The 144,179-nt window shown below is 38.8% G+C and overlaps 2 protein-coding genes and 1 long non-coding RNA gene across 8 annotated transcripts; 2 read left to right on the forward strand and 1 right to left on the reverse strand.

The window, feature by feature from the left end:
* Nucleotides 1–21,098: 21,098 nt before the first annotated feature.
* On the forward strand, nucleotides 21,099–23,969 carry LOC110623960 (probable polyamine transporter At3g19553). Of its 5 annotated transcripts, none has more exons than XM_021768999.2 (4): nucleotides 21,121–21,230; nucleotides 21,313–21,351; nucleotides 21,446–22,450; nucleotides 23,262–23,969. In XM_021768999.2, the coding sequence occupies exons 3-4, from the start codon at nucleotides 21,480–21,482 to the stop codon at nucleotides 23,797–23,799; spliced, it is 1,509 nt and encodes a 502-aa protein (XP_021624691.1). In that variant the 5' UTR covers nucleotides 21,121–21,230; nucleotides 21,313–21,351; nucleotides 21,446–21,479; the 3' UTR covers nucleotides 23,800–23,969. The 5 variants fall into 5 exon arrangements, with proteins under 5 accessions (XP_021624690.1, XP_021624688.1, XP_021624689.1 ...); XM_021769001.2 differs by having other exon boundaries at nucleotides 21,126–21,230; nucleotides 21,477–22,450; XM_021768998.2 differs by having other exon boundaries at nucleotides 21,099–21,351; nucleotides 21,415–22,450.
* A 9,179-nt stretch (nucleotides 23,970–33,148) lies between these two features.
* On the forward strand, nucleotides 33,149–35,159 carry LOC110625030. The gene is made up of 2 exons (XM_021770518.2): nucleotides 33,149–33,351; nucleotides 33,687–35,159. Exon 2 carries the CDS (start codon nucleotides 33,837–33,839, stop codon nucleotides 34,908–34,910), a length of 1,074 nt encoding a protein of 357 aa, XP_021626210.1. The 5' UTR covers nucleotides 33,149–33,351; nucleotides 33,687–33,836; the 3' UTR covers nucleotides 34,911–35,159.
* Nucleotides 35,160–35,317: 158 nt separating this feature from the next.
* Nucleotides 35,318–77,638, reverse strand: LOC110625031. 2 transcript variants are annotated; one of them, XR_002489501.2, is made up of 3 exons: nucleotides 77,205–77,638; nucleotides 37,014–37,138; nucleotides 35,318–36,886 (listed from the first exon to the last, which is right to left on the reverse strand). It is a non-coding gene; the product is annotated as an uncharacterized LOC110625031 (long non-coding RNA). The 2 variants fall into 2 exon arrangements; XR_002489500.2 differs by lacking the exon at nucleotides 77,205–77,638 and adding an exon at nucleotides 49,752–50,287.
* Nucleotides 77,639–144,179: the final 66,541 nt, after the last annotated feature.

The raw sequence follows: 144,179 nt of genomic DNA on the forward strand, positions 1-144,179 counted from the left end.
CCTATTTTTCGTTCATACTTGAGCTTGTTTCTTTCTTTGTTGTGGATGAAGTACTTGTATTGTCTTCTTTGTAGTTCTAACTAGCTGAACTTTGTTTCTTCCGAACTAAAATAATAATACTCGGGAACTTCCGCTTTTAGTCGACAAACCGAGTTCCGGACTGACCCAACTCATTGGGAGGTCGGCTTGCTCCCCCGAGATATGCTGTCCGACCTACGAGCTCGATCTTAAGATATAACTAACTGGGAGGTCGGTTAGCTTCTTCCGAGCTGTATTATCCGGCCTATGAGCTCGGCTTTAAGACTTACTCAACTGACTGGGAGGTCAGTTAACTCCACTGAGCTGTACTATCCGACCTACGAGCTCGGACTTATCTTGAGCTTTGTGCTTCTTTGGTTGATCGAGGTCTCAAGTTACGCTTTCCGAACTGGACTGACCGATCTGCGAGCCCTATTTTTCCGAGCCAAAATACTTAGTCGTGAGCTTCTGCTTTCGATTTTCTTCTCCCGAGCTAGGATACCGAGCTGTGAGTTCTGCTTTTAAGTTGAACTCTGAGCCTTTAGCTCTGTATGACTCCGAGGTGTCCTCAGCGCCCCGGTCTCTCAGTATTTATTTTAATAACAATCGCGTCAGAACTTATAATTTTCTAAATAATAAGCAAGTCTGACCTGGACTGTGCTCCTGTTCGCTCGTACTGTTGAGTCTCTTCACAACTTGCCCCTTTATCCCCTTTATTGATAAAGAGGTAAATCTTTGTGGGCTAAGTTACTTTGACTGACGAGTTGGGCTTCTTATGCGGCGCGTGGGCCCTTGAACCCTGGGCCATTATGATGGACTTGGCCCCTGTTGTGTGCAGAGAAGCCCAGCGGTCATCCTTTTGCCCCTCTTTTTGCCCCCTTTACCTTCCCACCGGTTAGCCAACCGTCGGGAGGGTAAACTTCGAGGGTAATTAATGATCGCGCCGCTCCAAGACAAAACTGTACAGATTAAAGTGCTGTTTCATTATTTGGCTGTCATTTCGAATTCCTTCTGCCTTTTGAGGAAAACAACTCCTTTCTGCTTTCTGTCTTCCTGCCATTCCTTCTGCGTTTTTACCTTATTTCATTCTCAGGTACGCTTCCTTGTTCTTCTATGGCGATTTCAGAACTCCCTGATGTTGTTAACATTGAGTCCCACATTACCCCTGCTAACATAACTAAATACATTTCTCGGAGGCTTTTGGATACTCCTCTGTATCTGATTCGGGCACCTCTCCCAAATGAGAGGATAGTCCTTCCTTATCCTCCTCCTCCGGGTTTGGTGGATCCTCAAGAGTATCGTAGTATAGTGTTTTTCTTGAAGCAGAGAGATTTTGGTTTACCACTTCCTTTTACTCCTTTCTTTATTGAGGTTTTTGATTACTTCATGGTAACTCCTCGAATGTTATCCCCAAATTCCATTTTGTTCATGTCTTGTTTCGAGTCTATCTGCCTGGGGTGGGGTTTTGCACCCACGGCCTGTCTGTTTGTTACCTTTTTCCGCCTGGTAAAGGCGGCTCAAAACTTCTATTACTTTTCCCCCCGTAGGGGGCTGTCTCTCCTCGCTGGCTACAAGGATTCTATAAAGGGATGGGTTGAGAATTTCCTTGTGGCCGAGCTGAAATCAGGTTCCGGCCGAGAGTGGGAGGTAGATTTAAGGTGGGGAGAGATCTATCCGGGTTGCAACGACCTACCCGAGTTGAGTATTATTGAGCAAGTAGGGTTGCTCCGGCTGACTTCCGTTGATCGGAAGTATGACGTCGAGAAGTGTTTGTACGTGTCTAATCGTAGGGACGTCCGGTCCATGGGTATAGCACTCTGCCCAGTTATTTGGTTTCTCCTTTGCTTGTAATATCAGGATGTATGCTAACTTTCATGATTTCGCATTTTCGCAGCTTCGGAAGTAAAAATGGACGAGGTCAAGTTTCCCAAGAACTTTGTCCTATCTCGGGACAATATTCATGCAATCGTCGACGCCTTTTCAGCTGGTCGTTCAGTATCTGAAGCTGCTGCGGAAGTGGTTCAAGCTACTTCCTCCAAGAAGGTTAGCCGATCTCCAGCCAAAGTTCCCTCTCAAGTTGCAAAGTCGAGCTCTCGCAGCTCCAAGTCATCCAGGCCATCTGGCCGTGGCGGACCGAGCTCGCCTTTGGAGTCTGCCGAAGGGTCTAGGTCTGCTCCAGCCTCCTCAGAGGCCGTGATAGAGGCTTCCTTGGTTATCACGGAGCAGACTTCTGTTGTTGAGCAGGTGGAGCGGGGTACTGCCCACTCTCCTGAGAAGGTATCTGGGGGTAAAGACAAGGAGGATTCCGGGACAGGACTGGAGATCGTCCTTATTGAGGACCGAACTCCAGAGGATCTCACCCAAGATGCCCCTGCCCCTGTGAGGACTGAACCTGAGGGTTCTGGGGTCGTTCCAGCAAAGACCGGGGACAAGCGCCCAGCCCCTCCGAGAACGTCTGTCCCATCTCCAGCTAGGAAGAAATCCAGGGCTACTACAGGGTCTTCCATGGCTCTTCCTCCCATTGGGAAAGGAAAAAGTGCTGCTGCCGAGCTTCCGTTACCTTCCTCTGGCAACGCTTTGAAAGCGTCGGACATTACCTCTGAGTCTCCAGCCAGTGCTGTTGCTGACCTGCTCAGAATGCAGATGTTCGGCGGGGTTACACAAGCTTCGGATCCCCGTCTTCTTGCCCTGACTGGTCTCTTAGCCAGTTCTACTGAGGAACAGGTATCTTTCCGATCTCGTTCTCGTGAAGAGCTCGGGAACACAATCAGGGAGATGCTACTGATGGTAAGTCATTTTTCCCTGTCTTTTCAGTTTGTTCTGTTTTGTTTTCTTGACTGTTGTTCTCCTGTGCCAGGTGACGGGTCTTGTCACGGAGGTGGATATCCGTGATCATTCCTTCCGGGAGTCTGTAGACCGCCGGATTGAGGAAGCGCGTAGAGAGGAGAATATATCTGCAACTAATGATGCGAGGGGGAATCTGGCTGCTGCTCGAGAACAAATCCAGACCCTCCAGGCGGAATTGAACTCTGCATTGGAGGCCCTTAAAAGGGGCTGAGGAGGAAACAGCTGAGACAGCGAAGCACACCTCGTCTTTAGAAGATGAGCTGTCTCGGACTCGCAAAGTTCTCCAAGAGTCTGATGAGAGGGCAACGGCCTTGGAGGCTCGCTGCAAGGGAGTTTCGGAGCAACTATCCTCTATGGCGAATGCTCTTCAAGAGAGGAATGAGGCTTTGGGCCAAAAAGCGGAGGTCCAGCGCCAGTATGATGCCTTAAAGGCAGATTTTGATGGACTCCAAGCTCATATGAAGGAGGAGAGAACTCAGAAAGAGGCGGCCCTAGCTCGGGTGCAGGTCCTCGAGCAGGAGTTGAGTGCAAGTTCTGACCGTATCAGAGATCTGACTTCTTTGGCTGAAGAATTCAAACTTCGTCATGATCAACTTAACCAGGAAGTCAGGGCGTTGGAATGTAAAGCTCAGCTGGTACGCGAGCAATGCATAGCGGAGTATCAGGAGTCTGACGAGCTGAAGGAGAAAATCGTTCAGGCCGGTGAGTCGGCTGTTCAGGACTACAAGGACTCTTCTGAGTTTGAGGAGTTTGTAGCTGAGGCCTGTGAAGCGCATCTTGGTAAATATTTAGCTTCTGGTGAAATGAAGAGGGCTATTGTTAATGAAGCCCTTCGTTTTTACTCAACCGGCTATAATCGTGGTTTAAGAGAAGCTAGGTGGGCTCCTGATACCCCGTTGTCAGAGCTTCGCAAGCGTGAAGTAGATTCAGATGGCGAGCCAGTAATGTATGGAGAGGATGATTTACCTATGCCCCGGGGAGATTGCCGTGTTGGTGGCCGGTCAACTGTGTCTTCCTCGGATGACGCCGAGCTGGAAGAAGAGGACGTGGAAGTCCTTGGGTCGAAGGATGACGACCCTGTTGCTGAGGAGGAGAACCCCAACCTTGGGTCGGAAATTGCTCCTGCTGCTGATGTTGAGAGCTCTGATCCAAGGGATACTGAGCTTCCTGCAGATGTTACTGCAAATAGGGATAGTGTGGGCGAGGGAGTTTTAACTGATGTAAGTCCTTTAAGGACTATCTATCCTCCTACTTTGCCTGAGAGGTGAATTGTAATGATTTAATAAAATATCAATTTTTTGAACTGTCCTGGTTTTTCATATGTCTTGTAATGTATTCTTATAAGTGCTGTATTGACCTTTAGCTTTTAGCTAATAGTGTGATCAAATCTCGTACTTTGGTAAACTGACTTGGGCTTCGGATGTAGCCTTCTTCTTCTTTATTTATGCCTTAGACGGTTAAGTTTCTAGAGAATTTTGGTTTTTTCCTTGGCCTTCATGCCTTTGGGTTTTTGAGGATATATGTTTATCCGAGCTGGGAGCCCGGCCTTTTATCTTGGCTAAATTTTTAATCGTTAGTATGCATTTTGGGTTTGGCACTCTTTAGCCGTCGTACCCTCTGCCTCTTTATGAGGTCGGAACATGTTTACTGGCTGGGGTGCCCCGAGCTTTTCCTCGAGGTCGGAACCTAATTCGTTTTTTTTTTTTTTTTTTTTTTTTTTTTTTTTTTTTTATGGTTCTCCTTTTTTGTGAGGTCGGAACCGTATCTTCTGCGAGGTCGACAATATTATGCCCCGAGCTCTTTCAGGTCGGAACCCGCTTTTTACGAATTTGTCCCTGCGTATGATAGGGGAAATTTTCATTTTTCGGGAGGCTCTTAAATCCTTCACCGACCATTATTTTCAGGAGATCTTACGAGATCCTGTTTGTTTTTTGCTCCGGGGTGATCCTGAGGATCCTGGTCTTTTTTATTTTATCCGGGAGATCTTGGGGATCCCGGTCTTGTTTGGTTACCCGGGAGATCTTGGGGATCCCGGTCTTGTTTGGTTACCCGGAAGATCTTGGGGATCCCGGTCTTGTTTGGTTACCCGGGAGATCTTGGGGATCCCGGTCTTGTTTGGTTACCCGGGAGATCTTGGGGATCCCGGTCTTTTTTATTTTATCCGGGAGATCTTGGGGATCCCGGTCTTGTTTGGTTACCCGGGAGATCTTGGGGATCCCGGTCTTGTTTGGTTACCCGGGAGATCTTGGGGATCCCGGTCTTGTTTGGTTACCCGGGAGATCTTGGGGATCCCGGTCTTGTTTGGTTACCCGGGAGATCTTGGGGATCCCGGTCTTTTTGTGGGAAAATATTATTCATAAAGATAATCACATTGTATAAACAATTTTGCTCATTTTTATCGAAATACAATGCTTTTCTTACAAATATTTCAAGGGAAGTACCTTTTTAGATGCTGGATGTTCCAAGCGTGGGGTTCAGGATTTCCTTGCGTATCTTCTATTCGGTATACTCCTGGCTTGACCACTTTCGTCACTCTGAAAGGTCCCTCCCAGGTTGGCGCTAATTTTCCTGCAGCTGCTCTTTTCCCTGTAGCTTCTAGGTTTCTTAAGGTCAGGTCGCCTACCTTCAAGCTTCTTTCTCTGACCTTTTGATTATAATACCTCGCTGCTCGTTGTTGATAGGCAGCAGTTCGGATTTGAGCTTCTTCCCTCACTTCTTCCAGAGCATCCAGGTTGCTTCTCAATTTGTCCCCATTAGTGTCCTCACTAACGAATTGGACTCGATGAGTGGGAATCCGCAACTCGACTGGGACTACGGCCTCTGTGCCATAAGCAAGTGCAAATGGAGTTTCCTTTGTGGGCGCTCTGGGAGTGGTCCGGAGTGCCCATAGGATGCTATTGAGTTCTTCTGCCCAATTCTCCTTTGCACCATCTAACCGCTTCTTCAACCCTTGGAGGATAGCTCTGTTGGTAACTTCTGTTTGACCATTGGTCTGGGGATGAGCTACGGAGGAAAACTTATGCCATATTCCCATGTTCGTCGTGAAGGCTTTGAAAGTGTTGCAGTCAAATTGTCTACCATTGTCTGAGATAAGCACTCTGGGTATGCCAAATCTACAAACGATATGCCCCCATACGAAATCTATCATTTTACGAGCTGAGATGGTGGCTATAGCTTCTGCCTCTGGCCATTTAGAGAAGTATTCCACGGCCACCACTACAAATTTTCTTTGCCCCGTAGTCTTGGGGAAGGGTCCCAGGATATCGATTCCCCATTGTGAGAAAGGCCACGGACTGGATATGCTTGCCTGAGGAGTGGCAGGGGTCCTGATGGCATTAGCGAATCTTTGACATACGTCACATCTCCGAACAAACTCTTCTGCTTCTTTTTTGACCGTGGGCCAATAATATCCCTGTCTGAATATTTTGCTGGCTAACGTCCCTGCTCCCTCGTGGGCTCCGCATAGACCTCTATGAATCTCTTCCATTACCTTTGTGGCTTCTTCCGGACTCACACATCGGAGCCATGGGCTGGACTTTCCTTTTCTATACAAGGTTCCCCTTATTACTTGGTAGTTGGCCGCTCGAGCAGCTATCTTTCTGGCTTCGTCTTTATCCTCGGGGAGCTCGCCCTTCTCCAGGTACTTTAGATACGGGGTCATCCAGTTTGAGCTTTGTTCCACCTGCAGTACCGTGTTTGTCTTTTCAAATGCAGGGGTATGGACATGCTGTATGTACACTTCATCGGGGATGTAACAGCCCGGAAACCGGTACCCTTCCGTAACGGTTCCAAACTGTTCGGCACTAGGATCCAGATCGGCTTAAGGCCGCCTAGACCCGTAGTAAGCCTGACATTCCGTCTAGACATCTGGTCTAATCCTTTACATGATCACTCTTTTCATAAAACTTTATACCTTTAAATGCCCCAGGCTTACCCCGAGGGACTGTGATTAAAAACTTTTCTTTCATTTTGTTTTTCCAAGCTCAACGCATGCATGCTCTTATTTATTAAGCTTGGCCATAAAATCCTCTGTAAGACATTTCATTCTTCCTTAAAACATCTTTTCTCTTTAAACTTACTCGTTCTTGAAAACATTTCATACATCATGAAAACATATCCTTTCTTAACACTCATTGATCATGTACCCCTTATAGGATTAGCCAACCATAGACAAAACATAACTCTATACATTAGGCAAAACACATTCTAACCATATCTCTTTAACTTTTCTTAACTTTACTTTATCTCTTTACAACATTCTTTTTCTATACATTCATATAGCTCAAGTCCATACATCATCATGTCCACAACTATACTATACATGCATACATAACATAGCATATCATCACTTGAACTTTACATCATCTTGCTAAACATATACAACTTGACATAACTTCTCATTATTCTGCTCTTTAGCCTTCTTCTCTTAGCTTACTCTGATCATACTCTGGCCCTGCAATACTGGGATAAGGGAGAGGGATGAGCTTCTAAAGCCCAGTGAGCGGAAACCATGGAAACAGTTCATAAAAACATATGCTCTCATGCTATGCATCACATCACAACAATACACATAAAGGAAGAAGTTGTCACCTATAGCCCTCTTCCTAACTGACTCACTTGTAAAATTTCTTTTGTACTTAACTTTCTGAAAACAGAGTTGTCAGGGCGATTAGGCCTCCTGACTGATTTCTGAAAACGTTTCGTCAGGGCGATTAGGCCTCCTGACTAGCTCATGAACACATTTTGTCAGGGCGATTAGGCCTCCTGACTAACTTCCTGAAAACATTTTGTCAGGGCGATTAGGCCTCCTGACTAACTTCCTGAAAACATTTTGTCAGGGCGATTAGGCCTCCTGACTAACTTCCTGAAAACATTTGTCAGGGCGATTAGGCCTCCTGACTAACTTCCTGAAAACATTTGTCAGGGCGATTAGGCCTCCTGACTATACTGACTCAATAATAGGGGCGGTTAGGCCTCCCTGCTCATACTCTTTATGCTTGACTCTTCCATTACTCTTTTCTCGACTTTTCATGTCATAATGAGGGCTAAAGGGTTATTCAACATTCATCCGCATACTTATCCAGTTATGCAATGCAGCATCTTCATGGTTCTAGTGCAACAACCTATTATCTCATGGCATTCATGATGCATGTCTCATGTTCGTCACATTATTATCTTTTAGTATTAACCATCCTAGCATTAACATGGCAATTATGATGCATGGATCATGCTGAAACATTCTTTCATTTAAAACATGCATAGTTAGTCCCACTCACCTGGAACCTCTGCTTTACTAACTTGGGCCAACTCTGTACTGTAGCTAAACACCTCTCCTCTGCTCAAATCCTACACACAAGGACTCTTATGAGGTGTTAAACATCTCTAGCATAACTCTAAAACACCTTCCCAAAAACCCTCTAATGCCTCATAAACATGCATGAAAATTCATGCAAAGGAAGGCAAAACAGAGCACCTTCGGCGGCACTTTCGGCGGCCGAAAGTCTCTTCCAGAGACGAAACTCGCTTACTTTCGGCGGCCGAACCTCTACTTTCGGCGGCCGAAAGTCCTATTATCTCTCCTTCGGGTGCACCTTCGGCATCCGAAAGTCTCGTCCAGAGACGAAACTCAACCTTCGGCGGCACCTTCGGCGGCCGAATGTGCATGACAGATCCGAAAGTCCACCTTCCGGAAGCAGCCTTCGGCAGCCAAAGCCACCTCCACAAGGCATTCGGCGGCCGAAACTCACTTCAGCGGCCGAACCTGAGTTCTTCCAGAACCCAGTTCATGCACCAACATATCTCCTCAAACCCATCCTAACTCACTTCACTTGCATATAACCTCTAAACATACCTAAAGGGTCCTAAAACACCCTTAAACTCTAACAACATCAACACATAAACATATAGTGCACAAAGGGTCCATGAAACCCTCCCATGCACACCCATGCATATCTAACACTTCCAACCCATAAAACCCTTAAAACTTTCCATAAAACATGCTTAAAATACCATAAAACATAGAGATCAACCCTTACCTCTTGAGTTGGTGTGACCTCAACTTCAAAACGTGGAGAAAACACTTCCAAAAGCTTCAAACTCCAAAACTTACTCCTTTTGCTCAAAACCTTCAAAACCAAGTCAAAAGCTTACTAAAACTTTGAAAAAACTTGGAAAGACTAAGAAATCATGCCAAGGAGGACATGAGCTCACCTTGGGTGGGAAGAGGAAGAAAACTTGCCTCTTCCACCGCCCTAAGTGGCTTTTATAGAGGAGCTGGTCAACCACGTTCGGCGGCCAAACATGCAGGCGAAACCATGCAACGTTCGGCGGCCAAACTTTTCTTTCGGAAGCCGAACCTCTAGCATTTTCGGCGGCCGAATGTCACCTTCGGCGGCCGAACCTGTGCTTTTGCCTCTTTAGCCTTTTCTTCAAAACTCAAAATCCTTTTTACTTAAAACCTTTACTTAAACCCTTACTGGCAACTCCGACATCCCGAATTTCCACCGGACGGTGAGAATTCCGATGCCTGAACGAGCCGGGTATTACATTCTACCCCCCTTAAAAAAAAACATTCGTCCTCGAATGTTAAAACAACACGTAACATATAATCAAAGCAACAGGCAAAGCTAACATGCAAAACGTAAAACTTCAACCTTGTTCTTGACTTTCATAACCTTCCGCTGCGCTACTCTGATCTTTCTATTCTTCTTCCTTCTTAGTTCTCTATTACTTTTCTCTTCTACCTTCCTTCTTCTACTTTTACTCTTATTCTTCTTTGCTCTCCTCTTCCTCTGTACTAATCTCTTTAACCTTTTACTACCTGAACCTGAATCTCTGATTTATCCTGCTTTTCCCGCACATCACTGGAACGCTCCAGGGTGAGGTACTAGGTCAGATAAACCGTCAGCTACTAGCTGCTTCACTGTACTGTACTACTCATACATCTCTCTTATAACTCTTACAACAACTACCAACACATCAGTGTATCCAAAAATGAACATACCTGACCCTGCTATGTCTGATGTGTCAGTCTTCTGCTGAGCCCAGGTGAAGATCCGGATCGGTGCTGATGGATCCTCTCCAGGAAATCCTACCAAAGAAGGGGGTACACCTCTCTCTTCACCTTGACTACTAGCTTGATCCATCGCTGGAACTGTTGGCTGTGCTACTCTTCCTGAAACTATTCGTGGTGACCATGTCCTGTTGAACCGAGTAGGACACTCACGTGCAAAGTGCCCTTCCTGTCCACATCGGTAGCATGCAGTTGTCCCTGCTAGACACACCCCTCCATGTGATCTTCCACATCTTTTACATCTTATAGGGCCTGAGCCTGAACCTGAGGCATCCAGACTAGCCTTCAGCCTCTGCCAGAACCTACTCCTCTTTGACCTTCTCAAACCTCTAGTCTTCTTTTTACCTCTTGTGGCTGCTGTGCTCAGAGTGGAGGGATCAACTTCTCCTGTGCTTGAGTTTTTGGACTCCTTGGTCCGAACATCATCTTCTGACTTTCTCATACTTTCTTCATCTATACTTACTTGCAGACCTACATCCCTCCTCTGTACCATTTCTTCCCTGTTAACCTCATAAGACCTTTCTAGGTCTCTTGCTATCTCCTCTCTACTTGCTCTTGCCTCTGGCAATTCTGGGGAAAAGGTATCCATACCGTCCCATTCAGATGGATCTGACTCCACCGATTGACCATCACCTTGCATCTCAGCTCTTTCTGAAACACGTAGGCCCACATGCAATCAAACATAGCATCACGTAATCTCTTCTATAAACATATGTATTATGAATGCATCTGTCACCAATAATCCTCAACCTAGCATACATGCCATGACCAACTGTGCCAAAAGCCATTTCTGGTCTCTCAACTCATCTCATATCATAACATAGCATATTGAGGAATCAGGGATCAGTTAACATTCATAATACATCTAAACTGCACATGCATCAAACATGGCATTACACATCAACAAGCAGGACAGGACTCCTTATCCTATCCTAGTGGACATGATCTTTCTCTTCATCTTTCTTATTGTGCTTGCCTTACTAAAACAACCTCTTTCCGATGTGAGAGACCTTGCTCAACACACCGTACTTATGAGGCCCTCTGCTCTGATACCAACTGTAACAGCCCGGAAACCGGTACCCTTCCGTAACGGTTCCAAACTGTTCGGCACTAGGATCCAGATCGGCTTAAGGCCGCCTAGACCCGTAGTAAGCCTGACATTCCGTCTAGACATCTGGTCTAATCCTTTACATGATCACTCTTTTCATAAAACTTTATACCTTTAAATGCCCCAGGCTTACCCCGAGGGACTGTGATTAAAAACTTTTCTTTCATTTTGTTTTTCCAAGCTCAACGCATGCATGCTCTTATTTATTAAGCTTGGCCATAAAATCCTCTGTAAGACATTTCATTCTTCCTTAAAACATCTTTTCTCTTTAAACTTACTCGTTCTTGAAAACATTTCATACATCATGAAAACATATCCTTTCTTAACACTCATTGATCATGTACCCCTTATAGGATTAGCCAACCATAGACAAAACATAACTCTATACATTAGGCAAAACACATTCTAACCATATCTCTTTAACTTTTCTTAACTTTACTTTATCTCTTTACAACATTCTTTTTCTATACATTCATATAGCTCAAGTCCATACATCATCATGTCCACAACTATACTATACATGCATACATAACATAGCATATCATCACTTGAACTTTACATCATCTTGCTAAACATATACAACTTGACATAACTTCTCATTATTCTGCTCTTTAGCCTTCTTCTCTTAGCTTACTCTGATCATACTCTGGCCCTGCAATACTGGGATAAGGGAGAGGGATGAGCTTCTAAAGCCCAGTGAGCGGAAACCATGGAAACAGTTCATAAAAACATATGCTCTCATGCTATGCATCACATCACAACAATACACATAAAGGAAGAAGTTGTCACCTATAGCCCTCTTCCTAACTGACTCACTTGTAAAATTTCTTTTGTACTTAACTTTCTGAAAACAGAGTTGTCAGGGCGATTAGGCCTCCTGACTGATTTCTGAAAACGTTTCGTCAGGGCGATTAGGCCTCCTGACTAGCTCATGAACACATTTTGTCAGGGCGATTAGGCCTCCTGACTAACTTCCTGAAAACATTTTGTCAGGGCGATTAGGCCTCCTGACTAACTTCCTGAAAACATTTTGTCAGGGCGATTAGGCCTCCTGACTAACTTCCTGAAAACATTTGTCAGGGCGATTAGGCCTCCTGACTAACTTCCTGAAAACATTTGTCAGGGCGATTAGGCCTCCTGACTATACTGACTCAATAATAGGGGCGGTTAGGCCTCCCTGCTCATACTCTTTATGCTTGACTCTTCCATTACTCTTTTCTCGACTTTTCATGTCATAATGAGGGCTAAAGGGTTATTCAACATTCATCCGCATACTTATCCAGTTATGCAATGCAGCATCTTCATGGTTCTAGTGCAACAACCTATTATCTCATGGCATTCATGATGCATGTCTCATGTTCGTCACATTATTATCTTTTAGTATTAACCATCCTAGCATTAACATGGCAATTATGATGCATGGATCATGCTGAAACATTCTTTCATTTAAAACATGCATAGTTAGTCCCACTCACCTGGAACCTCTGCTTTACTAACTTGGGCCAACTCTGTACTGTAGCTAAACACCTCTCCTCTGCTCAAATCCTACACACAAGGACTCTTATGAGGTGTTAAACATCTCTAGCATAACTCTAAAACACCTTCCCAAAAACCCTCTAATGCCTCATAAACATGCATGAAAATTCATGCAAAGGAAGGCAAAACAGAGCACCTTCGGCGGCACTTTCGGCGGCCGAAAGTCTCTTCCAGAGACGAAACTCGCTTACTTTCGGCGGCCGAACCTCTACTTTCGGCGGCCGAAAGTCCTATTATCTCTCCTTCGGGTGCACCTTCGGCATCCGAAAGTCTCGTCCAGAGACGAAACTCAACCTTCGGCGGCACCTTCGGCGGCCGAATGTGCATGACAGATCCGAAAGTCCACCTTCCGGAAGCAGCCTTCGGCAGCCAAAGCCACCTCCACAAGGCATTCGGCGGCCGAAACTCACTTCGGCGGCCGAACCTGAGTTCTTCCAGAACCCAGTTCATGCACCAACATATCTCCTCAAACCCATCCTAACTCACTTCACTTGCATATAACCTCTAAACATACCTAAAGGGTCCTAAAACACCCTTAAACTCTAACAACATCAACACATAAACATATAGTGCACAAAGGGTCCATGAAACCCTCCCATGCACACCCATGCATATCTAACACTTCCAACCCATAAAACCCTTAAAACTTTCCATAAAACATGCTTAAAATACCATAAAACATAGAGATCAACCCTTACCTCTTGAGTTGGTGTGACCTCAACTTCAAAACGTGGAGAAAACACTTCCAAAAGCTTCAAACTCCAAAACTTACTCCTTTTGCTCAAAACCTTCAAAACCAAGTCAAAAGCTTACTAAAACTTTGAAAAAACTTGGAAAGACTAAGAAATCATGCCAAGGAGGACATGAGCTCACCTTGGGTGGGAAGAGGAAGAAAACTTGCCTCTTCCACCGCCCTAAGTGGCTTTTATAGAGGAGCTGGTCAACCACGTTCGGCGGCCAAACATGCAGGCGAAACCATGCAACGTTCGGCGGCCAAACTTTTCTTTCGGAAGCCGAACCTCTAGCATTTTCGGCGGCCGAATGTCACCTTCGGCGGCCGAACCTGTGCTTTTGCCTCTTTAGCCTTTTCTTCAAAACTCAAAATCCTTTTTACTTAAAACCTTTACTTAAACCCTTACTGGCAACTCCGACATCCCGAATTTCCACCGGACGGTGAGAATTCCGATGCCTGAACGAGCCGGGTATTACAGGGGAGCTGCTCTAGCTCCTCTTTAGACAACCGACTCAGCAGGTCTGCCTCCTCGTTTTCTTCTCGAGGTATTCTTTGAAACCTGATGTTGATTCCTCGACTTGTGAACTCGGCTTCTAAAGTTTTTACCTTATCAAGGTAGCTTTGCATGATGGGGTCCCTGGCCTGATACACTCCCATCACTTGATTGATTACCAGCTGTGAATCACTATTTACTTCGAGGTCGGTTACCCCTATTTCCGAAGCTACCAACATCCCATTCACCAGGGCTTCATACTCGGCCACGTTATTAGAAGCTTTGAATTCTAGCCGCAAGGCATAACACACTTTAAAGCCCTCCGGCCCCTTAAGCATTATTCCAGCACCGCTGCCCTCAGCGCCTGATGCTCCATCAACATACAACTTCCAGCTGAATTCTTGAGAAGGCTCTCCCTCTCCCCCTTTTTTCGACATGCTTGAGGCTGATTCTCCTTTCTCCTTGTTGAATGTACACTCCGCTATAAAGTCAGCCAGTGCTTGAGATTTTATCGCTGTCCGAGGTCGATACTCCAGACAATAAGGGCTGATTTCCACGGACCATGCCAACATCCGTCCTGAAGTTTCCGGTCTGTGTAGTATCTTCTTTAAGGGTTGATCCGTCATTACAACTCCTTGATGACCTTCCAGGTAAACTTTGAATTTCCGGACCGCTAACAACAGGGCGTAGGCTATCTTTTCGATATTCGAGTATCTGACCTCAGCATCTCTGAGCACCTTGCTAACATAGAAAACAGGTTTCTGCTCCCCTTCTTCCACCCTTACTAAAACCGCGCTGACGGCCTGTTCTGAGGCTGCCAGGTATATCAGGAGTTCTTCTCCTTTTAAGGGGCTACTGAGCACGTGGGGCGAGCTAAGATATTTCTTCAACTCTGCAAAGGCTTTTTGGCAGTCTTCTGTCCATTCAAAGTTTGGCATCTTTCTTAATTTCTTGAAGAATGGCAAGCATTTCTCTGCCGACCTCGACATGAATCGGTTGAGCGCCACTACTCTCTTCCTTTGCTTCACCGGTTTAGCTTCAGGGAGGACATTCAGCCGGTGCGTCATTACCTTGGGATCAATTCCCGGCATATCAGAGGGCTTCCATGCGAAGGTCGGCGCGTGACTCCGGATTAAAACCATTACTTCATCTTTCAGTTCTTGGGTGAGGTTGGCATTGAGGCTGAAAACTTTGCTTGCTTCTACTTCTGACAGGGAGAAAGTCTCCAGTTCTCCAACTGGCTCTGTCCGGGCCTCCTTGGTCTCATCCCTGACCTCCAGAACTTCCGAGTCAAGTGCTTCTCCAATTGAGCTCGGCTCTGCCACTGTAGCCAGGTATACAGCCCTTGCTTCTTCTTGACAGCCCCTAACTACTCCCACTCCTCCTTCTGTTGGGAATTTGAGTGCCAGATATCGGATGCTAGTGACAGCCTCGAAATCGAACAACGCCGGCCTTCCCAGAATCACGTTGTAGCACAATGGGAGTTTGGCTACCACAAATACCTCGTGATGAGTGCGAGCTCTTGGCGCCTCTCCCAAGGTGACAGCCAGTTTCACCTTTCCCTCAACGAACACCGGCGCACCCCCGATTCCTTTGATAGGTGACTGGTCTCGAACTAGCTGTTCCTCCGGAATTCCCATCTGCTGGAAAACCCGGTACGGCAGTAGGTTAACCTTACTCCCGTCATCTATCAGGACCTTCTTTACTCGGAAATTATTGATGACAGCCTCAATGACTAGTGCGTCATCGTGAGGCATCTGAATGCCTTGTGCATCTTCCGGAGAGAAAGTAATGGTCATAGGAGAATGCTCCATGATCTGCATGACTTCACCCTGGCTGATTTCCCCTTCTCGATTTCTCTTCTTTCCTCGACGGCTCATCCGTCCTCCTGTTCCTCCAACAATCATATTAATGGTCCCGCTGGATCCATCGTTCACTGGCCCGGCTCCTGTTTTCCTCGGCATCTGGGTTGCCGGTCCGGGCTGAGGTCTCTGCCCCTCCGGTTTCTTAACGAAATTTTTGAGATGCCCCCTCTTTATTAACCTTTCAATCTCCGTAATCAGCTGGAAACAATTATTCGTATCATGACCGTGCGTCCGGTGATACTGACAGTACTTGTCAGGGTTTCTTTGGTCTGCCTCCGACCTCAGGGGTCTTGGCCACTGGAGAAAATCCTTATCTTGAACTGCCATGAGCACTTCGGCTCTGGAGGCGTTAAGGGGAGTTGGCTTTTCAGGAACCCACGGAGGAAGCGTTCTTGGTTCAAGCGCTCGTGGAGGGGGAGGAGGCCTTTGTTCCCTTCTCTCCCAGGCCTGCTTATACGGCTCAGGCCTCTTCCCATGCTTCCTCTCATGTCTCTCCGGCCTTTTCTCCTCCGGGGCTTTTTCTTTTGTTGCCATCCCTTTGGCAAATCTGCTTGTCACTAAGGCATCATCCTGCCTTATGTATTTCTCCGCTCTCTTCATTAACTCGGCCAGTGAGGTCGGAGGTTTCCTGCTCAAAGAGCCGAAAAACTCGGCAGAGGTTGTTCCCTTCTGCATAGCCTCCACTGCCCTTCCTTCGTCTAGCTCGGGAATCTGCAGGGCCTCCGTGTTAAAACGAGCAACGTATTCTCTAAGCGATTCTCCTGCCTTCTGCCTCACTGTTTCTAGATAACTCGTCTTTCTATCTGCTGGCACCCCGGCTATGAACCGGCTGATGAAACGAGTGGCCAGATCTCCGAAGCTTTTGATGCTTCCGGCCTCCAGACTATTGAACCATGCTCGTGCTGGTCCCGAAAGCGTTGTTGGGAATACCTTACACATCAATGCATCCGATAGAGTTTGCAACTCCATGAACGTTTTATAGTTCATGACATGCTCCCTCGGGTTGCCAGCTCAGTCATAGGCAGCCATTGACGGCATCATGAATTTCTTGGGGACAGTCTCTTGCTGTACCACCTTCGAGAAAGGAGAAGAAGTAGGCAAGGAAGTTAGGCTTTGATCCTTCTTACCTAGCTCGGCTAAGAGCTGTTCTTTCAACTTTTGCAATTTTTGGTTCATCTTCTCGTCTCCCGAGCTACCTTCCTCTTCCTCTTCCACTTCCGTTCCCGTCTCCAGGGTTGTTTCAGCGGCATAGTTATCTGCCTCCTCATTTTCTATCATTTCTTTCGCCCTCCTCGCATGGATTCGGGCCTGTGGTTCTTCTCCTTCTCCGGCATCATGGCTGTTTGTTCGGAGGTGGTCAGAGGTGGGTCGGGGCTCATTGGTTCTGGGTTCCTCTACTACTGGGAGTGCATTCACTGGGGTGCTAAGACCCCTCTGTTGCATTATCTGCCCCAACCAGTGAGCAGTGGTTTGTAACTGGAGAGCCATGGTTTGAATGTCCTGGTTGGACAGGGTCATAGTGGGAGCATTCCCTGCCAAGCTTGGTGGTGGATTAGGGGGAACAAGTGTTTGGTTATTCATCGCTGTGGGGCTAGAAAAAGAAAACTGCTGCCCTTCTTGGGCAGAGCTCAGGTCATTTGGAATGTTAAGGTTACTTTCTTGGTGGTTTGCCATCGTGGATCTCAGTGGGTTTTGAAAGTGGAAACTCCGGTGATGAAAAGATCTCCTTCGTTTCCCACAGACGGCGCCAATTGATAATCTGAGATCCAATAGAGTAGGGTTTTACAAGGGTTTTGTATTACAGAATGATGGTTAATACAGCTTTCTTAGACTTCCCTCAAAAACTTAGTTTGTCTGGGGAGGGTGCTCCCCTTTTATCCTTTTTGCTTTGCTCATGGTGAAGTGTAAAGGCCTCTCCGTGATTGGGACACGCGGCTCTGGCATGCAGATTTGGGTGTACGAGGGTATCAGCCGCCTGCTCCATGCGTAACGGCCTCTGATTCTCTCCATGCGTACATCCGTGCGGATCTGCCAGGCTGTCTGAGTTGGGTCTGGACACTGGGCTGGGCTGAGAGTCGGGCCAGATGCTGAGCCCAAGAGGAGAGGGCTTGCTTGGCGCGGGTCGGGCCGGCCTGAATGGAGGAGATGGGTGAGCCCGGCCTTTGAAGGCATACGGGTCAGGCTTGTCTCGCGTGTGTGGGCCTCTGCTTGATGGGCTTTTAGCTATAGTCGAGGCCCTGGTCCGGAGTTAAGAAATCCAGCGGTTATCAAAAAGTTATAACTATTTTCAACTATTCAGTTTTTAATTTGTATATTTTCATAAAAAAAAAAACTAAACCTATTTATACTTTATTATGTATACAAAAAGTTGTGTTTTGGTATAAATATGGCTGCCCTAAATTGGGTACATATAAAATTTCTCGTTCCTCGCTCACATTTCCTCATCTCCATTTCATTCGCATTTTCTAAAACTGTATTTATAAGGAAGTTTTTAGAGGTAAAGAAAGCTTTTTTAAAATAATTATCTTATTTTGAAAGAATATTATTTAACGACGATATGATTTTCGGAGGTTTTAAAACTTTAACACCGTCGCTTGTACAACCTATCAAATTGATGGATTGAGAAGTTTTAAAATCTTACTTTCTTTTACCTTACCTTATATTACTTAAAAAAAAAAAAAAAAAAAAAAACCTCTTTTCATCTCATTCAAACAAATAGTCATAATCACCTCTTTCTTCTTCATCTTCCTTTGTTTATTTCATCACTCACATATCTGTCATATTTTTTAGAACCTCGCAAGGTTGCCGTTGCTGTCTTATCCCTCTGCCATTGATGGTAATTATCGCTCCTGCTTCTTTTACCAACATCTATTAAGGTTGTCTTAATCTTCTTAAATTTATATAAACGGTTTTTATTATATGAATTATATACTTTTTTTTTTTAAATATGCAACTCAAAATCGATAATTTCATGACTAAGCGAAATCATTGATGTGTTTAATGAATTTGGATTTTAAGACATAAATACACAAATTCTGCAATCTAGATTTATTTGTCAAAATGTTAGTTTTATTTCATTGAATTTATTGGGAGAAATCCAAATGAATTGTTTTAATTATTTATATGTTAAGTTTGTTTAGATTTATTTTGAAGTACATGAAATTGAAAGTTTCGTTAGTCTTTCTCCTCAGTTGATTTTTTAATTATATTTTGATTTAATTGAATTGATCTCTCAAAAATTTGATTAAGTATATAATAAATTTTAAAAATATTTAATTTCATTATTGAATATAACGAATAACTAATATAATTATTGATATTATCTAATAATTATTATGGATATTCGATAATTACTAATTTATAAAAACTGTTAGATAAGATTTTATATAATTATTTGTGGTATGTAAATGTTATTATTTATTTTATTTTACTATTAAAATAAATATATATTATAAAAAAAATAAATAACACTGATAAATATATATATATGGATTGAAAGAATGGTAAAATGATTTATTTCTTTTTAATCTTCAAAGAGTAGTAGTTAATGAATTTTATAAGCTTATAGGCCAGGGGCTATTGGCTCTCTCAAATTTTCTAAGTTATTTAGGAAAAATTAAGTAATTTTCCTTTAATTTAAAGAAAAATTACTATTAAATTTTATAAGTTTTATAAAATTTATTAATTTATTTTTGTTTGAAAATTACTTAATTAAAATTTTTTATATTTTATAAAATTAAAATTTTTTTTCTTTATTTTAAAAAATTTATTAATTTATTTTTAATATTTATATTATTTAATTAATATAGTTTTAATTATATATATTATTTAATTTCTATAATTTTAAATATTTATAATATTTAATTTATTTAGTCAATACTAAAATTAGTTGACTAATTATTTTTTTCAAAGAGAGGCTAAATAATTTGATTTTATAAAGTAATTTTAATATTGAGACAAACTAATAAATATTTTTATAAATTTAAAATTTTTTATAAATTTAAAATTTTTTATAAATTTAAAATTTTTTATAAATTTAAAAATTTAATAATAATTCTTCATAAATAAGACTCTTTTTAACTCTTAATATCACTTTTATAATAACTACCCTCACACCTATATTCCTCTTTATCTTTATTATTTTTTTTGTTTTGAAATAGGGGTTGAGGGAGTCAAACCTTAAACCTTTCAAGGCTACAGGATGCACTTTCCACCAGGCTATCTAATAAATTTATTTTTAATATTTATATTTCAACTTTAAATATTTTATTTAAATTTTTTAAAAAAAATTAAATAAAATAAATTATTTGCTTATTATTTAATATATTTTTATACACTATTTTTATTATTAAAAAAATATTTTTTTTTCAAATTGATCTAGTTAAATTTAAATAATATTTTAAAAATTTCATCTTTGATATTTATCTGAATAAAAATTTTTTAAAAATAAACGAAATTAAAAATATTATTAAAATATGAATAGATTATTTGACTTAAATTTCTGCATTCTCAGGTGTTAGCTTAATAAGTATTTAACAATTTTATTAGTGAAGTTAAACCTCTAAATCCAACCACCTTTACTTTACAGATTGTTTGGATAGTTGGAAAGCAGAGGGAAGGAAAATATTAAGATGAAAATAAAGTGGAAAATTTTATTTATTTTTTATTTTTATATGAATATGCAAGGTAAAATAAGTGAATGAGAGTTATTTTCTTTCTATTTTACTCATATATCAAACAAGGTAATTTATAGAATAATAGCATATTAGTAATTTTCACTTCTCTTCTTTTTCATTTCTTTTTTAAATAAAAATAAAAATTTTATTTTTTTCATAATAAAAAAATAAAATATATTTTTTATATTTATATTCATATATCAATTAAAATTAATCTAGTAAATATCTAAATTAAAATTATAATATACTCAACACTTTAATTTATTAACATTATAATAATTAAATATAAATTAATTATATTATCGATAATTTATAAAAAATAAAAAAAATAGTTATATTATTGTTAATTATATTTTAAATTTTATTAATTTATTTTTAAATTTATATAAATTAATAAAATTACATGAATATAATTTTATATTTTTATAAAAATTTACTGTTTAATTAATAAAATTATATTTATAATTAAAAATTAATTTTTTATTATCAGTTATATTATTAATTTATATTTAATTATTACAATTTTAATAAATTTAAGTGATTAATAAATTATTATTTTAATTCAGATATTTAATAGAACTGTGAATTTAAAATTTTTTCTTTTTTCTTTGCAATTTTATCCAAACAGATCGTTATTTAGATTCTTTGGGCGGCGAGAAAATCAATGATTAAGACCTTTCAGTTGACACGGCAATAGGCAAGTAACCAAATTTTTGGACCAACTCGCACATGTCATTGGTGCAAGTTGCTAAGAAGAATCACTTATCATCCACGCCCCCACTCCAAGAGCAGAAATTCAGGGGCTCATGATCCAACGCCTCCCAATAAATTCAACTCCGCTAACTGCCATAGTTGCCTAAGAAACCAGCAGAGAAAACCAAGGTTAGTTTTACAGACCAACCAAACCGAGTAATCTCCTTCTTCTTCGTCTAAAGATCTGAAAATATTTCTCTCAAGAACACAGACAGACGACTGTTTCTTCTCTCAGCTCCAAAACAAACAGGTAGCTGCTTTAAACTACTTCTTCTTCTTATGCTTTTTATTGATTTTTTTTTTCATAACCCAGTTCTGTAATCAACTGCTTGGATTGAATATAGAGTCAATGGTTGAAATTTTCTCTCTTTCCAGTGGATGGGTGAAGAGGGAATGCCAAGTAATGTGAAAAACACAGCTAAAACAAGCCCAAAGCTCACACTATTGCCTCTTGTTGCTCTGATATTCTATGAGGTATCTGGGGGTCCATTTGGTATAGAAGATTCAGTGAAGGCAGGAGGTGGCCCTTTGTTGTCTTTGCTTGGTTTCTTGATATTCCCTTTAATTTGGAGTGTTCCTGAAGCTCTAATCACAGCAGAATTGGCCACTAGCTTCCCTGAAAATGGCGGATATGTTATTTGGATATCTTCAGCTTTTGGTCCCTTCTGGGGTTTCCAAGAAGGATTTTGGAAATGGTTTAGTGGAGTTATGGATAATGCCCTTTACCCTGTGTTGTTTCTTGATTACTTGAAGCATTCACTTCCCATTTTTAATCAATTGATTTTTCGAATTCCCGCTCTTTTAGCCATCACAGTTGGTTTAACATATTTGAATTATAGAGGCCTACACATTGTTGGATTCTCAGCTGTTTCTCTTGCTATTTTCTCATTGTGTCCATTTGCCGTAATGGGTATTCTTTCAATTCCTCAAGTTAGCCCCAAACAATGGCTAGCTGTGGATTTTAGGAAGGTGGATTGGAGGGGATACTTCAATAGCATGTTTTGGAATCTGAATTATTGGGACAAAGCTAGCACTCTTGCTGGGGAGATTGAAAATCCCAGTAAGACATTCCCAAAGGCACTGTTTGGGGCTGTGGCTTTGGTTGTTTCTTCATATTTGATTCCACTTCTTGCAGGCACTGGGGCTTTGAAGGCCTCATCAAGTGAGTGGACTGATGGATTTTTTGCAGAAGTTGGAATGTTGATAGGTGGTGTTTGGCTTAAATGGTGGATCCAAGCAGCTTCTGCCATGTCTAACTTGGGATTGTTTGAAGCTGAAATGAGTGGAGATGCCTTCCAGCTTCTTGGCATGAGTGAAATGGGGCTGCTTCCAGCTATTTTTGCTTCAAGGTCAATCATTTTTCCCCTTGGTTTGGGTGCTTCTCTACTTTGCACTTCTATTGGTTCATGAATGGAAATTAATGAATTATGCAGCAATTAGCTCTCCATAATTAGTGGTGTTAAGATCCTGCAGATAATTACTTTTTCAATATTTGAATTGCATTTAAAAAAAATTTTTTTGTTTGCCATTTCAAGCACACTATTAATGTTCTTAGGGATGATTTAGTCATCAAATTGACTGAAATTGCTCTGCTTTTTCCCCTTTTTCTGAAAATGGAAATTGTCTGAATTGTTTATTACCTGAAATTGAGAATGTTTTAATTTAGAAAATAGAAAATCAAACTTATACTGCTGAAGTCTAACTGTTGAGTTAAATTTGTTGAGAAAAGAAAAACAATTACATTCTGTGTCTTTTTTTTTTTTGTTTTTCAGTTTTGAGAGAATTATTATTAGGTGCCTGGATTTTTAAGAAATTCATTAGTTTATAGCATATTTCAAAACCACTCAATTAAAATGTCCTTGAATTACATCAAATTTTTTAGTCATAGAAATGGTTAGTTAACTTGTTTTAATCTTATTAGAGGGACTAAAGCGTATGAATATTAAAAATTATAGGGACTAAATAATACATATAATTAAAATTATTGATACTAAATAATATAAATATTCAAAACGATTTTAACATAACCACTAAAAGATTTGACTTTATAAAATATAAGGATATTTTAATTGAGTGAATTTGAGATAAGAACGAACTACTGAATTTCTTAAAAATTGAGAGACTTTAACTGTAATTCACCCTTTTGTTTTTAATTTGCAGGTCAAAATATGGGACACCCACCATTAGCATACTGTGCTCAGCTACTGGAGTAATCTTCCTATCATGGATGAGTTTCCAAGAAATCCTGGAATTTCTCAACTTCTTATATGCCATAGGAATGCTTCTTGAATTTGCAGCTTTCATAAAACTAAGAATTAAAAAACCAGAACTCCACAGGCCATACAAAGTCCCACTGGAAACATTTGGTGCAACATTGCTATGCTTGCCTCCTGCAGCTTTGCTTCTTCTTGTTATGTGCTTAGCTTCTCTGAGAACATTCTTGGTTAGTGGTGCAGTTATTGTTTTGGGGTTCATCTTGTATCTTACTTTAGGCCATGCCAAGGATAGGAAGTGGGTCCAGTTTGATACAGAACACTCTGCTGTTTTTTCCGCCGCCGGCGTGCGAAGCAACTCCGATGTCCGTCTACTGCATCAAGAAGTTGTTGATGAGGCTTCAATCATGCTTCTTTCAGATGCATCCACTGCAAAAACTGGGCAAGAGAGCTATGAAATTCTGGTGGAAGGAAAATTGGAATAGATGTATAGTGATCTTTGTAAATTCAATTCTCATAAAATTTATGGGTAAACTATACCAGTAGTTTAGTGAAACATACATATTAGTCCTTTTATTTCTTAAATCTAGCTATTTAGTTCTTGTAATTTAAAAAACAGAAAAAAATTATTATTTAATTTCTATATTATGAAAAAGTTTCTTAATTTTGAAAAATATATTAAAATATTCTCACATTTTAAAAAATCTATTAAATATATTAAAATATTCTCACATTTTAAAAAGTCTATTAAATTAGTTTTTCTATAAATTTTAGCTATTAAATATTATAAATATTTTTAATACGGATGGACTAATTAATAGAAATTTTATAAAATTGAGACATTAATTAATAAATTTTTTTAAATTATAAAGATTAAATAGTAAACTCGAAAGGACTAATTAGGTGATTTTTTAAAATATTATATTTCAAAATCGAGTGATCAATCAGTGAATTTTTTCGTAATATAAAAATTCACTAGTAAATTTTCATTTAAAAAACTTACAAATTTTTTTTTATAATTATAAATTAATTAATTAGTTAGTCAACCTTGTATTATTTTTAAAAAGACTAATATATTGTATGTATTTAAACTATGGAATTAAATTGTGAATGAAATAAAATTTTTTATTATATTGGGACTAGTTTGTTGAATTTTTTAAATTACTAAGAACTAAAAAATTAATTCCTCAAAATATGGAGATTAATCTGTAGGATTTCGTTATATTACAGAGTAAATTGACAAGATGGAAATGTTTTTAAGATAGATTTTTTAAGAACTTGTAGTATATGGTGGTAGTCATGCTCCGAAATCAAAATCGAATGATCTTAATCATAAATGATTATTCAAACTTTCACTCTATATCTAATCTTATGTATACAAATATCTTGCTCTAAATAGATATTTTTAGGGGAGATTTATAATTTAGTGTCTGAATATTATCATTATTAACAAATCAATCCTTACATTTTTAAAAACTTATTAAAACGTCCTTATTTTTTCTCTCCGTCAACAAAATAGTCATTATATCTATTTCTACTGTTAAAAATATATCAAAAGACTAAATTACCCCCCTCCTCCTCCTCCTCCTCCTCCTCCTCCTCCTCCTCCTCCTCCTCCTTCTTCATCGATTCTTCCTCCTCTTCTTCTTCTTTGATTTTTCTTTTTCTTGTTCTTCGATTTTTTATTCTTCTATTTTTAAAGAGGAGGAGGAGGAAGCAATTCTTTTTCTTCTTCTTTTTTCTTCTTCTTCTTTTTCTTCTTCTTCTCCTTCATCATCATTTTTTTCTTCTTCTTTTTTGAGGAGGAGGAGGAGGAGGGACTATTTTGTTGATGGAAAGAAATGATAAGGACGTTTTAATAGATATAAGAAAATATAAGGACGTTTTAATAGATTTCTGAAAATATAGGGATTGACTTGTTAATAAGCAATATCTAATGACTAAATAAAGGGTTTTATTTGAGGGCAAAATTGGATTTTAAGAAGGGAGATTTATAATTTAGTCCCTGGATATTGCCATTATTAACAAGTCAGTTCCTGTATTTTTAGAAACTTATTAAAACATCCTTATATTTTCTTTCCGTCAACGAAATAATCTTTCCGTCAACGAAATAATCATTCCGTCCTCTTTTCCGTTAAAATTACATAAAAGAGGAGAGAGAAATTTTTTTAAAATCCAATTTTACCCTCAAATAAAACCTTTTATTTAGTCCTTGGATATTGTTATTATTAACAAGTTAGTCCTTACATTTTCAAAAATCTATTAAAACATTTGTATCTTTTTTCATATCTATTAAAACGTCCTTATCATTTCTTTTCGTCAATGAAATAGTCCCTATCTTTTCTTATATCTATTAAAACGTCCTTATTGTTTCTTTCTGTCAACGAAATAGTCCCTACTCGTCGTTTCTTTCCGTCAACAAAATCATCCCTCCCTATATTTTTAGAAATCTATTAAAACGTCCTTATCGTTTCTTTTTGTCAACGAAATAGTCTCTATCTTTTCTCACATCTATTAAAATGTCCTTATCATTTCTTTTTGTCAACAAAATAGTCCATATCTTTTCTTTCCTCCTCCCCCTCCTCCTCCTTTGACTCCTCCGAAAAAGAAAAAAAGAAGAAGAAGAAGAAGAAGAAGAAGAAGAAGAAGAAGAAGGAGAAGAAGGAGAAGAAGAAGAAGAAGAGAAAGAAGAAAAAGAAGAAAAAAAAAGAAGAAAAAGAAGAAAAAGAAGAAGAAGAAGAAGAAGGAGAAGAAGAAGAAGAAGAAAAAGAAGAAGAAGAAGGAGAAGAAGGAGAAGAGAAAGAAGAAAAAGAAGAAAAAAGAAGAAGAAGAAGAAGAAGAAGAAGAAGAAGAAGAAGAAGAAGAAGAAGAAGAAGAAGGAGAAGAAGAAGAAGAAGAGAAAGAAGAAGAGAAAGAAGAAAAAGAAGCAAAAGAAAAAGAAGAAGAAGGAGAAGAAGAAGAAGAAGAGAAAGAAGAAGAGAAAGAAGAAAAAGAAGCAAAAGAAAAAGAAGAAGAAGGAGAAGAAGAAGAAGAAGAGAAAGAAGAAAAAGAAGCAAAAGAAAAAGAAGAAGAAGAAGAAGAAGTAGAAGGAGGAGGAAGAATTGATGAAGAAGAAAAGAAAGGAGGAGGAGGAGGAGGAAAATAATAGGAGGTAATTTAGTCTTTTACTATATTTTTAACGGCAAAAATAGACAGAAGGACTATTTCGTTGACGGAGAGAAAAGATAAGGACGTTTTAATAGGTTTTTAAGAATACATGGACTGACTTGTTAATAATGGCAATACTCAGGGACTAAATTATAAATCTCCCTTTTAAAAATGTTCTCACTCATCTTTTATCTATTTTTAACGGAAAAGAGAACGGAAAGATTATTTCATTGACGGGGAGAAAAGATAAGGATGTTTTAATAAGTTTCTAAAAATGCAGGAATTGACTTGTTAATAATGGCAATATTTAGGTACTAAATAATAAATCTCCCTATTTTTTTTTAAAAAAAATATGACATTGGTTAGTGAAAATGAATTGTCCACATTCAAATAGAAAGTAACAACTTGCATGTGTGGATACCTGCTTTGGTAAAATATCTCATGTTGTTCCAATGAATTTAGAAACGAAAGCTCATGCTCATCCACCAACAACACAGAAAATGATTTAGCATAATGAAATTTACGGGCATTCGGTCGGTTCGATTTAATATAGGTGAGCATTTAATCGGTTCAATTTAAAATTGAATCGAACTGAATAAATTGAAAATTAAAATTTAAGTATTTCTGAAATTCGAATCAAACCAATTTAAATCAAGCTGGTCTTATTCGGTTCAGTTTAGTCGGTTGGACATTTTATTTTTTACTTTCTAAAATTTAGTTGAAGTGTTTCAACCTTATTTATAGTCTACTCTCCCAATATTATTAAAAATAATATATTGATATGGAATTCTATGATATAAGCCTCAAACCCACACGCACAAATAGATATGAAATTTAAAAATTTGATAAACCCACCTCCTATGGCACCCCACACTTAGAGAAGCTGAAACACCAATTATATGAGAATTTAGATGAGAATCCAATAAATGCCGCAACGAATAGTTGATAATTTAGCTAAGATTTTTGGTGCAATTGATAAAAGTAATTCCTCACTCTCACTCAAAATTATACACGCCAAAGGTATGAAAAAGAATTCTGAAAATTTAGATTCTAAAATTTTATTCTTATAAGCATTCCTTATCCTTATATAGTATGGAGAAAAAAATAAAATTCTAAAACACTCTTCTTAGATTTGGCCGAGTCACAAATAAGATTCAAGTCCAATCACACACTAAAATAACACATCAACTCATAAGTGACAAAATATTAGTCCAAAACATGACTTAACACTCTAAAACTTAGAAGATAAATTATGGCCAGAATATAAGACCAAATAAATCCAAAATAAAGCAAGTGTTTAAATAATAAAACATAGTAAGTCTATCATGATAAAAATGAATCTTCACAAAAATCTTTCTTAATCTTCACTTTAAACTTCCCTTTGCATAGCTTTGGTCCATAGGTTTACACTTCACTTTAAACTTCCCTTTGTATAGCTTTGTGTAGTTTTGCCCCGTAGAAAGTCTAAAGTGAAGTCTAAAATGAAGATCAATAAAGGTTCTTGTGAAGATTCAGTTTTGTCATGATGGACTTGTTATGTTTTATTATTTAAACACTTGCTTTAATTTTGGCTTTGTTTGGACTTGTATTCTGATCATATTTTATCTTTTAAGTTTTAGAATGTTGGGCCATGTCTTGGACTTATATTTTAATACTTATGAGTTTTATGTGTTATTTTATTGCGTAATTGGCCTTGAGTCTTATGTGTGATTCGGCCAGGTCTAAGAAGAGTGTTTTAGGGTTTTATTTATTTTCTCCTTACTATATAAGGACAAGAAATACTTGTAAGACGCAACTTTGAATCTAAATTTTCAGAATTTTTTTCATGCCTTTGGCGTGTATTGCTTTGAGTGAGAGTGAGGATTTGCTTTTATCAATTGCACTAAGAATATTAGCTAAATTATCAACTATTTGTTGTGACGTTTGTTAGATTCTCATCTAAATCCTTCGATCATTGGTGTTTCAACTTCTCTAAGTATGGGGTGCCATAGGATGTTGATTTATCAAATTTTTGAATTTCATATCTACTTGTGCGTGTGGATTTGAGACTTATGCCATAGGGTTCCACGTCAAGTTCTAAAATAGCCCCATTCGCCTCTTCCACCTCATCAATCACGTCCTCTCTATATCTATTATCATTCACAACCTCTCTATAAGCTCATTGAGATATAAAATAATTGTTTCTTTCAAATTTTATTAACATAATGTATTGGAATAATCTCAGAAAATGGGTAAAATAATTAAGCTATCTAGGATATCAAAACTTATAGATATTTTAATAAGTTTTTTAAAATATAAAAATTAATTTATTAATAATCACAATTTTTAAAATTTTTTAAATAGTAAATTAAAACTAAACGATACTTTACTTTATTTTTTAAATTAGAAAATAATTTTATTCTTGAAAATTTATCTATTGCTTTATAATAGTAAAAGGTTTTAAGTAATTAATTTAATAATTTTAATGTGAATGATTGATTAGAAATAAATATTAGAATTTTCTAAACTATTCCTATTATGTTTTGGTAATTACAAATTTATTGTTATTTAAAATTTTTTAATTTAATTATTTAATTATATTATTATTTTATTTAAATTTAAATTAATTAAAGAAATTTCTTAACATTTAAATTATAGTTGCTTAAATTTTATTAAAGAAGAATTCTTTTAATATTTAAATTATTTGTGTTCAAATTTTATTATAAGTTAAAATTATAATTTTTTTAAAGGGAAAATTACTTTGTAGTCCCTGAGGTTTAACGTAATTAACACTTCTGTCCCTCTATTTTGGCGATCCAACACTTAAGTCCCTCACTTTCTTTTCTGTCCAACTTCGTAGTCCTTCCGTCCAAAATAGCCGTTTGGAACACGTGAATTGACAAAATTAACCCTCTTCTTCTTCTTCTTCTTCTTCTTCTTCTTCTTCTTCTTCTTCTTCTTCTTCTTCTTCTTCCCCTTTCTGCAACTTCTTCTTCTTCTTCTTCTTCTTCTTCTTCTTCTTCTTCCCCTTTCTGCAACTTCTTCTTCTTCTTCTTCTTCTTTCTTCTTCTTCTTCTTCTTTCTTCTTCTTTCTTCTTCTTTCTTCTTCTTCTTCTTCCTACTCTTTCTGCAGCAGCTTCTTCTTCTTCTTCTTTCTTCTTCTTCTTCTTCTTCTTCTTCTTTCTTCTTCTTCTTCTTCTTCTTCTTCTTCTTCTTCTTCTTCTTCCTACTCTTTCTGCAGCAGCTTCTTCTTCTTCTTCTTCTTCTTCTTCTTCTTCTTCTGCAACTGGAGAGAGAAAGCATGAAAGAGAAAAAAAAAAAGGAATTTCACATTAAGAGAAGGGTATTTCTGGAAAAAATTATCACCTCTCACTTTTGACTCTTTGACCAAACTGTTTAAATAGACGGAAGGACTGCGAATTTGGACGGAAGAGAAAGTGAGGGACTTAAGTGTTGGGTCGCCAAAATAGAGGGACAGAAGTGTTAATTACGTTAAACCTCAGGGACTAAGAAGTAATTTTCCCTTTTTTAAAAAATAATTATGTTTTGTTATTATTTTAAAATTTTTATTTAATTATTTAATTATATTATTTGTCTATTTAAATTGATTCAAGTTATTCTTTTTATTATTGGAAGATTTTTTTTTATTGAAACTTTATCATATATTAAATTATTTTTTAAAAAATAATAAATTAAAAAAAATCATATTTAAAAATTAGTATCTTATTAAAATTTTATGATATATTACAAATTAATGTTAATTTCAAAAAAAAAAAAAAAAACAAACAAATGCAGTTTGCTACATTTTAAAAAGTTCATATATTTTTATTTTGTTATTTAAAAAATTATTAAAAATTAAATTTAACATCTCAATCATAAAAATTATAAAATATAACCGTTGTGCAGTGTAAAATACTTACATGATATAATAATCTAATAAAATAAAAATATAAAAAAATAATTAATCACCATATTTTAAAGATTTACTTATATGTTTTTTAGAATATATATTAAATTTTTTATTAATTTATTATACTATATAAGATTGTCTACGTATTTTTTTTAAAAAAAATACTTACATAGTACTAGGGGTGAGCATTCGGTCGGTTCGGTTCAAAACCGAACCGAACCGAATAAACCGAAAACCGAAATTTGAGTGTTTATAAAAACCGAACCGAACCAATTTTGGTCAGAAACCGAATCGAACCGAACCGGTCTGATTCGGTTCGGTTCGGTTCGGTTTGATCGGTTTAGATTTTTAATAATTTTTTTATTTTTTACACTTTATTTTTAATATTTTAAAATTTAATTAAAATATTTTAATTTTAATATGATTTAATTTCTATATATTATTGAAAAAACATATTATTATTACTAATCGGTTCGGTTTGGTTTTTTCAGTTTTTTTCTGATCAAAACAGAATCGAACCAAAATAATCGAAATTTTTGAAATTGAAAACCGAACCGAACCGAAATATATAAAAAACCGAACCAAATTTTCAAATCAGTTCGATTCGATCGGTTTTTTCAGTTTGAACCGAATACTGCTCACCTCTACATAGTACGATCACTATACAATATAATATATATATATATATATATATATATATATATATATAAAGACTATTATTATTTATTATTATTTTGATGTTAATTATTTAAAATTTTAGAATAAACAATAAGAATATTATTATTTTATATGCAATTATTAATATTTGAATTAAATATTATTTAGAAACAAGTTAAAATTATAATGAAATTTAATTTTAAATATAATTTAAAAAATCTCAAATTTAATTTAATTTAATTCTTATTCTAATTAAAACTATACCCGAATCAAAATCGGACGAGCACTAATTTTGATGGTTAAATATGAAAATCTTTTTAGCCGATAAAGCATAAAAAAATTTATTGTTAAATTAATATACCGCAAAAATAAGTAACTATTAATTTATGAATATTATTTGATTTTTAATATTCAACAATAATTGTGAACATAAAATATATTTATTTTTAAACATAAAATTTAATTTAAAGACAAAACTTTAGGAATTGAAAATATAGGAAAATATATTTTCGTTAAAATTTATAATAGTTTGAATGGGTAATTAGATGTGATAATTAATTTATATATGTAAATATTTAGGGATTAAGTTATAAGTGCAGTCAGCTATATTATCAGTAATTTTAAACTCTTTAACTACTTGGGAAAATTTTTTTTATTTTTTTTGGTTCTATAAGATTTAAAAATTTAGCTAAAATTATTTTATATTTTGACATTTTAATCCAAAAGTAAACTTTCTATTTCAGTTTCATCCACTTTAATTTTACTAAACGGATAACAATTTTGATGCATATTATTAGTATAAAAATAAAATATAAGAATATGTTTAAAAAAAATTGTATTTCACATTTTTTAAAAATCTGAACAAAATTTTTATAAATTTGAAAATTTTAATAAATTATATCAAGTCTAAACATTTAGATTAAATTACTAAAATATAAAAAGATTTGATTAATTAGGCTTTATAAATCTAAAAAAAAAATAGAAACAATTCAAATAAGTTGCTTAATAAAACAAATTTCTAAGGATTTTTATATTTTTAAAAAAATTACTAATTTATCATTAATTAGTTTTTATAATTTTAAAATTTTTTATTAATTTATCATTTAAATTTGTAAAGAATCTATTAATTAATTCCATTATATCAAAAATATTTTATATTTTTATAATACTTAACTGATAAAATTAACATAAAATTTAATTATTAAATTTTTTAAAATATTATAATATATTTTTTAAAATAAAATAATAAAGTAATGAATTTGTTCTAATATATAAATTTTAAAAAAATTATTATAAAATCAACATCTCCCATAACTCCTCACTATGAACACTAGAAGAGATCCACACCAACAAGTAAGAGCGACCAAAACTGAAAAATGCAGAGGATTGTAGCAAATCACTAACTCTTTTGATTGGATAATTTTGTAGAGGGACAGGAAAACAAGGCGAGAATATTTTTCTCTTGTTTGAATTAGTTAAAAATAAAATGGAGAAAAAGAAAAAGAAAATTATTTTCCTGAGAAGAAATAAAAGAGAAGAAAAATAATGATATGTTTTTAAATTTTCCACTATACTTTTTCTTTTTTATTTTTTTTATTGTTCATATAAACGTATATATGTAAACTTAAAATAAAAGTACATTTTTTTGTTTATTTTCTCTCTAAATTAAAGAGAAAATAATCAAAGGAAAATAAAAATTATTTCCTTTTCCTCTATTTTCTCCTCTCTTTCCAAACAAAGGAAAAGGAAAATACTCATTATTATTCATAGTTATTTTCCTTCCCCTCTTATTTTCCACATATCCAAACACAGGCTAAAAGAAAAGAGGGATTGAGAGAGAAATAGGGATGGGCAGATGTGAGGAAGAAGAGGTGGGAAAATGAAAATTAGAGGCAGGATATGTTTTTTTGGCACATAAGTGTTTTAAGATTATTTTCATAATTTTAAATCTTATCTTTCATTTGACTGATAATTCTACAACTTAGACTAATAAAATCACTAACAGAAAGAAAAATATTATAGTTCTACTTTGAAAATTTACTAATTAATTTTATTGTACAATAATTTTTTCTAAATTAAATAGTAAATTTTTTTTTTTTTCAGTGCTCCGAGTAGAAAAACAGAAACAGAGAGGAAACAGACAGGCCCTCAAGTGCTGCCTAGCTCTGTCCTGAAGGCCAATCCATGAAGCCCAAAAGACTCTTTCATTTGGCTTTGCTCCTCTGCACGCGCGGAGAAGACCAACAAAAACAAAGCAAAGCAACGGGACAAGGCATCGATCACCAGAAAAAACCATACATGGTGGCAGAAGAACGCGCAAAAAAGAAACCCTTTTCCCTATTTGGTAAGTGTCCATCCTTCCCCCAATTCGTAATTAATTTCTTGGGTTTTCTATTTGCAACAAAGTTTCAATTGGGTTTGAATTATTCTCCAAATTGCTAGTTTTAATCTGCCTAATTGTGTCTGCTTCTGTTCCTTCTGCTTCCGTTCATGCAGTTTTTATTGCACTGCTTTTGTTTATTGAACTAATTTTCTTGTTCTATTTAGTATTTACTTCGTGATTAATTCAGTATTTATTTCAATATGTTTTGAGCTTTTTTTTTTTTAATCTGGGATTCGTTCATTTTTCATTAAACTTGAAGAGATTATTGTTTTGATATACTTCTGATTATTGTGCAGATGGAAACAGTGTTTTGGGTCTGGGGTTTTAGGTTTTGGAATTAGAATTTGGGTGGAGGTGGTTATATGATCTGGGTTTCGCTTGAAACTTGCCGATTTATGTGAACATTAGCATTTGGATACATAAGTAACTTTTGGGAATTGAAAACAATGCTGTCTAATCAAAGCTATACTCGAACCAATACTTTACAGCTCAAAGCTTTGATTGTTAAAAAGGTTGGGCACGAGAGAGCAGATAAGTACTTTGATCAGCTGACAAGATTGTTTAGTTTTAAGATAACTAAGAGTGAATTTGATATGTTTTGCATTAAGATTATTGGTAGAGAAAATATCCCTCTTCACAACTGCCTTATTCGATCGATTGTCAAGAATGCTTGCCTTGCTAAAGTTCCCCCACCAACGGGTATCAAAAGAGTGGGAAGTAGTGTTAATACTAAAACTGCAAACGGGTACCAGAGAAATTGTTTACAATCGCTTTACGGGGATACCTTTCCTCCTTCCCCAAGGAAGGGAAGGTCTCCTGTCAACCGAGATCGCAAGCTCAGGGACCGCCCTAGCCCACTGGGGCCACTTGGGAAGCCCCAATGTGTGGTTTGTGAGGAACTGGATTCAAGAACACAAGAACAGCAAAGTGCTACCGAACTCCTTTCGCTTGGTAGCAGACCTCCAGTTGAAGTTGCTTCTGTTGAAGAAGGGGAAGAGGTTGAGCAGATGGCAGGGAGCCCAGGCGTTCAAAGTAGAAGCCCAGTTACTGCTCCTCTAGGTGTTTCCATGAATTTAGGTGTAGCTCGTAAAACTCTTTCAAATGCTTCTATATTTGGTAGTCACCTTCAAGAGACTTGTCTGCACGCTGGTGAGCTGCCAGATACGAGATCATTAAGAAGTCGTTTGGAGCGGAAACTGGAGATGGAGGGTCTTACTGTTTCTGTGGACTGTGTTAACTTGTTGAATAATGGGTTGGACACCTACTTGAAGAGTTTGATCGAGCCATGTGTGGGCTTAGCCAGGTCAAGTTGTGGAACAGATCACTTGAAAAAGGTTAGTGGCCGGTTCACACCTGGTTTGAATGGGATGTTACCTGGGAGACACATGCAAAGATTGACAGAATCTGTTTACGTATCAATGCTGGATTTTCATGTTGCAGTGGAGGCAAATCCCCGAATACTTGGGGGAGATTGGGCCACATTACTTGAGAAAATTTCGTTGCGCACTTCTGAAGAGTGATAAATATCTTAATAGCAATTGCTAGGAATTTACCAGTCGATTAAGTGGGATATCAGTTCGTCTTCACATTAAATTGATGATTGTTGAAGGGATACATGTTTATAGGGTAAAATGTAAAATTAGATACAGGTTGGAGGTCAGTAATTTAGGAAATTTACACAGTTTTGCATTAATCTGATTTTCTTTTTCTTCACAAGCCTCTAGTGTACCAAGTTATCAATGAAATAAAGTAACTTCTGATTTTAGAATGATGGTCACTGTTCTTGCTCCTGTCAATTTTTATATACATATTTGAACTTATTCTAGATCTCTTCTTTTCTTTAAAAAGAAAAATTGACACAATTCTAATTTGATGCTTATTCCTTCATGATGTTTACATCTTCCATACTAGTTTGAACAATTGTAACTGAAGCTTTGAAGAATCTATATATGTTATGGCAGAATACAAATCTTGGAATAATTCCAGGAAGATCTTACCTTTCCATGTGCATTGGAAAATGTGATGCTACATCAAAGAAAATTTGATACAATCTCAACAAATTGCTTTGGCATCATCAATACTGGATAAGTAGTTGCAGGTTGAAAATTTAAATGATGCATTGATCTTTCTATCCTACAATTATCAGTTGAATAGATATCATGGTTTTTCATGACCATCAAACTAATATTCTTTGTCACTTAGCTGAATTACGCCTTCTGGAGCGTAAGTTTTGTAAGCATTGATAATAATCATGTTTTTGGCTTGGAATCTCACTAAGCAGAATTTTTTTAAAAGAAAATAAAAAACAAGAAAAATGGTTGCTATCTTCTTGGAAGTTCTTCACAGGCATTTCCTTTGTCAGAGGACTGGCTTCAATTATCCTTGTTAGTAAAATAGACTGGTGGTGATGCCAATTGGTTACATATGTTCTCTCAGGTAAGGCTACCTATTGACTTCTACATCATTAAGCATGTAGGCATTTTCAGGAAGCTATATAGGGCTTCACAAAGAAGACTTTTATCTATTATTCTCATTGGTAGTTAGTTTTCTATCATCCAGGAAGATGCTGAGAAGACAATTCAATGCACAGTATCACCTGAAACTTGTATCTGTCAGCTTGTTTGGACAAAATTAGAATATGCTTTGTTTCGTAAATATTTATTTTCCATTTTGGTTGTAGTATTAAAAAACAAGGGTGTTGAGGCCTTATACTTCATTTGGGTTTTAAATCTGGTTGAATTCCTTGCTGCATTCCGGATTGAGCTTTTAATTACTGTACATGGTAGCAATTCTTTGCTGCATACTGATCTGGGTTTCATTTGTTTAGGCAGATATCATGATGTATTTAGGATTCGGAAATTTAAGATATTTTGTAATTGAAAATTTTCATTCAAGAGCAAACTAAGAAACATTAACGATCTCTAACCAACACTAACAAGCTGATAAGGGGATCAATCACTCAGAAACACAGCACAAAAAACCAGCTAATTAACTAATTGTGCTAGCCAATCTGCAAACTGAAATCCTGGTGGCTGCAAAAGGAGAGACCAAATAGCTTGGACCAATGCAGATAGGTAACTTCAATTTGCAAGCTATTAATAAATTGCAACTCAACAATTTAGTGCACTTCATATCATCAACTTTTTCATATGGAATATCCACTCGTTTATGAAGATAAATGTCTCCTATGGTATTACACTTTGCTGTATACAATATCCATTCAATTACACTAGCTAACATGATTGTTGCTGTTTGAGAAAATAAAAATATGATTGTTGCTGCTCAGCTATATTAGGAAAGACTGCAACAACTATCAAATTCAACCTAGCTCCCACCATTGACAACACAATAGCATGTCGGGAGAAGGCATGATTCAATGTTTATCCACCAACCCTTAACATTGAGCTAATCATTTGTTCGCGTTCACTTTCTCTAGACTTGCCATATATGTCATATAAACTGTCCATAGATACGAAAATGAATTGCTAACCAGTGGCTGTCACAAATAAAGTATAAAAGGATAAATCAAATATAAGAGGGTAAATCAAGTACAAATATCACATAAAAGAAATTCTAAAAAAAAAATAGAAGAAAAAGAATGCAGGGGGTTTAGCTAAGAATACCTGTAAATGGACAGGGATGAATTTGAAAGTGATAAAATCACACATGGGCCAGTACAAAATGCCATTCATCATTGTCGGCAACAAATCCCGTTCTTATCGCGCAATAATCTCAGCACTGTTCTCACCTAAGCTAGGTCATGGCAACATATAAAACATTAAACATACTGTAAGATTTTTATAATAGCATATTCAGATGATGCAAAATTCTGGGGAGCATAACTCGGCCCTAGTTTGTAAGAATACAAGGGAAATTTTTGCTTTCTTGATAGTATGCAGATTTGGTTTAAGAGAAGTAATGTAAAACACAGATGCATATGCAGACTTGGAAACAAACGGGATATTCCTATGAGTTCTGAACAAATGAGAATTATTATTTAGTCTTTCAGATTTAGTGAAGCTTATTAATTAGTTTTTTAATTTTAAAAAATATATTAAAATGTCTTTTAAATATTAAAAAATTTACTAATTAGTTTTCGTTAATTTTAACCATTAAATATTAAAAAAAAATCTAAAATGAAAAATTAATTAGTTTAATTTTTATAAAATTAAAGAACTAACTAATAAATTTTGTTCATACTGTAAGATTAAATAGGTAGAATACTTAATATCTGAAGTTAAGACACGGCTGATTATTAGATTTTTCACTATTTCAAGAATATTTTAATGAGTTTTTTAAGTCAATGGACAAACTAATGAGTTTTATTAAAAATTAAATAGTTATTTTTTCTATTTAAAAAGTCTAAATGTGAAAATTCTATTAATGTATTAGGGATGAAAATTTTTTATATGATTAATTTAAATCACATGACATGACACTACACCAACGCGTGCAAGGTAGGTTTGAACATAAATATATTCAGGTTGGGTTAACCAGAAAGGCCAAAAACACATCTATTTACATTGGTTGCATGCGTGATCACAAACAGATAGATGAGTGCAACTACTGTAAGCTCAACCTCATATGAAAATGTATTTAACAACAATTGGATTAAATATTAACAATCATATTCGTGCATTAATTTGCATAAATTTTGATATAAATATTTAATTTAACAATTGTTAAACTCTATCTCAAATAAGGTGTATAAATAAATGCATCGTAGACACAATTAATAATATTAAATCTATTCACAACCTTTTAAATAGTATTATAAAACTTTTACAATACATATTATCTATAAAACATAATAAAATGAAAGTTAAAGGCTTTATTTTTATCATTTATTATTATTATTATTATTATTTTTAATTTGATTATAAAAATAGCTTTTATTTCATATAACCTATTTAGAACTTTATCACGAATACTTGTTGACACATAGTTAAGTTCTTAAAATTCATAGTTACATTGACAAACACAATAAATATTTTGATTTTACACTACATTTGCAAGGTAAATCTGTGCAATGGCAGATAATGGGTATGATATTTCACAATAATAGTTCAAAGAAGATTATGTGCAGGCACTCGAAGACAAGATCACGTGGCACAAGTCTGATCAGATGATATTCGGCCCCATCGAGGGAAAAGAAGACCTGAACGCTTCAGGTTGCCTCAGTTTGGCTCTTCATCAAGACTCGCCTCCTGAAGAGATCGAGTATTTACAGAAAGTTACCATTAGCGGCTGCAATCCAGCAAACCCTGTAATCACGGGGTTTCCGATCAATTGGCCGGCGAGATCCTTTCACATCATTGTCGGACTCTCAAAAAATACTATAATTAACTCTGTCCTTTTACAGTATAAGCCAACGATTACAAAGACAAAAGTACACAATTTTTACAAAAGTACACAATTTTTACACAACTACTCATTCAGAGCATTATATTACATTTGCCCTTCTCTCTGGTTTACTAACTTGAGCGTCGGAGTGGCTGCGGTAAGTGCCAACCACCTCACGTTCTCTCTCTTGCAAAATTGACCAATCATAGCACAACTCTATTTTCCGTTTACATCATTTGATTCTATTGTCGAAAAATCCATTGAGTTCTCTCTGTTCATTTGGATTGAAACCGATCTCTTATCTCATTTTCTATCTCGAAATGGTTGGCAATTGATACGGATCCAATAGAGCAAATTTCTAACAATGGTGTGGAGCAAGCTTATGTCATTCAAATGGATCTAAAATGAGTTCAAAATCATATTCATATGATCCATATATATTTGGGGCGTGCTTCAATTCATATGGGGCAAATTTGGTGCAACACTTGCAATCATAGGCTTAGGGAGCCTAATCAAACCTATGGGCTAAAACTACAGAAAGGGAAGCCTAAAGTGAAGATTAAGAAAGGCTTTTGTGAAAATTCAGCTTTGTTATGATGGACTTGCTATGTTTTATTATTTAAACACTTGTTTTATTTTAACTTTGTTTGGACTTATATTCTGGCCATATTTTATCTTTTAAGTTTTAGAGTGTTGGGCCATGTTTTGGGCTTATGTTTTAATACTTATGTGTTTGAAGTGTTATCTTAGTGTGTAATTGGACTTGGGTCTTGTGTGTGGCTCAGCCAGCTAGAAAAATAGTGTCTTAGGGTTTTATTTTCTCTCCTTACTATATAAGGATAAGAAACACTTGTAAGAGGCAACTTTTAATAAAAAATTTTCTGAATTCTTTTCATGCCTTTGGCGTGTATTGCTTTGAGTGAGAGTGAGGATTTGCTTTCATCAATTGAACAAAAAATCTTGACTAACTTATCAACTATTCGTTGTGGCGTTTGTCAAATTCTCATCTAAATCCTTCGATTATTGGTGTTTCAGCTTCTCTAAGTATGGGGTGCCATAGGAGGTGAGTTTATCAAATCTTTGGATTCCATATCTACTCGTGCGTATGGGTTTGAGGCTTGTGCCATAGGGTTCCGCGTCAGTTGGTATCGGAGCCAAAGTGAGGTAAATTTTGATTTATCTTAGGATCTAGGGTTTTTTTGAGTTTTCCTTTTCTTCGTTGTTGATTTCGGTGAAAGCTTGTGTGTCCATGGCTGCACCTTCTTGATTATTAATCATCACAAAAAAAAATCGAAATCCAAAAAAAAAATCAAAAATAAAAAAAATCGCCTTTGCCTTACTTATATTGATCTGGCTGACATTGTGATATGCTTCCTTTTGCATCTATCTTGCCTTACCTATCTAAATTGATTGTTGTAGTTTATGAGAATCAATTTTGAATTTTGAATTTTGAATTAGGTTGAATCCAGATTAGGAGATAAAAATCTGTCTATTTCCTAAAGTGCACATTTAAGGCAATTGCATCTAAATTGATTTGATGTCAAATCCTTCTTTTAATGCCATAATTTTCGTCCATGATGCTGAACTGAGTGAAATTTAAATTTTTTTTTTCTGATTCTATTTGTGGGGTCTTGATACTTGCCTTTTTGGGTAGATTTAAATAGATCCATATTTAATTTACTTTGAAGTGAATTAAATTCAAACTTTTGTCCAGGTTTGTTTTTATTTGAATTCTAAGTTTCCTTTTTTGGTTTAAGCTTGCTTTTACTTCATTGACATTGCTGGAGTATTATTTGCTTGTGTCTATACTCTAGGCGATATCTTTCAAGTAGCACAAAACGTAGTCCTTGTGTTACTTTCCAAATTGTCAGTGTCTTCTTTCTAGTTTTTGCCGTTTCTTTCTTTCTTTAGGTTTTCTTTTTTGTTTCATTAAACGCACCTTATGATTGGTTGGTTGGCCTTAGTTTCTAAAGTGCAATTGAAGAATCAGCAAAAGAGTGGTAAGAATGCAAACACTTGAGTGCTTTTATTTCTGACACCATATTGGCTAGTTCTCTACAAAAAGTCAATTAGTGGTGAGTTTAGAAGGATTTATAAGACTCTTGAGAGGTTGACTGAAACTATGGAGAGTTTGAATGTCTCACAAGCTTCCACTTCTACAAGAATACCTCAAAGAACTCTTAATTGCAATAATAACTGTGATGATTCGGATGTGTTTGTTGATAATGTGTTGCTTGTTGAACATGGTGAGATGCTTGTTGCTAGGCGTGCTTTGAATATGCAGGTTAAGGAAGAAAGCCTAGAACAACAGGAAAACATATTTCACACTAGGTGTTTGGTTAATGGAAAAGTGTGTACTCTCATTATTGATGGAGGTAGTTGCACAAATGTAGCTAGTGTGTATATGGTGGAGAAATTGGGCTTGGCTTCTATTAAATACCCTAAGCCATACAGATTGCAATGGTTGAACGATTTTGGTGAGGTTAGGGTTACACGCCAGGTGGTTATACCATTTTCTATTGGTAGGTAAAAGGATGAGATCTTGTGTGATGTGGTACCTATGCAGGCAAGCCATATGTTGTTGGGTAGGCCGTGGCAATATGATAGAAAGGTGCAACATGATGAGTTCAATAACAAGTGCTCCTTCACTCATGAAGGACAGAAGGTTATACTCGCTCCTTCCTCAAGAGGTATATACTGATCAAATAAAGATGCTAGAGAGGGCAAGGGAGGCTTCGGCCTTGGCTACAAAGAGGAGTGAGAGCTCGAGTTCTGCAAAAAAAATGAGAGAAAAGAGTGAGTCTGAAGGTAAAGAGGCTGGAAAAAAATCAAGACTAGTTCAAGGAGGGAAGATGGAGAAAGAAAAGGAGAAAGAAGAGGCTAAAGTTCCAATTTCAACTTCCATAGAGATTGAAATTGAAGAGGAAGTTGTAGTGCATGAATCTAATGTAGTTGTTGTTGCAAATTCCATCAATGAGCTTATAGAAGAGGTTGTGAATGATGCTGGATATGGGGAGCACGTGATTGATGAGGTGGAGGAGGCGAATGAGACTGCTTTGAAAGTTGTAAAGGAGAATGGGTCACTTCCAGGACCTTTTTATGACTAATATTTTTATGCCTAGTTCATTTGCTCTTGATGTACAGGTTGTTGATGAAAACATCCATGACGAAAGTTTTATGCTATTTCCACCTATTCAAGAGGAGGTCTTTGAAGATACATGGGTTCCTAAAGCTTCCCTTCTTGATATAAATATCAGCAAGATTCGAGGACGAATCTTTTCTAAAGAAGGAGGGAATGATACGGATCCAATAGGGCAAACTTCTAACAATGGTGTGGAGCAAGCTTATGTCATTCAAATGGATCTAAAAAGAGTTCAAAATTATATTCATATGATCCATATATATTTGGGGCGTGCTTCAACTCATATGGGGCAAATTTGGCGCAACACTTGCAATCATAAGCTTAGGGAGCCTAATCAAATCTATGGGCTAAAACTACACAAAGGGAAGCCTAAAGTGAAGATTAAGAAAGATTTTTGTGAAGATTCAGCTTTGTTATGATGGGCTTGCTATGTTTTATTGTTTAAACACTTGTTTTATTTTAACTTTGTTTGGGCATGTATTCTGGCCATATTTTATCTTTTAAGTTTTAGAGTGTTGGGCCATGTTTTGGGCTTATGTTTTAATACTTATGTGTTTGAAGTATTATCTTAGTGTGTAATTGGACTTGGGTCTTGTGGGTGGATCGGCCAGCTATGAAAAGAGTGTCTTAGGGTTTTATTTTCTCTCCTTACTATATAAGGATAAAAAACACTTGTAAGAGGCAGCTTTTAATAAAAAACTTTCAGAATTCTTTTCATGCCTTTGGCGTGTATTGCTTTGAGTGAGAGTGAGGATTTGCTTTCATTAATTGCACCAAGAATCTTGGCTAACTTATCAACTATTCGTTGTAGCGTTTGTCAGATTCTCATCTAGATCCTTCTATTATTGGTGTTTTAGCTTCTCTAAGTGTGGGGTGCCATAGGATTACAAGTGCTTGGTAGTTAGCTGCCCGGGCCGCAATCTTCTTTGCCTCAACTTTATCCTCGGGGAGTTTTCCTCTTTCCAAATATTCAAGGTACGGGGTCATCTAGTTCTGCCCATCTTCGACTTTCAAGACGATATTTGCCTTATTGAAGGCGGGAATGTTAACATGTTGTATGTACACCTCATCTGGGAGCTGTTCCAGCTCTTCACTAGACAACCGGCTGAGCAAGTCCGCTTCTTCATTCTCTTCCCGAGGTATTCTCTGGTATCTGACCATGATCCTCTGACTCTTGAGCTCGGCTTCTATGGCCTTTACCTTCGCCAGGTAATTCTGCATAGTAGGGTCTCTGGCCTGATACGCCCCTGTTATCTGGTTGACCACTAATTGGGAATCACTATTCACCTCGAGGTCGGTTGCCCCTACCTCCATTGCTACCAGCATCCTGTTTATCAGGGTCTCATATTCCACTACATTATTGGAGGCACTGAACTCTAGGTGTAAGGCGTAACAAACTTTGAACGCTTCAAGTCCCTTCAACATTATTCCTGCACCGCTGCCCCCAGCCCCGGATGCCCCATCCACATACAACCTTCAGCTGAACTCTGGTGAGGGCTGCCTCCCTCTCTTGTTCTCCCATGCCTCCGAAGATGACTCACCCGGTTCTGCCTATTCTTCATTGAAAGAGCACTCTACTATGAAGTCGGCAAGGGCTTGAGATTTTATGGTGGTTCGAGGTCGGTATTCTAAACAGTAGGGGCTAATTTCAATGGACCAAGCAAGCATCCGACCTGAAGTTTCTGGTATGTGGAGAATCTTCTTCAACGGTTGGTCTGTCATCACTACTCCTTGATGGCTTTCTAGGTAAACTCTGAATTTTCTAACCTCCAACAATAAAGCGTACACTATTTTTTCGATGTTCAGGTATCTCACCTCGGCATCTTTGAGCACTTTGCTGACATAGAAAACTGGCTTTTGTTCTCCTCCTTCCACTCTCACTAGTACGGCACTAACAGCTTGCTCTGAGGCTGATAAGTAAATCAAGAGCTCTTCCCCTTCCAGCGGACTACTGAGCACATGTGGCGAGCTGAGATAGCGTTTGAGTTCTTCGAAGGTGTTTAGACAGTCCTCGGTCCATTCAAAGTTCGGAACTTTTCTCAACTTCTTAAAGAACGGCAGGCATCTTTTAACTGACCTCGACATGAAGCGATTGAGCGCTACTACCCTTCCAGTAAGTCTTTGGACATCCCTCACGCAGGTCGGCTCAGGCATTTTCAAGATAGCTTCCACCTTCTTTAGATTGGGCTCAATGCCTTTTTCACTCACCATGTATCCCAAGAACTTCCCTCCCCTGATGAAGAAAGCACATTTAGCCGAGTTCAGCTTCATTTTATATTGCTCCAATACTTCAAACACCTCCCTCAAGTCTGTTAAGTGTTGTTGAAAAGTCGGACTCTTCACCACCATATCGTCCACATATACTTTGACATTCCTGCCGATCTGATCTTTGAAAATTTTATTCATCAGTCTTTGATATGTCGCCCCGGCATTCTTCAGCCCGAAAGGCATGGCCTTATAGCAGTAAGTCCTATTTTCTGTTATGAACGAGGTCTTTTCTTCATCCGACCTGTCCATTAGAATTTGGTGGTAACCAAACATTGCATTCAGAGACATATAATCAAAACCGGCCGTGGAGTCGACCATTTTATTAATATTAGGGAGGGGATAACAATCTTTGGGATATGCCTAATTCAGGTCAGTAAAATCTATACACATCCTATATTTGCCATTGGCTTTTTTGACTAATACAGGATTTGCTAACCATTGGGGGTACATCACTTCCCTAATAAACCCTGCCTCCTCAAGCTTTTGTACCTCCTCTCTAGTGGCTTGCTGCTTCTCTCTTCCTACTACCCTCTTCTTCTGTTTCACCGGCTTGGCTTCTGGGAGGACGTTCAACTTGGGAGTCATCACCTTTAGGTCTATCCCAGGCATGTCAGAAGGCTTCCAGGCGAAGCTTGATGCGTGACCTCGGATTAGGGCCATTATTTCAGTTTTCTGCTCTCCAGTCAGGCCAGCGTTAAGACTGAAGACTTTATCTGTCTCTACTTCTGATAAGGGAAAAGTTTCCAGTTCTCCTACTGGCTCCGTTCTGGCCTCTTTCTTCTCATCCCAGACTTCTAGGACTTCTGAGTCAAACTTTTCCCCTGCCGAGCTCGGCTCTGATACCATGGCCAGGTACACTGCTCTCGCCTCCTCCTGACTTCCTCTAACTACTCCCACTCCTGCTTCTGTCGGGAACTTCATAGCCAAGTACCTTATGCTGGTTACAACCTCAAAGTCATACAACACCGGCCTTCCCAATATTGTATTGTAGTTCAGGGGAAGCTTCACCACTAGGAACACCGTGTAGTGCGTCCGAGCCAAAGGTGCTTCTCCGAGAGTGAGAGCCAGCTTCACCTTTCCTTCTACAGGTACTGGGACTCCTCCGATCCCCTTCACCGAGGCCTAATCTCGAACCAGCTGTTCTTCGGGGATTCTCATTTGTTGGAAGACCCTGTATGGCAACAAGTTCACCCTGCTTCCATTGTCGATGAGAACCTTCTTAACTCGGTAGTTGTGGATGATGACCTCGATAACAAGGGCGTCATCGTGAGGCATCTGAATGCCCTGGGCATCCTCCGGAGAGAAGGAGATGGTCACTGGAGAATGTTCAACTACCTGCATGACCTCGGCAATGCTACCCTCCCCGTCTCGGCCTCTCTTTTTTCCTCTTCAGCTCATTCGACCTCCAGTTCCCCCCACGATCATGTTGATGGTTCCACTGGAGCCATCATTCACCGGTCCTGCTCCCATCCTCCGGGGTCTCTCTACTGTAGGGTTCAGCTGAGGCCTTTCTCCCTCTGGTTTTTTCACGAAATTCCTGAGATGCCCCCTTTTTATTAACCTCTCAATTTCGCTGATCAGCTGATAGCAATTGTTGGTGTCATGGCCATATGTGCAATGGTACTGATAGTATTTGTCAGGGTCTCTCTGGCTTGCTTCAGCTCTCATGGGCTTCGGCCACTGGAGGAATTCCTTGTTCTGGACTGCCATGAGCACTTCGGCTCTGGAGGCGTTGAGTGGGGTCAGGTTCTCCGGAACCCGCGGGGGGAATGGTTTTTGTTTTGGAACCCGAGGGGGGAAAGGTCTCTGGTCCCTTCGGTCCCAGGGCTGTCGGTACGACTCAGGTTTTTTGCTTTGTCTTTTATCATGCCTCTCCAGCCTCCTTTCTTCCGGGGCTTTTCCCCTGTCTGCTGACTCTTTAGCAAATCTACTCGTTACTAAGGCATCATCCTGCCTTATATATTTCTCCGCCCTCTTCATTAGTTCTGCCAGCGAGGTGGGAGGCTTCCTACTCAATGAGCCAAAGAACTCTGGGGAGGTCGTCCCCTTCTGCATGGCCTCTACCGCTCTATCCTCATCTAGCTCGGGGATCTGCAAAGCCTCCGTATTGAAACGGGTGACATACTCCCTTAAAGACTCATTCCTCCTCTGCCTGACTGTCTCCAGGTAGCTCGTCTTTCTGTCCGCTGGTACTCCGACAATGAACTGGCTGATGAAGATATTGGCCCAATCTCCAAAACTTCTGATACTTCCAGTCTCTAGACTGTTAAAGCACGACCATGCCGGCCCCGTAAGCGTCGTGGGGAATACCTTACACATCAAGGCGTCCGATAGAGTCTGCAGCTCCATGAAGGTCTTGTAGTTAAGAACGTGCTCCCTTGGGTTTCCAGTTCCGTCATAGGCTGCCATGGGTGGCATCATAAACTTCTTGAGGATGGTCTCCTGCTGCACCCATTTTGAGAAAGGTGAAGAGGTGGGCAAGAGAGCTTGGTTGTGATCCTTCGCTCCAAACTCAGCCAGGAGCTGCTCCTTCATTTTCTGCAGCTTTTGATCCACACCTTCTTCTTCCTGTCTGGGCCGCTTCTCCAAGCGATATTCTTCTTCTCGCTCTTCCTCTTCTTTCCTCCTAGTTGTCCTGGCAGAGTAACTTTCTGCCTCATCATTTTCTATCAGCTCTCTTACTCTTCTTCCCCGGGTTATAGCCTCCGGCTCTTCCTCTTCGCCTGGCCTCCTCCCTCTTTCTCCAGTTTCTCTGCTGTTTGTTTGAGGGTGGTTAAAGGTAGGTTGGGGCTCATTAGTTCGGGGTTCTTCTATCATAGGCAACACGTTCACTGGGGTGTTGAGGCCCCTTTACTGCATCATCAGCCTTGACCAATGGGCGGTGTTTTGTAACTGGAGGCCCATGGCTTGGAGGTCTTGATTGGACAAGGTAGCTCCGGGTACATTCCCTGTCAAGCTCGGCGAGGGATTAAAAGGGGTTGGTGGTTGATTGTTGGGAGTTGTGGGGCTGGAGAAAGAGAACTGTTGCCCCTTCTAGGCAGAGCTCAGGTCGTTGGGGGGTATTAGGAATGTTGTTTTCATTATGATTAGCCATTGTGGATCTCAGTGGGTGTTTTTTGAGATTAGAACTCCAGCGATGAAAAGATCTCCTTCGTTCCCACAGACAGCACCAATTGATGTTCTGAGATCCAGAAAATAGGGTTTTACAAGGGGTTTGTAAGTTTGGTCTGAAAGGAGGGTGCTCCTCTCCTTTTATTCTTTTTCTTGGTCTGTCAGTGACGTGTAATGGACTCACTGCCATTAGGCCACCTGTCTCTGCCATACGGATACGGTCGTACAAAGATATTAGATATTTGCTCCATGCGTAACGGCCATTTAATTCTCCCTTCTAGCACGAGGGTTAACCGAGCAGTTCGGGGCTGGGCCAGTGATCCTCACTTTGCTAAGCTTCCAGGCCGAGCTCGGGAAGAGAAGGCTGGGTCCTGAGAAAAGCCTGACCTCAAGGATGAATGGGCTGGGTCTTCTCACTTGTGGGATTCCGCGGGTCCTAGGCCGGCCTTGTCACTATGGGCTCGGCCTCTTACCAGGGTAGTGAAACCCAGCGGTCATCAATAAGGACAGAAGTAAAACACTGAAAATACTATTTTAAGAGTATTAAAATAGAAGCATACAAATTAGGGCAAAAAGCACAAACCAAATCACTAAAGATATTAATTCCACCTAAACAAGAATTTAGGGTAAAATTCGATTTGAACAGCAACTAAACAATGAACTCGACTCTAATAGGTATCCTAAACGGAAAGATCACGAAAAATTGAAGAAAATACACCAAATAACCAAAGTGATATATTTGGCCAATAATGAACAAAATTGAATACAAAGACACAAATGATAGTTAAGAAATTATTACTAAGTTTAACTCTGATACCAATTGATGCGGAACCCCAGCCTATAGAGATTGAAACGACACATACCCTAGTAAAAAGAACTTAGTTCAGAAAATAATTCCCCAATCTAAAGCACCCTTAATTAACATGCAATTAAAAACATTTATAACTTATTGATTTTAAGAGCAGCAAGAATAAGAATCATACAAGTTAGTATCAAACCTTATTCTTGATACAATGTCAAGAACTAAGACCTCTCTTAAGCTCTCAAAGAAGAATCGCGTAAGACAATTGTATTGAATAATTGATAATCTGTGTACAATATGGAAAAAGAGATGCTTTATATACCTTAGGACAGCCTAGCCTAATTAAAAAAATAATAATAATAACAAGTAAAAACTTAAATAAAGACCCATGATCTCTGCCACTTCCCACTACTATGTATGGATCTATAATCTATGTCACTACCCACTACTATGCATGGATCCATGATCTATGCTACTATCCACTACAGGATAACTACCTACTACTGGTTAACTATCTACTACTGAATTAGTGATAGGGAATCTATTAATGCAAATACAAAATTTGAATCGTCAATAAGGACACATTCGACCTAATTGACTTGGAATGGCCAGATTGTTTTTCAACTTCAAAATGAACTTGCAAAGTTTCAACATATCCCTTCATGAATTCTTGAAGTGTTTCCTTCAACCTCTTGGATCTCAACCTTGTAATTGGTCCTTGAGGCAATGCTAGCTCATCATTTTTGGTGTTGTTGGTTGTGCTTACATCAGGGGATAGGGGAAACTGCAGTGGCAGTAGAAGGGAAAGTAAAAATGGCTCTCATCCTAGGAGAATCACCTTTATCCCGAACTTACTATGCAGTATTCCTTGTGATGAAGCTACTCTTGAGCTATAACGCCATCTTGGATAGGCTGGTGCTGTATGACTTTGAAGCAGTAACCAGAATCCGGTATCTAACCATGAAGTTTCCAACGGAGGCAGGAGTGGAGGTAGTCCAGGGAAGACCGGAGGAGGCTAAAGCCGTATACCTGGCCACAATGGAGGAACCAAATGCCTAACCAAAAGAAATAAACCCTAAAGTTATGGAGGTCCGGGATGAAAAGAAAGAGGTCAAAACTGAACCTGTGGATAAGCTGGAGACCTTTCGATTGTTCGAGGAAGAAAGCAACAAAGTCTTTAGTATCAATTCAAGCCTCGAAAATGACCAAAAGGAGATTGCAACGGCTCTGATTAGGGAGCACGCCTCAAGTTTTGCCTGGAAGCCCTCAGATATGCCGGGGATTGATCCTGAAGTGATGACCCACAAACTGAACATCCTCCCTGGGGCCAAGTTAGTGAAGCAGAAGACGAGTATTTGGGAAGGAGGAATAGCAAGCCACAAGAGAAGAGGTGCAAAAATTAGAGGAGGCCGGGTTTATTAGGGAAGTAATGTACTCATAGCATGGTTTCAAATCGAAGTCGCGGCCGCATTGACGGTCGCAGTCGCGGGTAACAGAAACAAGCCTATAATGGTCATAACGTAACGGTAACGGCCTGTCGCGGTGCAAATTTTTTTAAAAAATTTGTAAAGTCCATGAAATTAAAATATATTGAAAGATATAATGAAAATTAAGTTATACAACTTATTAACAAGTACAAATATATTAAATAAACATAAAATACATAAATTTTAAACATTATATGTAGTAACTTACCTCAATTACCACCAAAATGAGCGTCTAGCAGGTTCTTGAGTAGATCCACCACCTTCATCTTGTGATTGAGAGCTTTGATCTTGATGATATTGATAGTATTGTGATGGATCAAAGCTGAAGAATGAACCCATACCAAATTGATCACTAGGATTGGACTGGGTTTGGGCGTGGGAGGATGATTGCTCTGACAAAGATAAATCAGAATACGATGGAGGAGGCTGATATGGATATGGATTTGAGTATTCCCATTGAAAATTTCCTTTATATCCATAATCACCGGTAGAGGTTGCTTCCATTGAAGATTCACTTGTACCATAAGTCCCATATGCATAATGATCTGCATCCATAGAACACTCTCCATGTGCAAAACCTTTTCCCTTATCACTGCTACCACCAGAACCACGGGACCTGTGATATGTATGTTGCAAAGCTGGAGCTGGAGCTAGAGATGGAGATAGACTATGCCTCTGATATGAAGAGAGATCATCATGTGATTGTAATAAACTAGCAGCTCCACGACCTTCTCCTCTTCCACCCTGACCACTACCACCATCATCATCATTGGAACTAGATAGCATAAAAGAATCTTCAAGTTCAGCATCACCACTGCCTCCAATATTATGTCCATGAGTTGGAGCATTAACTTGTTGTGATTGTGATGGAGCAGTCTCATCCTCCTCTAACCAAGGATTTTCTTCACCATCAAGTACAGGATTTTCTCTTTCCTCCAACCAAGAATTTAGTGGATCATCTTCATCGAAAATGTAATCCAAATTAATTGGATTATAACTCTTTTCTAGCTCATGTTAACTCTTTCTGCTCAAATTTCTCAATTTTAGCCGCATATTATAGTGAACAAAGACGAGTGTATGCAATTTTTGATACCGTAATCTGTTGCTCGTCTTTGTATGTATAAGTGAAAAAGTACTCTAATTTCTTTCACAATTAGATACAGAAGTGGTTTGACTCAACACTCTTACTGCAATTCTTTGTAGTTCAGGAGTACTTTCACCATAATGTATCCACCATTCAGCTGCATTAAAACATATAATAATTTTAATAATATATGTTATTTTCTCAAATATTTGATTTTATATTTTAGAATACTAAAAATATAACATAATGTGTAAATCTTATATTTTTACCTAAATCAGTGAATTTAATGGCTTTTTGTGCTAAGACGGACCCAAAACTCTCTATTTTATACTTATAAAGTTGTGTCTACACCAATAAAAAAAGATTATTTGTTTTATTATACTACTAAAATTGTTTATTAAAATTATTCAAGTTAGGTATATATTATATATTTGGTTCAATGCATGGCCTTGATTTACCAAATCACTCTCTAGCCTTTGAATAACATTTTTAAGGCCGACCATAATTTCACTATCATTTCCAATATCGTGTGGACCATACTAATATTGATGATTCAAAAAATATCCTGCAAATTATAAAAATATTATTAAAATTTATAAGATATAAAAATTATTGAAATATTAAGTATTAAGTTTATGTGCTTCTTACCAGCCGCATGCAAATCATGATGTAATTGAAAATTCCAATGAGCATCAATAATTTTCCAGTAGTCTATGTAACTTTTGAAATTTTGCTTAATGGCCAATTTTGCTCGTTCCATTGTTTCATATATAAATTCCATTGTTGGTATTTCATCACCATCCACTAATCTCAACACTTTAAGCAATGGCTCTTGGATTTTCAATAATTTGCTCGGCTTTCTCCCAAAAATTTCTTCCCTCTCTATCCAAGCTAAGAACAATTTTCTTAGCTTCATAAGCCGGTCCACTGGTAGTCTGGCCATACTTACTTTCTATCCATTGCTCAGATTCAAACATATTTCTTAACCCCGTTTGACGTGGAACCCTATGACACAAGCCTCAAACCCACATGCACAAGTAAATATGGAATTCAAAGATTTGATATGTAACATCCTCAAACCTATAGCTAGAGCAGTGTCATCATTAGGTATGAGTTAGACTATTTCATTACTAGAGTAAGTGGCATTAGGGGAGGTGCTAGCTTAACTCTAAGCTGCTAATAATTGAATTATAGAAAACTCAAATAAAGAAACGGACATATCCAGAAATGAAGTAGCCAGCGTGATTAGTGAGTCGGGAATGAGTCACTTTTGGGAGGTGCTTAGGGTTTCCCGACGTGCTTGCTTGAGGTGCTTGTTTAATTCCGTCATGCTTGCTTAAGTAAAAAGGACTTCTAAAGGCTAAATGTATAGTTTAGTAGGTCAATCTATGATTAATGAAAGTTTGAAAACTAAATTGAAACATGGTAAAGAGTTTAGTAGGTCAAAGTATAAATATGGAAAGTTACAAGATGATGTGTCACTTAACTATGCATAAAAGAATGACAAAGCAAAATAGAAAAATGGGTTGTCATCTTCTTTCATTCATGTTGCTGTAGGTCATCCATTTTCAAAGAAGAAAATAGGCTTTTCTTTCTCCCACCAAAGCCAAGCCAAACCTCACCAAATCAATTTCTTTCTTTAACCACAATTCATCCTAAGACCAAGAGCTAAAGGAACAGCCATATATTGAAGGAATTGAAGAAGGAAAGTTTAGGGTTCCATATACACCAAGCTTGAAAATCAAAGGTAAGCTTAGAAAGGTGTAGGAAATAACATCTACTCATTTCTTCATGCATGAATTTCAATTATAAAGCTTTAATTTTGTAATACCCGGCTAGATCAGGCATCGGAATTCCTACCGTCCGGTGGAGTTCAAGGATGGGAGAGTTGTCTAGAAGGGTAGAGTGAAGGTTTTCTAAAAGAGTTTTTAAGAGTTTTAGTGTTTTAAGTGTTTGAAAGGTTTTGACTCAAACCGGATTGAGTTTTGAAGAGAAAAGGCTTTGGAGACAAAGGCCAGGTTCGGCCCCCGAATGTTAAGTTCGGCCGCCGAAAGTGCTATAGATTCGGCTTCCGAAGGTCATGTTCGGCCCCCGAACGTTGCATGGTTTTGCATGCAGGTTTGGCTGCCGAAGGTGAGTCGGCCAGCCCTCTATTTCAGCGCCTCCAGTCGGTGAAATGGATGGATTTCTGTTCCTTTCACTTCCTGAGGTGAGGCCACGTCCTCCATGAGTCACTTGTTTTGTTTTTATCACCTTGTTAAGTGTTTTTGGGTTGGTTGTGAAGGGTTTAAAGGAAAAGAGAGGTTTGGTCGTTTGGAGAAGGTGAAGGGAAGGTGGTGCTTATCCTTAGGTTCAGGTTGATCAGCTTCTGTTTTCAGGAGGTAAGGGCAGCTTTTTCACTTCTTTTAATGATTTATTATAGCTTTTAAAACGAGGGTACGGGTAGAGTTGCATGTGTAGGGTTAAGTTTAGGTTTTTGAGTTATGCATGCAAGCTTCTATATGTGTTATGTTGTTGTTTTGTTGGGGTTATAAGTTAGTTTTGGACCCCTTTGTTCATATACCTGAGTATATGTAAGTGGAGGTATGAAGTTATGCATGTTTAGAGAGAGGTAGAAAGGATGGAGGAGCTAGGTTGCGGGAGAAGCTGAGTTCTTGAAGAACTCAGGTTCGGCAGCCGAAGGAGCATTCGGCCGCCGAACCCCTTGCATGGTGGCTTAGACTGCCACAGCTTGCCCCTGAGTGCCTTGAGGTTCGGCTCTGTTTAGGGGTTTCGGCCTCCGAAAGTAGCCCCCGAAAGGGTTCGGCCGCCGAAAGAGGATATTCGGCCGCCGAAGGTACTTGAGTTTCGGCTCTGTTCAGGACATTCGGCCGCCGAACCTGCCGCCGAATGTGTTCTGTCCAGCCTTCTTTTGCATGCTTTGTGTGATTGTTTTGAGAGGTTCAGAAGGGATTATGGGGGATTGTTTACGATTTGATAAGAGTATGTTTGACACCTCATTCGAGTCCATTTGTGTAGGATTGGACCCGACAGTTCAGGGAGGTCGTCAGGATTAGCAGTTGCAGAGTCAGTCAGGTTTCTGCTTGAGGAGCAGAGGTGAGTAGAACGAAACTTAATGTTTTATCTTAAATAACAGAATGTTTGAGCATAGGTCATGCATCATGGATGCCATGATATATCTTAGGGTGATTGCATTAGAATCACGAATATGGTGCATTGCATTTTCATTGTTTATGAGGATTGGACCAAGGCGACATCAATAGCCCGTCGAGGGAGTTTTGAGGTCATGTCTAATCCAAGATGTGGAATGTTTGAGTTGTGATGCATTTTCATATAAAATGCGTATGAATGAACTGTTTTCAGTGTTTCTATTCACTGGGCTTTATAGCTCATCCCTTTCCCTTAATCCCAGTTTTTGCAGGTACAAGGTTAGCTGGGAAGGTTAGAAGCAGCAGGGTATTGGCTACAGTATTGCTTGTGTAATAGAGTAATGGACATGATGTAAATTAAAGAGATATTTGTTACCGATGTATAGATGATCAGTTAAGGTGCTTATGGATTAGTATGTGCTTTGCCTATAGTATATTTCATCCCTTGTATATGCATGTATCCTGTTTTCAGTTTCTTGATGAGAAATGAGTCAAACCAGGCTTAATACATGTTGTGTTTTGAAAACCCAGTGAATTATAACTGTGAGGGAAGACAGGGTTTAATTCCCTTGACCCAAGACCAGGGCAGAGGGAAGACCAGGTTTGATTCCTGTGACCCATAGAGAGTCCATTAGAGAAGACCAGGTTTGATTCCTGTGACTCTATGGTAGCCAAGGTTAACTTATGATATGCTGACCCTACAGAGTGGGTTCTATGTTTCCAAGCATAGTGCATGGAGGTTACTTGGTAGTGTATCACTGGTTTAGCCCTGAGGGCTATTTCAGATTGAGATGTCTGATGTTTTAAAGGTTAAGTCTGGTAAGTTTTCAGAAAATGTTTAAACAGCTAGGAGTCAAGTCGGATCACGTATGGGATGTTTGGAGTTCAGGTTAGGCTTGCTACGGGTTCTGGCGGCCTTAAGCCGATCTGGATCCTAGCGCCGAGCAGTTTGGGCCATTACAGAGAGGTACTGGTTTCCGGGCTATTACAGATGGTATCAGAGCATAGGGTCCTCAACAGTACGGTGTGTGAGCATGTTTGTTCAAGGATTAGAGATCCCACATCGGAAAGAGGTTGATTCAGTCATAGAAAGGCAAGCACAATAAGTAAAAATCATGTCCACTAGGTTGTTAAGTTTTGTTTTGCATGCTGCTATGAAATGCCATGATGTATGCTATGCATGTATATGTTCTAGTTCATGTGTCTTTCATATGAACGATATGTGTGCTCATGTTTGTCTATTTGTGTTTTGTGTTTTCAGAAGAGCTAAGATGAGTGGTGTTAGTCCACAGATTGATTCAGATCCGTCTGAAGGGTCTTTTGATGAAAGCAGGGAAGGAATGGATCGAGGGAGAGTATCTGGAGTTAGGAAAGAGATGGAAGGGGATGTGCAAAGAAGGGATATAGGTGTACAGGTGAATTTGGATGAAAGGTCTTCAGAAACTGCCCAGACCAAGGATTCTAAGATGTCAGGTATAGGAGAAAATGATCCCTCCTCTTGGAGTACAGCTACTTGGAAAGGAGTGAAGTGGGGGAGAAAGAAAAAAGTTAGAGGCCTTAAAGGGTCAAAGAAAAAGGAGTTCTGGAATAGGATAAACCCTAGTTTATATAGTGATGCTGGTCCGAGTGCTGGTATAGGTGGACCAAAATGTCTGAGGTGTGGAAGGTTGCATAAGGAAGTCTGTCGTGTAGGGATAACAGGATGTTATAGGTGTGGTCAGGAAGGGCATATGATACGTGAGTGTCTTGTTGCGCCTTGGATAGTTCAGTCCCAGCGGACATTTTCTGGTAGAGCTGTTCAGCAGGAGGCAGCTATATTGGATACAGAAGTGCCAGGTATGCTTATGTTTTTTTTTTTTTTTTAGTAGTCTTGTGTTATATGTTGTGGTGTGAGATTAGAAGAGGAAGAAAACAGAGTTAGATGATCAGAATAGCAAGGAAAAGATAGGAATTTTTTTGGAAAGTAAATAGTGAAAGATTAGTGAACCAAAGAAAAGCTAAAGAGAGAGTTGCTATGAACTGTGGGAACCTTGAGTTGATACTTGCAGTCAAGTTTAGAGTAAAAGAAAGAGAAAAGAAGAAAAACGAAGGTTAGAAAGAGAATAGAGTGAGTCTGGGAATAGGTGGTAGTTGAGGCAGAGAAAGTGCTAGTCTTTTCTTTTGTAAATTCCCGTGGGAAGTTCCGTTAGCTTTGGCTTGGATCTTCACCCTGATTTCATCAGAGGCTACCACATCGAACACGGTGACGTTAGGTACGTTCACTGGAAGTGTTTGGATGTGTATGCTATTTGGTTTGGACCCTAGTGTTTCGCTTTCCTTTCTGTTTGTGAGCCTTTGAGAGGGTGGGTTTGATGACTTTTGGGCATGAGAGGGTTTTCTTTGGGTTAGACCCGAGTGTGATCCATCTGTGGCAGAGTCAGTCTGTCGGTTCAGTTCAGAGTATGTTCAGAGTAGTGGATGCAATCCAGCTGACCTTATGGTTCTAGGGGTGACTGGTGATGTCAACTTAGGGCAGATTGGCTAGCTACTCATGGTACTACCTGTGTCTACAGAGACAAGGTAGGAGAGGTCAGAGTATAGAGGCTAGGATGGATCAGAGTTAGTCCTTTGACAGGACAGAGTATAGGGATGCCTAGAAGTTGGTGTCAGCCCCGCAAGCTCATAGTTTGTCAGGAAAGGTTGCTAGGGGGTTCTCGCTCTTGTGAGCAAGGTTTGCAATCAGGTCAGGGAATCAGCCTCAAGTGCCTGTTTCCAGTAGGGAGGCTTAGTCGCTACGGGGGTTTATCTGACTTAGTACCTCACACTGGCATGTTCCAGAGTTGTGATGGGAAACGAAGGATGAATTCTGGAGCTTTTATAGTACCTGTCAATGGTGACTAAGTATGTTTAGTTAAGAGTGATCTAGAAAGAACAGCGAGTAAAGATTGATTGTGGTTTTCCTAGGTAAAACCGAGATTTGAGTATTATCTGTTGAGAGTTCGAATGTGAAAGTTAGAAAAGAGATTAGTATAGAAAGGATAAAGAGAACAAAAGAGTAAGGGTCAGAGTAGCGCAGCGGAAGCTGTAAAGTTTAGGAATAGAGTTCGTTCTTGATTGTTTATTGTGTTTAACATTCGAGGACGAATGTTTTTAAAGGGGGGAAGATTGTAATACCCGGCTAGATCAGGCATCGGAATTCCTACCGTCCGGTGGAGTTCAAGGATGGCAGAGTTGTCTAGAAGGGTAGAGTGAAGGTTTTCTAAAAGAGTTTTTAAGAGTTTTAGTGTTTTAAGTGTTTGAAAGGTTTTGACTCAAACCGGATTGAGTTTTGAAGAGAAAAGGCTTTGGAGACAAAGGCCAGGTTCGGCCCCCGAATGTTAAGTTCGGCCGCCGAAAGTGCTATAGATTCGGCTTCCGAAGGTCATGTTCGGCCCCCGAACGTTGCATGGTTTTGCATGCAGGTTTGGCTGCCGAAGGTGAGTCGGCCAGCCCTCTATTTCAGCGCCTCCAGTCGGTGAAATGGATGGATTTCTGTTCCTTTCACTTCCTGAGGTGAGGCCACGTCCTCCATGAGTCACTTGTTTTGTTTTTATCACCTTGTTAAGTGTTTTTGGGTTGGTTGTGAAGGGTTTAAAGGAAAAGAGAGGTTTGGTCGTTTGGAGAAGGTGAAGGGAAGGTGGTGCTTATCCTTAGGTTCAGGTTGATCAGCTTCTGTTTTCAGGAGGTAAGGGCAGCTTTTTCACTTCTTTTAATGATTTATTATAGCTTTTAAAACGAGGGTACGGGTAGAGTTGCATGTGTAGGGTTAAGTTTAGGTTTTTGAGTTATGCATGCAAGCTTCTATATGTGTTATGTTTGTTGTTTTGTTGGGGTTATAAGTTAGTTTTGGACCCCTTTGTTCATATACCTGAGTATATGTAAGTGGAGGTATGAAGTTATGCATGTTTAGAGAGAGGTAGAAAGGATGGAGGAGCTAGGTTGCGGGAGAAGCTGAGTTCTTGAAGAACTCAGGTTCGGCAGCCGAAGGAGCATTCGGCCGCCGAACCCCTTGCATGGTGGCTTAGACTGCCACAGCTTGCCCCTGAGTGCCTTGAGGTTCGGCTCTGTTTAGGGGTTTCGGCCTCCGAAAGTAGCCCCCGAAAGGGTTCGGCCGCCGAAAGAGGATATTCGGCCGCCGAAGGTACTTGAGTTTCGGCTCTGTTCAGGACATTCGGCCGCCGAACCTGCCGCCGAATGTGTTCTGTCCAGCCTTCTTTTGCATGCTTTGTGTGATTGTTTTGAGAGGTTCAGAAGGGATTATGGGGGATTGTTTACGATTTGATAAGAGTATGTTTGACACCTCATTCGAGTCCATTTGTGTAGGATTGGACCCGACAGTTCAGGGAGGTCGTCAGGATTAGCAGTTGCAGAGTCAGTCAGGTTTCTGCTTGAGGAGCAGAGGTGAGTAGAACGAAACTTAATGTTTTATCTTAAATAACAGAATGTTTGAGCATAGGTCATGCATCATGGATGCCATGATATATCTTAGGGTGATTGCATTAGAATCACGAATATGGTGCATTGCATTTTCATTGTTTATGAGGATTGGACCAAGGCGACATCAATAGCCCGTCGAGGGAGTTTTGAGGTCATGTCTAATCCAAGATGTGGAATGTTTGAGTTGTGATGCATTTTCATATAAAATGCGTATGAATGAACTGTTTTCAGTGTTTCTATTCACTGGGCTTTATAGCTCATCCCTTTCCCTTAATCCCAGTTTTTGCAGGTACAAGGTTAGCTGGGAAGGTTAGAAGCAGCAGGGTATTGGCTACAGTATTGCTTGTGTAATAGAGTAATGGACATGATGTAAATTAAAGAGATATTTGTTACCGATGTATAGATGATCAGTTAAGGTGCTTATGGATTAGTATGTGCTTTGCCTATAGTATATTTCATCCCTTGTATATGCATGTATCCTGTTTTCAGTTTCTTGATGAGAAATGAGTCAAACCAGGCTTAATACATGTTGTGTTTTGAAAACCCAGTGAATTATAACTGTGAGGGAAGACAGGGTTTAATTCCCTTGACCCAAGACCAGGGCAGAGGGAAGACCAGGTTTGATTCCTGTGACCCATAGAGAGTCCATTAGAGAAGACCAGGTTTGATTCCTATGACTCTATGGTAGCCAAGGTTAACTTATGATATGCTGACCCTACAGAGTGGGTTCTATGTTTCCAAGCATAGTGCATGGAGGTTACTTGGTAGTGTATCACTGGTTTAGCCCTGAGGGCTATTTCAGATTGAGATGTCTGATGTTTTAAAGGTTAAGTCTGGTAAGTTTTCAGAAAATGTTTAAACAGCTAGGAGTCAAGTCGGATCACGTATGGGATGTTTGGAGTTCAGGTTAGGCTTGCTACGGGTTCTGGCGGCCTTAAGCCGATCTGGATCCTAGCGCCGAGCAGTTTGGGCCATTACAGAGAGGTACTGGTTTCCGGGCTATTACAGATGGTATCAGAGCATAGGGTCCTCAACAGTACGGTGTGTGAGCATGTTTGTTCAAGGATTAGAGATCCCACATCGGAAAGAGGTTGATTCAGTCATAGAAAGGCAAGCACAATAAGTAAAAATCATGTCCACTAGGTTGTTAAGTTTTGTTTTGCATGCTGCTATGAAATGCCATGATGTATGCTATGCATGTATATGTTCTAGTTCATGTGTCTTTCATATGAACGATATGTGTGCTCATGTTTGTCTATTTGTGTTTTGTGTTTTCAGAAGAGCTAAGATGAGTGGTGTTAGTCCACAGATTGATTCAGATCCGTCTGAAGGGTCTTTTGATGAAAGCAGGGAAGGAATGGATCGAGGGAGAGTATCTGGAGTTAGGAAAGAGATGGAAGGGGATGTGCAAAGAAGGGATATAGGTGTACAGGTGAATTTGGATGAAAGGTCTTCAGAAACTGCCCAGACCAAGGATTCTAAGATGTCAGGTATAGGAGAAAATGATCCCTCCTCTTGGAGTACAGCTACTTGGAAAGGAGTGAAGTGGGGGAGAAAGAAAAAAGTTAGAGGCCTTAAAGGGTCAAAGAAAAAGGAGTTCTGGAATAGGATAAACCCTAGTTTATATAGTGATGCTGGTCCGAGTGCTGGTATAGGTGGACCAAAATGTCTGAGGTGTGGAAGGTTGCATAAGGAAGTCTGTCGTGTAGGGATAACAGGATGTTATAGGTGTGGTCAGGAAGGGCATATGATACGTGAGTGTCTTGTTGCGCCTTGGATAGTTCAGTCCCAGCGGACATTTTCTGGTAGAGCTGTTCAGCAGGAGGCAGCTATATTGGATACAGAAGTGCCAGGTATGCTTATGTTTTTTTTTTTTTTTTTAGTAGTCTTGTGTTATATGTTGTGGTGTGAGATTAGAAGAGGAAGAAAACAGAGTTAGATGATCAGAATAGCAAGGAAAAGATAGGAATTTTTTTGGAAAGTAAATAGTGAAAGATTAGTGAACCAAAGAAAAGCTAAAGAGAGAGTTGCTATGAACTGTGGGAACCTTGAGTTGATACTTGCAGTCAAGTTTAGAGTAAAAGAAAGAGAAAAGAAGAAAAACGAAGGTTAGAAAGAGAATAGAGTGAGTCTGGGAATAGGTGGTAGTTGAGGCAGAGAAAGTGCTAGTCTTTTCTTTTGTAAATTCCCGTGGGAAGTTCCGTTAGCTTTGGCTTGGATCTTCACCCTGATTTCATCAGAGGCTACCACATCGAACACGGTGACGTTAGGTACGTTCACTGGAAGTGTTTGGATGTGTATGCTATTTGGTTTGGACCCTAGTGTTTCGCTTTCCTTTCTGTTTGTGAGCCTTTGAGAGGGTGGGTTTGATGACTTTTGGGCATGAGAGGGTTTTCTTTGGGTTAGACCCGAGTGTGATCCATCTGTGGCAGAGTCAGTCTGTCGGTTCAGTTCAGAGTATGTTCAGAGTAGTGGATGCAATCCAGCTGACCTTATGGTTCTAGGGGTGACTGGTGATGTCAACTTAGGGCAGATTGGCTAGCTACTCATGGTACTACCTGTGTCTACAGAGACAAGGTAGGAGAGGTCAGAGTATAGAGGCTAGGATGGATCAGAGTTAGTCCTTTGACAGGACAGAGTATAGGGATGCCTAGAAGTTGGTGTCAGCCCCGCAAGCTCATAGTTTGTCAGGAAAGGTTGCTAGGGGGTTCTCGCTCTTGTGAGCAAGGTTTGCAATCAGGTCAGGGAATCAGCCTCAAGTGCCTGTTTCCAGTAGGGAGGCTTAGTCGCTACGGGGGTTTATCTGACTTAGTACCTCACACTGGCATGTTCCAGAGTTGTGATGGGAAACGAAGGATGAATTCTGGAGCTTTTATAGTACCTGTCAATGGTGACTAAGTATGTTTAGTTAAGAGTGATCTAGAAAGAACAGCGAGTAAAGATTGATTGTGGTTTTCCTAGGTAAAACCGAGATTTGAGTATTATCTGTTGAGAGTTCGAATGTGAAAGTTAGAAAAGAGATTAGTATAGAAAGGATAAAGAGAACAAAAGAGTAAGGGTCAGAGTAGCGCAGCGGAAGCTGTAAAGTTTAGGAATAGAGTTCGTTCTTGATTGTTTATTGTGTTTAACATTCGAGGACGAATGTTTTTAAAGGGGGGAAGATTGTAATACCCGGCTAGATCAGGCATCGGAATTCCTACCGTCCGGTGGAGTTCAAGGATGGCAGAGTTGTCTAGAAGGGTAGAGTGAAGGTTTTCTAAAAGAGTTTTTAAGAGTTTTAGTGTTTTAAGTGTTTGAAAGGTTTTGACTCAAACCGGATTGAGTTTTGAAGAGAAAAGGCTTTGGAGACAAAGGCCAGGTTCGGCCCCCGAATGTTAAGTTCGGCCGCCGAAAGTGCTATAGATTCGGCTTCCGAAGGTCATGTTCGGCCCCCGAACGTTGCATGGTTTTGCATGCAGGTTTGGCTGCCGAAGGTGAGTCGGCCAGCCCTCTATTTCAGCGCCTCCAGTCGGTGAAATGGATGGATTTCTGTTCCTTTCACTTCCTGAGGTGAGGCCACGTCCTCCATGAGTCACTTGTTTTGTTTTTATCACCTTGTTAAGTGTTTTTGGGTTGGTTGTGAAGGGTTTAAAGGAAAAGAGAGGTTTGGTCGTTTGGAGAAGGTGAAGGGAAGGTGGTGCTTATCCTTAGGTTCAGGTTGATCAACTTCTGTTTTCAGGAGGTAAGGGCAGCTTTTTCACTTCTTTTAATGATTTATTATAGCTTTTAAAACGAGGGTACGGGTAGAGTTGCATGTGTAGGGTTAAGTTTAGGTTTTTGAGTTATGCATGCAAGCTTCTATATGTGTTATGTTTGTTGTTTTGTTGGGGTTATAAGTTAGTTTTGGACCCCTTTGTTCATATACCTGAGTATATGTAAGTGGAGGTATGAAGTTATGCATGTTTAGAGAGAGGTAGAAAGGATGGAGGAGCTAGGTTGCGGGAGAAGCTGAGTTCTTGAAGAACTCAGGTTCGGCAGCCGAAGGAGCATTCGGCCGCCGAACCCCTTGCATGGTGGCTTAGACTGCCACAGCTTGCCCCTGAGTGCCTTGAGGTTCGGCTCTGTTTAGGGGTTTCGGCCTCCGAAAGTAGCCCCCGAAAGGGTTCGGCCGCCGAAAGAGGATATTCGGCCGCCGAAGGTACTTGAGTTTCGGCTCTGTTCAGGACATTCGGCCGCCGAACCTGCCGCCGAATGTGTTCTGTCCAGCCTTCTTTTGCATGCTTTGTGTGATTGTTTTGAGAGGTTCAGAAGGGATTATGGGGGATTGTTTACGATTTGATAAGAGTATGTTTGACACCTCATTCGAGTCCATTTGTGTAGGATTGGACCCGACAGTTCAGGGAGGTCGTCAGGATTAGCAGTTGCAGAGTCAGTCAGGTTTCTGCTTGAGGAGCAGAGGTGAGTAGAACGAAACTTAATGTTTTATCTTAAATAACAGAATGTTTGAGCATAGGTCATGCATCATGGATGCCATGATATATCTTAGGGTGATTGCATTAGAATCACGAATATGGTGCATTGCATTTTCATTGTTTATGAGGATTGGACCAAGGCGACATCAATAGCCCGTCGAGGGAGTTTTGAGGTCATGTCTAATCCAAGATGTGGAATGTTTGAGTTGTGATGCATTTTCATATAAAATGCGTATGAATGAACTGTTTTCAGTGTTTCTATTCACTGGGCTTTATAGCTCATCCCTTTCCCTTAATCCCAGTTTTTGCAGGTACAAGGTTAGCTGGGAAGGTTAGAAGCAGCAGGGTATTGGCTACAGTATTGCTTGTGTAATAGAGTAATGGACATGATGTAAATTAAAGAGATATTTGTTACCGATGTATAGATGATCAGTTAAGGTGCTTATGGATTAGTATGTGCTTTGCCTATAGTATATTTCATCCCTTGTATATGCATGTATCCTGTTTTCAGTTTCTTGATGAGAAATGAGTCAAACCAGGCTTAATACATGTTGTGTTTTGAAAACCCAGTGAATTATAACTGTGAGGGAAGACAGGGTTTAATTCCCTTGACCCAAGACCAGGGCAGAGGGAAGACCAGGTTTGATTCCTGTGACCCATAGAGAGTCCATTAGAGAAGACCAGGTTTGATTCCTGTGACTCTATGGTAGCCAAGGTTAACTTATGATATGCTGACCCTACAGAGTGGGTTCTATGTTTCCAAGCATAGTGCATGGAGGTTACTTGGTAGTGTATCACTGGTTTAGCCCTGAGGGCTATTTCAGATTGAGATGTCTGATGTTTTAAAGGTTAAGTCTGGTAAGTTTTCAGAAAATGTTTAAACAGCTAGGAGTCAAGTCGGATCACGTATGGGATGTTTGGAGTTCAGGTTAGGCTTGCTACGGGTTCTGGCGGCCTTAAGCCGATCTGGATCCTAGCGCCGAGCAGTTTGGGCCATTACAGAGAGGTACTGGTTTCCGGGCTGTTACAAATTTATAGTTTATTCAATCCTTTCCTAAGACATAAATTGACCTAGGTGAAGGAACATCAAAAGGAAAGGAGATAGCTAGAGAATAGAAGAGGAAAAGAAAGAGGAATTCAAGAAAGGTTTGGTGTTTGAATGATTTTCTGTTTTCCTTTGATTCTGCCATGAATAAGTGAAGTTAGGGGTTGATTTTACTTGCTGAAAATGTTGCTTTGATTGTATAAATATGTTATATGAATGTTAAAATGATGTTTGAAAGGTTTAGAGCAAAGAAATTTAACATGAGAGCTAAAAGTGCAAATCTGGCAGAATAGGTTTTAACAGGGCAGCTTGTGTTAACAACTTCATAACTTATTGTGCATTTATTCAAATTAGGCCTAAGATATACCAAATGAAAGCTGAGAAAAAGATCTAAAACTTTCATGAATGACCCAAATTCTGAATCTGTAGGTAAGATGATGAAAAGTTCAAGTGATCCTAAACTGGACATAGAGTTAGTGCATCCGAAACAGTGTGTATTGATTATACCATAACTAATTATGTACTCAGTGAAATTTATTAAAACAAGTGCCAAATGAATCTTAAGAAGTATACCTAAAACTTTGTATAAGAAACTTAAGCTTGAATTTGTATGAAAATGCATGAATTTGATATGTTTTGTAACACTATAAACAAGTACCAATACTGGACTGATTAAGACCTTGTTGAGCAGCTTATAAAGAAAAATTTATAACTTGAGTTAGGGTGATCAGATTTGCATGAACTATACCTTGTTAGAAAGATAAGACATAAATGTACATTTGTTATGAAGAAATGGAAGTCAGATTGTAACTCTAAGCTACTTGAAAAGTTTATGCAATATAAGGCAGAATACAGTTTTCTCAAATTGGAAGGCAGAATGCAGTTTTCTCAAATTGGAATGCTATGTTGACAAAGTTTTGCACCTTTGGCCATGAATTTCTCATCTTGTTGACTTGACATATGATATATGTATTTTGAAAATGAATTCAAATTGCTTCAAATGATATGCATTTATATTGAATTAATGATACTTGGCCCTGGTAAACGTAATAGGAGTCGAGGTTAGCTTAAGGGTATAGCATGCCATATAAACATACAGAGTTCGCAGTATTGCTACCGATACATGATCTATGTTTGAGGTTACATATCAGGTACCTCATAAGCATGGCCACAAAGCCCTGCTATTACAGTTTTGGCCTTTGAGCCTACCGTTTGGCACCCTGTGCCTACCGTTATAATTCCTTATCTACTTAGTCGACCCTACTATGTGGTTATAAGGGCTAAGGACCTAATTAAGGTTGATACTTGTTTTGTGAAATTATCAGTGAATGTTAACAACTTTTGATTAGCTTGAAATTGTTTACTTGATTATCTGTATAAGTGAACTTGTTTGCTTTATTTTGTTATTTGTTTTCTATCACCCACTGAGCATTAGCTCAGCGTGTTGGTTTTTACCTCACGCAGGTTGTAGATAAAGTAGGCACGCGAAGTTCATCAGAGGTCTACATCAGATATCAAGGCCATTATCATAGCTGGTAGTTTTGAGTCGCTGAGTCATAGTACAGTTATATTTTCGCGTGTACATATTTAATAGAGTGAGTTGTAAAGGTTATGTAATCAAAGAATAGTAAGATATCAAATGACAGTTGTTAATGTAATTATAAGTGTGATTTTCATATGTATTACAGGTTAAAGTGCTAATGAAATAGAAGAAACTCTGCCGAAACTTTTGGTTTAAAAATCTCACAGTTACTTTAATCACCTTATAAAATTTACTTGGACTACCTAAAAACTTGGTATTTACAAATAAAAGAAATTGATTTGTCTTGATATATCTATAACGGTATAGTTTGTGACATTCCTTGCTCTGTCTACACTTGATAGGGTAAGGGGTGTTACAATTAGTGGTATCAGAGCAAAGGTTTAGGCGATTCTAGGTCATAGTATGTATGTGTATATGTGTAGTATATGTACATGCCAAAATGAGTTACAACTATGATATGGTTCTGATGTAAATCTCTTCTTTATGTCTTTAGGTCTGAAAGAAGATGTCATCTGAGTCACAGAGAGCAATAGATGAAGAGGTAGAGAGTCATGCTCCTTCTGAGGCAGCTGCACCTGCTGCTACTCCTCCACCTGCTGCTGCTGGCGGACCAGGGCAGGATGCATTGTTTCAGCAAATAGCTGAATTGCTTAGGAGGGTTACACAAAATGTACCAGAGGTACCACCAGCACCACCTGTAGCAGTCCAGGTTCCCCCACCTGTTGTAGCCCAGGCACAACCTAGGCCTCCAATAGAAAAACTCAGGAAATATGGTGCTACAGAGTTTAGAGGTAAAAAGAAAGATGATCCTTCAGCTGCAGAATTTTGGTTAGAAAGTATAAAAAGGGTTTTACAGCAGCTACAGTGTTCACCAGCAGAGAGCTTAATGTGTGCAGTATCATTACTAAAAGATGAAGCTTATAGATGGTGGACAACATTAACACAGATGATTCGACCAGAGCGGCAGACTTGGGAATTCTTTTTGGCAGAGTTTAAGAAGAAATATGTTGGGGTTTTATATATAGAGGAGAGAAGGAGGGAGTTCTTATACCTCAGACAGGGCAGGCTTACAGTAACTGAGTATGAGCGAGAATTTTTCAGACTTAGTAAGTATGCCACAGAGATAGTTCCTACAGAGGAAGAAAGATGTAAACGCTTTGAGCAAGGATTGCGTGCTGATATCAGGATGTACCTCACAGCTATGCACATCAGGGAACTTTCAGTTTTAGTAGAGACGACCCATAGCCTGGAGCGAATTAAAGAAGAAGAGCAAAGTAGAAAGCAGAAAGGGCAGCAGAAGAGGAACCAGAGCTAGTATCAGGGACAATCCTCTGCATCTCAGACAACTAGCAAGAGACAGAGAGAATTTTAGCAAACAGGGCAGAGAGGGCCACCTAGGCAGAGTTCAGTAGTGAGGTCTAGACATCAGACTACCTCAGTATGCAGTACAAGAGGACCAGGTAGAGGGTTGCAACCAGTATGTGAGCATTGTGGCAGGAGACATGGCGGAGTATGTAGGAGATTAACTGGGGCTTACTACTTATGTGGAAGCTCAGACCACTTTATGAGGGATTGTCCTAGAGGCCAGTCAGTGCAGCCTATGCAGACAGAGAGATCTATGCCGACAGGGTCTAGAGGCAGAGGTAGAGGTAGAGGTGAATCTAGTAATGCTCAGAGTCACAGAGTATCAGAGGCAGTAGATAGACCAGACACTAGAGCACCTGCCAGGGCATATGCTATTCATGCAAAGGAAGACCAAGACAAATCAGATGTTATAGCTGGTAAATTTTCTATCTTTGGCAAATATGTTTATGCATTAATTGATCCTGGTTCCACACATTCATACATCAGCATACCCATCAGTAATGAGAAGGGAATTACATGATAAGCTCACCTCCTATGTGATATGAGCAAAGAAATAATACAATACTTCAAAGATTTAAAATGAAAAACTCCAAATCATGACAAATCAAATTATCATTGCTTAATTCAAGACTTACGAGATGAGAACTATATTTGGAAGCATGGGAGAATAAGGAAACAAGTCACACTCTCTTCAACTCATGTGGACGCACAACATAATTTTAGATCGCGTAATGCATGTATGGCCAAATTGCATTTAGGCCAGTTTTATTATTTTGGTATTTTAGTATTTTGTAGGATTTGTTTTAAATTAATTTGATCTATATTAGAAGCCAAATTCATGCAGCCCATTTAGGAAGGAGATTTCTCTAAGATAATTTAGGAAAATGATATTTAATGTAATCCAGGTTTGACTATTTGACTAGATACCCTTTCTATATTGTAATTACCCCTTCCTACAATAGAATTAGGGTTTTGAAGGCTATAAAAGCACCCTTAAGATGACAGGCATAAGAAGCCAATGAATAAAGATGATGTTATAAACAATATTTGGTTCTTCTCCATTATTTAGCAACTTATCAAGGTTTAACCTTGTGGCGTTCTAATATGAATCTCCTCCATACATAGTTAACTTATCAAGAATTTTTTGCGGCGTTTTCGAAGCTGGAATCGCTTGATTATCTATGTTTCTAATCACATTGGTTGGTTAGAGGTGTGGTAGAGCAACCTTCGCTCTATTATCTATGTTTCTAATCGCATTCGTTGGTTAGGGGTGTAGTAGAGCAACCTTTTGGAAGATATTTTTGCTTTGTTTTTTTCTCAAGTTGTGTGATGGGATTTTTGATCTCATGTTGATCCTGGATTCCGCATCAGTTGGTATCAGAGTATGGTGATAGATAAATTCCTATTTATCTATATTTATTTACTTCCTAAGTTTTTTTTTTTACTTTTTTACTCTCATTTTTTTATTTCAGTTTATCTTATAGTTTCTCTCAAAAAAAATATAAGAAAAAAAAAACAAAGAAAAAAAATTTTCGGTTATATTTATATAAAAAAATAAGAATTTTTTTTAATTTTAGTAATGTTAGTTTTTTTATAAAAAAAAGTGAGAAAAAAAGAGTAAAAAAAAATCGTTTCAGCTATTTGATTTTAAAAAAAAAAGAAAAAAAGAGGAGAGATGTCAAAGTTTAGTGTTTTATTCGCGAAATGTCATACTGAATTCAAAGAAGATCCCATGTCTGTCGATTCTTTTCTTGTCATTATGGTTGAAGATTCGAGGATGAATCTTTTTGAAGGAGAGAATGATACGAGCAAAGAAATAATACGATGTTTCAAAGATTTAAAATGGGAAACTCCAAATCATGACAAATCAAGTTACCATCGCTTAATTCAAGGCTTACGAGATGGGAACTATATTTGAAAGCATGGGAGAATAAGGAAACAAGTCACACTCTCTTCAACTCATGTGGACGCACAACACAATTTCAGATCGCGTAATGCATGTATAGCCAAATTACATTTAGGCCAGTTTTATTATTTTTGTATTTTAGTATTTTGTGGGATTTGTTTTAAATTAATTTGGCCTATATTAGAAGCTAAATTCATGCAGCCCATTTAGGGTTTTGAAAGCTATAAAAGCACCCTTAAAGTGGCAGCCACAAGAAGCAAATGAATAAAGATGATGTTATGAATAATATTTGGTTCTTCTCTACTATTTAGCAACTTATCAAGATTTAACCTTGTGGCGTTCTAATATGGATCTCTTCCATGCTTAGTTAACTTATCAAGAATTTCTTGTGGCGTTCTCGAAGCTGAAATTGCTTGATTATCTATGTTTCTAATCACATTAGTTGGTTAAGGGTATGGTAGAGCATTCTAATCACATTGGCTGGTTAGAGGTGTGATAGAGTAACCTTCGCTTGATTATCTTGTGTTTCTAATTACATTCGTTAATTAGGGGTGTAGTAGAGCAACCTTCTGGAAGATATTTTCGTCTTGTTCTTTGTCAAGTTGTGTGACGGAATTTTTGATCATAAGTTGGTCCTAGATTCCGCATCAATGGGTATCAGAGCATGATGATAGATAAATTCCTATTTATCTATATCTATTTATTTTGTAAGTTTTTTTAATTTTTTTACTCTATCTTATTTTTTTTATTTCAGTTTATCTTATAGTCTCTCTAAAAAAAATAAAGAAAAAAAATTTTCAGTTACATTTATATGAAAAAAAAGAAGAATTTTTTTTTAATTTTAGTAGTTTGAGTTTTTTTTTAAAAAAAGTGAGATAAAAAAAAGTAAAAAAAAAAAATTGTTTCAGTTGTATGACTTAAAAAAAAAAAAGAGAAAGAAGAGAGATGTCAAAGTTTAGTGTTTTATTCGCGAAATGTCATATTGAATTCAATGAGAATCCCATATATACCGATTCTTTTCTTGTCATTATGGTTGAAAGTTCAAGGATGAATCTTGTCGAAGAATGAGAGAATGATACGATCAAGGAAATAATCCAATACTTTAAAAATTTAAAATGGAAAACTCCAAATCATAACAAATCAAGTTATCATCAGTTAATTCAAAACTTACGGGATGAGAACTATATTTGGAAGCATGGGAGAATAAGGAAACAAGTCACACTCTCTTCAACATATGTTGACACACAACATAATTTTAGATTGTGCAATGCATGTATGACCAAATTACATTTAGGTTAATTTTATTATTTTGGTATTTTAGTATTTTGTAGAATTTGTTTTAAATTAATTTGGTCTATATTAGAAGCCAAATTCATGCAGCCTATTTAGGAAGGAGATTTCTCTAAGATAATTTAGGAAAATGATATTTAATATAATTTAGGTTTGACTATTTGACTAGATACCCTTCCTATATTGTAATTACATCTTCCTACAATAGAATTAGGGTTTTGAAGGCTATAAAAACACCCTTAAAGTGACAGCCACAAGAAACCAATGAATAAAGATAATGTTATGAACAATATTTGATTCTTTTCCATTATTTAGCAACTTATCAAGGTTTAACCTTGTGGCATTCTAATATGAATTTCCTCCATACTTAATTAACTTATCAAGAATTTCTTACGGTGTTCTCGAAACTGAAATCGCTTGATTATCTATGTTTCTAATCACATTGGTTAGTTAGGGGTGTAGTAGAGCAACATTCACTTAATTATCTATGTTTTTAATCAAATTGGTTGGTTAGGGGTGTAATAGAGCAACCTTCACTTCATTATTTATGTTTCTAATCACATTGGTTGATAGAGTGTTATAGAGCAACATTCGCTCCATTATCTATGTTTCTAATCATATTCGTTGATTAGGGGTGTAATAGAGCAACCTTTTGAAAGATATCTTTGCTTTGTTCTTTGTCAAGTTGTGTAACGGGGTTTTTAATCACATGTTGGTCCTAGGTTCGACATCACTATAGCACCCCATACTTAGAGAAGCTGAAATACCAATGATCAAATGATTTAGATGAGAATCTAACAAACGCCACAATAAATAATTGATAAGTTAGCCAAGATTCTTGATGCAATTGATGAAAGCAAATCCTCACTCTCACTCAAAGCATTACACGCCAAAGGCATGGAAAAAGAATTCTGAAAATTTAGATTCAAAACTGTCTTTTACAAGTGTTTCTTATCCTTATATAGTAAGGAGAAAACAAATAAAACCCTGAGACACTCTTCTTAGGTCTGGCCGAACCACACATGAGACTCAAGTCCAATCACACACTAAAATAACATATTAAACTCACAAGTATTAAAATATAAGCCCAAAATATGGTCTAACACTTTAAAACTTAAAAATAAAATATAGCCAGAATACAAGCCCAAACAAGGCCAAAATAAAGCAAGTGTTTAAATAATAAAACATAGCAAGTCCATCATGACAAAGCTGAATCTTTACACCTTTCTTGATCTTCACTTTAGGCTTCCTTTTATATAGTTTTGGCTCATAGGTTTGATTAGGCTCCCTAAGCCTATGATTGCAAGTGTTACACCAAACCTGCCCCATATGAGTTGAAGCACGCCCCAAATGTATACAAATCATATGAATATAATTTTAAATTCCTTTTAGATCCATTTGAATGATATAAGTTTGCTCCACACTATTGTTAGAAATTTTCCCTATTGGATCCATATTATTCCCCCCTTTAGAAAAAAATTTGTCCTCGAATCTTGCTGATATTTATGTCGGGAGGAAAGCTTTAGGAACCAATACATCTTCAAAGACATCCTCCTCAATAGGTGGAAATAGCATAAAACTTTCGTCATGGATGTTTTCATCAATAACCTGCACATCAAGAACAAATGAATTAGACATAAAAATATTAGTTATAGAAAGATCCTGTGGATGTGACTCATTCTCCTCTACAACTTCTAAAAAGCCTCATTTGCCTCCTCCACCTCATCAATCATGTACTTCCCATGTCCACCATCATTCACAACCTCTTCTATAAGCTCATTGATAAAATTTTTAGTAACAACTACATTAACTACATGCATTACAACTTCATCTTTAATTTCAATCTCTATGGACGTTGAGATTGGAACTTTAGCCTCTTTTTTCTCCTTTTCTTTTTCCATCTTCCCTCCTTGAATTAGTCTTGCCAACCTGTTGTTCAAATCCCTATAATAGTGTGAAGAGATGAATCTTTGGCGCATCAACTCTCCATCTCAGACTTGAGGCTTATTGAAATTAAGAGTTCCTTGAGGCATTCTTATAGAAGTGGGAGCTTGTGAGACATTCAAACTCTCCATAGTTTCAATCAACCTCTCAAGTGTCTTATAAAGCCTTTTAAACTCATCACCAACTGACTTTTTAAAGAGCTTATAATCACTAGCCATGTCTCATTCACTTTCATTATCACTATCCACCATATTTTTATCTTTACTCATTCTGCCTTAAATCAATAAACAACAAAGAGAACTAGCAAATATGGTGTTAGAAATAAAAGCACTCAAGTGTTTGCACTCTTACCACTTTTTTGCTGATTCTTCAATTGCACTTCAGAAACTAAGGTCAACCAACCAACCACAAGGTGCGTTTAAAGAAACAAAGAAGAAAACTTAAAAAAAGAAGGAAGCACACAAAAATAGAAAGAAGACACTAGCAATTTGGAAAGTAACACACGAAGGTTTTGTGCTACTTAAAAATTATCACCTAAAGTATAGATACAAGCAAACAATACTCTAGCAATGTCAAAGAAGCAAAAATAAGCTTAAATCAAAAAACAGAAACTTAGAATTTAAATAAAAACGAATCTAGACAAAAATTTAAATTTAATTCACTTCAAAGCAAATTAAATATTAATCTATTTAAATATATCCAAAAAGAAAAGTATCAAAACCTCACAAATAAAATAAAATAATAATAATAAATTTCACTCAGTTCAGCATCATGGACGAAAATTCTGGTGTTAAAAAGAAGGATTTAACATCAAATCAATTTAGATGCAATTACCTTAAATGTGCACTTTAGAAAATAGGCAGAATTTCTTTTGTCTCCTAATCTGGATTCAACTCAATTCAAAATTCAAAATTGATTCCCATAAATTACAGCCATCAATTAAGAAAGCTTTCATCGAAATCAACAAGGAAGAAAAGGAAAACTCAAAAACCCTATATCCTAATATAAATCAGAATTTACCTCACTTTGGCTCTGATACTAACTAATGTGGAATCCTATGGTACAAGTCTCAAACCCACACGCACAGGTAGATATGGAATCCAAAAAAAGATTTGATAAACCCATCTCCTATGGGACCCCACACTTAAAGAAACTAAAACACCAATAATCGAAGGATTTAGATGAGAATCCAATAAACCCCATAATGAATAGTTGATAAGTTAGCCAAGATTCTTGGTGAAATTGATGAAAGCAAATCCTCACTCTCACTCAAAGCAATACACGCCAAAGGTATTAAAAAAAATTCTGAAAATTTAGATTCAAAACTGTCTCTTACAAGTATTTCTTATCTTTATATAGTAAGGAGAGAAAATAAAATCCTAAGACACTCTTTTGAGGCTTGGCCGAACCACACACAAGACCCAAATCCAATCACACTCTAAAATAACACATCAAATACATAAGTATTAAAACATAAACCCAAAACATGGCCCAACACTCTAAAACTTAAAAGATAAAATATGACTAGAATACAAGCCCAAACAAAACTAAAATAAAACAAGTGTTTAAATAATAAAACATAGAAAGCCCATCATAACAAAGCTGACTCTTTATAAAATCATTTCTTGATCTTCACTTTAGGCTTCCCTTTGTGTAGTTTTAGTCCATAAGTTTGATTAGGATCTCTAATCCTATGATTGCAAGTGATATCTAATCCTATGATTGCAAGTGTTGCACCAAATCTGCCTCATATGAGTTGAAGCATGCCCCAAATGTATATAGATTATATGAATATGATTTTGAACTCCTTTTAAATCCATTTAAATGATATAAATTTGCTTCACACCATTATTAGAAATTTACCCTATTGGATCCGTATCACTCTTCTTTCTCCTTTTCTTTCTCTATCTTCCCTCCTTGAATTAGTCTTGCCAACCTGTTGTTCAAATCCCTATAATAGTGTGAAGGGATGAATCTCTGGTGCATCAACTCTTTATCTCGGACTTGATGTCTATTGGAATTAAGAGTTCTTTGAGACATTCTTGTAGGAGTGGGAGCTTGTAAGACATTCAAACTCTCCATGGTTTCAATCAATCTCTCAAAAGTCTTATAAATCCTTCTAAACTCACCACCAACTGACTTTTTGAAGAGCTTATAATCACTAGCCATGTCCTATTCACTTTCATCATTACTATCCACCATATTTTTATATTTACTCATCCTTCCTTAAATCAATAAAGAATAAAGAGGACTAGAAAATATAGTGTTAGAAATGAAAGCGCTCAAGTGTTTGCACTCTTACCACTCTTTTGTTGATTCTTCAATTGCACTTTAGAAACTAAGGTCAACCAACCAACCACAAGGTGCATTTAATGGAAAAAAAAAAAAAAGAGAAAGCCTAAAGAAAGAAGGAAGCGCACAAAAACTAGAAATAAGACACTGACAATTTGAAAAGTAACACACGAACTAGGTTTTGTGCTACTTGAAAAATATCACCTAGAGTATAGACATAAGCAAACAATACTTCAACAATATCAAGGAAGCAAAAGCAAGCTTAAACCAAAAAAGGAAACTTAGAATTTAAATAAAAAGAACCTGGACAAAAGTTTGAATTTAATTCACTTCAAAGCAAATTAAATATGGATCTATTTAAATCTACCCAAAAAGGTAAGTATCAAAACCCCACAAATAGAATAAAAAAGAACCTTAAATTTTACTCAATTTAGCATCATGGACGAAAATTATGGTATTACAAAAAGGATTTGACATCAAATCAATTTAGATGCAATTGCCTTAAATGTGCACCTTAGGAAATAGGCAGAATTCAAAATTCAAAATTGATTCCTATGAATTACAGCCATCAATTGAGATAGTTAAGGCAATATAGATGAAACAGAAAGTATATCACAATTTCGGCCAGATCAAGATAAATAAGGCAAAGGCGATTTTTGTTTTTTTTGTTTTTTTTTATGGATTTTGAATTTTTCTTTCAAAAGAGATTATATGATAATTAATAATCAAGAAGGTGCAGCCATGGACATACAAGCTTTCACTGAAATCAACAAGGAAGAGAAGGAAAACTTAAAAACTCTAGATCCTAAGATAAATCAAAATTTACCTCACTTTGGCTTTGATACCAACTGACGTAAAACCCTATGGCACAAGCTTCAAACCCATACGCACAAATAGATATAGAATTCATAGATTTGATAAACCCACCTTCTATGGCACCCCACACTTAGAAAAACTGAAACACCAATGATTGAAGGATTTAGATGAGAATTCAACAAACGCCACAATGAATAGTTAATAAGTTAGCCAAAATTTATGGTACAATTGATAAAAGCAAATCATCACTCTTACTCAAAGTAATACACGCTAAAAGCATGAAAAGAATTCTGCAAATTTAGATTCAAAATTGTCTCTTACAAGTGTTTCTTATCCTTATATAATAAGGAGAAAACAAATAAAATCCTAAGACACTCTTCTTAGGCCTAGCCGAAACACACATAAGGCTCAAACCCAATCACACACTAAAATAACACATCAAACTCATAAGTATTAAAACATAAGCCAAAGACATGACCCAACACTCTAAAACTTAAAAGATAAAATACGGTCAGAATACAAGCCAATCATGACAAAGCTGAATCTTCACAAAAGTCTTTCTTGATCTTCACTTTAGCCTTCCCTTTGTGTAGTTTTGGCCTATATATTTGATTAGGCTCTCTAAGCCTATAATTGCAAGTGTTGCATCAAATCTGCCCCATATGAGTTGAAGCACGCCCCAAATGTATATGGATTATATGAATATAATTTTGAACTCCTTTTAGATCCATTTCAATAATATAAGTTTGCTCTATACCATTGTTAGAAATTTACCCTATTAGATCTATATCATCGCTCTTCCGGGATGAGGGTGGTTCCTAATTGTCTCCATTCTCATTTAGGTGAGGATATACACAGTTCTTTTTGTATTGTGTTTTTCTGGCAAGCAGTGCTTCATTGGAGAGAGTTGGTGTTGTGACGTGCCTTGGGGTTGTTGTTTTCTCCATTTTTTACTTGGTTTTGCATGTGCAGATTCCCTATTTGTGTTCTTGCATGGTGAAATCTAGCAAAAAGAGGGCAGTAGTCAGGATTCAAGACACATCCCCCTTCTTACCTCTAGCTGGTGGGATGATTTGGTTGATCCTTGTTCTTTGAGTTTTGATCCCGTGGTTTGCCTTAGCTAGGTTTTTACTCCTTGTTTTTTAGTTGGTTGAGAAGACTTCGGAAGGAGTAAACTGCACTATGTCATAGTCAACAATGGTGTTTGAAAATCCAAAAAAAGGGCAGCATTTATGTAGCTAGTTCGAGTCGAAACAAGTTTGGGTCATAGAGTTTGAAAGACTTTGTTCTTTTATTCTTTCTAAGTTTCAGAGACCTTTTTGTATCATAGGGCTTTTCTGTTAGGCCATAAACTTTTTTATGTAATTTTAGGCCGATGACTAATTTAATGAATTCCTTATCTTAGAGGAAAAAAAAACAAAAGCATAATTAATTAATGTTAAGTTAGCTTAGATTAAGCTATTTAGCACTACTCATTCAATATATCTATTTAATATGTATGGAAAAAAAATGGTAACTTTATTTCTAATTATATTAACTAGGAAAAAAATTAAGAGAGAGAGTCACCAAAACAATCTTACCATTTTTAAATTTTTTGCAATTGAATCCTATACTTTTCTTTTACTAATTAAACCCCACGTTTCTCTTACAAACACGTAGGATGACACGATTAAATCTGGAGTGTAACCTCTAAATGACAATTCAAAGAAGTTATCACATAATGCACATTAGGAACCGTTACATGTCATTCTACGTGGATTGTTTCGTTACCAACACATTTTTAGGGGTTATGGGCTATTGGTTCTGACATGGTCAGTCTACCTGCCTATTAATCATTTAACGGAAGGCTGAACTCAGGTGCAAATTATACCGTGTGAAAAGCATGGGTTTAATTAATTTAAAGAAAAAAAGAATGCAATTTCAAAATTTTGAAAATGATGGTTTCATTTTTATGTGATTACCCCTACGCTGTCTGTAAGTAGGAGCCTAGCTTTGAAGGCAGAAGAAACAAGGGACTTTATGCTAACCTTAGCATCAGCAGGAGATAGGGAAGGGCGCTTGACCAATAGCCCTTGCGAGCAAGACCGTATACCTTACCGTATATGTCATTTTATGGGAAAGAGGAACATACCAAACAACAACCAAGCATATATTTCACCCAAAAAAACAATATGCTCAACATATCAAACCTAATCCTTATTTTTAAAAATAAAAAAGATAAATAAATGAGTGAACAAAATAAATATATCCTCATTTCCAAAGATATCATTTCAAACAACAAAAACAAAAAATCCAGGTACTGAGTTTCATTGATAAATTACCTGAGAAGACAAATCAGCAGCAACATAAATAAGCGATGATGTGACGCTCTTTGTCAAAATAGGCCGAGACTTCACCATTGCCAGGTACCATCCAACAAACGACGCCGCTGCATTAGATTAAGAGGAAGTAGAAGAAGAAAAGGATAATGGAAAGGTGGAAAAAGGAGGAGAAAGCTCATTAAACTCTCTAGTTTTCCTGAAAATTTGAGGGAATCGAAAGTAAGCTCTTGACTGCGCCTTCTGGTGGTTGATAATAGAATGAACTGTCGTCGTCGCCGTCGTTGACAGGTGTAGTCCGGCGTCTGTGATCGTGTGGCTAAGCAACAGCCGGTGGATGCTGGATTTTCGAAGAAGGAGCCGCTCATTTTGGTACCTTCCTCTCGAAGCTTGTCCCCTCTCGTTTGGTGAATAAAGGGGTTTGTGAGGCGTTGGGCGGTTGGGGTTTTACGAGTGAGAGAGAGGAGCGCGTGAACCAACTGTATTCGAGTTTTCCCTTTTCATAACGCTACTTTCTCGAGTATGAATACGAATCTGTATATGATTTTATTTTATTTTATTTTGCCATATTAACTGTTTTGTGGAATTTTTCTCGGTCAATATATTTTTCATGAGATTTACAACTAACTTAATTGTAAAAAATAATTCGGGTTGTCAATTCATATGTTGAAAACATTTATGGTCTATAAACTTCGATTCTCAATTTTTTTTGTAATAATTTTCAATTTAAAAAATCCCTATATTGTGTTTTTTAATTACAAAGGATAATTTTGTAATGTGTGAATGATTTAATTTATTTTACGATAAAGAAACTATACAGGATTATTTAAAATAAAATTATCTATAATATATATAAATCTATAAATAACTTATTTTATTTTATCATAAAAAAATTATCTAGGATTATTTAAAATAAAAGTATCCATAATATAATAAATGTATAAAAAGGAATACTCTAAAATTACTTAAATATTTAGTGATTATTTTAATTTAACTTAAATTTTATTATATAAAATAGTTTTAGAGTTCACTTAACTTTAAAATTTTTAATTTTATTTATATTTAAATTCTATTTTTTTTTACTATAAATTTAAATAAATTCTGTAACAGAATAAATTTAAAAATTATTAACTTATATACATTCTATAACAGAATAAGTTTAATATTTATAATTTATTGTTGTTATAGGATAGAACAAATATTTTAAATTTTATCTCTTATATTTAAAATATTTATTCTATTTTATAAAGATAATTAAAATAATTTTTTAAAATAATTTATGATTTTCAGATTTTATAATTTTTAAAATTTGAAAAAAAAATACAGATTTTAAATAGATTTTATATATAAATAAATGGATTTCATTTAATTTTTATATAAATTTTATTATATTAGTATATATCTAATATATATAATTATTAGATAGAGAATTAATTTTAGTTAAAATAAATAATTTAATTTAAAATAAAATTATTAAAAAATAAAAAATTTTATTTGACAATTATAAATAGAATGAAACTCAATAAAATTTATACAATTCAGGTCGTAATCAAACTGAATTGATATGTTTAAATAATTATCTAATAATAAAATAATTTTATATTATGAATTATTTTAATTTTAAAAATTATCTTGATTTTTATATTAATTAAATATTTAAAAAATAAAATATTTAATTTATTTATATTATAAATGATGATCATTGGATTTTACGATCCAGTATGGGGCCAGGGCTGCGAGGACAGTTTTGGTTTGAGGCCCATGAAGTATCTCTGATAGGCCGGTCTAGCTTTTTCAGCCCTAATTCAGTTTCACCAAGTGGACCGGGTCACTCACAAACTCTAGCCTATCCACTACGAGGTTGGTCTTGAAACGTGAATAGAAAAAAGACGGTAGGCCCAGTTACGTCGCAGTTCTGTCTACACGTACGTCGAAAGAATTAAATACATGTCTGACGTGTAGATGTCGTCTGACGCTTTCGTACGTACGGACCTGTATAATAGAGAGATATGACACTATAACTAAGAGACCGTTAGACATCGCTAACAGATAAAAAAAAAAAAGAATAAAGGAGAAGAGCACATTTTCCATTTAAGCTTACACGTTATAAATTTTATTTTCTGGATATTAGATCGTCAATAAAAAAGTAATAGGCGGAAGAATAATAAGATTTTCTATAATACCTTTAAAATTTTAAATTATTCATAATAATATTTAATTATTTAAGATTTTAAATTATTCATAATAATATTTAATTATTTAAGCTTGTAAATTATTCATAATAATATTTAATTATTTAAATAGTTGATAATTTTATTTTTTTAAAATAAATGATAATTTTATTTTGAAATTAATTTTAGTTAATTAAGAAAAATTTAATAAATAATGGGCTATAATTATTTATTTTAAAATAATTATTCTTATAAATTATGAGGGATAATTATATTTTTAAATGATAATTATTTTTAAAAATTTAATAAAAAATAATTATTTTTTATAAAAGTGAGATTTTATAGATTAAATTTAAAAAATTTTAAATAATAAAACTTTAATTTAAATGCAGTAGAACTCGTCCTCTATTTTTTATAAAAAAATTATAAAAATTTTAATGATGTGATTTAAAAGATTTCAAAAGTGAAAAGTATGTAAATGGGATTTTTGCATCAGTTTAGAGTTATAAAGTCTCAAAGATTCACAATGTTGTGGCTAGTGTAGATTATTTAATAATTGTTTGATAGGTATTCTACTTTTTATTATTATATTCATAAATAAATATTTTTATTTAATGTTTAATATTTTAATAGTATTATAATGCTTGATATTCTAATTATTATCATTAGAATTTTATTTTATTTTTTAACAATATATTTATGAATTTTTTTAGCCGCTTTATTTATAAATTTATGATAAAAACCAATTAATAATTTTTCACAAGTAAATTTAAATATTATTTAATAAATTAAATTTATTAATATTTTATTCTTTTTCAAAAGTAATTAATAATAAGTTATTATAATAATAAAATGTTAAGGTTTAATATTTATCAAATTAATACATAAAAAATGATATTTTCAATGAATAATTGATGAAAAAGTGAATAATATTTTAAAAAATACCTATAACATTAAAAAAGTGAGATACATTTCTTATATTATTAATTTTAAATTTTATTATAATAATAAATTTTAATTTTGATAATATTAAATTATTAAATAATATTTTCAATTTAAATAACAAAATTTATACATACGTGATTATTTTATCTCTCAATTAATTTTAATAAATTTAATAAAATTTATAAATGATGTAACACAATAATTCTTCAAAATAAGTTATGAACTGTCAACTTAAAATAAGATCACATGCAAAGATCCGATTAATACATGGTCCTACTTATGAAAAGAAAGATCCAGATATTATAATACTCGGATCTTCGTCAAAACTCGCCCTCTTAAGATTAGACTTCACAAAAAGTTATCGTTAGAGAGCACAATCTAGCAGATTCTCATCACACCTATAATGCATAATTTTATATTCACTAGCCGGTGCTAGTCAGATTTTTAGGAGATTTAAGAATCAATTCCATCTTCTTACGGTATAAAAGCTGATGAACAAAGAGATTGATGTGGAACTCAGGATCAACTCGTGATAAAAAATTCCGTCACACAACTTGATAAAGAACAAGGTAAAAATATATTTCAGAAGGTTACTCTACTACATCCCTAACCAACCAATGTGATTAGAAACGAAGATTATGGAGCAAATGTTGCTCTACCACACCCCTAACTAACCAATGTGATTAGAAATATAAATAATCAAGTGATTTCAGCTAGAGAACGCCATAATAAATTTTTTTAAGTTAACTAAATATAGAGGAAATCCATTTTAGAACGCCACAAAGTTGAATCTTGATAAGTTGCTAAATAATGGAGAAAAATCAAAATATTATCTATTCTTTGTCTAATTGTGGCTGCCACCTTAAAGGTGTTTTAATAGTTTCCAAATCCTAATTCTATTGTAGGAAGGTGTCATTCCAATATAGGTGATACGGATTCAATATGGGAGCTCCAAATCATAACAAATCAAGCTACCATCGCTTAATTGAAGGCTCACAAGATGAGAACAATATTTAGAAAGTATAAGAGAATAAGAAAATAAGCAACATACTCTTCAATACATATGGATGCACTAATGTGGAATCCAAGACCAACTTGTGATAAAAAATCCCGTCACACAATTTGATAAAGAACAAAGCAAAGATATCTTTCAAAAGATTGTTCCACTATATCCATAACCAAAAAATGTGATTACAAACATAAATAATAGAGCGAACGTTACTCTACTACACCCCTAACCAACCAATGTGATTAAAAATATAGATAATGGAGCGAAAGTTGCTCTACTACACCCCTAACTAACCAATATGATTAGAAACATAGATAATCAAGCGATTCTATTTTTGAGAGCGTCACAACAAATTCTTGATAAGTTAACTAAGCATGGAGAAAATTCATATTAGAACGCCACAAAATTAAACCTTGATAAGTTGCTAAATAATGGAGAATAACCAAATATTGTTTATAACATCATCTTTATTTATTGGCTTATTGTGGCTGTCACCTTAAGGGTGTTAAATAGTCAAACTTAGATTGATACGAGCAAAGAAAATAATACGAGCAATGAAAATAATACGAGCAATGAAATGGCACGATGCTTCAAAGATTTAAAATGGAAAAGTCCAAATCATGACAAATCAAGTTATTATCACCCAATTCAAGGCTTATGAAATGAGAACTATATTTGGAAAGGATGGGAGAATAAGGAAACAAGCCATACTCTCTTCAATACATGTAAACGCGCAATACAGTTTCAGATTGCGTAATGCATGTATGGCCAAATTGCATTTAGGCCAATTTTGTTATTTTGGTATTTTAGTATTTTGTGGGATTTATTTTAAATTAATTTGGTCTATATTAGAAGCCAAATTTGTGCAGCCCATTTAGGAAAATGATATTTAATATAATAATTACACCTTCCTACAATAGAATTAGGATTTTTAAGGCTATAAAAATACTCTTAAGGTGACAGTCACAATAAGCCAATGAATAAAGATGACTTTATGAATAATATTTGATTTTTCTCCATTATTTAGCAACTTATCAAGGTTTAACCTTGTGGCGTTCTAATATGGACCTCCTCCAGGCTTAGTTAACTTATCAAGAATTTCTTGTGGCGTTCTCGAAGCTGGAATCACTTGATTATCTATGTTTCTAATCACAATGGTTGGTTAGGGGTGTAGTAGAGCAACCTTCACTTGATTATCTATGTTTCTAATCACATTGGTTTATTACGAGTGTGATAGAGCAACCTTCGCTCAATTATCTATGTTTCTAATCATATTCGTTCGTTAGGGGTGTAGTAGAGCAACCTTCTGGAAGATATCTTTGTCTTGTTCTTTGTCAAGTTGTGTGGCGGGGTTTTTGATCACATGTTGATCCTAGGTTCCGCATCAAAATTGCTACACGAATTTGATTTCTAATATACCCCAAATTAATTTAAAACAAATTTCACAAAATACTAAAATACCAAAATAATAAAATTGGTCTAAATACAATTTGGCCATACATGTATTATGCCATCTGAAATTGTATTGTGCGTCCACATGTGTTGAAAATTATTTTGCTTATTTCCTTATTCTCCCATACTTCCTAAATATAGTTCTCATCTCGTAAACTTTGAATTAAGCAATGTTAGCTTGATTTGTCATGATTTGGAGTTTTTCATTTTAAATCTTTGAAGTGTCGTGTCATTTCCTTACTTGTATCATTCTCTCCTTCTTGGAAAAGATTCGATCTTGAATCTTCAACCATAATGACAAAAAAAGAATCGATATACATGGGATCCTCTTTGAATTCAATATGACATTTCGCGAATGAAGAACTAAATTTTGTTATCTCTTTTTTTTTTCTAAATCAAATAATTAAAACGATTTTTTTTACTCTTTTTTTTATTTCTCACTTTTTTTAAAAAAAAAATCTTACACAACTGAAATAAAAAAATTTTTGTTTGTTTTTTTTTTCTTTTCTTTTTTTAAAGAGAAATTATAAGATAAACCGAAATAAAAAATTAATAAGATAGACCAAAAAAATAAAAAAAAAACTTACAAAATAAATTATTAGATTAAAAATTATTATTTCTAATTAAACTATCTAAGAACTTTATAATAATATTAAACAAAACTAAAATTCTTTGATACTCTCTACAATCACAATACTGATTATGGGTTTCTAAATGATTCTCAAATAATTCAGACCCTTTGTAACGACCCGAAAATCGGACTGCTACCGGCGCTAGGATCCAGATTGGCTTAAAGCCGCCGGGACCCGTAGCAAGCCTAACGCACAACCTGTACACCTGTTTAATCCCATACATGATCAACATATACATAAAAATTTTGAACTTTCTCATTCATTTACCAAACTTAACCTGTGCATGCACAACTCATAAGCATAAACATTAAACCCCACACTGGAGCCCTCATCAAATACTCCAATGGGGTGACATACATATAATAAGTTTGGTTTACATAAATATCATTAACTCATTTCTTTAAAAGATCATGTACTCAAAAGGGGATTAACAACATACTAGGGTCAAACACAACTATAAACCTCAATAGATATCATTACATTACATTACTATATATTACATCATTCTCATGTCCACAGCTAATTATTACATAAAACAAAACTTTACTCTTCTTGACCTCCCAGCCTATCCCGTACCTGCATACCTGGGGGATTAGGGAAATGGGGTGAGCTACTAGAGCCCAGTGAGCAGAATAGTAAAACATTTAAAACACATGCTATCATGGAATGCATCACATCACAGACAAATCACATCAAGGATGGTTTTGTCACCAATAGTCCTCTACATATCCAATAGTGCCAGGGGCGTAGAATGGGCCTCGACCTAGTCTTTCTCTTAACATAGCATACATAACATAACATTCCTATAATGCCAGGGGCGTAGAATGGGCCTCGACCTAGTCTTTCTCTTAACATAGTGCCAGGGGCGTAGAATTGGCCTCGACCTGGACTTCCATACCATACCATATCATATCATAGCACATCATATCATACGAGGACTAAAGGATCATCCAATACCCATCCACATCATCATCATATTATGCAATGCAACATATTCATGAATTCTAATGCAAACAACCTAATATATCTCATGGCATTCGTGATGCATGAACATGCTTTAAAACTTATTTATTTACTTTGAAACATAAAGAGTTATTCTACTCACCTCAGGCTAGCTCTGACAAGACACTGAAGCAGCTGTCTCACTGCTGGGGTCCTCGGTTCCTCGGGTCCGAACCTACACAGGTGGACTCAAATGAGGGACCAAACATACATGAACATGACTCTAAAATACTCCCCAAAATCCCCTAAAACACCTTAAAACAATCATAGAAAACATGCAAAGGAAGGCTGAACAGGGCACTTTCGGCGGCAGGTTCGGCGGCCGAAAGTCCCTCCAGAGACGAAAGTCATGCACCTTCGGCGGCACTTTCGGCGGCCGAAGGTTCCTTCTAGAGACGAAACTCATGCATGTTCGGCGGCACCTTTGGCGGCCGAAACTCCCTTCCAGAGCCGAAAGTCCACTTTCGAGGGCAGGGTTCGGCAGCCAAAGGCTGGCCTCCATAGGCAAGTTCGGCGGCCGAAAGTCCCTTCGGCTGCAGAACCTGAGTTCTTCCAAAAGGCATTAGCCTCCCAAACCATTCAACTCAAAACCAGCACTTCCACAACATGCATACACATATACATAAGCTCCTAGGGGCTTCAAACTATCCTAAATCCCAACTACAACACATCAAACATACATAACAACCTTCATTGCTCAAAAACTCAAAATAACCTAAACATGCATTTCTACCCCATAAACCTTTATAAAACTTGTTAAAAACATAAAATGAGCTAAGGATCTACTCTTACCTCTTGAAGAACGAGAGGGAAGATGATCCAACTCGGAGATGGGAGAGATCTAGCTCTTTGAACCTCGAAGCTCCAAAACTTGCTCAAAGCTCACAAATCTTCAAAAACCAAGCAAACACTTGTTAAAACTTGAAAGATTTGAGGAAAATCAACAAAACCGACTGTGGGAGAGCATGGACTCACCGTTGGCCGAAAATGGGGAGAAAGCTCGCCCGTTTCGGCCATGTAGGGGCTAGCCAGACCACTTTTCGGCAGCCTAAAGTGCCTCCAAAACTCATGCAAGTTCGGCGGCCGAACCTGAGCCACTTTCGGAAGCCTAACTTGCCCCCCTAAACCATCCCAAGTTCGGTGGCCGAACATGAGGTTCGGCGGCCGAACCTGGAAATGCCTCCTTGGTCTTTTTCATTCAAACCTTAATTTTCTTCTTACTTAAAATCATAAAATACATTAAAATATTTTATGAAAACATTATCTTACCCTTCTAGAGGTTTTCGACATCCGAGATTCCACCGGACGGTAGAAATTTCGATACCGGAGTCTAGCCGGGTACTACACCCTTCACGTACTAATTCTTGTTTGAAAACTAATGCTTCTTACTTATTAGTAAGATATATTAAAAGTAGTTTTTGCACAGTATCTTTCATAAAACTAGACACATATATTTACAAAAATCTTACAGTGTTGTCTTGGTAGTTCGGATGCAGTTTCCAACCAGTTGGTTTGATTTCAGAAAGTGGGATGCCTGCAAACGATGGTTTGGAATAGTATATCCAATAATCGAACATGCCAGAAAGTTCTCTCAATAAATCTTTTTCTCCCAATAATTCTTCTACTAGAAGGTTTTCTTGCTTAGAAATCTGCACAACATCATCTTGGAGTTGTTGAATTCTTTCATCCAATTTATCTATTTGAGTTTCAAGCTGCTTTAAAACTATAAATTTGAAAATTTTATTGATAGTAGTAATTGTACAAACACACTTTAAACACTTACAAGTACTTCACGAAATGTAAACACACTAAAAAACACTCTTGAAAGAAAAACTTGATAATTATTTACACCGTATGGCTATTTATTTTGATGGATGGAATCTCTTGATCGTCATGACTTACGTCATCTTTTTGTCACCATTTTAGGGACTACTTAGTGGAGTGCTTAGAGAATCTTTTAGTGCGTTTGATAATTCGTAAGGGTTCTGGCTGTCCATCAATAATTGTTTTGACATGTTGTCCTCATTCTTTGAGTCACTGTCTTTCATCTTATCAAATATTGATTTTGAACATTCTCCTTTAACTTTTGACTTGGAGCATTCTGCCCTTGCTTTTAAGCTGGTAGATTCGTCCATATCTCCTAGTGTAGTAAATAATTGTTTCTTCAATTTTTCTCTTGGACAGACTGTCTTCGAAGAATTCTGATAGATTAGGAGATGAAGTGGTTTTGGACAAATTTGTCTTTTTAGCCAAGCAAATTATTCCTTTATTACTGTAAACTGATGGGATTTCAAAAATTTCATATTTATCCCACCATGTAATCATGATTCTCCTAGCTAGCCAGGGTATCCTTTCTATTGAGAATTCATTAATTTTTTTTCTGTTTTTTGATGGTAATAATATAGTCCCATTTGATAATCCAATGTATTTTGAAAGGAATTGTGAATAATAGTCTTGGGTCCTTTAAGGCCTATTTGTTTCAGTAAATTGTTCATATATTGATCTTACCTTAGTAGGTAAGGTGATAGGAAGTAATCTCCAGTTGAAAAATCAATCGTGGAACCAAGGGGAAAAATCCCAACTTTCTTTATCCAGTTGGAATTGCATGAACCAACTGAATTTTCTTTGTCTATTCTCATATAGAGCTATTGTCCAGGCATGAATATAATCAAAATAACCATATTATGTAGACTTTCCGTAGCTTAGTTCTCTTTGTTTAAAAAGAAAGTCTCTCCATTCATCGCTGGATATCAATCTTTTAATAATAAACTTACTAAAAGCCTATTCATGTGCTGATCTTTCAATGGGGGAGAATACTACAGATCTAGTTTCTACTAGAATAGCTTGATAATAGTCAAAAGCCTTGGGCAGATAAAGACTTGTAGAATGGTGCTCTATATAAAAATTAGCGACTTCGTGGGGCTTTAAGCCTTCATGCTTCCTGTCAACAGTATTTAGGAAGAAATAACTAATAGGTATATATGGATAATTAACCTCTTTATTGTTGGTAGCTTCAATGCTTATGTTATAAGCATATTCTTTTAATTTATCCACACTTTTAGGTGGAGGAGGCTATATCTCATGCGATCTTTTTGATGTTGTTGGAGCTCTTGAACTTATCTCATGTAAGAAATTCTCGAGTTAAGAAAGCGGACTATGAGTTAGCTTCTCCTTTAATAAATTCAATCTCAAAATCAAATACAGATAAGATCGCTTGCCATCTAGCAAAAACTTATTTTGAGGAATATTTTTAACATCTTTTAAGAGTATTTCTTTTGCACTTTTGCAATCTATTCTCATAAGGAATTTCTAGTTTAAAAGATCTTACTCAAATTTTTGGACGCATAAAACTATCGATAATATTTCCTCTTTTACCGTGAAGTAATTAACTCTAGATCCAACCCAAATGCCATTAGTAAATCTGACTACTGACTCTTTATTATTAATCCTTTACTTAAGGAATCATCTGCTTAAGGATTTCTCTATAACCTTTTTCTGATGCATCTGTTTCAACAATCTTAAAGGCTTCAGGGTGAGGTATAGCAAGACAAGGGAGAGATTTTACTCTATCTTTAATTTTCTTACTGCCAATGTATGTTTCTCAAATAATTCTGGGGGATTTTTCTTCGACCTTTGAAATAAAGGTTTTGCATCCTGAGCCAGATTTTTATAGAAGTCTGACACATAATTAAGACTTCCTAAAAACCTTTGCAATTGAGTTTTTTCTTTTATTTCATCAGGAAATTTGTCAGCAAATTCTATTGCTCTATCTATGAGGATAATTGTCCCCCTTTCTATATTATGACCTAAAAATCTTATTTTTGTTTGGAAGAGTTTAATCTTCCAAGCAGAGACCACTAATCTATTATTTTTAACAATATTAATAAACATATTTAAATGTTTAAAATGCTGATATATCATCTTAGAGAATACTAAGATATCGTCTATGTAGACTATAGTGAATGTTGAATAAGTATTAAAGATATCATTCATAATTTTTTGAAATTCTGATGGGGCATTCTTTACCTCAAAAGGCATTCCATTCCATTCGTAATGTTCGAATGGAACTGTAAATGTTGTTTCATACTTATCTTCTTCTGCGATTTGGATCTGCCAATATCCAGATTTCATATCGAACTATGAGAAGATAGTTGCCTCATAGAGTCTATTTAATAGATGTCTTTTATTAGGCAAAGGATATCTGATCCATCTTAAGACCTTATTTAAAGGGTTGTAATTGATTACTAATCTAGGACCTCCCCTTTCTAACTCTACCATGTTTTCCACATAAAACGCAGGCCAACTCTATGGGCTTCTATTTCTTTTTAATAAGCCCTTTCTTTTCTAATTCAATAATATTCTTTTTACATATTTCCAAGTGTCTTGGTCCCATTGCTATTGGTTTGCCTTTTATGGGAATCATTTTTCATTAAAGTCAGGTTTATAAGGTAAATTTACCACATGTCTTTTTCTTTCCCAAAAAGCATTAGGGCCTTCAGCACAAATGCTATTAAGCATTTCTTCTTGAACTATCCTGATTCTTTGTTGAATCTTTGGATCATTAATTTTTTCTTTTATAACTTTGAAAGAGACTTCCTGTTTTAAAGAGTTGATAAATTTTCTTTTGTTTTTAATATGGCTTTTAAGTACATCTATTTCTCTTACTCTTGGTTGAGATACAAAGTGAAAAGTAATTACTTTTCCTTCTATCTCAGTGCTTATTCTGTCTTCCGATACTTCTTTAATAAGATATAGCATATGTAAGAAAGGATTTCCTAAGATAACAGGATGAGATAATCCTTTTCCCAGTAGGAATGGAATTTCGAAGCAAATACCTTTATTACAGATTGCAGTGTTGTTCAGCTAATACTTCACCACTATTTTGCTTCCATCTATAGTGTTGAGCTCTTAGTCTTGGAGAAATATCTAGATGGGATTAATCCTTCATTTATGCAATTCAAATATGCGCCTGGGTCTATTAAGGCGATTGTGTTAAACACATATTTTTTATGGACAACTACTGTTATTTTAATATGCCACTTGTGGAAGCAACTGACGTGAAATCCTATTGCACAAGTCTCAAACCCACACGCATAAGTAGATATGGAATCCAAAGATTTGATAAACCCACCTCCTATGGCACCCCACAATTAGAGAAGTAGAAACACCAATGATTGAAGGATTTAGATGAGAATCTGACAAACGCCACAACGAATAGTTGATAAGCTAGCCAAGATTCCTGGTGCAATTGATGAAAGCAAATCATCACTCTCACTCAAAGAAATACACTCCAAAGGCATGAAAAGAATTTTGAAAATTTTGATTCAAAGCTCCCTCTTACAAGTGTTTCTTATCCTTATATAGTAAGGATAGAAAATAAAACCCTAAGACACTCTTCTGAGACTTGGTCGAACCACACACAAGACCCAAGCCCAATCGCACTCTAAAATAACACATCAAACACATAAGTACTAAAACATAAGCCCAAAACATGGCTCAACACTCTAAAACTTAAAAGATAAAATATGGACAGAATACAAGCCTAAACAAAGCTAAAATAAAACAGGTGTTTAAATAATAAAACATAGCAAGCCCATCATAACAAAGCTGAATCTTCTCAAAAGCCTTTCTTGATCTTCACTTTAGGCTTCTCTTTGTGTAGTTTTAGCCCATAGTTTTGATTAGGCTCCCTAAGCCTATAATTGCAAGTGTTGCACTAAATCTGCCCCATATGAGTTGAAGCACGCCCCAAATATATATGGATTATATAGATATGATTTTGAACTCCTTTTAGATCCATTTGAATGACATAAGTTTGCTTCACACCATTGTTAGAAATTTACCCTATTGGATCCATATCATAAGGTACGCAGTGATTTGTAATAATCACAATTACCATCACAATCTGAATTTTCTTCAGGCTTATCTATTTTTTCTTCTTCAGAAGTGTAGTATATCACATTAAGTTCTAGACCCTCTTATTCTGAATCAGTATCATTTAAGAATAATTTTACCAAATTATCTTTTAGATCTTCATCTATGGTTAAAGCTTGAATTTGCTGCTTGATTTTACACTTACTAGCGTAATGTCCTGCCTTGCCACACTTATAGCATACTATAGTTTTCTTTGCTTTGCCACTTTTAGGGCTGCCTTTTCTTCTTTTAGACTCCCCTTTTTTATTAGAGGATTTGTCTTATTTAGGTTTTCTAAATCTATTAGGTTTTTTTATATTTTTTCCTTCTTTCCCCCTGAAATTTCCTTTTATAAGGAAATTTTATAGGTTAAAATTGCCTAACATCTTTCTTCCAATAATTCTTTCCTTTTGCATATGCCTGTGAATTTTTAATTCACGGAGACTATCTCAGATGCAAGTTCTCCATAAGTGTTTCATTACATAATGCTACTTCATGGAGACTATCTCATATGCAAGTTCTCCATAATTGTATATATGGTAGGGAGTCATATCTTCATGCTTTGCCCTTATTTGATCTCTAACTCTTTCACAAACTTTTCTTTCCAAAAATCACAATGATTATCTTCTCTGGTGAAGATTAGGACGAAGAAGGTATCCTTATACCATTTGAAATAAGACAAGTCTAGGCATTTTAAATTCATTAACAGTTCTTGTAACCGATCCATATACATACTGGCTGGTCCAACAAAATGCATCCCTATAGTATATAATAGGGTGTTAACATAGTCTTGCACTATATTAGTGCCTTCTTGCTTCACTGTGTTAAATATCTGCATTTTTCCTTCACTTGATATGGAGAAGTCCCACCAATCTTTAAGTTGTCATGTAAAGCATGCAATTAAGGCTTTTGCAATAGTTGGATCATTATTGCCTTTTGCTCTTGAGGCTGTTGCATACATAGTCATATATTGAAGGACATTTTTAATCTGGTCATCAGATAATCCGTCAATGTTCCATTCTACAATAGAGGAACCATTATACTGGATGAAGTTATAATTCGTGTCTTCATGTTGTAGGTTCAAAGGGGAAGGCCTCGAATAATAAGGCTTAACTTCTATGGTTGCTTGCGATTTAGGATACGTTATCCTATTAATTTGATTAGATTCTATTTGATCTATATATTTTTCATTTTCTTCTCCTGAATTAGGAGGGTCTATTTTAGACTATTCTAGTTCCATAGTTAATGGAACAATAAATTTCTTTTTTGAATCTCCTCCTATTCCTATTCCTGCTAGTCTTTTAGTTAACTCATCAATTATCTCAGAATGGTTTTCTCTCGCTAGTTTTAAGCCTAGATTTTCAGACTCAATGGGTTTAAATAGGACTTTCTTTTCTAGATTAATATTAGATTTTTCTCCTTTTTCCATTTTAGGAATTTAATTGGTTGTTGTTTTAAGCTTTGACTAAGTTGTTGACCAATAGTATGGAGACTCAGGTTTGTGAGGTTTTATTGCTGAACTATCGATCTGTCTTTTCCTTCCTGAGCAAAAGGAGTGCATTCAACATATGATGACTCCAATATTTTGTAGGAGATATTAGTGAGAGGAGGATGCACATCTTTATTATTTTTCCCTTGCTCGTAATAAAATTCCTATATGCTGATTCAAGGGTGTTGAGGAAGACTATATCATCAAAATTAGGAAACTTTCTTCCTTTTGAGGAAAGACAATGCTTTAAAAATTCAGGGAAAGTTTTAGTCCTTTCCTTTCGCTTATAAGGCTTCGAATCTTTTAAGCCAAAGCTTTTGTTCATTCTCAGAAAAATTAAGACCAAACCATTTATAAAATGGTATTTCTTTTCTTTCTAATACCATTATTTTAAATAGTCTAGAAACAATATTTTCTTTATCATAGCCCATATTTGAAGGAGTAGGGCTTTTTGGGCTTTCTTTTTCATAAACTAATTGAGCAATTTTTTCTTCTGTCCCATGTATTCCACCTATCGAATAGCTCCGATTAAGAGCTCGAATGAAGATATTGAAGATCGAGGTGGTAAAGGTTTAGAAGCTATGGATGTTCCCGAGAATGATCTCCTCACATCTACAATGCTCCTATTTCTAGCAAAAAAGATTACTACTGTCCCTTTCTTGGTTTCAATTATAGACTGCAGCGAAGTAGAATCCTCCTTTTTAGGAGGTACTGCTTCCTCTAAAATTCAATATTTGGGTAGATTAACCCGATCCCACTGTAATACCCGGCTAGACTCCGGTATCGGAATTCCTACCGTCCGGTGGAATCTCGGATGTCGGAAGCCTCTAGTAGGGTAGAATCATGTTTTTATAAAATGTTTTAAGGTATTTTATGGTTTTAAGAAAAATGGAAATGAGTTTTTGCATAAAACAACCTTGGAGGAAAACTCAGGTTCGGCCGCCGAACCTCAAGTTCAGCCGCCGAACCTCAAGTTCAGCCGCCGAACATGCATGCCTTCGGGAGCGCTTTTAGGCCCCCGAAAGCATAAGTGAGGGAAGTCCAGGTTCGGCCGCCGAACATGGCATGCATGCGGAGGCACGTTCGGCCCCCGAACGTGGCCTGGCCAGCCACTATAAAAGGGTCCCTTAGCCGAAAACGGGCGAGCTTTTTCCCCATTTTCGGCCAAGGTGAGCTCTCCGCCGTTCCTCACCGATCTTGAGTTCTTTCCTTCCAATCCTACTCGATTTTCATGATTTTTTACTTTGTTTTGAAGATTTTCAAGCTTTGAGCAAAGTTTTGGAGCTTTGAGGTTCAAAGGAACTCAACCCCTCCCATTTCCGAGTTTAGGATGTCTCTCTCTCGATCTCCATGAGGTAAGAGCCGATCTTAAGCTCATTGCATGTTTTAAGCAAGTTTTAAGTAGATCTATGGGGTAGAATGCATGTTTAGCTCATGGTTAGGTTTATGGGTTTTATATGTGTTTATGAATAATGTGAGTTGCTTGATGTGTTGTAGTTGGGGTTTTTGTTGGTTTGATGCCCCTAGGAACTTGTATGCTTGTTTGTGTATGATTGGGAATGTTGTAGAATAGGTTATGCATGATTTGGGTAGTTTTGGAGGCAATGTGCATAGGAGAGCTGAGTTTCTGCCACTAAGGGAGAAACCAGGTTCGGCAGCCGAAGGAACTTTCGGCCGCCGAACATGCTTGTGGAGGCAGCCTTCGGCTGCCGAAGCTTGCCCCCGAAAGGAGACTTTCGTCTCTGTCTGGGAGTTTCGGCCGCCGAAAGTGCCGCCGAACATGCATGAGTTTCGCCTCTGTCTGGGAGTTTCGGCCGTCGAAGGTGCTGCCGAACCTGCCTGACTTTCGGCTCTGGAGGGACTTTCGGCCGCCGAACCTGCCGCCGAAAGTGCCCTGTCCAGCCCTCTCTTGCATGTTTTTCTATGATTATTTTATGATGTTTTAGGGGGTTTTTGGGGAGTAGTTTAGAGTTATGTTCATGTATGATTGGTCCCTCATTTGAGTCCACCTGTGTAGGTTCGGACCCGAGGAACCGAGGACCCCAGCAGTGAGTCTGTTGCCCCAGTGTCTGGTCAGAGCTATCCAGAGGTGAGTGGAATATCTCATTATGTTTTAAAGCAAATGATGGACTTTTTAGCATGATTCATGCATCATAAATGCCATGTGATGTTTTAGGTTGTTTGCATTAGAATTCACGAATATGTTGCATTGCACATTTTAATGTTTATGTGGATGAACGTTGGATGATCCATAGCCCTCGATCTATGATATGACGATGAGATATGTACGGTACGGAAAGTAAGACCAGTGGGACCCATTCTACGTTCGCTGGCACTATGTAAGGGAAAGACCAGGACCCATTCTACGTTCTGGCACAGTTGGACACTGTTATGTTATGATATGTAAGGGAAAGACCAGGACCCATTCTACGTTCTGGCACAGTTGGACCATGTAGAGGGCTATTGGTGACAAGTTCATCCTTGATGTGATTAGCTGTGATGTGATGCATTCCATGATCCATATGATTTAAATGTTTTTAGTATTCTGCTCACTGGGCTCTAGTAGCTCACCCCTCTCCCATTTTCCCCAGGATTGCAGGTACAGGGTAGACCAAGAGATCCGTAAGAGTCATGAAGTCATGTGTGTAATAGATAGTGTGGACATGATAAATGTATTAATGTTATGTAAAAGTACAGTTTTAGGTATGTAATGACTTTGAGGATTAGATATTGTGTTTGACATTGTGTATGAGGTATCCCTTTTATAACATGATCAAAAATGTTTTATAATGTTCATGAAAGCCAACTCATCTCATGTGTATCGCCCGTTGGGGCATTGATGAGATCCCACAGAGGGATCACGATTATGATCATGACTATGTACATGTATGTTCAGGTTGAGTTGGATGTTTGAAGGAAAAGTTTTAAATTTTTATGTATGTTGTTGATCATGTATGGGATTAAACAGGTTTTCAGGATGTATGTTAGGCTTGCTACGGGTTCCGGCGGCCTTAAGCCGACCTGGATCCTAGCGCCGTAGCGGTCCGATTTTCGGGTCGTTACAGAATGGTATCAGAGCCCTAGGTTCATAGGATCGGACCTAGAGTGTCGGGCTCATAGATGTTCTAGAAGGTCAAGCACAATAGGAAAGATCATGTCCACTAGGATAGGATGTGGAGTCCTGTCTTGTATGATGATGTGAAATGCCATGATTATATACATGTGCATTGATGCTATGATATGAGTGATGTATATGTGATGAGGGTTCATGTGTGCCCACATGAACCATATGATGCTAATGTTGTATGATGTGTGCTGTTTTTCAGAAAACAAGATGAGAGGAACCCATCGATCGGCAAGATTGACTGGAGTACCACCTGAGGATGAGGGCACGAGCGCCCGTCCTCCTACATTGCCTAGGGCAATGTCTTGTAGAGCCAACAGAGAAAGAGTGTCAAGAGACCCTAGAAGGTCTTTTGATGCTAGCAGAAGGGGGACAGATAGAGGAGGAAGTTCTTCAGATGTGAGGGAGGTTATGGAAGAGGAGCAGAGGAGGGATGGGAACCTGGATGTGAGCATGGAGGAAGAAGGGACAGGGGAGTCTCAGGGAGGCGTTCAGGCCTCGGGGTATGGTTTTCCACCCCATTACCCACCCTTCCCACAGGGTTCAGGGTATCCGATGGGAGGTACATCGGATTACTCCAGCTTTAACCCCTACCCTACCTACATGCCTTATCCACCTTTCTATCCACCTTACACACAGTACCCAGCTTATCCACCCTCACCCTTCTATCCAAACCCGGCAAACCCCACCTCGGGGAATGCTGCACCCCCACCTCCACCACCTACAGAACCAGCAGCCCCAGTTACTCAACCTCCTAGACCTAGCTCAGCCGATGGGAGCAAGGTAAAGATGACAGATTACCTTAAGCTGGATGCTCCCAAATACAAGTCAGGGGATGATCCCTTTGAGTATCTGAGAGTAGTGAAGACAATAACTGATGAGCTAGGGGCGGATGATAGCAGGGCCATTCAGATGGCAGGGTTCACCTTAAAGTGCAAGAAAGCACGGGAATGGTTCAAGTGTTATGTGGACCCGAGACTAGACGGCATGACATGGGAAGAATTTGCAAATGAGTTCGCTGGATGGGCTTTTCCAGACAGTTCCAGAGAACTGAAGATGATTGAGTTTGAACAGCTGAGGCAGACAGAGCACATGAGCATAGAGGAGTTCACGGATAAATTCTTAGAGCTATTGCCTTTTTCAGGGCAAGCTCTAGATACCGATTCGAAGAAGGCCAAGAGATATGTTATGAAGCTGCATTCCAGGTACTCCTCTTTGATTCAGTCAGTTGAGAGGGAAAGTTTCCACACTGTGGTAGATATGGCTCGAAGGATGGAGGCGAGTGCTATAGTTGAGGGGTCAGTGAAGCAGTCAGTGACCCAGTCTTCAGGGGTTAAGACCCCAGGCAGAGGAGGACCAGGTTTCTCTTCTCAGAGCTCAAGTAGCAAGAGGTGGAATAACACCACCAAGAAACCGAAGCAGAATAAGTTTTGGAGTAAGTTGAAATCCGGTCTGGGATTCGGCGGTGGCTCGAGCTCAGGTTCAGACGGTACAGAATGCCAAAGGTGTGGGAGGCCGCACAAAGGAGTGTGTCGAGCTGGGACTAATTCATGTTTCAGATGTGGACAGGAGGGACACATGGCTCGGGAGTGTCCTAGAGCACCTTTTATGGGCCAGCCCCAGCAGACAGCTTCTGGTAGTGTGGCACAGCCAGCAGCTCCAGCCACAACTCAGGGCAGTGGCAGAGGTAGAGGGAGAGGGGCAGCCTCTTCTTCTGGTTCCCGAGGTGAAGGTCCATCAGCTCCAGCCAGGATCTTCACCATGACTCAGCAGGAGGCTAACACATCCAACACCGTGGTATCAGGTAATCTCGTCATTGGGTGTTCTGATGTGTATGCTTTAATGGACCCGGGTGCATCTCATTCATTTATTGCTCCGAGAGCCGTTGAGAGGTTGGGTCTGATAGTCTCTGGGTTAGAGTGTCCCCTATGGGTCAGTGGACCCAAGTGTGACCCGTCAGTGGCAGAGTCAGTCTGCCAATACAGTCCAGTTTTTGTTGAGGGAAGATGCCTCTCCGCCGACCTTGTGGTTCTAGATTTGACAGACTTTGACGTCATTCTAGGAATGGATTGGCTATCTACCCATGGTGCTACCTTGGACTGCAGGGACAAGGTAGTCAGGTTCAGAGATCAGGACGGGTCAGAGGTCGTCTTCAGAGGAGACAAGAGGGGCACACCTAGAGGTCTGATATCAGTTCTTCAGGCTCGTAGGTTGCTTAGGAAGGGATGTCAGGGGTACTTAGCTCATGTGAGAGAACTAGACAGTCAGGTCAGGGAGCCAGCCTCAGTGCCAGTTGTCAGAGAGTTTCAGGATGTCTTTCCTGATGAGCTTCCAGGTTTACCACCTGCTAGGGAGATAGAGTTCGAGATAGAGTTGATGCCTGGAACTAGACCGATCTCTATCCCTCCCTACAGGATGGCCCCAGCCGAGTTGAAGGAGTTGAAAGAGCAGTTGCAAGAGCTGGTAGAGAAGGGCTTCATCCGACAGAGTACCTCACCTTGGGGTGCTCCGGTCCTGTTTGTGAGGAAGAAGGATGGATCCCTTAGACTTTGTATCGACTACAGGCAGTTGAACAAAGTCACTACCAAAAATAGGTACCCTCTGCCAAAGATCGATGATCTATTCGACAAGCTAGCAGGAGCGGGTTGTTTCTCCAAAATAGATCTGAGATCAGGGTACCATCAGCTAAGGATAAGGGATGAAGATGTACCAAAGACAGCTTTCAGGACCAGATATGGGCATTTTGAGTTCCTTGTGATGCTGTTCGGGTTAACCAACGCCCCTGCAGCATTCATGGATCTCATGAACAGAGTATTTAGCCAATACCTGGATCACTTTGTTATTGTCTTCATAGATGATATCTTAGTGTATTCTAGGAACGCAGAGGAGCATGCCCATCATCTGAGGTTGGTTCTGCAGACCTTGAGGGAACATGGCTTGTATGCCAAGTTCTCTAAATGTGAGTTCTGGCTGAGGAGCATTTCATTCTTTGGGCATGTGGTGTCAGAAAATGGTATAGAGGTAGACCCCAAGAAGACAGAAACTGTGGCTAACTGGCCTAGACCCACTTCAGTAACAGAGATTAGAAGTTTCTTGGGTTTGGCAGGTTACTACAGGAGGTTCGTTCAGGACTTCTCAAAGATAGCAGCTCCTCTGACCAGACTAACCAGGAAGAATCAGAAATTTCTGTGGATCGACCAGTGCGAAGAGAGTTTTAAAGAGCTTAAGAAGAGGTTGACTTCAGCACCAGTTTTAGCTCTGCCATCCAGTGATGAGGACTTTACAGTCTTTTGTGATGCGTCCCGTGTGGGACTGGGTTGTGTACTAATGCAGAATGAGAAGGTGATCGCTTATGCTTCTAGGCAGCTGAAGAAGCATGAGTTGAATTACCCCACACATGACCTGGAGATGGCAGCAGTAATCTTTGCACTCAAGATGTGGAGGCACTACCTCTATGGGGTTAAATGTGAGATCTTTACAGATCATAAAAGCCTGCAGTACATCCTGAGTCAAAGAGATTTGAATTTGAGACAGAGGAGATGGGTGGAGCTACTGAGTGACTATGATTGCAAGATTCAGTACCATCCGGGTAAGGCGAATGTTGTGGCAGACGCCTTAAGCCGGAAATCACTCTGTAGTTCATCCCACATATCGGCAGAGAGGAGGCCAGTGGTGAAGGAGTTTTACAAGCTCATTGAGGAAGGTCTACAGATGGAGTTGTCTGGTACAGGTGCCTTGGTGGCCCAGATGAGAGTGGCACCCGTGTTTCTAGAGCAGGTGGCTCAGAAACAGCATGAGGACCCGGAGTTAGTGAAGATTGCCAGGACTGTTCAGTCAGGCAATGATAGTGAGTTCAGATTTGACAGCAAGGGGATCCTCCGCTATGGGAGCAGACTATGTGTACCAGATGACATAGGGCTAAAAGGAGACATTATGAGGGAGGCTCATAATGCAAGATACAGCATTCACCCCGGAGCCACCAAGATGTATCAAGATCTAATGAAGGTTTATTGGTGGCCAGCTATGAAGAAAGAAGTGGCACAGTTCGTGTCAGCCTGCGAAGTGTGTCAGAGGGTGAAGCTGGAACATCAGAAGCCGGCTAGAATGCTTAACCCGCTACCTATTCCAGAGTGGAAATGGGAAAAATATAGCTATGGACTTTGTAGTGGGGTTACCGGCGACGTCCAACAGATTGGACTCCATATGGGTGATTGTGGATAGACTCACCAAATCTGCTCACTTCATCCCTGTCAGGAGTGGCTATTCTGTGGACAAGTTGGCGCAGGTGTACGTCGATGAGATCGTCAGGCTGCATGGGGTTCCTGTTTCGATAGTGTCAGATAGAGGGCCCCAGTTCACCTCCAAGTTTTGGCGGAGTCTGCAGAATGCCATGGGTACTAGGTTGGATTTCAGTACTGCCTTCCACCCCCAGACGGACGGACAGTCCGAAAGGACCATCCAGACTATAGAGGATATGCTCAGAATGTGTGTGCTGGACTTTGGCGGTTCTTGGAGGCAGCATCTACCTTTGGTGGAGTTTGCCTACAATAACAGCCATCATGCTAGCATCGGGATGGCTCCATATGAAGCTTTATATGGAAGGAAGTGCAGATCACCTGTTTGCTGGGAAGAGGTTGGAGAAAAGGCCTTGGCAGGGCCTGAGCTAGTAGAGATTACCAGCAGGGTAGTACCCATAATCAGAGAAAGGATCAAAACTGCTGCAAGCAGACAGAAGAGCTATGCAGACGTCCGCAGAAGACAGTTAGAGTTTCAGGAGGGGGATCTGGTATTGCTCAAGGTGTCTCCTATGAAAGGAGTGGTTCGCTTCGGAAAGAAAGGTAAACTAGCCCCACGATACATCGGACCCTTTGAAATCTTGCAAAAGATTGGGAATGTGTCGTACAAGCTGGATTTACCTGCTTCAATGGAAAGAATCCATCCGGTTTTCCATGTTTCAATGTTGAGGAAGTTTGTGTCAGATCCGAGCAAGGTTCTTAGTGAGCCTGATGTGGAGGTCCAAGAGGATCTCACCTATGTTGAACAGCCAGTATGGATCATAGACACCCAGATCAGAAAGCTAAGAAACAAGGAAATCCCAATGGTGAAAGTCCTGTGGAACCACCACCATTTGGAGGAATGCACTTGGGAGATACGGGAGTCTATGCTCCAGCAGTACCCTCATCTCTTTTAAGGTTAGATCTCTATGTGTTTATGTGCTATGTATGTATGTATGTTATGTTTTATGCCATGCTATGTGCTAGTTGAGGAACATTCGAGGACGAATGTTCTTAAGGGGGGGAGAATGTAATACCCGGCTAGACTCCAGTATCGGAATTCCTACCGTCCGGTGGAATCTCGGATGTCGGAAGCCTCTAGTAGGGTAGAATCATGTTTTTATAAAATGTTTTAAGGTATTTTATGGTTTTAAGAAAAATGGAAATGAGTTTTTGCATAAAACAACCTTGTAGGAAAACTCAGGTTCGGCCGCCGAACCTCAAGTTCGGCCGCCGAACCTCAAGTTCGGTCGCCGAACATGCATGCCTTCGGGAGCGCTTTTAGACCCCCGAAAGCATAAGTGAGGGAAGTCCAGGTTCGGCTGCCGAACCTCAAGTTCGGCCGCCGAACATGGCATGCATGCGGAGGCACGTTCGGCCCCCGAACGTGGCCTGGCCAGCCACTATAAAAGGGTCCCTTAGCTGAAAACGGGCGAGCTTTTTCCCCATTTTCGGCCAAAGTGAGCTCTCCGCCGTTCCTCACCGATCTTGAGTTCTTTCCTTCCAATCCTACTCGATTTTCATGAGTTTTTACTTTGTTTTGAAGATTTTCAAGCTTTGAGCAAAGTTTTGGAGCTTTGAGGTTCAAAGGAACTCAACCCCTCCCATTTCCGAGTTTAGGACGTCTCTCTCTCGATCTCCACGAGGTAAGAGCCGATCTTAAGCTCATTGCATGTTTTAAGCAAGTTTTAAGTAGATCTATGGGGTAGAATGCATGTTTAGCTCATGGTTAGGTTTATGGGTTTTATATGTGTTTATGAATAATGTGAGTTGCTTGATGTGTTGTAGTTGGGGTTTTTGTTGGTTTGATGCCCCTAGGAACTTGTATGCTTGTTTGTGTATGATTGGGAATGTTGTAGAATAGGTTATGCATGATTTGGGTAGTTTTGGAGGCAATGTGCATAGGAGAGCTGAGTTTCTGCCACTAAGGGAGAAACCAGGTTCGGCAGCCGAAAGAACTTTCGGCCGCCGAACATGCTTGTGGAGGCAGCCTTCGGCTGTCGAAGCTTGCCCCTGAAAGGAGACTTTCGTCTCTGTCTGGGAGTTTCGGCCGCCGAAAGTGCCGCCAAACATGCATGAGTTTCGCCTCTGTCTGGGAGTTTCGGCCGTCGAAGGTGCTGCCGAACCTGCCTGACTTTCGGCTCTGGAGGGACTTTCGGCCGCCGAACCTGCTGCCGAAAGTGCCCTGTCCAGCCCTCTCTTGCATGTTTTTCTATGATTATTTTATGATGTTTTAGGGGGTTTTTGGGGAGTAGTTTAGAGTTATGTTTATGTATGATTGGTCCCTCATTTGAGTCCACCTGTGTAGGTTCGGACCCGAGGAACCGAGGACCCCAGCAGTGAGTCTGTTGCCCCAGTGTCTGGTCAGAGCTATCCAGAGGTGAGTGGAATATCTCATTATGTTTTAAAGCAAATGATGGACTTTTTAGCATGATTCATGCATCATAAATGCCATGTGATGTTTTAGGTTGTTTGCATTAGAATTCACGAATATGTTGCATTGCACATTTTAATGTTTATGTGGATGAACGTTGGATGATCCATAGCCCTCGATCTATGATATGACGATGAGATATGTACGATACGGAAAGTAAGACCAGTGGGACCCATTCTACGTTCACTGGCACTATGTAAGGGAAAGACCAGGACCCATTCTACGTTCTGGCACAGTTGGACACTGTTATGTTATGATATGTAAGGGAAAGACTAGGACCCATTCTACGTTCTGGCACAGTTGGACCATGTAGAGGGCTATTGGTGACAAGTTCATCCTTGATGTGATTAGCTGTGATGTGATGCATTCCATGATCCATATGATTTAAATGTTTTTAGTATTCTGCTCACTGGGCTCTAGTAGCTCACCCCTCTCCCATTTTCCCCAGGATTGAAGGTACAGGGTAGACCAAGAGATCCGTAAGAGTCATGAAGTCATGTGTGTAATAGATAGTGTGGACATGATAAATGTATTAATGTTATGTAAAAGTACAGTTTTAGGTATGTAATGACTTTGAGGATTAGATATTGTGTTTGACATTGTGTATGAGGTATCCCTTTTATTACATGATCAAAAATGTTTTATAATGTTCATGAAAGCCAACTCATCTCATGTGTATCGCCCGTTGGGGCATTGATGAGATCCCACAGAGGGATCACGATTATGATCATGACTATGTACATGTATGTTCAGGTTGAGTTGGATGTTTGAAGGAAAAGTTTTAAATTTTTATGTATGTTGTTGATCATGTATGGGATTAAACAGGTTTTCAGGATGTATGTTAGGCTTGCTACGGGTCCTGGCGGCCTTAAGCCGACCTGGATCCTAGCGCCGGTACCGGTCCGATTTTCGGATCGTTACACCCACTGTATAGATTTTGGAACCATAAGATTTCTCTAGACAGATTTGTCACAAATAAGGTAGTGGTTTAATACGGATCCAATAGGGTAAATTTCTAATAATGGTATGGAGCAAACTTATATCATTCAAAGTTGCTCCACACCATTGTTGGAAATTTGGTGAAAGAAAAGACGCAAGAGTGTTATTTCTTTAGGGCAGCCCGTGTTGCTTATAAGGTATAAGGAAATTTTATTTACTGACGCTGATATTAGCCTTTCTTCTTTGCCTTCTAGTTTTATGTATATGTTGCAGGAATTCACTGCTACGCAGTGGATTGCCACCGTTGAGAGGGATTGAGCATCAAATATATTTCATGCATGGTTCTACCATCCAAATAGACCAGCTTACGGAAGCAATCTAATGAAAACAAAGGAGAAGCAATGGCAAGTTGACGAGCTTATGGAGAAGGGATTGGTGAGAGAGAGTTTAAGTCCATGTACTATTCCTGTGCTACTTGTGACGCGGAACCCTATGGCACAAGCCTCAAACCCACACGCATAAGTAGATATGGAATCCAAATATTTGATAAACTCACCTCCTATGGCACCCCACACATAGAGAAGCTGAAACACCAATGATCGAAGGATTTAGATGAGAATCTGACAGACGCCACAACAAATAATTGATAAGTTAGCCAAGATTTCTAGTGCAATTGATGAAAGCAAATCCTCACTCTCACTCAAGCAATACACGCCAAAGGCATAAAAAGAATTATGAAAATTTCAATTCAAAGCTCCCTATTACAAGTGTTTCTTATCCTTATATAGTAAGGAGAGAAAATAAAAACCCTAAGACACTCTTTTTCAAGCTGGCCGAGCCACACACAAGACCCAAGCCCAATTACACACTAAAATAACACATCAAAAACTTAAGTATTAAAACATAAGCCCAAAACATGGCCTAACACTCTAAAACTTAAAAGATAAAATGTAGTCAGAATACAAGTTCAAATAAAACTAAAATAAAACAAGTGTTTAAATAATAACACATAGCAAGTCCATCATAACAAAGCTAAATCTTCACAAAAGCTTTTCTTGATCTTCAATCTAGGCTTCCCTTTGTGTAATTTTAGCCCTTAGGCTCCTTAAGCCTATGATTGCAAGTGTTGCACCAAATCGGCTTCATATGAGTTGAAGCACGCCCCAAATATATATGGATCATATGAATATGATTTTGAACTCCTTTTAGATCCATTTGAATGACATAAGTTTGCTCCACACCATTGTTAGAAATTTTCCCTATTGGATCCGTATCATTCCTTCATTCTTTAGAAAAGATTCATTCTCGAATCTTGCTTATATTTAGTCAAAAAGGGAAGCTTTAGGAACCCATGTATCTTCAAAGACCTCTTGAATAGGTGGAATAGCATAAAACTTTCGTCATGAATGTTTTCATCAACAACTTGCACATCAAGAACAAATGAACTAAGAATAAAAATATTAGTCAAAGAAAGATCCTGTGGATGTGCCCCATTCTCCTTTGCAACTTTCAAAGAAGTCTCATTTGCCTCCTCCACCTCACCAATCACGTGCTCCCCATGTCCACCATCATTCACAACCTCTTCTATAAGCTCATTGATGGAATTTTCAACAACAACTACATTAGTTTCATGTATTACAACTTCCTCTTCAATTTCAATCTCTATGGAAGTTGAGATAGGAACTTTAGCCTCTTCTTTCTCCTCTTCTTTCTCCTCTTCTTTCTCCTTTTCTTTCTCCTATTCTTTCTCCATCTTCATTCCTTGAACTAGTCTTCATTCTTTTCCAGCCTCTTTACCCTCAAACTCACTCTTTTCTCTCATTTTTCTCGCAGAACTTAAGCTCTCACTCCCCTTTGTGGACAAGGCCAAAGCCTCCCTATCCCTCTCCAACATCTTTATTTGATTAGTATATACCTCTTGAGGTGATAAAGGAGCTAGTATAACCTTCTGTCCTTTATGAGTGAAGGAGTACTTATTATTAAACCCATCATATTGGACCTTTCTATCATATTGCCACGGCCTACCCAACAACATATGGCTTGCCTGCATAGGTACCACATCATACAAGATCTCATCCTTGTACCTACCAATAGAAAATGGTATAACCACCTGGCGTGTAACCCTAACCTCACAACAATCATTCAACCATTGCAATCTATATGGCTTAGGGTGTTTAATAGAAGCCAAGCCCAATTTCTCCACCATATACACACTGGCCACATTTGTACAATGATGCGGAACCCCAGCCTATTAGAGACTGAAACGACACATACCCTAGTAAAACGAACATAGTTCAGAAAAAAATAATTCCCCAATCTAAAGCACCCTTAATTAACATGCAATTAACAACACTTATAACTGATTGATTTTAAGAGCAGCAAGAATAAGAATCATACAAGTTAGTATCAAACCTTATTCGTGATGTAATGTCAAGAACCAAGATCTCTCTTAAGCTCTCAAAGAAGAATCGCATAAAGCAATTGTATTGAATAATTGATAATCTGTGTACAATATGGAAAAAGAGATGCTTTATATAACCTAAATAAAGACCCATGATGTTTGCCACTTCCCACTACTATGCATGGATCCATAATCTATACCACTACACACTACTGGTTAACTACCAACTGCTAAATAACTACCAACTACTAAATAACTACCTACTATAAATACAAAATTTGAATTGTCAATAAGGACACATTCGGCCTAATTAACTTGGAATGGGCAGATTGTTTGTAACGACCCGAAAATCGGACCGCTACCGGCGCTAGGATCCAGATCGGCTTAAGGCCGCCGGAACCCGTAGCAAGCCTGACATATAACCTGAAAACCTGTATAATCCCATACATGATCAATAACATACATAAAAATTAAAACTTTTCTTTCCATATACGTCAACCAAACTCAACCTGCGCATATGCATTAGCATAACATTGATCCCTCTGTGGGATCTCATCAGTGCCCCCAATGGGTGACATAACTTATGTTGAGTTGGTTTACATAAACATCATAAAAATCTCTAAGATCATGTATTAAAAGGGATAACAACAATCTATGGTCAAGCACACCTCTAATATCCATAAACATCATCTCATACATATCTATACTGATTAAGACATTACATTACAATTTGATCATGTCCATTGCTAGCTATTACATAAACAAAACTTCATTACTCTATCCGGACTCCTGCTCTATCCTGTACCTGCAAGCCTGGAGGTAAAGGGAGAGGGGTGACCTAAAAGCCCAGTGAGTAGAACTATAAAACATAATAACACTATGCTCCAATGAAATGCATCATAACACAGACAATTCACATAAGGGTTGGGTGAACTTGTCACCAATTAGTCCAAGCTAACTCTGTGCCAGGCCGTAGCATGGGGTCCTGGTCTTCCTGTCATAACATACATTACTTACCATTGCCCCAGGGCCTCCTCTGGGCTCCTGGTCTTCGAGTCCTATAACCGTGCCAGGCCGTAGAATGGGGTCTTGGTCTTTCCTTACTCTGTGCCAGGCCGTAGAATGGGGTCCTGGTCTTCCTGTCATGGACTAATTGGGTCATCCAATATTCACCCACATCAATAACAAATGATGCAATGCGGCATATTCGTGAAAACTAATGCAATCATCCTATTGCATAATCATGATGCATGAAACATGATAAAAACATTTAATTTCTCAATTTAAAGGATTAAGTTTAGTTCCGCTCACCTCTGGCTGACTCTGACAACACCGAAGCAGCTGAACTCACTGCTGGGGTCCTCGGTTCCTCGGGTCCGAACCTACACAGGTGGACTCAAATGAGGGACCAAACATACTAGAACATATCTCTAAACTACTCCCCAAAAACCCCCTAAAACATCATGAAACAACCATAGAAAAACAAGCAAAGGAGGCCTGGACAGGGCACTTTCGGCGGCAGGTTCGGCGGCCGAAAGTCCCTCCAGAGCCGAAAGTCAGGCAGGTTCGGCGGCACCTTCGGCGGCCGAAACTCCCAGACAGAGAAGAAACTCATGCATGTTCGGCGGCACTTTCGGCGGCCGAAACTGCCAGACAGAGACGAAAGTCTCCTTTCGGGGGCAGGCTTCGGCAGCCGAAAGGTTTGCCTCCCCAGCCACGTTCGGCGGCCGAAAGTCCTTCGGCTGCCGAACCTGGTCTCTGCCAAAGGGCAGAAACTTGGCTCCTTTTGTACATTTCGCCTCCAAACCTTCCAAACATGCATCAAACCTATTCTACAACACACAAACACAAGCATACATGTTCCTAGGGGCCTCAAATCATCATAAACCCCATCTACAACACATCAAGCATCCACATTGTTCAAGAACACACATTAAACCCATAAACATAACCATAACCTAGACATGCATTCTAACCCATAGATCTACTTAAAACTTACTTAAAACATGCAATGAGCTTAAGATCGGCTCTTACCTCTTGAAGATCGAGAGAGAGACGACCTAAACTCGGAGTTGAGAGAGATTGGGTTCTTGAACTTCCAAGCTCCAAAGCTTTGCTCAAAAGCTCAAATCTTCAAAACAAAGTTAAAACAAATGAAAATCTTGAAAGATCTAGAGGAAAAATATCAAAGATTGGTGAGGGACAACGGAGAACTCACCTTGGCCGACAACGGGGAGAAAAGCTCGCCCGTTTTCGGCTAAGGGACCCTTTTATAGTAGCTGACCAGGCCACGTTCGGGGGCCGAATGTGCCTCCGCATGCATGCCATGTTCGGCGGCCGAACCTGGACTTCCCTCACTTATGCTTTTGGAGGCTTAAAGCACACCCGCAACGCATGTGTAACAGCCCGGAAACCGGTACCCTCTTTGTAACGGCCCAAACTGCTCGGCGCTAGGACTCAGGTCGGCTTAAGGCCGCCAGAACCCGTAGCAAGCCTAAACTACACTCCAAATATCCCATACATGATCCGACTGGACTACCAGCTGACACACTTTTTCTGTAAAAATACCAGACTTAACTTTTAAACCATCAGACATCTCAATCTGAAATAGCCCCTAGGGCTATCTGTACTACACCAGTGATACTCTACCAAGTAACCTCCATGCACTATGCGCTGTGTCATAGAACCCACTCTGTAAGGGTCAGCATATCATAAGTTAACTTGGCTACCATAGAGTCACAGGAATCAAACCTGGTCTTCTCTATTGGCCTCTCTATGGATCACAGGACTCAAACCTGGTCTTTCCTCTGCACTGGTCTTGGGTCAAGGGAATTAAACCCTGTCTTCCCTCACAGTTATAATTCACTGGGTTTTCGAAACACAACATTTATTAAGCCTGGTTTGACTCATTTCTCATCAAGAAACTGAAAACAGGATACATGCATACACAAGGGATAAAACATACTATAGGCAAAGCACATACTAATCCATAAGCACCTTAACTGACCGTCTATACATCTGTAATAAATATCTCTTTAGTTTACATCATGTCCATTACTCTATTACACAAGCCATACTGTAGCCAATACCCTGCTGCTTCTAACCTTCCCAGCTAACCCTGTACCTGCAAAAACTGGGATTAAGGGAAAGGGATGAGCTATAAAGCCCAGTGAGTAGAAACACTGAAAACAGTTCATTCATACGCATTTTATATGAAAATGCATCACAACTCAAACATTCCACATCTTGGATTAGACATGACCTCAAAACTCCCTCGACGGGCTATTGATGTCGCCTTGGTCCAATCCTCATAAACAATGAAAATGCAATGCACCATAGTCGTGATTCTAATGCAATCACCCTAAGATATATCATGGCATCCATGATGCATGAACTATGCTAACAAGCATTCTGTTACTTTAATATAAAATATTAAGTTTAGTTCTACTCACCTCTGCTCCTCTGGCAGAAACTGTACTGACTCTGCAACTGCTAATCCTGACGACCTCCCTGACCTGTCGGGTCCAATCCTACACAAATGGACTCGAATGAGGTGTCAAACATACTCTTATCAACTCTTAAACAATCCCCCATAATCCCTTCTGACCCTCTAAAAACAATCACACAAAGCATGCAAAAGAAGGCTGGACAGAACACATTCGGCGGCAGGTTCGGCGGCCGAATGTCCTGAACAGAGCCGAAACTCAAGTACCTTCGGCGGCCGAATATCCTCTTTCGGCGGCCGAACCCTTTCGGGGGCTACTTTCGGAGGCCGAATCCCCTAAACAGAGCCGAACCTCAAAGCACTCAGGGGCAAGCTGTGGCAGTCTAAGCCACCATGCAAGGGGTTCGGCGGCCGAATCCTTCTTCGGCTGCCGAACCTGAGTTCTTCAAGAACTCAGCTTCTCCCGCAACCTAGCTCCTCCATCTTTTCCTCCTCTCTAAACAGGCATAACTCCAAACTTCAACTTACATATACTCAAGTATCTGCTCCAAAGGGGTCCAAAACTACCTATCAACCCCAACAAACAACACTCATAACACATAATCAAACTTCTCCATACACTCATCAAAACTAACCTAAGCATGCAACTCTACATAACTCCCATAACCTCTTTCAAAAGCTATTTAAAAACCATTAAAACAAACTTAAAGACTTCCCTTACCTCCTGAAATCAGAAGAGGAACAACCAAACTCAGCAACTCCTCCTCCAAAGCTTCAAACCCTCACAACTCTTCTTTTCTCTCCAAAACGTTCAAAACCTTTGGCAAATGATCAACCCTCTGCATAGGCTGATTAAAAACTTGCAGATGAGTCAGGAGAAACGTGGCCTAACCTCTGGTCATGATCTGGAGGTGAACACCTGGCCAAATCACGGACTGAGGAGTGTGCACAGCTTAACCGACCACCTCAGCTTCGGCTGCCGAAACTACATGCAAAACCATGCAACCTTTGGGGGCCGAACATAAACTTCGGGGGCCGAACATTGGGCACTTTCGGCGGCCGAACTTAACATTCGGGGGCCGAACATGACAGAAACTCCTGTGGCCATTTCTCCCTAAAACTCAACTATTTCCTAATCAAACCGTTAAAATACTTTAAAACATTTTAGAAAACCTTCACTCTACCCTCAGGGAACCTCTGACATCCTTGAATCCCACCGGACGGTAAGAATTCCGATGCCGGGTTTAGCCGGGTATTACAATCTACCCTCCTTACAAAAACATTCGTCCTCGAATGTTAAAAACAACAAAGAAACCATCAAGACCTCAACCTATTCCTGAATTCCACAGCTTTCGCTGCGTTACTCTGATCCTTACTCCTCTTTCTCTTTATCTTTTTCTAACTTTCACTTTCTAACTCTCAATAGGTGATACTCAAATCGCTGATCACATCAAAATAATAATCAACTCTTTTATCAAATCAGCTAGTAGATCATCATTCTTATTTAAACTAATCTCTTGGTGAAACGCTCAGTCTTTACTTCTCAACAGATACCAATCTGTACTCTGATCATACCAATCTGTAAATCCACTCAACTTTAATTAGAACAGCTAGTAGATCATTCAATCCTATCTAGGAACACCTGTAACTGCTTAGTAGTGATCTTGTTAACTGGAAACAGTTATAACAAAATCTCACGAGTCTATCCTTCGTTTTCCACAACAACACTGGAATGTTCCAGGGTGAGGTACTAAGTCGGATACACCCTTTATCTACTAAGCTCTCTATACTTTTCTGACTCTTCTGAACTCTCTCTTTCTCTGCAGGTGCCATCCGGTAGGGTAGACGGAAAGAAATGATTCTGCGTCCAGATATCATTCTCATTCCAACCTCTAAGTCCCTAACAGATGGTAAACCTGACAGCTATTCTGGGAAACATCTAGAACTCTCTTCTAGTAAAGGGCACTGAGGCTGATTCCCTGTCCTGACAAACTTGCTTACAACCCTCTGATAACCTTTCCTGAATAACTGTGAGCCTATAGGGCTGACATCAACTTCTAGGCACCTCTATACTCTGTCCCCCTAAAGGACTACCTTTGATCCATCCTGAACTCTAAACTCTCCTACCTTGTCTCTATGGACACAGGTAGTACTATGAGTAGTTAGCCAATCCGCCCTAGAATGACATCACACAGTCAAGTCTAGAACCATAAGGTCAGCTGGATCGCATCTACTCACCTCTATCTCTGTACTGTACTGACTGACTGACTCTGCTTCAGATGGATCACACTTAGGTCCATTGACCCAAGAAACACACTCTACGCCCAGAAGTCATCAAACCCATCCTATCAACAGCTCACAACAACAAGGAAAGCGAAACACTGGGGTCCAACACAAACAGCATACACATCCGAATACTTACAAGCGAACGTACCTAACGTCGCCGTATTCGATGTGTTAGTCTACTATTACGTCAGGGTGAAGATCCAAACTAAAGCTAATGAAACTTCCTTCGGGAATCCTTCAAGAAAAGACGGACCCTTTTCTCTGCCTCAACTACCACCCAATCCCAGACTGGCTCTAACTCTAACTTATATTCTCTTACTCTTATTCTTCTTGAAGATAGGAATTCTAACTGTTCCTGGGGTTATCACAACCTGAGATTATAACATCTCATAACAACTCTCTCTCTCTTAACTCTTCTTTGAATCCTTATCTCTTTATCCTTTACTTTTGTTACAACAACTAACATCTACTAGGGTCCTCAAAAACACACATCAGATCACTCAAAACACATGAGCATACCTGGCACAAAGGTGTCAGATGTATCAGCCTCTCCTCCTTGCCTATCAGCCTGAGCTGCTCTATCTGTATCTGCTCCCTGAGACTGAACCAACTGGGGCGTAAAAGGACACTCACGCATCACATGTCCCTCCTGTCCACACCTGTAACATCCTGTTGTACCAACAAGACAAACTCCCTTATGCAACCTTCCACACCTCAAACATTTTGGTTTGCCTCTAGCAAAACTCGGACCAGCACCACTAGTTCCTATCCTATTCCAAAACTCTCTCTGTTTTGCCCCTTTAACCTCCTCTAGTTTCATCAAAAGATTCTTCAGACGGATCTGAATCCACAGAGTGACTAGCACTACTCATCTTAGCTATCCTGAAGAACAACACAAAGAAACAAACATTAGCACACATATAGCTCATATGAAAAACACATGAACCTACAAGATATACATGCATACATAGCATAACAATAATGCACATGCCTATATTCATGGCATATCACATCTTCCTCAAAACAAAACTTAACTTTCTTATCCTAGTGGACATGAGTTTACTTATTGTGCTTGCCTTCCTAGAACATCTAAACCAACCTCTTTCCGATGTGGGATAGCTCTAATCCTTGAACAAAAATGCTCAACACACCGTACTTAAGAGGCCCTATGCTCTGATACCATGTGTAACAGCCCGGAAACCGGTACCCTCTTTGTAACGGCCCAAACTGCTCGGCGCTAGGACTCAGGTCGGCTTAAGGCCGCCAGAACCCGTAGCAAGCCTAAACTACACTCCAAATATCCCATACATGATCCGACTGGACTACCAGCTGACACACTTTTTCTGTAAAAATACCAGACTTAACTTTTAAACCATCAGACATCTCAATCTGAAATAGCCCCTAGGGCTATCTGTACTACACCAGTGATACTCTACCAAGTAACCTCCATGCACTATGCGCTGTGTCATAGAACCCACTCTGTAAGGGTCAGCATATCATAAGTTAACTTGGCTACCATAGAGTCACAGGAATCAAACCTGGTCTTCTCTATTGGCCTCTCTATGGATCACAGGACTCAAACCTGGTCTTTCCTCTGCACTGGTCTTGGGTCAAGGGAATTAAACCCTGTCTTCCCTCACAGTTATAATTCACTGGGTTTTCGAAACACAACATTTATTAAGCCTGGTTTGACTCATTTCTCATCAAGAAACTGAAAACAGGATACATGCATACACAAGGGATAAAACATACTATAGGCAAAGCACATACTAATCCATAAGCACCTTAACTGACCGTCTATACATCTGTAATAAATATCTCTTTAGTTTACATCATGTCCATTACTCTATTACACAAGCCATACTGTAGCCAATACCCTGCTGCTTCTAACCTTCCCAGCTAACCCTGTACCTGCAAAAACTGGGATTAAGGGAAAGGGATGAGCTATAAAGCCCAGTGAGTAGAAACACTGAAAACAGTTCATTCATACGCATTTTATATGAAAATGCATCACAACTCAAACATTCCACATCTTGGATTAGACATGACCTCAAAACTCCCTCGACGGGCTATTGATGTCGCCTTGGTCCAATCCTCATAAACAATGAAAATGCAATGCACCATAGTCGTGATTCTAATGCAATCACCCTAAGATATATCATGGCATCCATGATGCATGAACTATGCTAACAAGCATTCTGTTACTTTAATATAAAATATTAAGTTTAGTTCTACTCACCTCTGCTCCTCTGGCAGAAACTGTACTGACTCTGCAACTGCTAATCCTGACGACCTCCCTGACCTGTCGGGTCCAATCCTACACAAATGGACTCGAATGAGGTGTCAAACATACTCTTATCAACTCTTAAACAATCCCCCATAATCCCTTCTGACCCTCTAAAAACAATCACACAAAGCATGCAAAAGAAGGCTGGACAGAACACATTCGGCGGCAGGTTCGGCGGCCGAATGTCCTGAACAGAGCCGAAACTCAAGTACCTTCGGCGGCCGAATATCCTCTTTCGGCGGCCGAACCCTTTCGGGGGCTACTTTCGGAGGCCGAATCCCCTAAACAGAGCCGAACCTCAAAGCACTCAGGGGCAAGCTGTGGCAGTCTAAGCCACCATGCAAGGGGTTCGGCGGCCGAATCCTTCTTCGGCTGCCGAACCTGAGTTCTTCAAGAACTCAGCTTCTCCCGCAACCTAGCTCCTCCATCTTTTCCTCCTCTCTAAACAGGCATAACTCCAAACTTCAACTTACATATACTCAAGTATCTGCTCCAAAGGGGTCCAAAACTACCTATCAACCCCAACAAACAACACTCATAACACATAATCAAACTTCTCCATACACTCATCAAAACTAACCTAAGCATGCAACTCTACATAACTCCCATAACCTCTTTCAAAAGCTATTAAAAAACCATTAAAACAAACTTAAAGACTTCCCTTACCTCCTGAAATCAGAAGAGGAACAACCAAACTCAGCAACTCCTCCTCCAAAGCTTCAAACCCTCACAACTCTTCTTTTCTCTCCAAAACGTTCAAAACCTTTGGCAAATGATCAACCCTCTGCATAGGCTGATTAAAAACTTGCAGATGAGTCAGGAGAAACGTGGCCTAACCTCTGGTCATGATCTGGAGGTGAACACCTGGCCAAATCACGGACTGAGGAGTGTGCACAGCTTAACCGACCACCTCAGCTTCGGCTGCCGAAACTACATGCAAAACCATGCAACCTTTGGGGGCCGAACATAAACTTCGGGGGCCGAACATTGGGCACTTTCGGCGGCCGAACTTAACATTCGGGGGCCGAACATGACAGAAACTCCTTTGGCCATTTCTCCCTAAAACTCAACTATTTCCTAATCAAACCGTTAAAATACTTTAAAACATTTTAGAAAACCTTCACTCTACCCTCAGGGAACCTCTGACATCCTTGAATCCCACCGGACGGTAAGAATTCCGATGCCGGGTTTAGCCGGGTATTACAATCTACCCTCCTTACAAAAACATTCGTCCTCGAATGTTAAAAACAACAAAGAAACCATCAAGACCTCAACCTATTCCTGAATTCCACAGCTTTCGCTGCGTTACTCTGATCCTTACTCCTCTTTCTCTTTATCTTTTTCTAACTTTCACTTTCTAACTCTCAATAGGTGATACTCAAATCGCTGATCACATCAAAATAATAATCAACTCTTTTATCAAATCAGCTAGTAGATCATCATTCTTATTTAAACTAATCTCTTGGTGAAACGCTCAGTCTTTACTTCTCAACAGATACCAATCTGTACTCTGATCATACCAATCTGTAAATCCACTCAACTTTAATTAGAACAGCTAGTAGATCATTCAATCCTATCTAGGAACACCTGTAACTGCTTAGTAGTGATCTTGTTAACTGGAAACAGTTATAACAAAATCTCACGAGTCTATCCTTCGTTTTCCACAACAACACTGGAATGTTCCAGGGTGAGGTACAAAGTCGGATACACCCTTTATCTACTAAGCTCTCTATACTTTTCTGACTCTTCTGAACTCTCTCTTTCTCTGCAGGTGCCATCCGGTAGGGTAGACGGAAAGAAATGATTCTGCGTCCAGATATCATTCTCATTCCAACCTCTAAGTCCCTAACAGATGGTAAACCTGACAGCTATTCTGGGAAACATCTAGAACTCTCTTCTAGTAAAGGGCACTGAGGCTGATTCCCTGTCCTGACAAACTTGCTTACAACCCTCTGATAACCTTTCCTGAATAACTGTGAGCCTATAGGGCTGACATCAACTTCTAGGCACCTCTATACTCTGTCCCCCTAAAGGACTACCTTTGATCCATCCTGAACTCTAAACTCTCCTACCTTGTCTCTATGGACACAGGTAGTACTATGAGTAGTTAGCCAATCCGCCCTAGAATGACATCACACAGTCAAGTCTAGAACCATAAGGTCAGCTGGATCGCATCTACTCACCTCTATCTCTGTACTGTACTGACTGACTGACTCTGCTTCAGATGGATCACACTTAGGTCCATTGACCCAAGAAACACACTCTACGCCCAGAAGTCATCAAACCCATCCTATCAACAGCTCACAACAACAAGGAAAGCGAAACACTGGGGTCCAACACAAACAGCATACACATCCGAATACTTACAAGCGAACGTACCTAACGTCGCCGTATTCGATGTGTTAGTCTACTATTACGTCAGGGTGAAGATCCAAACTAAAGCTAATGAAACTTCCTTCGGGAATCCTTCAAGAAAAGACGGACCCTTTTCTCTGCCTCAACTACCACCCAATCCCAGACTGGCTCTAACTCTAACTTATATTCTCTTACTCTTATTCTTCTTGAAGATAGGAATTCTAACTGTTCCTGGGGTTATCACAACCTGAGATTATAACATCTCATAACAACTCTCTCTCTCTTAACTCTTCTTTGAATCCTTATCTCTTTATCCTTTACTTTTGTTACAACAACTAACATCTACTAGGGTCCTCAAAAACACACATCAGATCACTCAAAACACATGAGCATACCTGGCACAAAGGTGTCAGATGTATCAGCCTCTCCTCCTTGCCTATCAGCCTGAGCTGCTCTATCTGTATCTGCTCCCTGAGACTGAACCAACTGGGGCGTAAAAGGACACTCACGCATCACATGTCCCTCCTGTCCACACCTGTAACATCCTGTTGTACCAACAAGACAAACTCCCTTATGCAACCTTCCACACCTCAAACATTTTGGTTTGCCTCTAGCAAAACTCGGACCAGCACCACTAGTTCCTATCCTATTCCAAAACTCTCTCTGTTTTGCCCCTTTAACCTCCTCTAGTTTCATCAAAAGATTCTTCAGACGGATCTGAATCCACAGAGTGACTAGCACTACTCATCTTAGCTATCCTGAAGAACAACACAAAGAAACAAACATTAGCACACATATAGCTCATATGAAAAACACATGAACCTACAAGATATACATGCATACATAGCATAACAATAATGCACATGCCTATATTCATGGCATATCACATCTTCCTCAAAACAAAACTTAACTTTCTTATCCTAGTGGACATGAGTTTACTTATTGTGCTTGCCTTCCTAGAACATCTAAACCAACCTCTTTCCGATGTGGGATAGCTCTAATCCTTGAACAAAAATGCTCAACACACCGTACTTAAGAGGCCCTATGCTCTGATACCATGTGTAACAGCCCGGAAACCGGTACCCTCTTTGTAACGGCCCAAACTGCTCGGCGCTAGGACTCAGGTCGGCTTAAGGCCGCCAGAACCCGTAGCAAGCCTAAACTACACTCCAAATATCCCATACATGATCCGACTGGACTACCAGCTGACACACTTTTTCTGTAAAAATACCAGACTTAACTTTTAAACCATCAGACATCTCAATCTGAAATAGCCCCTAGGGCTATCTGTACTACACCAGTGATACTCTACCAAGTAACCTCCATGCACTATGCGCTGTGTCATAGAACCCACTCTGTAAGGGTCAGCATATCATAAGTTAACTTGGCTACCATAGAGTCACAGGAATCAAACCTGGTCTTCTCTATTGGCCTCTCTATGGATCACAGGACTCAAACCTGGTCTTTCCTCTGCACTGGTCTTGGGTCAAGGGAATTAAACCCTGTCTTCCCTCACAGTTATAATTCACTGGGTTTTCGAAACACAACATTTATTAAGCCTGGTTTGACTCATTTCTCATCAAGAAACTGAAAACAGGATACATGCATACACAAGGGATAAAACATACTATAGGCAAAGCACATACTAATCCATAAGCACCTTAACTGACCGTCTATACATCTGTAATAAATATCTCTTTAGTTTACATCATGTCCATTACTCTATTACACAAGCCATACTGTAGCCAATACCCTGCTGCTTCTAACCTTCCCAGCTAACCCTGTACCTGCAAAAACTGGGATTAAGGGAAAGGGATGAGCTATAAAGCCCAGTGAGTAGAAACACTGAAAACAGTTCATTCATACGCATTTTATATGAAAATGCATCACAACTCAAACATTCCACATCTTGGATTAGACATGACCTCAAAACTCCCTCGACGGGCTATTGATGTCGCCTTGGTCCAATCCTCATAAACAATGAAAATGCAATGCACCATAGTCGTGATTCTAATGCAATCACCCTAAGATATATCATGGCATCCATGATGCATGAACTATGCTAACAAGCATTCTGTTACTTTAATATAAAATATTAAGTTTAGTTCTACTCACCTCTGCTCCTCTGGCAGAAACTGTACTGACTCTGCAACTGCTAATCCTGACGACCTCCCTGACCTGTCGGGTCCAATCCTACACAAATGGACTCGAATGAGGTGTCAAACATACTCTTATCAACTCTTAAACAATCCCCCATAATCCCTTCTGACCCTCTAAAAACAATCACACAAAGCATGCAAAAGAAGGCTGGACAGAACACATTCGGCGGCAGGTTCGGCGGCCGAATGTCCTGAACAGAGCCGAAACTCAAGTACCTTCGGCGGCCGAATATCCTCTTTCGGCGGCCGAACCCTTTCGGGGGCTACTTTCGGAGGCCGAATCCCCTAAACAGAGCCGAACCTCAAAGCACTCAGGGGCAAGCTGTGGCAGTCTAAGCCACCATGCAAGGGGTTCGGCGGCCGAATCCTTCTTCGGCTGCCGAACCTGAGTTCTTCAAGAACTCAGCTTCTCCCGCAACCTAGCTCCTCCATCTTTTCCTCCTCTCTAAACAGGCATAACTCCAAACTTCAACTTACATATACTCAAGTATCTGCTCCAAAGGGGTCCAAAACTACCTATCAACCCCAACAAACAACACTCATAACACATAATCAAACTTCTCCATACACTCATCAAAACTAACCTAAGCATGCAACTCTACATAACTCCCATAACCTCTTTCAAAAGCTATTAAAAAACCATTAAAACAAACTTAAAGACTTCCCTTACCTCCTGAAATCAGAAGAGGAACAACCAAACTCAGCAACTCCTCCTCCAAAGCTTCAAACCCTCACAACTCTTCTTTTCTCTCCAAAACGTTCAAAACCTTTGGCAAATGATCAACCCTCTGCATAGGCTGATTAAAAACTTGCAGATGAGTCAGGAGAAACGTGGCCTAACCTCTGGTCATGATCTGGAGGTGAACACCTGGCCAAATCACGGACTGAGGAGTGTGCACAGCTTAACCGACCACCTCAGCTTCGGCTGCCGAAACTACATGCAAAACCATGCAACCTTCGGGGGCCGAACATAAACTTCGGGGGCCGAACATTGGGCACTTTCGGCGGCCGAACTTAACATTCGGGGGCCGAACATGACAGAAACTCCTTTGGCCATTTCTCCCTAAAACTCAACTATTTCCTAATCAAACCGTTAAAATACTTTAAAACATTTTAGAAAACCTTCACTCTACCCTCAGGAAACCTCTGACATCCTTGAATCCCACCGGACGGTAAGAATTCCGATGCCGGGTTTAGCCGGGTATTACAGCATGCATGTTCGGCGGCTGAACTTGAGGTTCGGCGGCCGAACTTGAGGTTCGGCGTCCGAACTTGAGGTTCGGCGGCCGAACTTGAGGTTCGGCTTTTCCTCCAAGGTTGTTTTCATGCAAAAACTCATTTTCTTTCATGCTCAAAATATAAAACACATTAAAACATTTTATGAAAACATGGTTTTACCCTTCTAGAGGTCTCCGACATCCGAGATTCCACCGGACGGTAGGAATTCCGATACCGGAGTCTAGCCGGGTATTACATTCTCCCTCCCTTAAGAACATTCGCCCCCGAATGTTCCTCAACTAGCACATGCAAGGCATACACATATCATACATATAAAGCACATATAACTCACAAGGAACTAACCTCAAAAAAGATAAGGATATTGCTGGAGCATGGACTCCCGTGTCTCCCAAGTCCATTCTTCCAAATTATGGTGGTTCCACAGGACTTTCACCATCGGGATTTCCTTGTTTCTTAGCTTTCTGATCTGGGTGTCTATGATCTGTACTGGCTGTTCCACATAGGTGAGATCTTCTTGGATCTCCACATCAGGCTCACTAAGAACCTTGCTCGGATCTGACACAAACTTCCTCAACATTGAAATATGGAAAACCGGATGGATTCTTTCCATTGAAGCAGGTAAATCCAGCTTGTACGACACATTCCTAATCTTTTGCAAGATTTCAAAGGGTCTGATGTATCGTGGAGCCAGCTTACCTTTCTTTCCGAACCGAACCACTTCATTCATTGGAGACACCTTGAGCAATACCAGATCCCCCTCCTGAAACTCTACCTGTCTTCTGCGGATGTCTGCATAACTCTTCTGTCTGCTTGCAGCAGTCTTGATTCTTTCTCTGATTATGGGTACTACCCTGCTGGTAATCTCTACTAGCTCAGGCCCTGCCAAGGCCTTTTCCCCAACTTCTTCCCAGCAAACAGGTGATCTGCACTTCCTCCCATACAAAGCTTCATATGGAGCCATCCCGATGCTAGCATGATGGTTGTTATTGTAGGCAAACTCCACCAAGGGTAGATGCTGCCTCCAAGAACTGCCAAAGTCCAACACACACTTTCTAAGCATATCCTCTATGGTCTGGATGGTCCTTTCTGATTGTCCGTCCGTCTGTGGATGGAAAGCAGTGCTAAAATCCAACCTGGTACCCATGGCGTTCTGCAGACTCCGCCAAAATCTGGAGGTGAACTGGGGCCCTCTATCTGACACTATCGAAACAGGAACCCCATGCAGTCTGACGATCTCATCGACATAAACCTGCGCCAACTTGTCCACAGAATAGTCACTCCTGACAGGGATGAAGTGAGCAGATTTGGTGAGTCTGTCCCCAATCACCCATATGGAGTCCAATCTGTTGGACGTCGCCGGTAACCCCACTATGAAGTCCATAGCTATATTCTCCCATTTCCACTCTGGGATAGGTAGCGGGTTGAGCATTCCAGCCGGCTTCTGATGTTCTAGCTTCACCCTCTGACACACTTCGCAGGCTGACACAAATTGTGCCACTTCCTTCTTCATAGCTGGCCACCAATAAACCTTCTTCAGATCTTGATACATCTTGGTGGCTCCGGGGTGAACGCTGTATCTTGCATTATGAGCCTCTCTCATAATGTCTCCTTTTAGCCCTATGTCATCTGGTACACATAGTCTGCTCCCATTGCGGAGGATCCCTTTGCTGTCGAATCTGAACTCACTATCTTTGCCTGACTGAACAGTCCTGGCAATCTTCACTAACTCTGGGTCCTCATGCTGTTTCTGAGCCACTTGCTCCAGAAACACGGGTGCCACTCTCATCTGGGCTACCAAAGCACCTGTACCAGACAACTCCAACTGTAGACCTTCCTCAACGAGCTTGTAAAACTCCTTCACCACTGGCCTCCTCTCTGCTGATATGTGGGATAAACTGCCTAGTGACTTTCGGCTTAGGGCGTCTGCCACGACGTTCGCCTTACCCGGATGATACTAAATCTTGCAATCATAGTCACTCAGCAGCTCTACCCACCTCCTCTGCCTCAAGTTCAAATCTCTTTGACTCAGGATGTACTGCAGGCTCTTATGATCTGTAAAGATCTCACATTTAACCCCATAGAGGTAGTGCCTCCACATCTTGAGTGCAAAGATTACTGCTGCCATCTCCAGGTCATGTGTGGGATAATTCAACTCATGCTTCTTCAGCTGTCTAGAAGCATAAGCAATCACCCTTTCATTCTGCATTAACACACAACCCAAACCCACTCGGGATGCATCACAGAAGACCGTGAAGTCCTCACTACTAGCTGGCAAAGCTAACACTGGTGCTGAAGTCAACCTTTTCTTAAGCTCTTCAAAACTCTCTTCGCACTGGTCGGTCCACACAAACTTCTGATTCTTCCTGGTTAGTCTGGTCAGAGGAGCTGCAATTTTCGAGAAGTCCTGAATGAACCTCCTGTAGTAACCTGCCAAACCCAAGAAACTTCTAATCTCTGCCACTGAAGTGGGTCTAGGCCAGTTAGCCACAGCTTCTACCTTCTTGGGGTCTACCTCTATTCCATTTTCTGACACCACATGCCCCAAGAATGAAATGCTCCTCAGCCAGAACTCACACTTAGAGAACTTGGCATACAAGCCATGTTCCCTTAAGGTCTACAGAACCAACCTCAGATGATGGGCATGCTCCTCTGCATTCCTGGAATACACTAAGATATCATCTATGAAGACAATAACGAAGTGATCCAGGTACTGGTTCATAAGATCCATGAATGCTGCAGGGGCATTGGTTAACCCGAACGGCAGTACAAGAAACTCAAAATGCCCATATCTGGTCCTGAAAGCTGTCTTTGGCACATCTTCCTCCCTGATCCTCAACTGATGATACCCCGATCTCAGATCTATTTTGGAGAAACAACCCGCACCTGCTAGCTGGTCGAATAGATCATCGATCCTTGGCAAAGGGTACTTGTTCTTGGTAGTGACTTTGTTCAACTGTCTGTAGTCGATACAAAGTCTGAGGGATCCATCCTTCTTTCTCAAAAACAAAACTGGAGCACCCCAGGGTGAGGTACTCGGTCGGATGAAGCCCTTGTCTACCAGCTCTTGCAACTGTTCTTTCAACTCTTTCAATTCTGCTGGTGCCATCCTATAAGGAGGGATAGAGATCGGTCGGGTTCCAGGCATCAGTTCTATCTCGAACTCTATCTCCCTAGCAGGTGGTAAACCTGGCAGTTCGTCTGGGAACACATCCAAAAACTCTCTGACCACCGGCACCGAGGCGGGCTCCCTAACCTGACTGCTAAGCTCTCTCACATGAGCCAAATACCCCTGACATCCCCTCCTAAGCAACCTACAAGCCTGAAGAGCTGATATCAGACCTCTAGGTGTACCCCTCCTGTCTCCTCTGAAGACAACCTCAAACCCATCCTAACCTCTGAACCTGACTACCTTGTCCCTGCAGTCCAAGGTAGCACCATGGGTAGATAACCAGTCCATCCCTAGAATGACGTCAAAATCTGTCAAGTCTAGAACCACAAGGTCGGCGGACAAGCATCTTCCCTCAACAAACACAGGATTACACTGGCAGACTGACTCTGCCACTGATGGATCACACTTGGGTCCACTGACCCAGAGGGGACACTCTAACCCAGAAGTCATCAGACCCAATCTCCCCACGGCTCTCGGAGCAATAAAAGAATGAGATGCACCAGGGTCCATCAAGGCATACACATCTAAACAACCAATGATTAAGTTACCTGCCACCACGGTGTTAGATGCATCTGCCTCCTGCTGTGTCACTGTGAAGATCCGTGCGGGAGTTGATGGACCTTCACCTCTGAAACCCGCTGAAGAAGAGGCTGCCCCTCTCCCTCTGCCTCTGCCACTAGCCTGAGTCATAGCTGGAGCTGCTGGCTGCGCTACACTGCCTGAGGCTGTCTGCTGGGACTGAGCCATCGGGACTGCTCTTGGACATTCTCGAGCCATATGCCCCTCTTGACCACATCTGAAGCAGGTGTGTCCCAAATCGACATACTCCCTTGTGTGGCCTACCACACCTCGCACAAACTGCATTATCAGCACCAGAGCTTGAGCCACTCCCAAATCCCAGACTGGACTTGACTTTGCTCCAGAACTTGTTCTTCTTACCCTTGGGCTTATCCCATCTCTTACTGCCTGAAACTGCTGCACTCAAGGTAGAGGGATCTAACCTTCCCCCACCCGGAGTTTTAGGACCAGAAGACTGTGCCACTGTTTGTTTAACTGTCCCCTGAACGATGGCAGTGGCCTCCATTTTCCTGGCCATATCTACTATGGCATGGAAGCTCTCCCTGTCCACGGACTGAATCAAGGAGGAATACCTGGAATGAAGTTTCATGACATACCTCCTTGACCTCTTCGAATCTGTATCCAGACTCTGCCCAGCAAAAGGCAACAGCTCCAAGAATCTGTCGGTGTACTCCTCTATACTCATATCATCAGTCTGCCTCAACTGTTCAAACTCTATCATCTTCAGTTCCCTTGAACTATCGGGAAAAGCCCATCCTGCAAACTCGTTTGCAAACTCTTCCTAAGACATGCTGTCCACTCTCGGGTTCACATAATTCTTGAACCACTCTCGTGCCTTCTTGCACTTAAGCGTGAACCCGGCCATTTGAATGGCTCTACTGTCATCAGCCCCAATCTCATCTGTGATCACCTTAACCCTTTCAAGATACACAAATGGGTCATCCCCTTTTTCATACTGAGGAGCACCCAGCTTCATGTAGTCAGTCATCTTGACCTTGTTCCCACTGGCTGAGCTAGGTCTAGAAGGTTGAGTAACTGGGGCTACTGGTTCTGTAGGTGGTGGAGATGGTGCAACATTTTCTGAGGTAGGGTTTGCTGGATTTGGATAGTAAGGTGGGGGTGGATACATTGGGTATTGTGAATATGGTGGGTAGTAGGGTGGGTATGGCATCTGTGTGGGATAAGGGGTGAAGCTAGGGTAATCTGATGTACCTCCCATCGAATACCCGGGGTGTTGTGAGAAGTGTGGGTAGTGGGGTGGCTGAACAAATCCCGAGGCCTGAGTGCCTCCTTGGGCTTCTCCCATACCTTCCTTTGACACGCTAACTCCCAAACTGCTATCCCTCCTCTGCTCTACATCCATATCATCCCCCATGCCCTCTGACATTCCTCCCTGAACGGTTCCCCTCACTGATCTGCTTCTACCCAGATCCAAAGACGTTCTAGGGTCTCTTGCTGCTCTTTCTCTGTTAGACCTACTCGACATTGCCCTAGGCAATGTAGGAGGACGGGCGCTTATGCCCTCATCCTCAGGTGGTACTCCAGTCAATCGTGCAGATCGACGAGTTCCTCTCATCCTGCTTTCTGAAAAACCGCACATAACAAACAACATTAGCACCATATGGTTCATGTGGGAACACATGAACCCACATCACATACATCACATATCATAGCATATCAGTAATGCACATGCATATTATCATGGCATTTCACATCATCATACAAGACAGGACTCCACATCCTATCCTAGTGGACATGATCTTTCCTATTGTGCTTGACCTTCTATAACCTCTATGAGCCCGACACTCTAGGTCCGACCATATGAACCTAGAGCTTTGATACCATTCTGTAACGACCCGAAAATCAGACCGCTACCGGCGCTAGGATCCAGATCGGCTTAAGGCCGCCGAAACCCGTAGCAAGCCTGACATATAACCTGAAAACCTGTATAATCCCATACATGATCAATAACATACATAAAAATTAAAACTTTTCTTTCCATATACGTCAACCAAACTCAACCTGTGCATATACATTAGCATAACATTGATCCCTCTGTGGGATCTCATCAGTGCCCCCAATGGGTGACATAACTTATGTTGAGTTGGTTTACATAAACATCATAAAAATCTCTAAGATCATGTATTAAAAGGGATAACAACAATCTATGGTCAAGCACACCTCTAACATCCATAAACATCATCTCATACATATCTATACTGATTAAGACATTACATTACAATTTGATCATGTCCATTGCTAGCTATTACATAAACAAAACTTCATTACTCTATTCGGACTCCTGCTCTATCCTGTACCTGCAAGCCTGGGGGTAAAGGGAGAGGGGTGAGCTAAAAGCCCAGTGAGTAGAACTATAAAACATAATAACACTATGCTCCAATGAAATGCATCATAACACAGACAATTCACATAAGGGTTGGGTGAACTTGTCACCAATTAGTCCAAGCTAACTCTGTACCAGGCCGTAGCATGGGGTCCTGGTCTTCCTGTCATAACATACATTACTTACCATTGCCCCAGGGCCTCCTCTGGGCTCATGGTCTTCGAGTCCTATAACCGTGCCAGGCATTAGAATGGGGTCCTGGTCTTTCCTTACTCTGTGCCAGGCCGTAGAATGGGGTCCTGGTCTTCCTGTCATGGACTAATTGGGTCATCCAATATTCACCCACATCAACAACAAATGATGCAATGCGGCATATTCGTGAAAACTAATGCAATCATCCTATTGCATAATCATGATGCATGAAACATGATAAAAACATTTAATTTCTCAATTTAAAGGATTAAGTTTAGTTCCGCTCACCTCTGGCTGACTCTGACAACACCGAAGCAGCTGAACTCACTGCTGGGGTCCTCGGTTCCTCGGGTCCGAACCTACACAGGTGGACTCAAATGAGGGACCAAACATACTAGAACATATCTCTAAACTACTCCCCAAAAACCCCCTAAAACATCATGAAACAACCATAGAAAAACAAGCAAAGGAGGCCTGGACAGGGCACTTTCGGCGGCAGGTTCGGCGGCCGAAAGTCCCTTTAGAGCCGAAAGTCAGGCAGGTTCGGCGGCACCTTCGGCGGCCGAAACTCCCAGACAGAGACAAAACTCATGCATGTTCGGCGGCACTTTCGGCGGCCAAAACTGCCAGACAGAGACGAAAGTCTCCTTTCGGGGGCAGGCTTCGACAGCCGAAAGGCTTGCCTCCCCAGCCACGTTCGGTGGCCGAAAGTCCTTCGGCTGCCGAACATGGTCTCTGCCAAAGGGCAGAAACTTGGCTCATTTTGTATATTTCGCCTCCAAACCTTCCAAACATGCATCAAACCTATTCTACAACACACAAACACAAGCATACATGTTCCTAGGGGCCTCAAATCATCATAAACCCCATCTACAACACATCAAGCATCCACATTGTTCAAGAACACACATTCAACCCATAAACATAACCATAACCTAGACATGCATTCTAACCCATAGATCTACTTAAAACTTACTTAAAATATGCAATGAGCTTAAGATCGGCTCTTACCTCTTGAAGATCGAGAGAGAGAAGACCTAAACTCGGAGTTGAGAGAGATTGGGTTCTTGAACTTCCAAGCTCCAAAGCTTTGCTCAAAAGCTCAAATCTTCAAAACAAAGTTAAAACAAATGAAAATCTTGAAAGATCTAGAGGAAAAACATCAAAGATTGGTGAGGGACGGCGGAGAACTCACCTTGGCCGACAACAGGAAGAAAAGCTCGCCCGTTTTCGGCTAAGGGACCCTTTTATAGTGGCTGGCCAGGCCACGTTCGGGGGCCGAATGTGCCTCCGCATGCATGCCATGTTCGGCGGCCGAACTTGAGGTTCGGCGGCCGAACCTGGACTTCCCTCACTTATGCTTTCGGGGGCCTAAAGCACACTCGCAACGCATGCATGTTCGGCGGCCGAACCTGAGTTTTCTTCCAAGGTTGTTTTCATGCAAAAACTCATTTTCTTTCATGCTCAAAACATAAAACACATTAAAACATTTTATGAAAACATGGTTTTACCCTTCTAGAGGTCTCTGACATCCGAGATTCCACCGGACGGTAGGAATTCCGATACCGGAGTCTAGCCGGGTATTACATTATTCTTCAACTTCAAAATGAACTTGCAAAGTTTCAACATAATCCTTCATGAATCCTTGAAGTGCTTCCTTCAACCTTTTAGATCTTAACCTTGTAATTGGTCCTTGAGGCAATGCTAGCTCATCATTTTTGGTGTTGTTGATTGTACTTACATCATCCCTTCCCTCTTAAAAAGGATTCGCTCTCGAATCTGTTCCAAAATCAAAAGGAGACAAATCAAAAATATTAAAGGTAGCACTTACACCAAACTCACTAGGCATATCAATTATGTATGCATTGTCATTGATCCGTTTCAGCACTTGATATGGTCCATCCCCTCGTGCATCGAGTTTTGATTTCCTTTAAGTCGAAAACCTTTTCTTTCGCATATGGATCCAAACCCAATCACCTGGTCTGTATACAAATTTCTTGCGACCCTTATTGGCTTGTTACTCATACATCCTGTTATGCTTCTCAATATGCTCACGTGCTTTCACGTGTATTGATTTAACCATTTCAGCCTTCGCTTTTCCATCTAAATTAGATAACTCGTTCAAAGGTAAAGACATTAAATCTAATACAGTTAATAGATTAAAACCATACACAATCTCAAAAGGTGAATAACCAGTAGAAGAATGGACAATGCAATTATAAGCAAATTTAACATATGGCAAACATTCTTCCCAAGTTTTTAAGTTCCTTCCCACAATAGCACGAAGTATAGTTGCTAAAGTCTTATTAGCAACTTCAGTTTGGCCATCGGTTTGTGGATGATAAGTAGTAGAAAATAAAAGTTTAGTACCCAATTTCCCCCACAAAACACGCCAGAAATTACTAAGGAATTTAAAACTTCTATCAGAAACAATAGTCCTAGGTATACCATGCAAACAGACTACTTCTGTAATACCCGGCTAGACTCTGGTATCGGAAATTCCTACCACCCGGTGGAATTTCGGATGTCGGAAGCCTCTAGTAGGGTAGAAATATATTTTCATAAAATGTTTTAATGTATTTCATGATTTTAAGTAAAAAGGAAATGAGTTTTTGCATGAAAAACAACCTTGGAGGAAAACTCAGGTTCGGCCGCCGAACATGCATACATTTCGGGTGTGCTTTAGGCCCCCGAAAGCATAAGTGAGGGAAGTCCAGGTTCGGCCGCCGAACCTCAAGTTCGGCCGCCGAACATGGCATGCATGCGGAGGCACTTTTGGCTCCCGAACGTGGCCTGGCCAGTCACCTATAAAGGGGTCCTTTAGCCGAAAACAGGCGAGCTTTTCTCCCCATTTTCGGCCAAGGTGAGCTCTCCGCCATCCCTCACCGGTTTTGAGCTCCTTCCTTCAAATCTTTCTCGATTTTCATTAGTTTTACCCTTGTTTTGAAGATTTTGAGCATTTGAGCAAGTTTTGGAGCTTGGAGGTTCAAGGAACTCTCTCTCTCCCATTTTCCGAGCTAGGGTCGTTCTTCTCTCAATCTTCAAGAGGTAAGGGCCGATCTTGAGCTTATGGCATGTTTTAAGTAAGTTTTAAGTAGATCTATAGGGTAGAATGTATGTTTAGCTCATGGTTAGGTTTATGGGTTTATGTTATGTTTTGGACAATGTGGATGCTTAATGTGTGTTAGATGGGGTTTAAGATAGTTTGATGCCCCTAGGAACTTGTATGTTTGAATATGTATGTTGTAGATTAGGAGAAATGCATGTTTGGATGGTTTTGGGAGGCAAATGTGCATGAGGAACCAAGTTTCTGCCCTTTGGCAGAAACCAGGTTCGGCAGCCGAAGGACTTTCGGCCGCCGAAGGACTTTCGGCCGCCGAACCTGCCTGGGAGGCAAGCCTTTCGGCTGCCGAAGCCTGCCTCTGAAAGAGGACTTTCGTCTCTGGAGGGCAGTTTTGGCCGCCGAAAGTGCCGCCGAACATGCACGAGTTTCGTCTCTGTCTGGGAGTTTCGGCCGCCGAAGGTGCCGCCGAACCTGCCTGACTTTCGGCTCTGGAGGGACTTTCGGCCGCCGAACCTGCCGCCGAAAGTGCCCTGTCCAGCCTTCCTTTGCATGTTTTTCTATGATTGTTTCATGATGTTTTAGGGGGTTTTTGGGGGATGTTTTTAGAGTTATGATCTAGTTGTTTGGTCCCTCATTTGAGTCCACCTGTGTAGGTTCGGACCCGAGGAACCGAGGACCCCAGCAGTGAGTCAGCTGCTCCAGTGTCTGGTCAGAGCTATCCAGAGGTGAGTGGAATAACTCATTACGTTTTTAAAGCAAATAAATGGACATTTTAGCATGATTCACGCATCATTAATGCCATGAGTATACTAGGTTGTTGCATTAGAATTCACGAATATGTTGCATTGCATACTCTACTGTTGTTGTTGTGGATGAAAGTTGGATGATCCATAGCCCTCGATCTATGATGTGACGATGTGATATGTACGGTACGGAATGTAAGACCAGTGGGACCCATTCTACGTTTGCTGGCACTATGTAAGAGAAAGACCAGGACCCATTCTACGTTCTGGCACATTGGAATGATTATGTTATGCTATGTAAGAGAAAGACCAGGACCCATTCTACGTTCTGGCACAGTTGGACCATGTAGAGGACTATTGGTGACAACTTCATCCTTGATGTGATTAGCTGTGATGTGATGCATTCCATGTTATTATATGTTTTGAATGTTTTAATATTCTGCTCACTAGGCTCTAGTAGCTCACCCCTCTCCCTAATTCCCCAGGTTTGCAGGTACAGGGTAGACCAGGAGGTCAGCAAGAGTATTGAAGTCTCGTCTATGTACTAAATAGTGTGGACATGATAAATGTATTCGATGTTATGTAAAAGTACAGTTTAGACATGTAATGTAATGAGGCTTATGGATGATAGAGGTGTGCTTGACCATAGAATACTGTTATCCCTTTTAATACATGATCTTAGATGTCTTTTGATGTTTATGTAAACCAACTCAACATATGTTGTACCGCCCATTGGGGCATTAATGAGATCCCACAGAGGGGTCAATGCTTATGATTATGACTATGTTCAGTGCATGCACAGGTTGAGTTTGGTGTATGATAAAATGTATGAAAGAAAAGTTTTAATTTTTATGTATATTCTTGATCATGTATGGGATTAATCAGGTTTATAGGTTTTATGTCAGGCTTGCTACGGGTTCTGGCGGCCTTAAGCCGACCTGGATCCTAGCGCCGATAGCGGTCCGTTTTCCGGGTCGTTACAACTTCCCTGAAAAACAAATCAGCTATGTTCGTTGCATCATCAGTTTTATGACATGGAATAAAATGTGACATCTTACTAAAGCATTAATTAGGTACAGGCAAAGGAGTATACAACCCATGCGGTAAGGACTTAAATTTAGCTTGTTTACATGCAAAGCATTGAGCACAAATTTTCTCTATATATTTTCGCATATTAGGCCAATAAAAGTGTTTATTCAACATGTCTAAAGTCTTTTGCACACCAAAATGTCCCATTAACCCTCCTAAATGCGATTCTCTAACAAGCAACTCACGAACTGAACAATTGGGTATGCATATTTGTTTCTCCCTAAAAAGAAATCCATCATGCAAATAAAACTTGTTAAACGCCCCATGTTCACATGCTTTAAATACATCAGAAAAATCAGTATCATTCTCATACATATCTTTTAAATGCTCAAACCCTAAAAACATAGATCCAAACATGGAAGTCAATGCATAACGTCCAGATATTGCATCAGCAACCACATTCTCTTTACCTTACTTGTATTTAGTCACATAAGGAAAAATTTCGAGATTCTTAACCCACTTACCATGCCACTTGTTCAACTTACCTTGTCCCTTCAAGTGTTTGAGAGATTGATGGTCGGTTTGAATCACGAATTCATTAGGCAGCAAGTAGTGTTCCCAAACTTCAACAGCCCTAATCAGTGCATAGAACTCTTTATCATAGGTGGAATAGTTCAAGTGTGCGCCACCTACCTTCTCACTAAAGTATGCTGTGGGTCGGCCTTCCTGCATAGGAACAGTACCAATATCAATCCCAGAAGCATCACATTTAATTTTTAAAGGTTTTAGAAAAATCAGGTAACCTTAAAACAGGAGCAGTAGTAAGTTTTTCTTTCAATGTGTTAAATGCAAATTCTTGTTCTTTACCCATTTAAACCCTACAATATTTTTAATGATCTCATTTAGAGGTCCAGTAATAGTGCTAAAATCTCTAACAAACCTCCTATAGAAGTTTGCTAATCCATGAAAGGATCTCACCTCATTAGAGGTGTAGGCCATTCTTGGATAGCCTTAACCTTTTCAGTATCTACCTCAACTCCACGTGAACTAATAATAAATCCTAGGAATATGACACTATCAGTGCAAAATGTATATTTCTTAAGATTAGCATACAATTCATATTCACACAACTTCTGTAGAACAAGTTCAACAAGCTTAATATGATCATCCAAGTTTCGGCTATAAATTAATATATCATCAAAATACACAACCACAAAATTACCTAGATAATCACGCAAAACATGGTTCATTATTCTCATAAATGTGCTAGGTGCATTAGTTAAGCCAAAAGGCATCACTAACCATTCATATAAACCATACTTAGTCTTAAAGGCAGTTTTTCACTCATCTCCTAGCTTCATCCTAATTTGATGATAGCCGTTTTTCAAATCAATTTTGGTAAAGAAAGCAACACCACATAATTCTTCAAGCATATCATCTAATCTAGGAATAGGATGGCGATGCTTTACAGTGATTTTGTTGATCACACGACAATCAACACACATGCGCATTGTTTCAGCTTTCTTTAGAACCAACAAAACAGGTACTGTGCATGGATTGTGGCTCTCTCTGATATGTCGCTTAGCTAGCAACTCATCAACTTGCTTTTGTAATTCCTTCATCTCCTCAGGATTACTCCTGTAAGCTGAACGGTTTGGAATCTGAGCTTTAGGAATAAAATCGATTTGATGTTCTATTCCCCTAATGGGTGGCAACCCAGATGGCACCTCCTCATGAAATAAATCTGCAAAATCTTGCAATAACTTAGAAAAAGAACTAGGCAATTCATTAGTAGGGTTAGTCTCAATCATAAAATTGGAACTAAAATGCAACATAATCAAAGCTCTCTTCCCTAAGTATGTTTTCTTCAACTCTCTCTCTTTACAATAAATGGAAGACTTGCTGAATTCTTCACTCTTCTCACTCAACTCTCCTTTTACCCCCACACTCACTAACGTTTTCTCTCCTGCATGTCTCTCATTATTATCCTTTCCTGTGCAGTCACTATCCTTTGGGCCATTTGAAATCTTCTTTTTACTACTAGCCTCTTTTTTCTCATTCTTTTTACTCGTCTCACCTCCCTTACCCAGTTTAGCAAATTGTTGTAATTTCACTTGATCTGCATATACGTCTTTAGGAGATAATGGTACAAGTATATGTTTTACACCAAGAAACGTAAAAGAAAAACTATTACTATACCCATCATGAATGACATGCCTATCAAATTGCCATGGTTTATCCAACAAAATATATCCAGTCTACATGAGTACAATATTACAAGTAACCTCATCTACATACTTGCTAATAGAAAATGACACTTTACATTGCTTGGTTACCTTTGCCTCGCCACTGTCATTCAACCACTGAAGTCTGTAAGGATTAGGGTGTTTAATAGTTTCTAGTCCTAGTTTATCAACTAAAATAGTACTAGCACAATTAACTAGACTACCCGAATCTATTATCATGTAACAGACTTTACCACCTATCAAATAACGAGTGTGAAAGATGTTTTCATACTGTTCAAGTCCCTCTTCTTTAATAGAAACATTTAAAGTATGCAATATCACTAAGCACTCTCCCAGAACAGGACACTCTTCTATCTCTACATCAGAACAATCTTCTAAAGGTGGTATTTCATCAGAATCAGAATCAGTTTCGGAGACTATCTCATCTCCCCTCACTATCATGGCACATTTATTAACACACTCATTGGCATAATGCCCACGCCCTTTACATTTAAAAGCACTGAATATCTCTAGTCCTAGTAGATTTAGGGGCTGATTCATTTTTACTATGAGAGTTGGATGTTTCTTTGGAAGGTAACATGCTATTTTGAGTTGAAGACTTATCAAACCTTTTAGGATCAGCCTTGATGTTCCATTTGGAACCCCATTTATTGTTGGAGTTTTGAGCAGCCTTGTTACTCCCCCATCTATTTCAGCCTTTTTGTCTCTCCACCTTAATGGCAATGTTCACGAAATCTTCCAAATCAACATATGGTTGCAAATAAACCACATCAGCAATCTCCTTGTTTAGACCATCAAAGAAACGAGCCATAGTTTGGTCTTCCTCCTCCACCATGTTTGCTTTGATCAGGAGCAACTCCATCTCCTTATGATACTCATCAACAAATATTGATCCCTGGGTTAATCTTTGCAACTGATGATGGATATCTCTATGGTAATAAGTAGGCACATATTTCTTCCTTATGATTCGCTTCATCTCTTCCTAACTAGCAACGGGTAACTCTCCATTCCTTCTTCTAGATTTCACAAGCTCATCCCACCATATTAGTGCATAGTCTGAAAACTCAAGGGCAGCAAATTTTACCTTCTTATTGTTGGAATAGCTTTCACAGTTAAAAACCATCTCCACTTTACGCTCCCACTCTAAACAGGCATCAACATCAGCCTTACCATTGAAGCTTGGAATCTTCATCTTGATGGAGTTTATATTGTTATCTACATAGGGTACATGATCATTGAACCTTTTGGCTGGGAAAGGGGCTGATTATACCACATTTTCCTCTTCATAGAATGGATCGTGTGTATCATCATCCCCCCTGATTGGACTTGCCCTTTGAAGATCTAAGGTTGTCCTCAAGGTTATCCATTCTCAAATTTAGCTTGTGAAAGCTATCCATGAAAGCTTTATATATATCTTTAAGATCAAACGTAGGGTCAGAAGTATCACCAGTATTATGCCCAAACATTAAAGAAAAATTCACAATTCTCTCAACTCATGTGTTTAACTTTCAAGCACTCATTTGGTATCTCAAAAGTGCACTTCAGAATAAAGGCTCAATAAGCCAAGGTTGTATGATTCAAATAATAAGGAAAGCAATGAAAGACCTAACAAGAAAAGATAGAAAACAACATTAGATGCAAAGTGACCAAAATGAACAAACGGATTGATTTAGCATACAAAAGTGAAATTTCGTGTACTAAGTGTAATTAGATGTTCAACAATGTGAAATTTGTCAAACTAAGTGTAAGGAACCAACAAACAGAAAGACACCAAATTGATAAACTAAAAATCAAAAATTGACTAGACGGATGTACTTAACACGAAGTTCCCTAAGCATGTGATCCTAGGTTAATTGATGTAAATATTAACTCAACAAAAATAATTCAAAGCAAGCAAACAAAATAGACACTTAAAATAGCAAGTATTAAGTACAACTGTTTTGTGAAAATACTGCCCAAATTAGTACTAAACCTACCCCAAATATATATTTCAAATCTCAAGCCCAGAAATATGTTCAAGGTATATGAAATATGATTTATATCAGTAGGTATCAATATCAGAACGAAATTTCAACAATTGACCCAAAGTTGAAGAAATTCTTTTTCTTTTTTTTCCTTCTTTTTGGTATTTTTTATATGACTAAAGTAAAATACTGGAAATACTATTCTAAGAGTATTAGAATCGGAGCATACGAATTAGGGCAGAAAGAACAAACCAACTCACTAAAGATAGTAATTCTGCCTAAACAAGTATTTAGGGTAAAATTTGATTTGAATAGCAACTAAATAATGGATTCGACTCTAATAGGTATCGCAAACGAAAAGACTATGAAAAATTGAAGAAAATACACCAAATAACCAAAGTGATATTTTCAGCTAATAATAAACAAAATTGAATACAAAGAGACAAAGGATAGTAAAGAAATTATTACTAAGCCTAGCTCTGATACCAATTGATGCGGAACCCCAGCCAATTAGAGACTGAAACGATACATACCCTAGTAAAAAGAACTTAGTTCAGAAAAAAAAATAATTCCCCAATCTAAAGCACCCTTAATTAATATGCAATTAAGAACACTTATAACTTATTGATTTTAAGAGCAGCAAGAATAAGAATCATATAAGTTAGTATCAAACCTTATTCGTGATGCAATGTCAAGAACCAAGATCTCTCTTAAGCTCTCAAAGAAGAATCGCGTAAAGCAATTGCATTGAATAATTGATAATCTGTGTACAATATGGAAAAAGAAATGTTTTATATAACCTAAATAAAGACCTATGATCTTTGCCACTTCCCACTATAATGCATGGACCCATGATCTATGCCACTACCCACTACTCTGCATGAATCCATTATCTATGCCACTACCCACTATTGGTTAACTACCAACTGCTAAATAACTACCCACTACTAAATAACTGTCCACTATAAATACAAAATTTAAATTGTCAATAAGGACACACTCGGCCTAATTGACTTGGAATGGACAGATTGTTCTTCAACTTCAAAATGAACTTACAAAGCTTTAACATATTCCCTCATGAATCCTTGAAGTGCTTCCTTCAACCTTTTGGATCTCAACCTTGTAATTGGTCTTTGAGACAATGCTAGCTCATCATTTTTTGTGTTGTTGATTGTGCTTACATCATCCCCTCACTCTTGAAAAGGATTTGTCCTCGAATCTGTGCCAAAACCAAAAGGAGACAAATCAGAAACATTAAATGTAGCACTTACACCAAACTCACCAGGCATATCAATTATGTATACATTGTTATTGATCTGTTTCATCACCTGACATGGTTCATCCCCTCGTACATCGAGTTTTGATTTCCTTTGAGTCGAAAACCTTTCCTTTCGCATATAGATCCAAACCCAATCACCTGGTCTATATACAACTTTCTTGTGACCCTTATTGGCCTGTTTCTCATACATCCTGTTACGCTTCTCAATATGCTCACGCGCTTTCACGTGTATTGATTTAACCATTTCAGCCTTCGCTTTTCCATCTAAATTAGACCACTCATTCAAAGTTAAAGGCATTAAATCTAATACAATTAATGGATTAAAACCATACACAATCTCAAAAGGTGAATAACCAGTAGAAGAATGGACAGCGCGATTATAAGCAAATTCAACATATGGCAAACATTCTTCCCAAGTTTTAAGTTCCTTCCCACAATAGCATGAAGCATAGTTTCTAAAGTCCTATTAACAACTTCAGTTTGTCCATCTATTTGTGGATAACAAGTAGTAGAAAATAAAAGTTTAGTACCCAATTTCCCCTACAAAATACGCCAGAAATGACAAAGGAACTCAGAATCTCTATCAGAAACAATAGACCTAGATATACCATGCAAACGGACTACTTTCCTGAAAAACAAGTCAGCTATGTCCGTTACATCATCAGTTTTATGACATGGAATAAAATGAGCCATTTTACTAAAGCATTGAGTAGGTACAGGCAAAGGAGTATACAACTCATGCGGCAAAGACTTAGATTTAGCGTGTTTACATGCAAAGCATTGAGCACAAATTTTCTCTACATATTTTTACATATTAGGCCAATAAAAGTGTTCATTCAACTTGTCTAAAGTCTTTTGCACACCAAAATGTCCCATTAACCTTTCTGAATGCTATTCTCTAATAAGCAACTCACGCATTAAAGAATTAGGTATGCAGATTTTTTTCCCCCTAAAAAGAAATCCATCATGCAAATAAAACTTGTTAAACGCCCCATGTTCATATGTCTTAAATACATCAGAAAAATCAGTATCATTCTCATACATATCTTTTAAATGCTCAAACCCTTAAAACTTAGAACCAAGCATGGAAGTCAATGTATAACGTCTAGATATTGCATCAACAACCAGATTCTCTTTACCTTGCTTGTATTTAATCACATAAGGAAAAATTTTGAGATACTCAACCCACTTACCATTATGCTTATTCAACTTACCTTGTCCCTTCAAGTGTTTGAAAGACTGATGGTCGGTATGAGTCATGAACTCATTAGGCAGCAAGTAGTGTTCCTAAACTTCAAGAGCCCTAATCAGTGCATAGAACTCTTTGTCATGGGTGGAATAGTTCAAATGTGCACCACCTACCTTCTCACTAAAATATGTTATGGGTTGGCCTTTCTGCATAAGAATAGCACTAGTACCAATCCCAAAAGCATCACATTCAATTTCAAAGGTTTTAGAAAAATCAGGTAACCTTAAAAAAGGAGCAGTAGTAAGTTTTTCTTTCAATGTGTTAAATGCAAGTTTTTCTTCTTTACCCAATTTAAACCCTATAGCCTTTTTAATGATATCATTTAGAGGTGCAGTAATAGTGCTGAAATCTCTAACAAATCTCCTATAGAAGCTTGCTAATCCATGAAAGGATCTCACTTCATTAGCATTCTTAGGTTTAGGCCATTCCTGGATGGCTTCAACCTTTTCAGTATCTACCTTAACTCCACGTGAACTAATAATAAATCCTAGAAATATGATACTATCAGTACAAAATATGCATTTCTTAAGATTTGCATACAATTCATGTTCACGCAAGTTCTGCAGAACAAGTTCAACATACCTAATATGATCATCCAAGTTTCGGCTATAAATCAATATATCATCCAAATACACAACCACAAACTTACCTAGATAATCACGCAAAACATGGTCCATCAATCTCATAAATGTGCTAGGTGCATTAGTTAAGCCAAAAGGCATCACTAACCATTTATATAAACCATACTTAGTCTTAAAGGCAGTTTTTCACTCATATCCTAGCTTCATCCTAATTTCATGATAGCCGCTTTTCAAATCAATTTTGGTAAAGAAAATAGCACCACATAATTCTTCAAGCATAGCATCTAATCTAGGAATAGGATGACAATATTTTACAGTGATTTTGTTGATCGCACGACAATCAACACACATGCGTATTGTTCCATCTTTTTTTGAAACCAACAAAATAGGTACTGCGCATGGATTGAGGCTCTCCTTGATATGTCCCTTAGCTAGCAACTCATCAACTTGCTTTTGCAGTTCTTTCATCTCCTCAGGATTACTCCGGTAAGCTGGGCGGTTTGGAATTTGAGCTCCAGGAATAAAATCGATCTGATGTTCTATTCCCCTAATGGGTGGCAACCCAGATGGCACCTCCTCAGGAAATACGTCCGCAAAATTCTGCAATAACTTAGAAAAAGAACTAGGCAATTCATTAGTAGGGTTAGTCTCAATCATAAAATTGGAACTAAAATGCAACATAATCAAAGCTCTATTCCCTAAGTATGCTTTCTTCAACTCTCTCTCTTTACAATAAAAGGAAGACTTGCTGAATTTTTCACTCTTCTCACTCAGCTCTCCTTTTACTTCCACACTCACTAACATTTTCTCTCCTACACGTCTCTCATTTTTATCCTTTCCCATGCAGTCACTATCCTTTGGGCCATTTGAAATCTTCTTTTTACTACTGGCCTCGTTTTCCTCATTCTTTTTACTTGTCTCACCTCCCTTACCCAATTTAGCAAATTGTTGTAATTTCACTTGATCTGCATATACATTTTTAGGAGATAATGGTACAAGTATATGTTTTACACCAAGAAACGTAAAAGAAAACCTATTACTATACCCATTATGAATGACATACCTATCAAATTGCCATGGTCTACCCAATAAAATATGTCCAGCCTGCATGGGTACAATATTACGAGTAACCTCATCTACATACTTGCCAATAGAAAATGACACTTTACATTGCTTGGTTACCTTTGCCTCGACACTATCATTCAACCACTGAAGTCTGTAAGGATTAGGGTGTTTAATAGTTTCTAATGCTAATTCATCAACTAAAATAGTGCTAGCACAATTAACTGGACTATCACGCAACAGACTTTACCACCTATTAAACAACGAGTGTGAAAGATGTTTTCACGCTGTTCAAGTCCCTCTTCTTTAATAAAAACATTTAAAGTACGCAATATCACTAAGGACTCTCCCTGAACAGGATACTCTTCTATCTCTACATCAGAACAATCTTCTAAAGGTGGTATTTCATCAGAATCATAATCAGTTTCGGAGACTATCTCATCTCCCCCTCACTATCATGGCACGTTTATTAACACACTCATTGGCATAATGCCCACACTCTTTACATTTGAAAGCACTGAATATCTCTAGTCCTATTAGATTTAGGGGCTGATTCATTTTTACCATGAGAATTGGATGTTTCTGTGGAAGGTAACATGCCTTTTTGAGTTGAAGACTTATCAAACCTTTTAGGATCAACCTTGGTGTTCCATTTGAAACCCCATTTGTTGTTGCAGTTTTAAGCAGCTGTAACAGCCCGAAAATCGATACCCCTCTGTAACGGCCCGAACCACTACCGGTGCTAGGATCCAGATCGGCTTAAAGCCGCCGGGACCCGTAGCAAGCCGAACATACCTCCTATTACCTGGTCAAATCCCATACACGATCAAAACTTTAACATAAAAACTTAAACATCTGACGTATATACCGAGCCTGACCTGTATGTGACATAACTGAAAACATAAAGAAACCCCTACTAGAGCCCTCATCAAAACTCTAGCTGGGTCAACATAACATACATCAAGCCGGAGACACATCCAATGAATTAGAACCTAACCTGTGCATGCATCAAACCACAAACATAAGACCTCTACTAGGGTCCTCAACAACTCTAGCATGGTAAACAACACATGCCACAAGTTTAGTCCAAACACAACTCAACATCTGACATAACATACATCATGTACCAAAAAGGGACTAACCAAGTCTTAGGGCCAAGCACAGTACTAATCCATAAACATAACTCTACTATACTTGCATTACATTACATTATCTTACAATCCATTATATCAATTTATAATACATGTCCACACTAAAAGTACTAATCTATTACTATAGCAAGACTTTTACCCTTGACGTCTTCCTGGACTACCTCTGACCTGCAAAACTGGGGTTAGGGGAGAGGGGTGAGCTAAAAAGCCCAGTGAGTAGAAACAAAGAAAACAGTTCATTAATTACATGCTTTCATGAAATGCGTCACAGCACAAACATTTCACATAACGGATTGGACATGACCACCAAAACTCCCTCTGTCCGGCCCTTCGGGCTCCTCAGGACTTCATTATGCCCGGCCCTTCGGGCTCCTCAGGACTTCATTAACATAACATATCTAGGGCTATTGGGGTCGCCTTGGTCCCTCCACATCAACAGTAAATAATCCAATGCGTCATATTCGTGTAACTAGTGCAATCAACCTATTACATATAAACATGATGCATGAACATGCTTTAGGCATTTGAATTTCGTAAAATAAAAGATTTAGTTTCATTCTACTCACCTCTGGCAGACGCTGAACTGACTCTGCAAATGCTAACATTGATGGCCTCCTCAGTCCTCGGGTCCGATCCTACACAGGTGGACTCGAATGAGGTGCCAAACACACTCTAACAACTCATAAACAACTACCCAAAACCCCCTAAAACATCACTTAAACATGCATAGAAAACAACTATGAAAAGGCTGGACAGGGCACTTTCGGCGGCACCTTCGGCGGCCGAAAGTCCCTCTCCAGAGACGAAAGTCAGGCACTTTCGGTGGCCGAACCTTCCTTCGGCGGTCGAAAGTCTGCTTTCAAGCCAAAACTCAACTTTCGGGGGCAAGGCTAGGCGGCCAATCCATGCATCCATAGGCAGGTTCGGCGGCCGAAGCTACTTTCGGCGGCCGAACCTGAGTTCTTCCCAGAAGGGCAGAACTCAGCTTCTCATGCATTCAAGCCTCCCAAACCTTCCAAACACCCCAAAAAAGCACCCAACTTCCCAAAAGCATGCATAAACCCTTAACCATGCACAAAGGAGCTTAAACAAGCTTAAACTCCAACAAAGAACATCAAAAACATACATAGATAGCTTATGACCCACATAGGCCAAAACCATCAAAACAACCCAAATTCTCACATACTCTCTTCCCATCATGCATACTCACTCCCACATGCATAGACTAGCTTAAACCTCCTACATAACATCACATAATCATACATAAACAGGCATAGGCATACATTGGGCATAAAACCCACATAAACCTAAATATGCATATCTACCCACATAAACCTAAATATGCATATCTACCCATACTCAACCATTAAAACTCCAATAAACTTACTTAAAACTTCATTAAAACACAAGGAAAGCAAGGATCTACACTTACCTCTTGAAGATCGGGGGGTGGTGCGATCCCTAACTCGGAGGTGTGGAGGATCCAAGCTCCAAAAGCCTCCAAGCTCCCAAAACTCCTACTTAAGCTTCAAATCTTCAAACACAAGGGTAGAACTCATGAAAACTTGAGGGATGGATAGAGAAAACATGAAAATGACCAAAGGAAGGCAAAGACCCACCTGAGCTCGAGAATGGGGAGAAAACTCGCCCATTTCCGATTTGAGGGCTCTTTATAGGTGGCCTGGTCAAAGACCTTCGGCAGCCTAACGTGCCCCCTAAACTCATGCATGTTCTGCGGCCGAACTTGAGGTTTGGCGGCCGAACCTTGGCTCGTTCAAACAAAGCTTTCGGAGGCCAAAAGCGCTCCCAAAACCTTTCCATATTCGGCGGCCGAACTTCACTTTCGGCAGCCGAACCTGGCAAACGCCTCCTTGGTCTTTTCTTTTCAAAACTCAATTCCTTTCCATTTAAAACCATAAAATCAGTAAAAACATTTTAGAAAACACATTTTACCCCTCTAGAAGCCTCTGACATCTTCAGAATTTCAGATTCCAATGGAGATTCCGCTGGAAGGTAGGGATTCCGATGCCGAAATCTAGCCGGGTATTAAAGCAGCCCTATTACTCCCCCATTTATTTCGACCTCTTTGTCTCTACACCTTAATGGCAATGTTCACCAAGTCTTCCAAATCAACATATGGTTGCAAATCAACCACATCAGCAATCTCCTTGTTTAGACCCCCAAAGAAATGAGCCATAGTCTAGTCTTCCTCCTCCACTCTGTTTGCTTCGATCATGAGCAAATCCATCTCCTTATGATACTCATCAATAGATATTGATCCCTAGATTAATCTTTGCAACTAATGATGGAGATCTCTATGGTAATAAGTAGGCACATATTTCTTCCTCATGATTCGCTTCATCTCTTCTCAACTAGCAACGGGTAACTCTCCATTCCTTCTCCTATATTTCACAAGCTCATCCCATCATATTAGTGCATAGTCTGAAAACTCAAGGGCAGCAAGTTTTACCTTCTTATTGTCGGAATAGCTTTGACAGTTAAAAACCATCTCCACATTACGCTCCCACTCTAAATAGGCATCAATATTAGCCTTACCATTGAAGCTTGGAATCTTCATCTTGATGGAGTTCATATTGTTATCTACATAAGGTACATAATCATTGAACCTTCTGGCTCGGAAAGGGGTTGATTGTGCCACATTTTCCTCTTTATAGGTTGGATCATGTGTATCATCATCCCCCTTATTGGACTTGCCCTTTGAAGATCTAAGGTTGTCCTCAAGGTTATCCATTCTCAAATTTAGCTTCTAAAAGCTATCCATGAAAGCTTTATACATATCTTTAAGATCAAACGTATGGTCAAAAGTATCACCAGTATTATGCCTAGACATTATGGAAAAATTCACAATTCTCTCGACTCACGTGTTTAACTTTTAAGCACTCACTTAGACATATAAACCGAACCGAAATGTATAAAAAACCGAACTAAATTTTCAAATCGATTCGGTTCGGTCAGTTTTTTCGGTTTGAACCGAATACTGCTCACCCTATCTTATTCCCTTAGTCGTTTGGAATGCTTGATATTTTTATGGAAAGATTTTTCATAATATTGAATAGGATAAAGTTTTCATAATGCAATTGTGGGTTGGAATTATTGAAAGTTTATTTTAATTAGAATAAGTTGTGCATTAAAATAAGTTTGTGTAAATGCTCAAACTGAAGACCTAAAATTTAGGATAAAGTCATAGCTTGGCCGAATTTTAAATAAGGGATATAATATAATGCATATTATTTTGTTTTGGTTATATTCTCCTAATTTAATTAATTTCTTAATAATTAATGAATTGAGTTGGAAAAAAAAATTCTTATATATAGGGGTAAGCATTCGGCCGGTTTGGTTCAAAATTAAAGTGAATTGAATAATTCAAAAATTAAAATTATAATATTTATGAAAATCGAACCGAATCGATTTTGGTCAGAAACTGAATCAAACCGAACCGGTCTGATTCAATTCGATTCGATTTGATTTAATCGATTTTGATTTTTAATAAATTTTTTATTTTTTACCCTTTATTTTTAATATTTTAAAATTTAATTAAAATAATTTAATTTTAATATAATTTAATTTCTCTGTATTATTAAAAATAACATATTATTATCACTAATTAGTTTAGTTCAGTTTTTTTGATTTTTTTTTTACCAAAATCGAATCGAAATAAAACCTTAGATGGAACAACTTTTAAACCAAAACTTGAGCGGCAAAAATATAAATTTTAAAAAATTAAAATAATAAAGTCAGAAATAATTTATTTTATTTTTCACTATAAATAAAAATTCAGATAAAATTATAATTTTATTAAATATAAAATAAATTATTTGTAAAATATATTATTAATATAATTGTTATTAATACTGTTGTATAAACTATAAATAGATTACTGGATATTTTTTTTTTAAATGGAAGATTACTGAATATTTATTTCTATCTTCATAAAATTATGTATTTTTTCCTTTTCTGAAATTTAACATTCTAAGGATTTTTGTATTTAAGGAAAATTACTACTGAACTGATTCCTTAATTTTTTTATTAAAAATATATTAATTATTTTTTTTATCTTTTCAAAATCAATTAATTATTTAATAAAAGTTATGAATAGTTAGATGTTTCCAAAATTATAAAATTGACTAGTTATTTTAAATAATCATATAATAATAACAAATAAATTAAGGCTAATCAAAGATATGAAAATGTTAATTGTTCATAATGATTAATAGCTTAAATAAATAAAAAATTAAATAGTTAATAGCTTAAAAGAAAAAACATTGTTGGTGTATTTTTTTTAGCAATCGAATAATTAGTTAATTTGCTTTTAAATTTACATCAAGTTCTAAAATATATTATAATTAAATTTAATATAAGTCAATTAGAGAAATATCAAAATAATAAAATAATTTTTCTATAAATTATTGTTCTAATATTTAACATAGTATTTTTAGTAATTTTTATATATTTTAAATTTTATTGCTGAACGAAATTTAAATTTGTAATATTAAATACTACAAATTATTAACTAAACCTGTACCTTCCATACTTGTCCTTATTTCATAAATTAATTTTTAACTGTAGATTGAAAAATAAAAATAAAAATTAGATTTTATATAAAAAAAATAGAGTGAAATGCATTTGAAATAAGAATCGAAACTGTTATTTAAGAAAGGATAAATTACAATTTAGTTTTTGAGTTTTAGTATAATTAACAGATTTTCTCTATTTTTAAAATCGAACACTTGAACTCTCGTATTTTTATTT

This window comes from Manihot esculenta, chromosome 10, assembly GCF_001659605.2.
Source record: "Manihot esculenta cultivar AM560-2 chromosome 10, M.esculenta_v8, whole genome shotgun sequence".
NCBI classification, from domain to species: Eukaryota; Viridiplantae; Streptophyta; class Magnoliopsida; order Malpighiales; family Euphorbiaceae; genus Manihot; species Manihot esculenta.

What these genes read in the sequence shown, in the direction of transcription:
- LOC110623960 (XM_021768998.2), top strand. Translation starts at nt 21,480, where the DNA reads ATGGGTGAAGAGGGAATGCCAAGTAATGTGAAAAACACAGCTAAAACA. An exon ending in CCAGCTATTTTTGCTTCAAG is followed by an intron (nt 22,451 to 23,261) that starts GTCAATCATTTT and finishes TTTAATTTGCAG; the next exon opens with GTCAAAATATGGGACACCCA.
- LOC110625030 (XM_021770518.2), top strand. Translation starts at nt 33,837, where the DNA reads ATGCTGTCTAATCAAAGCTATACTCGAACCAATACTTTACAGCTCAAA.